At 40.7% G+C, this 144179-nt stretch overlaps 1 protein-coding gene across 2 annotated transcripts; it reads left to right on the top strand.

The window, feature by feature from the left end:
- The first annotated feature begins 28427 nt into the window (after positions 1-28427).
- Positions 28428-108166, top strand: antxr2a (ANTXR cell adhesion molecule 2a). Of its 2 annotated transcripts, none has more exons than XM_041998340.1 (17): positions 28428-28939; positions 33591-33662; positions 36964-37035; positions 40101-40182; positions 40255-40359; positions 40494-40562; positions 42665-42745; positions 45369-45429; positions 45641-45736; positions 49204-49273; positions 57943-58021; positions 58439-58534; positions 63972-64022; positions 64866-64955; positions 66942-67112; positions 67369-67449; positions 105836-108166. In XM_041998340.1, the coding sequence occupies exons 1-17, from the start codon at positions 28767-28769 to the stop codon at positions 105872-105874; spliced, it is 1488 nt and encodes a 495-aa protein (XP_041854274.1). In that variant the 5' UTR covers positions 28428-28766; the 3' UTR covers positions 105875-108166. The 2 variants fall into 2 exon arrangements, with proteins under 2 accessions (XP_041854274.1, XP_041854273.1); XM_041998339.1 differs by lacking the exon at positions 105836-108166 and adding an exon at positions 67773-69290.
- The last annotated feature ends 36013 nt before the right edge of the window (positions 108167-144179 follow it).

Here is a 144179-nt window from a genome sequence, read left to right as displayed (position 1 = left end):
GATGGTGTCTGTGTGTCCACAAGGTTTTGGTTCAGTTAATCAAAAGTTAATAGAAAAAAAAGTCAAAAATCAGTTTGAATAACAGAAGAGTGTCTCAACTATCAGCTGGTTTGGGAAGCTCCTAAATTTACTGTATCATATCAAATATATTTAATCCCTGATACCTACTGCATCATTTAACCCTTTGGTGCTTAAATTATTACAAAACAGTACCACATTTTTAAAAATAAAATACTTTACTTCTACAGACATGATGTTTTACTGTTTTTAATCTTATTTTAACTTTTACTCGGTGTATTGATTTTTCTATTTGATCCATGAAAATATTTATAAAATAATTTCTTGTAATAATAATATAATATCAATTTTCTATAAAAACACCCGGATCATTTTCTTGTCCTGTTTATCACTGAGGCAAACCTGGTAATTACAATGTATGAATATATAATATATCAAATGTATTTATTCTTTATACGTGGCAGCGTATCGGTGACTCACTAATGTCCAATGAAGTTGCTGATAGATGATCCACACCCAAGCATACATTTAAAATCAGCCTTTAAATATGTGTCCTCTGTAGTTGACACTATGCATCAAAGGGTTAATGGTAAATAAATAAATAAATAGCTTAGCTCAAAACCCTGTTGTACACAATTTGGTACTATGGACTATGTTCTGCCCCCCTGGTGGACACCTTTTGCATTGCAATAATATTGACCACACAGTAATAAATACTTTCTTAAAGGCCCAAATAAAGAGTTCATATATATATATATATGAATGCGTATTCAAAGAGAAGTAAATTATATTAAAGGATTAACAAGAGTATTTTATGTGCTGGCAAAAAAAGTCTGAGATCCAGTGTGATTCCAGTGTGCTTATGGAGCCATAATTTCTCACAGGTCTGAGTCCTGGAGAGGATCCATTCCTCCATCATACAGATCTTCGGCCCAGTTCTTGTATCATGTGGCATACCTCAAACTTTTCTCCCTGTTTCCCTTCCTTAAGAGTATCTTCTTGACAGCCACGTTTCCATGGAGACCATTTGTGATCAGGCAAAGACATTCCTCAGAAAATAGTTAGGCGTAAGGACTGGACTAAAAATGAGTAAAAAATCAGAAAAAGTCTAAAAAAAAAACTTAGACCTACAGAGCTATTCTAGTTTCAGCTCACGCATCAGGTCAGAGCTTTAGAGTCCTGAGGTCAAAGATCACACAGCTACAGAAAGAGGTTTTTCCTTTTTAAACACTTTACACACTTCCTAATCTTTTACTGAAGTCAACCATTTTTTTTATTATTATTATTATAGTTTGAGTCTTTCTTTGTTTGTCAATCTTAGGTTTTGACCTATATTAGCAGTTTTTTAATTGGTGTTTATTCTTCTTATGGTTATTTATATCCAGCCCTGAGATAAGTACCCACATTTCATGTTTGTACATTATACTGTCTTTCTGTGTCTGTTATTGTTTTTTGTACAAAGGAAGGTCTTCTGTTTTTTACTACAAAACAAATCTACCTTCAGGAATTAATAAAGTTACCTTGACCTATTGCTCAGGACCACTTAAATATAGTCCAAGAAAGTCTGTCTTTTTGGGAAACTTTAGGAATTTAAAGAAATGATGAGTGGCTTCAAGCTTAGAAACTATAAGAGGTTGTAATCAAGCCGTGGAGCTGCTCAAGTCAATTGCCAGTGAGCAGATATGGGTCTTTAAAAGTGTTTTAGAAGAATGTAAGAACTGAATCGGGTTTTCCTCCGACAATGTGTAAGCTCTCCACGAAGTTTCGATCACGGTTTCACAATTCAATTCAAGAGTCTGAGAAAGGTTAAATTTCAATCAAAAGAGTAGAAATTGGTTAATAAAGAAACATGCATCACATCCTCCAGTCTGAGGAATAGATGCAGCTCTACAGTAACGTTCAGCTCGGTGGTGTTTGTTGTTGTTGTTGTTTTTTTGGTCATTTTATGAGGTTTGTTGATCAGACCAGTCTTTTGATAAGAGTTGGCAAGCCCCGCCAACACGTTAAATCACTTCTACAACCACAAGACATCAAATGTCACTAGTTTTTTCTTTGTTAGTATTTAAGCAGTATAAAGTATTTAAGCAGAATTAAAAACAAGATTATTGCATGAAGATGGACTTCTGCACCAGCAATAATCCCCACGTTTAGCTTTGATTTAACCAAACACTTTAATCCCTGCACGGCAAGTTAAATTAACTTGTCATTTCTGTCCATGCAGACATCAAACAGACCTGTGAGAAAAAAAATGGAGTACGTTTCTTTTCTTTAAAAACTGGGGAAAAACACATTAGAGAAGTAAAAAGAAAAAAAAGGGGAGATGGGGGGTTGGGGGGTGTTGGGTGAATGAATTAATAATGAGCCACTTTTATACCGGATTCAGCGATTATACAAATGGGGGAAACGGCCAAAAAATATTCTGTATGGCATATGGCACTTCAGCTGCCATATGTGCCAGTTTTCACAAAAATTGGCAATGACGTCCATGATGGTCAGTAGTAACTGCCAAAAACACAGCAAGGCCTGAACAGAGGGAGAGAAGAAGAGAAGGAAGGGGGGAGAGTAATGCTTCAATAGCTTTGTTGGCCGGCATGGACTCTTCTCTCCACAGCTTCTGGTGCTCAAACTACAAAGAGATTGAGGTGGAAAGAGAGAGAGAGAGCGAGAGAGAGAGAGAGAGAGAGAGAGAGAGAGAGAGAGAGAGAGAGGAAGAAAGAGGAAAGGACAAAGCCAGAAAGAAACTGAGGATGTGCTCAGATCAAACAACCCTGGCTACCTATGTCTGGTTTGTTTGGTCAAATATGAAGGAGAACTCAGTGTGTCCAAGCATCTTTCTAATGTTCCAGTATCAAAAGGATATTCATCAGTGTTATTCTTTTTTTAGTTTCTTAAATGAAGTGTTGAAAGGACATTGTGTTTGTTTGAGGAACCTTTCTTTAAATGTTCAGCTCTGATGATTGAATGACTTCACTGAACATATTTGTGGAGAAGATGTACAGAAGTGGGAAAAGAACAACATCACTGCAGAGATTTCGGCACCGAGCAAAAATACTGGTGGCACCAGGTGCTGTATCTGACCTGAATTGGAGTGGATTAGCATGGTTTGCTTTCCATTTCAATTTGGCTCTAAATAGCAAATACCCATGGTGCCAAATTCATCTAACAACTCTGTGATGTCATTCATTCAAATATAACACGCACAAAAAATGCTATAAACTTTAACACATGGACAGCAGTGGTGAATGAAAAGGGGTTTCTTTATTAGCTAATGTGAGGCTAACGTGTAGCTAACGTGTAGCTAACGTGTAGCTAACGTGTGGCTAACAAGCCTCCATTCCACTGCGGTGGGTTGAAGAGCATCATAGCTTGTGTTTGGATGTTCGAGGCTGCATGGTTTGGCTCATATTTATCTAATATTTAACTAATTTCTCAGTCCATTTTAATTTTTCTGTTTTATAACTGAATACTTCAGCTGTTAAAAGTACTACAGATGCACAGCTAATTAGCTCACTGAGTTATGATAAAACTGTGGCTCAACCAGTCAGGGTGGCTACAGCATTAAGACAGACTCGTGTACTGTGAAATAATGACAACCCTGACCATGTTGGCATGCTAGAATCATGATATGACTGTTATTCTCACAGGTTAAAATAAATAGTTCACGTTCAAAGTTGAACTTCACAGGTCAGTTCTTACGTTTCTTAGTTTAGAAGTAAACCTTAAATTCTATCACATGCGCATGTGAAACAGATGTGTTGACTTTTTCACTTTTATACTTCTTTTACTTTTATATTTTTATTTTTTTTTGTTGTTTGTTTGTTTGTTTGTTTTTTTGTTTTTTTTTGTGTGTGTGTGTGAAGCAATTTGGACAACTGTGTTGTTTGAAAATGTTCTATAAATTAGAGTTGGAGCGGACAAAAAATATTTGTGCTTTGTCTTTTATTTGTCTGAAAAACCTTTTTAAGTGTAACAGAAGGTCTTTTTATTTGTCAAACAATATTAAAGCAATAAGATTTATTAATATCATAGATAGATGTCTTCTCACACTGCTTCAACTCCTTGTCTTTTCAAAGTAAAAGTTGACAAAGCTGACGTTCTATCTCCTTTTTTAAGCAGAAATGTTAGATTTCTACCATTTCAGACAGTACATAATATTCCCGTAAATAATCACAAGTGCTGATGTGCACGTTGCGTCTGCTGATTGTCAGGCTGCTTTCCTGTTTTACTCGTTAATATTCAATAGCAAGTGGACAAATTTATGTGAGTTTAACCTATCTTAGTTTGAGTTAATGTTTTTAGCTTCATGCACTAGGGTGTCCTAAGAATCTATCTGATGAAGACTGTCTTCCTATGAAGAATTTAGACCATGATAAAATTAAACAGCAGCTTGTGGTTTGTTTACACTAAACACACATAGCAACAATGCTAGGACTTGTCATGAAGGGTCTTAATCCCAACTGCTTTTACCTATCCACATGTGAAGAATTTCAAGATTCAAGATTCTTTATTTGTCATTATACAAGTGCAGGACACAGGTACGACAAAATGACTTCCAGTACAACCCGTCCAAGACTAGACAGCGACAACATGTAAGCACAAACAGGATCAGGCATCAGCCACAGCGTGGCGCACCTATATTAGTATAAGATATAGATGGAAAAGATAACATGAGGGGAATAAGATGAGGCTAGAGAAAAAAAAGGCATCTCCACGCTGGGCCTAAGGGCATATCAGGTATGGGGGGAACTGAATTGATGGGTCTTTGTCCAGTTCAAAGCTTTGAGATTTATTGGATAATATATGATTTCGCAACTTTTTCTAGTGGGTTAACTCACATACTCAGACAGCATCTTGTACCTTTCTTGCACAACATTAGCCATTTGGTTTGTTTGACCATCACTTTGTTTTCCTGAAGTATGTGAACCTGCAAAAGTCATGTGATTGAATGCAATTATCTCTCTAATGGGTTTGTAACTAGGTTCAGATACTTCTTAAACTGCACACACCTGTTTTACGTTGACTCTAATTGCCTGCCTCAGTTCTGTGTCCACCTCTGCTCCTTTTGAAGACAGCAGTGCTGACACTTTAGTCTGTTTGTAAGATTAAAAGCTATAAAAATGGGCTGTGAGCTCAAGCCCTCTTTTATTTTTGGAATTCTTAGTTCCCAAGCTGAAAGGGACATGATTTTGCTGCATGAAGATATGTGGAGAACTTTGGTTTTCTTGTAAGTCTTTATTTGTCTCACTTCTTAATTACTGGTGTAAGAGCTTAAATCATATCCACAAATCTAACAAAGTCAGCTCTTCCAAGAAAATAAAGTGTAGGTGTGACAGCTCTCTAAGGCCGTTTTCACACTTGGGCTGACTGAACCTGCGGCTATTCGCCCTGAGAATTCAATACATTTCTTTAAGTGTGAAAGCTGCTGTCACACCTGGGTGCAGTCCAGAACAGAACTGATCTTGGGTCTGTCACTATTTTCACACTTGGTCTAGATCCTGGAATTCATACACAGGAGTCAGTCTTCAGCAGTTTGGGTGGATGAGAAACTGCTGCATTATCTAGTTTCTGAAAACATGTCCATGTACACACACTTATTCCATAATTAACAGTATTTTATTCATTCTATTATACTGTAACATCAAATCTGAAAAAAGACTGTGAAGTTACATCATACTAGATTTAATTGCATGATGGGATGGCATTACCATTCTTTGAGGAAAGCTCTGCTGTTGTATATGTTAGCTATCTAAAAGATGCAACAGAACATTTATTGTAGTAATAATAAATGGCTAAATGAATAGGAAATATATCTAATCAGCCAATCACATGACAGCATCTCAACACATCTAGTCATGTAGACATGGTGAAGATGACTTGCTGAAGTTCAAACAGACCATCAGAATGAAGAAGAACGTGAAATGGTTGTTGGTTAGAGTATTTACTGGGATTTTCACACACAACCATCTCTAGGGTTTACAGAGAATGGTCTGACAAAGAGAAAATATCCAAACAGCAGTTGTCTGGATGAAAATATCTTGTTGATGTCAGGGCCTGGTTTAACCAGCACAGCCTACCTGAGTATTGTTGCTGACCATGTCCATCCCTTTATGACCACAGTGGAGCATCTTCTGATGCTACTTCCAGCAGGATAATGCTCCATGTCACAAAGCTCAGATTATCTCCACCTGCTTTCTAGAACATGACAATGAGTTCACTGGACTCCAACGTCCTCCACAGCCACCAGATCTCAGCCAACAAATCTACAGCAACTGTGTGATGCTGTCTTGTCAATATGGAGCAAACATTTATGAGGAATGTTTCCAACGCCTTGCTGAATCTATGCCATGAAGAATTAAGGCAGTTCTGACAGGAAAATGGCGTCCAACCTGGTGGTAACAGGTGATCGGTCTACATAGAAGTACATAGAAAATCTTTGCTAATGTCTCACAAACAGCTCCAGCTGATGCTCAATATTAAGCCAGGAACCCCAAACAGACCTACAGCAGCATCATTATCAGATTTTTTTCTTATTAAACTATTTTTTTCTCTTCAGGTCTGGTCAAAATTTGGTTTCTGCTCCTCAAACATTTATTTTGTGGCGTGCTCAAAGAAAAAAAATATTCTTTTAGTCTGGCAGCGAACAAATCCAGATCATTTGCATCCATTCAAAATTTTTATAATTCTCCTTCTCTTCTCTGGATGAACACAGTCAGTGTGGTGTACATGATTCCAAAACTAAAGCAACAACTTTCCCCAGTTAAAAAAAAGGAAACTCAGACATTGAGTAAGTTTTGTGTCCCAGAAGAAGGAGAAGGAACAAGCAGAGGGTCCTCTTCCAAACCTGTGCCACCCCTGTTGCCAACTCCACCCCAGGCAAGCTGCCAAAGCCGCTCAAGGCTCAGAACTGCACTGAGCCGCCATGGCACGGCTTAATGTTCCAGGTTCCTCTGGCCTCAGGGCATCCTCCCATACACAAACCAACACACAAAAACACACTTCAGGCAGAGAGCTGCACGTCTGCCCCTGTCAGGGCAGGGCAGCGTCCCCCAAACTCTTCAAATGCTTCGCTTGGCTTTGCTCTAGTTGTCTCACAAAACTGGGATAACTCGAACAGACTGATTTCCCTTTCAGATGTGATTTATAGAAATAGTCTGCAGGAAGTTTAATATATTAAGTAAAACCAGACAATACTGTAATTCCTTTAGCTCACAGATATACTTTTTAGGGTTTAGTAATTTAAAATTGATTAAAATAAACATTATACACACACAAAAACACACACGCACGCACACACACACATATATATATATATATATATATATATATACTGTATGTGTGTGTGTGTGTGTGTATATATATATATATATATATATATATATACTGCACATGATAGCAAACTCGGCATTTTGTGAAACTTAAGAAGTTTTTGCTAGCTTTAAATGTTAAATAAAAATTAAAATTAAAATTAAATTAATAAATAAATCAGCTTTTATATGAACTGTTGCCAATATAGTTGAAATAATTTTGTTTTTAGAAGCATTCCTCTTTTTATTATACAAGACAATGAGAAGCAGTTGGAATGATGTACACTTAATCTATCAAGATTAAATCATATTATCGCAATCATTTCATGTGAAGATATATAAAAGTACAAATAAAAGCTGTAACTCTTTCCTAATCTTAACCAAGTAGTTATTGACTAAACCTAAACAGGTGATGAAAGTGAAACATAAAGTAAAAATCTAACATCTAAAACTGTGAAATAATTAACTCTGTTCAAATATAGTGCACTTAGATTATTACATTTATTAGTAATTATAATGACAAATTATTATCCATGGCATGTAGATGTATCACAGAATGAGTTAAAGTCTGTCTCTAAACCTCTGTTTGAGGCGTCTGGGTTGTTTTGATGTAACAGAAAGCCAAAAAGAAAAACACATGGGATGAAAATGACAAATGATGTGGGATGCCTTGAAGAGCAATTGTTAGCACCACCAAAGATATACACCCAGAACCTTCGGTGGCCCGGAAAGGCTGCAGGACCGCCGCACAGAACAGCAAATCAAAGGCAACAGCAACACACAGATGGCTCCCGAAGGACGGCGGCAGGCGGATGCTGGCAGCGAACAGAGAAGGGCGTGCGTGTGTGTGTGCGTATGAAGGGAAGGGCTTCCTTTAAAGCGGAGGGACACAGCTGCTGAGCAGAGGCTATCTGAGGTGTGTGTAGTTTGTGTGTTTGGGGGTGTGTGGCCCCTCTCAGAATCCCTGTACGGGGAGAGGACAGCGTTCCATAAGTGCATCAAAGTGGCCTTTCAGAGTCAAAAACACACAAAGACAGAGCAGTACGGGAATTCAAGGGGGTGCAAGGTTGACTGACACATAATAAAAACTGATTCAAAACAAAAAATAAATTCAATGCAGACTCCCAAGACAATCGTGCAGGTGGTGAAGGTCTTTTGGAACCTGCCCAGGAGGAATATTCAAAAGATGAGTTCAAAAAATGCCCGTTCCTGAGAGCCAACGAGTTGTTTTGACAGAGAAATGAAAGAGGTCTCTGTGAGGAGGGCCTCTGTTATGAAAGTTCATGAGAAGCAACGGTGAAATTAGCATGGTTGATGCACGAAGCTCCAGAAGTGTGCAGCACATCTGCAGCTATGCTGGAAATTACACATTTTTACCACATTGCAACTTTGGCTCCAGTTCCAACAGACTCTCATTCAAGGAATTCTGTAGACAAACAATAAAACTCTTCATATTTTTAGAACTTCCTGGAATTTTGCATTTCAGTCTAATAATCCTAAAATTGTGATTTGTAAAAAAAGTAGACATAAATGTGTGTGTGTGTGTGTGTGTGTGCGTGTGTGTGTGTGTGTATATGTATATATATATATATATATATATATATATATATAGTATTATTGTTTAAGCTTTGGCGTTGCAAAGATTTCACCACATAATAAAAATAAATTTTATAAGGGTGTGTTTTTCTTTGCTGACATTATACGTCATTTAATGATTCCAAAGGGCTCCAAATGCTGCAGTGAGAGCCAGAAAAATATCCTGACTCACTTCTTTCATTCAAATTGGCTTTGCACAGTACAGCTTTCAGGATTTAAGTCATGGTTGTAAAGAAAAACCAGCCGAATTAAAGCCTCACAGAGAGCTAAAAAAGACCCCAGTTCCAGCAGTCACTGAGAATCCTTTAACTTCTGACCCTGGTTGACATGGATAACCATGTCTGACCATAATTGCTTTGAAGTCGCTTGTCTTCCAAGACATTTAAGCTGAGGGAAAGATCTCGGCCTTAATGAGTGACCTCTGCTTTTAACGAAGCACTGCCATCACCCTCTGGCACTGTATTCCCTGAACTTACTCGGGGGTCATCCACCCTGGGTGGATCGACCTCATTCTCGTCACGTCAGGGCCAAGCAGACGGCGTTTTCCTGCACACTTTCTACATGGAGGAGATTTCACAGCAGATTTAACTCATAACTACCCATCATCCTCCCTTCTGTTCTCTGGGGAATCCCTCTAATTCCCACTGTGATCTCCTTTGTCTTTGTTGATGCGGGTCTAAACCTGGCACACACCCGGAGCCACCAGTTCTCTTTTGTCTTATTCGGTATGGGGGGGAATGGAGCGAAGAGCAGAAGGCTTTCTGGAGCAAAAATGTGCAACGTGTTACGAGGATGCTTGCCAGCAGAGAGGAGGGCTGTAAGACCTTGTTTGGAGTTTTAATTGGTCTCATATTCTTGGCATTCAGCAAAGATTGGAAGATTTTAAAACATAAAAAAAAAAAAACAAAGTCCAAGAGAGGGGAATAGGACCTGGCAATATTCAGCTTTTTATTTATCTATTTTCTAAAGTCAGAAATTTGGTCAGCAAAAACAAAAGTTTACAATTAAACTTCACAGAAAACAGAAAACAGAAGAAAAAAACAAAAATTACAAAAAAAAATCCTGCAGACACAGAAGGCTCCCTAAATGCATACACAAATGAAATTATATCCTCGTGTTACAGATGGGATCAATGAGTTCCTGGTTTAACTCCTCAGAGAAGAGAGGGACTACTCAGGTGCATCCCTTCAAACTGCCTGAGCAACTTTGAGCGACTTTAGGAGGCAGCAAATGTTTTTCTTGTGAATCAGGGGAGCGAAGTGTTTGGACTCAGTTTGAGTCTAAGCATCTAATGGAGCATCCCATTCAAGCGCACCTCCCCACCCCTTAGTACTTGAGTGGCGCTTGGCCTTAAGCTAACATGACTTGAGGCTCAGGCACTGCGGCTCAATGTCCGGCTAAATATTGCTGAGATTAGCTCAAGTTTACTGGTATTGTAAGTGCGCCCATTTAATCTCAAAGCCTTGGACCACACAACCACTGCGCTCATTACTGTCACAGCCCTTTAATATTAGATTAGAGACCCTTTTTGAAATTAGAAGATGACCAGAGAAGGAGGCTGCTGGATTGATTGCCAGGAGGGATGTGAAGGGGCACTTGCCCACCATCCATCCAAACCTCTTATGTTCGCTCTGGGAAAACGGACGCCGTGGCCTGGACTCTTGTCATCCTACGTGGCCGGTAATCGCATTAAAAGTTCACACAGCAGTCTGAGATGAAAAAACTGTGCAGTGTTGTGGATGTCCTCAAAGGCATCCCAAGTGAAGGACAATGCAGCTCTCTCTACTGTACATTTCAGGAACATGGCTGCAGGCTGAGCTTGTTAGCTGATGGTTCTGTAGATGCTCAGAGCGTGATGAAAAGGAGACTTTGAGAGAAGATGCAGCCGCCTGCTGAACTGAAAATGTATCTGCCAGCATCTAACTTTCTTATAAATGGCTGGGTCTTCTTAGAATGATGAAAAATCAACATTTTATTTGTTTTTGAAAGTTAAATTTGAAATATTTGAGGCTAGTAGTCTGTGAAGTTCTGTGATTCTTCTTTGTGTCTCAGCTTCACACAAGCAGTAATAAACTGCTAACACTGACTTTAATAGACAATTAAGCATGAAGGAACTATCCCAGCTTGAACCTTGTTAAGGACAAATGCCATAACATTCCCTACCCTGCATCTTCCTCTGCAGGAATTTGACCAATTAGGCTTGTATGTCTAAAACTCTCCACCAGCTAACTGAAGAAGCCTTTTTTCAGATGGAGGTAAAATGTCTTTAAAAAACCAACAAAAGTCAAGATGTCCAGTTGCCTTCAATTCAAGCACTAAGAATGATCTTGATGAATTTACTCCAAACACCTGGGTAATGCTGACTAAACATTTTTAATGTTTTTGTCAATGAAAAAGGATATTTTTTCTCTCAGGAAAATATTGATCTGTGGATTTCCAGGAAGATTTTGGGTGAGTTGAGCTGCATTTGAATTTTTGTTTTAACTGTTGTTGCCTTTGAGTGTAACCACCCTGGTCATCATATCAAAAATAATTATGCATCAACCAAATCTTGAGAATCTAAATCAAGATAGATGCAGGAAAGCATTTTTATATCTAGGAAAAATCATCATGGGCAAAATCAGTTAGATCCTTTAGTTCTCAGGAAACTCTTCCCCCAGGAGAAAGTTCCCCTGTATTCAATTACTAATTGTTTTTAATTTTATACAAAGAAAATCAATAATGAAATGACTGAAAATAATGATCACTAAAATGATTTTGTTCAGTCAAAATGAGTTGAAACTTAATTTAAGATGTCTTACAGATTAATTATTTTACATGATACTTAAAGTAAGATTCCAATAGACTGCTGCTAAAATCCTTAGTATATAAATAATAACTTCCATCTTAGTATTATTTTTCTTTTACAAGAAAAGCCATTAGTTAGGGCTAAACACAGAACAGAACACAATGTTAGCTGCTAGCTAACTAGTAAACAATTAGCATTAGCCGCTGGCTAATGAAAACTTTAGATTTTAAACTTTATGTTAGCAACATGCTAGCTGGCTTGTTCAAGCTACCAAATGCTACTGCTGCTACTTTAAAACATTTATTTATTTATTTATTACTGTTTTATAGAGAACATTAACTTACAGTTACAGAGTTTATCACATTTTTGCTGAATTAAACCTCATTCTTGTGTAAGTGGAGCAGAACATCTATTAGAGGTCATTAAAATGCCTATAGTTTATTTATTTATTTATGTTGTGGTATAAATAAACTATATTAATGTGGTGTCCATGGCCTTACATCTGGTGCAGATGTTCCAGATTCTCTCTGTGCTGTTTTAAATCTGACACAATCAACCAAGATGGATAAGAAAGTGGAAAATAAACTTCTCCAACAGCATGTTCATGTGCAAGAGAGAAACCCACTGTGAAATCTGGGTCTGAATGATGTCCAGAGGAATCCAAGTTAAATTCTAAAGTGGAAACAAAAAAACACATCCAGAGGAAGGAAAGTTGATTCTGGGTGATTTCCCACTTGTTGTTTTTTCTTTGTCTTTCTGCTTTCTGTGTTAGTACTCTGAGTTTTCTGATGTACAAACCATGTGTAAACACCTGAGTTTACTTATTCTGTCTGGACAGCCATGACTTCACAAAGGCTTTGATTCTTCCACAATATGTGGTGTTTAATTCAGACATGGCAAAGGGAAAATCTGCATCGTATATCGATTTCACTTTGAAGAGATAGCAAAGGTTCCACACATACAATGTGCAGTAGCTTGTTTAAAAATGTGAGATGTAATTTTTTTGGCAATTGTTTTGTGGCAAGTAGCATCAAGTCATGTGACAGGAACTCTGATCAACAAATAGAAAATATAGAGACAATATCATTTTTTCTTCCCTTAATCATGTATTTTAATATCTTAACCCCACCACATTCATTCTTACTCTTACAATTTATTTTTAGCTATATGCCTAACCATTAGTATGTCAGAGCAAATCAGAACACTGCAATGGCAAAAGTAAAAATGTGAGCAGATAGAGGAAAAGCTTGGGAAGGACAAGATCCACACCAGAAATCTCTAACTTTAGTTATCATCCACCTCCCCAACCTGCCAACGGAGAAAGCATTTTTTTGTCCTTAAGAGGAGAAAAACATTTTGTGTTATCTGCAGTCTAAGAAAACATTCTTTCTGCAGTTCCAGCAAATAGTTTTAAGATGAGACAATTAAAACATTTACCATCTGCAGCCCAATGAGGATCTCCACAACTTTTTCGGAACATAGCAGTGTGTGATGTAAGTCCTGTTAAGACAAACACCTCTAATAATTATTAGATCTGACACAGATGTGCTGTTTTTCTGTCACACTTACACTGTTTTACCGCTTCCACCTCATCTCTATTCTAAGTTTCTTTAATTTTCTGTCTTCCCCTGCAGTTATTGCTGCTCTAGTGGAGGCTTCTGGCTCTCAAGCCTTGCTTGCTAATCTCTGGTGACACTGCACCAACTCCCTCCACTGTCGCCAGTCTGCGCTCTGGAAAAAGGTGGCGAGAAAGTAAAGTTGATGGGGACTTGGCGGTAGGCTGGTGACGAGGGCAAAGCACAGTACCGAAAATGGCAGCTGTCAAGAGATGTGACGCTGTGAGCAAGCAGGCGAGGACTCCCCGCCCCACTCGAACACACGCCACTGTGGGCTGTCTGAGGATTTTGTCACATGCGGTAGGTACTCCTGGTCATCAGGCTAAATTCAGACAGGCAAGCTTGTCAAGTTGAGTGAGGAGGTATGTCCATGCATGAAGTCAAGTGTGACTGCTTAGGTAAATCCATTAAAACACTATGAACCGGGCAATGCCTTCACTGATGAAGCCACAACTGGGAGGACGGGTAATGTGAATATCTCTTCCCATTTTCAATTAATCTAACAAACTGGAGACAAGCTCAGGGTGCAAATAAATATGTTGCAGAGAAGACTGCAGACTGCAAGAGATGCACATTGCATGAGAGGTGTGAAGCAGTGAATCAACATCAAAGTAACATCGCAAACTGTTCATGTGCACATTAAATCAACCACAGAAACGAGGTAAAAAAACAGGAAACAGTCATGAAAAGAAGAACTTCTACTCCAGCAAGACTCCCTTTAAACATGTCCTAATAATAACCATATTTCCATCTATACAGTTATGGGAAAGTAGGGCCTAAGACAAAAAACAGAAATGCCACACAGTCCTCACTGAAAGACCCACATCGTCAGATAAACCTCAAGTTTAAATTCTTCAATGTTTTTCTTTACAAAAAACAAAGATTTCTTTTTTTATCTCATTTATTTGTTATATTTAATTAATCGGAGAAAAAATCAACAAGATGTGAAGACATCTGTTGTTAAGAACTTTTTCATGTGGAGGGTGACAAATAAATATGTGTTTGTATTTTACTCCCTTCCAAGTGCTTACACATGTTATACATCATTGGAAAGTCAAGATTCTTGAGCTGTGAGTGATGGATACCATTCCAGGCTACAATCATAACTGTAACTCATTACTGACCTGTCGCCAGTGCAATTTATTTTTGAAGTCATACTGTAGTCCAGCAGCAGATGATACTGCAACAAAAACCTGTTATGTCAGCAAGAGTCCACAAGTCTTTTATCCATAAAAATCTATTTTAGGAGAGAAATTAAGGACTTTAAGGGAATAAACGATCAACTTGCTTGCAAAATGGCCAAAAATGAAGTCACATGAAAAACATCTTATGTCAGAATCTGTTATTAATCGCAAAAACTTCAACCAAAAAAAATTAATACATTTGCCCAAAATGTTGGAATAATTTTGTATTTGAGTTTTATGGGGGACTGAGTTTTTTAATTAGGAAAAAAGGAGAAAAACAGCTAAATTCAAGCTAAGTTGATGTTTATTAGGCTTCAGTTTAAAAAATAAGTCCCTGAAGGCATGTGTGGTCAAAAGATTTACAGGATCTTTTCTGTATCTGTACATAATTAATCAAAAGTTTAGTGCACTGATTGTGTGATACATTTTAAAGCACCTTTCCCTCCACAAGGTAACGTGAGGCCATGATGAGGAAAAAAAAAAAAAACAATGTGCCAGCAAGTTTTCTTTTAACACTGGAGAAGTCTGAAGTCTCCTGTGACAGGCTGCAAAAACCATTGGCAAGATGAGCTGTGAACACGGTGATTGTTCTTCACTATCTTGCTCTAAGAGCCTGAGGCGCTTTCAGCTGGGACTGGTGGAACATGAAGGGGGGGTCCTGCGCTGCACTGGGGGTGACGAGGTCGGACGGATTATTTGTTGGCAACTTAAACGACAGCAAGGCTTGTGGACTTCCTGCTTCTTTAAAGTGTTTTTTCCCCCAGGGGGACAGGGTGCTGTGGGACAGTCATTAAGCTGTAACGGGAAGGGCCTCACCAATCAGCCCCCATCAGAGCTCAGAAGCGCCGCAGCATGACATGTGAAGTAACAGCTATTTGAAAGCCTCGTCCATTTTGGTTTCACTTCAGCGGCTGCGCTCTTGCTGTTCATTCTGTCTTTCTTTATTCCAGTCATTGCTTATCTGCCTCTTATGTACTATTACTGCTGGAGGCACTCGGATGTTTATGCAAGATAACACTAATTTTCCTGTGACTTTATTACTTCTGAACATGACTTCTAAGAGGAACCTTCAATTCAATAATAGTTTTAACTTTGAGAATAAATAGACAATGACAGTAGCATGATCTTTATTGGCCCATAAAGCTGCACTGACAGATCTGCTTAGGCATTCAGTATTGCTTCTCCAATTTAAACACTCCTTTAGATAAAATTACAAATTAATTTTCATTCACGTAGAGGGAGGCATGTGTTGTATCAGAGGAACTGACATATTTTAAAAGTGTTGCAGTTGGAAAGGTTTCAGGTTGATGGAAGTTGCTTTGGGACCAAAGAATTCAGAGTTTCACTTTTAGTACATTGCTTTGTGTCTTGCTCGATTTTAAAATGCAGATTTTAAAACAGCCTAGTTTTCAAGCCCCATTTCCACCAACAGGTCTGATTTGGTACATTACAGTTTGGTGTGGTTTGGTTTGGTAAACCATGATCTCTGTTGTGTTTCAACAGCCAACCATACCCATACTTGGTAGGTGGCATATCGGCCGGACAGCGATAGATGAGAAGTACGTTACAGTGTAATGTCCCAGCGGTGTAACACTTTTCTTGAATTATAACGAAGAAGAATGTGGCACAAAAACAGAGGAGAAAGGGGGACATCCGGCAGTTTGTGTTTATTCTTCTTGACTTTAAGCAACAAAAAAAATCCACCGAATATTTAAACACGAATGTTCCTGCTTTGGTTTTAGAGCTGAAATCAATCAACCAATCAACAGACTGCAGCGTGTCAAGCTCCACCCTTTTGGGTTAGATCTGTAAAATTGGGACCCCGACAGAAGAGTCCCAGAGAAGTGGAACAGTTCGAGTCGGACATTCTGCACTTCCCAGTTTTAGCCAGTAGAAATGGAAAAAAACTTGCGCTTCAACCTGATCAAACCCGATGGTGGAAACAGGGATTCATACTTTCATTGTTTTGTTGTTTGTTTTTTGCTTTTGTGCAGTTGCCAGCAAGGTGGTTGCTTTTTATACTTGAAGAGTATCAGAACCTAAAAACTATATTAACCCCCAGTTCTCATCATCACCCTCTAATTTTTAATAACTTCAAATTTATCAGGTTCTCATTTTTTAAGGCTGTTAGAGAGCGACAAGAAGGTGTGCAGGGAAAAGAGGGAAGAAATGAAAAGGATTCTTGCATCATTCTTAACTATTTTAATATTTTTATTGAAATACTCATCACTGCAGTGATTATACTCAGACCACATTCAGACGTGGTCTGGCACTTTTGTCTTCCCAAGAGTCTGAATGTAAATGTGTTTTGTTTACGTTGAGCACATTCTCACCTAAAGTTCTAAAGTTTAGATCAAAACCAAGGAGAGTGTGATTTTGATGCAGCATCTGTTCCAACCTCAACCCAACCAAACAGCAAGTAGAAGTTAACGCAATCTAAAGGAAAAGATGAACAACAGCGTGTATTGAGAACAGAGTAAACTCAGATACTCTGCTCCACCACTAAAGTCCTTCTTTTCTTCTGCTTGCTGCATGCCATAAACAGTCTCTTTGTTATCATGAAATAATTCGAGTGTAATCCACTTTGTGCAAATCCACTTCCATTAAAAAGGAAATTCATGCCTCTGGTCACGCATCAAGTCTTTCTGACAGATTCAGAAAATTCCATGAAACTGTGTCGAGCCTCCATATGATCGGAGCAGCTGGCAAAGTTTGCAAGCAGCTGCAGAATCTGTGACTGCTGTTTTTTCCTTTATTCTGACAAATTGGGTCAAATAGCAAGACCGAGTCATATTGAAAGTAATTAGTTTGCTGAAAAGCTTGTTCTATGAGGCCATCTTGCCCTTGTAAATTTACTGGACCATTTCCTGTGTTGGTCAAGATGCATCCATTTTGTAACATCCTTATGCAAGACTTAAATCCCCAACTTTTGTACACACTCTAGAACAAGTCCAAGCAAAAACCTCTGCAAGAAAAATGTAGTGAATGCAGTGCTGAAATTGACAATCTCTTCCAGAGACGAGCAGGCCTCAGGATGCTTTGCCGGCCTGATGTTTGCCCAGGCAGCTGTCAGCCAGGGAGACGTTTCATCAGTGGGAGAAAATAACACAAAAGGTGGTGAGAGCAAAAAACGGCTGACATCCATCTGCAGTGCTCTGGACAGGAAGGTGAGCAAACAATCACCAGGAGCAGGTGCCTTTTGATGGACAAAGCTGCCAGCGCAAAAAGCTGCATGTCAGCCAAGTAAATAAAGCACAGAGAGGAGGAGGAGGAGGCTGGTGGGAGTGAGAGATAGAGGAATGAGATGGATGCAAACTGATGGTTGTGTTTTTTCAGACCAGCGGCGATGGCCAAACTGAGAGAGGAAACAGGTTTTACCTGGCCAGTTTTGTGGAAAGCATATTTAAAACCAGGGTGTTCTGGGTAATCTCACCTAGTAGCTTTCATAATTGGGTTGCAGTTTAAAGGTAAACTCGTTTACAAAGAAGGTTACGTTCAGATTAATTTAGACGTTAGCTGTCGACCTGCAGAACAATAAAATAAACCGAATTCTTGCAGGCTGATGACGAGATGTTCATGTGGCATCCAGAAGATCTCATTGTTAGATGTTCAGGTTCCAGCCTTTGTTTCTAAATTCATCTGGTTTTGTCCCAGAATATTTGTCCTCCACACCATTACAACACCAGCAGCCTGAGTCATTGATCCAAAGCAGGATGGATCCATGTTTTCATGATGTTTCCAGCAGATTCTGAGTCTAGCATCTGAACGTGGAGCTGAAATGAAGACTCATCAGACCAGCAACGTTTCTCCATCTTCTATTGTCCAGTGTTGGTGAGTGTGTGTGAATTGTAGCCTCAGTTTCCTGTTCTTAGCTGACAGGAGGCACCCGGTGTGGCCTGCTTCAAGGTAAACCCTTCAGCAAGTCTCCACCATGTCTACATGACTAGATGTGTTGAGTTGCTGTCATGTGATTGGCTGGTTAGATATTTGTGCCAGCAAGTAATTAAACTAGACCCGATAAAGTTGGCTGTGGTTTTATGTTTTCACATCTTAAAAAGTGTCTATGCCACAACTGACAAGCCACAAAGCTGTGGCAGCAACCAGGAGACTCATTTGTATCATGTGACTGTGAAATCTGTCTCATCTGTTTGGTCTGGATCTGACACGAAATTCCACACAATCTTTATACATGCACTTTGGAAACATTTGTGGAAATCTGCTGCCCTGCTTGGTGTTTTTTATGTTTCAGTTGAGGTTTAACTCATTTCAAGTAAATATGCTTTTGCTGTGGCATCAATCTAAAAATAAATATTTTGAATGTAGAGTTAAACTTTATTCTCTTGTCCCCAAAAAAGAATAAAATGCCATCAGAGTTGGAAAATTCAGTGAACAAAGAATGTTTTTGTAAGTGAGTCCAAATGTAAGTGAGCTTCATGAGTCCAGGCAGGAAAGCAAAAGCAATGAAGAGTTTCCTTCTCTATTCTTCCTGTCCTCCTACCCTTCCTTCCTTTCCTTCCCTTAGTCTTTTTTTAACCAAAATAGGCTTGACTCAACGTCAGTGTTGCTCCAAGCTTGGATGTTTTTCAAATTCCAGCTTAAAAACATTTAAATCTGTAATACTGAAACAACCCCATCACATGTTTTCTCCAGAGGTTTCTTTTTCTTCTTCTTGTTTTGTTTGATTTTATGGTTTAGGCCCAGAATACATCTGTGATATGTTCAGAGAATATAAACCTAGCAGAGCTCTTAGATCCAAAGACTCTGGTCAACTAGTCCAGACCAGATTCCAGACTAAACATGGAGAAGCAGCATTTAGCTGTTATGCTGCAAACAAATGGAACAAACTGCCAGTGGAGATTAAACTTTCCCCAAATGTAGACATTTTTAAATCCAGGTTAAAAACATTTCTTTTCTCATGCGCCTATGCATGAAATCTGCACGTTAACTTTTTTAAACTTATCTTGCTTTTAATCATTTTAGTGTAATTTATTATTTTATTGTGATTATGTGTTGATGCCTTTTACTGTTTCTAAATATCTGTAATGTCTTTGTTTTATGTAAAGCACTTTGAATTGTCCTGTACATGAAATGTGCTATACAAATAAACTGCTTTGCCTATTAAGTAAAAAGAAGCATATGAGATGACATAATTGCATACAACCCTTTCAATAAATAATTTCTACATCTGGAGGAAAAACACTCAATAAATGTGCACAAATCTAACAAAGAGAAAGATAAAAGTTATTAGGACAACATTTCAGGAGGAACAATGCTAAAAACTAAAAGGCAAACAGCACATAACACAGTGGATCTAACAGATCCCTGGCCCGGCCTGTCCTCACTGCTGAACATCAGGAAAAGCTTCTGCTTTGACAATAATCAGATCAGCCTAATGTTTCCGCAGATGAATACGTACGACCTCACGCAGGCTTTCAGCTCCTCCCAGGGTACTCCAAAGAAATCCTGAACATCTCATAAGTGCAGTAAAAGAAGTTAATGTAATTCTGAAACAACCCCATCACCTGTTTCCCCCTCATCCAGCCCTCCCCAAACTCCCCGTCTGAGAGTGTATTAATCCCGACTTCCCTCTAATCCAATTAAATACGGAAGCAGAGGTGCTGTCATTGCCAAACATGTTTCTGCAGGAGCCAACTGAAAAAAAGCCTCGAGACAGATTAAGGCAAAGAAGATCCTTAATTTGTTAATCACTGAACTCTGCTGTCACTGATAGGGGGAATGAGCACGTCTTCATACACAGGGCCTGATATGAGTGGGGAGTCAAGCGTGAAACACAAAGGAGGAATCAAGAACAATTACCCGGAGATGACGAGAGGATCAAACGCGGATTCATTTCATTATCTGGACGATGGCTCGCTGCCTGTCCTCTTCTAAATACTAACGTCTGCCTCGGAGGAGCTTGGAGTCTGTTAGAATGTGTGCAGATCCTCAAGAAGTCAGTTTCAGGCTACAACTCAGTGTGAATTTACGGTTTAACAAATAAATTAAAGGGAAAACCTGAACGCATGTGTCAGCCCCCTACAGGGGTCATTTTGCCCCCATGGTTTGGATCTTCTTGTCCCACTGTTGCTGTATGCAAAGTAGATCTGGGACGTCATCCTTTTCTTGTTTTGGAACGTTTCTATAGTGTCTGCAGTGGTCACTTCCAGAAAGAAAATGTCCCATTTCCAGCTGTTTCCCTTTGGATTACCCCTCCATTTTTGGAGTCATAAGATAGGAAGTAGCCCCTCTGTTCTTTGGGAAATTAGTGTTAAGTGCATCAATCAAGGGAAATGACCAGTGACTCAAGTGAAAAGACAGATGACCAAAGCTTTTCAGTCCCTAAAAGAAAATGGACACCTTTTCTTTGCAAAAGGAAGGAGGGGAATTGGGATTAGGCCAATATGTCTATTAACAGGACACAGAGTCACTTCTTTGAGTAGTATAAAAATGAGCTCAGTGATATTTTAAAGAAGTAATTGTCAGTGGATTCAAACTCATTTGGACACATAGGAGATTTTGGACCAGTGGGTTGGAAAATGTCACCATCATCGAAACATCAAATCCAGTTGGAATATGTTTGGGAAGAAGGTGTTCCAGCCCTCTGTAGGACTTTTGGAGATCTTTAGAATCAATGGTAAGGTGCACTGAAGTCACTCCAACATGTTGTGTATTTGTATGACATGCCAAGTAAGATTTTTCTGTAAGTTATCGCCCATCAGTCCTAATTTTAAGTAAGAGTGGGTTACAGCTGCTGACATCCAGTGGACAAGTTGTAGATGGCAACCATCTCAAACCTTGTTAGGGACAAACTGCATCTGTCAGCTAAATTACTTGTCCTGGAGAAAATAAGTGACTTTCACTACAAGGACTTTTGTTCTTCCTCTATTTTCTTCTGCTCTTCATATTTTCCTTCTTTACCAGGCCAGTTCCCGCTCTGCCTTTTCTTACTTTACATAATAGGATCAATCTATCACTTCTCTAACGTGTACCCCCAAACATTTTAAACCCCAAATGTCTGAGGAAGGGCCGTGTGGTTGAAAACATCATGACAGCTAATAACATCTAGTAGGAAAGCTCTTTGGAGAGTGGACTAACCCATCCTTTTCCTACCTCCAACTTCACACTGAACAGAAACAACCTCTCCTGGTTCCTCCGCTGTTTCCATCTCCACCCTCTTTTTCAGCTCTGGCCGGAAGTGCGTCGTGTCCTTAGTGCCTCATTGCCTGTGTTCAGTGTTAGGTTGCTCTTTAACTGGATGCACAGACCAGCAGGGAAGCATCTGATGCTGCACAGCAAAGAAGCAGTTTCACTAACAGCCAGTTCTTAATGAAGGTGTCATGGTCTCTGGGCTTTGGTTTTTCTAGTCGTGTTTAGTTCTGTTTTCTTGCCTTATTTTGTAGGTTTTCCTGTGTGTGTTCAGTTTTGCTTTCTGCTTCCTGTGTCTTTAATTCATCCAACTTAATTGTGTTCATTCACTTTACCTGTCCTTTATTATCCACCAGTATACCCCATGGTTTCCTTTTCGCTTTGCCAGGTTATTGTTGTGTGCTTGTTGTATTTCCCCTGTCTTTGTTAGTCTAGTTCTTGTCATTAAAACCTTAATTTCTGCACCGGTCTGCCTCCTGGGTTCTCACATCCTTCATAAACCGTGACAGAACGAGGATCGCAGCAGCCTTCAAGCTTAAGAGAATTACACTCACCGGCCACTTTAATAAGTACACCTGTTAAATTGCTTGTTAACACAAATAAACTGTTTCCTGACCATGAAGATGAGTTCACTGGACTCCAACGGCCTCCACAGCCACCAGATCTCAGTCCAGTAGAGCAGCTTTGGGATGTGGTGGAACGGGAGATTCTCATCATGGGTGCAGCAACTGTGTGATGCTGTCATGTCAATATGGAGAAAACCTCTGAGGAATGTTTCCAGCACCTTGTTGAATAAGAATAAGATCTTTATTAGTCCATCAGTGGGGAAACTGCTTTGCTGCACAGAACAGGTGCAGTAAGCAGAAGCAGGCAGGTGATATAAAAAAAAAGAACACACACACAAATACTAAATACAGTATATGGTCTGACAGGGTGAGTATGTACAATATAGAAATATAAACCAACAAGTATATAAACATGTAAAGACAGTTTCCATGTGTTCACTGTAAAGTCTGACAGCAGCAGGGAGGAAAGACCTGTGGTATCTCTGCTTCAGGCGAGGATGGATCAGTCTGTCCCTGAAGCTGCTCTCCAGGCCAGACAGGGTGTCCTGCAGAAGGTGGGACTCATGGTCCAACATGGTCCAGTTTTGGCGGGACCCTTTTGTCACCTACCTCCTGCACTAAGTCCAGAGAACAGCCCAGGACAGAGCTGGACTTCCTGATGACTGTCCAGTTCTTTCTCTCCCTCTCTGAGATGCTGCTGCTCCAGCAGACCACATCGTACAGGATGCTTGATGCCACCACAGAGCCATAGAAGGTCCTCAGTAGTGCCCCCTTCCCTCTAAAAGACCACAGTCTCCTCAGAAGATAGACCTGCTCTGACCCTTCCTGAACAGGGCATCCATGTTGTGAGTCCAGTCCAGTTTGTTGTTTAGGTGAACACCCAGGTACTTAAAAGAGTCGACTCTCTCAGTGTCTGTTCCCTGGATGTTCACTAGTGAGGGCACAGCAGACCAGCGTCTACATCCACCACCATCTCCTTGGTTTTCCCCACATTAATCAGGAAGTGGATATGCTGACACAGTCCAAAACGTTCTGCATAAGTCCTCTGTACTCCACGTCGTCATCCTCAGTGATCAGGCCGACAATCGCAGAGTTGTCTGAGAACTGAGTGTTTGGTTTCCAGTTATCTTTCACCACCATGTGGCATGGCCAGCCTGCAAACTTATCAGGAGCTGATGAAAGTGATGTGGAAGCTGAGTTTGCCTGTTAAAATGAGATGAAAAATGACTTGTTAAAAACAACTCAAGATGGTCATTGTGTGCATAATTATCACACGTACACACACTCACAGACACAGGACTGGCTCTTGTGTGTTTGGCCTCAAGTCATGATTGATAGATGCTGTTTACTTTTGGGCAAGGCACTCAATTTCAACTTAAGATGCCATTAGTGACAAACAATGCTTTCTCAAAGGAGGAAAAACAAGCTAAAATAACAGTTATTAAGGTAATTATGAGTTATAGATGCTATTAGGGCTCAATGGATCTTTGTTATTGTGACTAATTCTTGTCTGGTTGGTTTTCTTGAGGATCCTTGATAATCTGACGCCTCTCCAATTATCAAAAGATTTTTTTCTCCCGATGAAGAGTCATAAACAGCAGTTCTGAACTTCAAGGACCTTCATAGGGCAAAGTCACACAATTTCCTTCTGGAAGCAAAATATCCTGTATTCTGTATCCAGAACACAGCAGCGACAGACGAGCCAGTTGGTCCAGTACTGTCTGGCGACTGGTACAACCAAGTGTGATCATATTTAGCCCATCACTGGCTCCTTCTAAAATTTAGAGTAGAATATAAAATCCTTCTTAGTTCTTGTAAACCCTGTAATGGTATAGCCTCGTTTATATTAATAATCCCACTGAATCCCAGAATGCTGAACTCCTTGTGATTTTTAAAATGTGTAGGACCAGAACAGGACCTGCAGGACAGTAGCTCACGAGGGCCAGAGTTGGAGATCTCTGCCTTAAGCCCTGACTTTATTAAAAAAAAAACAATCTTCCTGCAGATGTTTCAGGTCCGTCCAGGTGGATTCATTCACTCTAACAACATATAGTTGAAGGCATGTGTTTACAGCCATCTATGAGTCAGTACTAAGAATTCAATTAAATTCAACTTTATTTATATAGCACCAATTCACAACAATGCCATCAGGGAGCTTTACAGACTAAAATAATTCAAGCCAATTTGTTGTGATCCAACCAGTGTTCATGCAAAACAATAATAACCGATCTACAGGAACCAGTGGATTGCTTCGAATCTTGACTTTGATTCAGTCCCCCATCCCGAGCATGCACGGCCCAGCGGGCGACAGCAGGGAGGAAAAAACTCCCTTAAATAAGAAGTTACTCTATTGATCTAGAATTTGCAAAGTGATAGTTTAGCTGCACTAAAACATTTGTTTTCAACAGTTATTTAACTACAACCGTCGAATCGCAGCAAGAAGTTAGTTCAAACTTCAACTCGGGCCTTTCTGTGTTAAGTTCACACGTTCTCATTGTACATGCATGGGTTCTGTTAGAGTACTGTAGCTTTGTTCAACAGCCCAAAAACCTGCCGGTTAGATCACTGCAAGTGGTTCTTTGCCTCTGGGTGATGAACAACCTGTCCAGGATGTTCCCGTCTCCTGCCTAGTAGCAGCAGGGATTGGCTCCAGATTCTCTTGAACCAGGATAATAGCAGTAAATACTAATTTCTAGAAAAAAGAGGGAGTTTTTTGATCTGTGTCATAATATAAATGTCTTGTTTTCTTTTAATTGGTTCCCTTGTTCTACTGTAACTTGTTCTTTGTTGCTTTTTTGTGTTTATCTGCATATTTTTTTTATGTGTTTTAGTGTCGTTTTTTGTGTTTTTGTTTCATTACCTTTTTATCCACATGAGAACTTGACCAAATCACTACTTTTTCAAAAGGTCGTCTTCATTAAAATCTCTGATATGTTCTCTTGTGTGATCCCTGAAGATGTTTTTTGACCGAGTTTCATCCAGTTCTCTCTAAATGTAAAGATTTATTTGTTTGTTCTTGTACTTTTGCTGTTTGGCTGTATTTCCTGATTAGCTTCCACACCTCACCGCGTGCATGAATTAGAGTTGTTGTTTTAACTGTCACTTTTGATTTCTTCCCCAACTTTAAAGCCCCATGACAAATTCATGTGCTGCAACTATTTTCTCAAGCCACTGGATTCTCACACACACCTACATTTCTCCAGTAATGGAAACTACATGCCTGTTGTCTTGTTTTTGTGGGGAGCCATGCTCAGGATCCTCCAAGTTAGCGAGCATATACTGAAACCAAATGGCGTGCAAAAGAATTAACATTCTAATTAAAATCTAATTAGACTTTGATTTGCCAGATAATTATACTCGTGTGTTGCCGCTCTCTGGACTATTCAGATTTGATGAGGTGTGTTATGGTAATTACCTTGCTGATATGGAGTTGTGTGACAGCAGAGTTTTCACAGTGAGGGAAAACAAAGGAAAATAGATTTAGTTTGTTGCTCTAATCCGTGTTTTAGTTGTAGCTGGGCTGTGAATAATTAGTTCTTATATTTAATGAGGTGAGAATAGAACAAAACAAGAGCATAAAATGATGATGAGGGATTTAAATAAGTACTTTCAGCAGCAAATGTGACCATCAGAGGGTTTTTTTAATGGAGAGCCTTTTGAAAAACCATTTATTTATCTGTCTCTTTGCACATTTATTTGTTTAACTGTTTAATTATATACTTGTCTGCATTATTTGTTCATTCATCCTGTGACCCTGAGCTGGTATAGAAAAATAAGAAAAAATTCATTTATTTATTGAGAGCTGACCCAAACAGCATCACTGGGGCTTAAATATTAGTGGTGCCTGTAATTTCCTACATTGTAAATGTAACACACCCATAAATTTGCATTATTCTGTATAGATGGCATTACATCATACCGGTGTCAGTGGCTTTGGTTTTTAACCTTACAGGACTTAAAATTCACAGGGATGATCTGGTATTAATTTACATTTCTGTATATTTAGAGTAATGATTGAACTTGATGTTTTTTAACCAGAAAGGGATGCAACAGGTCTCAGAATCTGTGTGCCAAATCCTCTTTCTTCCTCATTTTGATGCTCAGTCTGACCTTCATTGTGTCTACATGACCAGATGTGTTGAGCTGCTGCCATGTGATTGGCTGATTAGATATTTGCGCTACGAGCAGTTGAAGAGGTGGAGCTAATAAGAAGGCCGGTAAATTTACACATGAATTTATTGAACTGATGAGAAAATTGGTGTTGAGTTTCTATGAAAGTGGCACAACAAATATGATGTTTTTTTCATTGGGTTACTTTATTGGGAACATTTGAAGCTGGAGAAGCAGGTACACCAGAGCTCAGCAGCAGATGTGATATTAATGTTTTTCCATAATTCATTACCCTGAAATCACATCTGGCACCAAACCCGGAATTTCCTGTGTCTCCTGGAAATCACCACCTGATGAAATATCATCCGCATTAAATGTAACCTGAGGGGAAGTTCGTCAGATGCACACGAGTTGTGAAATGAAGTTAGTCATATTAATAGAGTCATCAGATGAAAACATTAGCATTCTGGGTTTTCTTTCGTCCTCTTCTGGCTTTGGAATGCCACTTTGCCACATGTTCATGTTTGATTAGATGATTCTGTTTTGCTTTGTAGGTGGAATAGTTTTTTTTTTCATGCATGCAGATCCATGGTGCAGGGCCAGATTCAAGGGCTCAGCTCTCAGTGTAGATCAGTGCCCACAGCAATGCACTGAGTCGTCCAGGTTTGGGGGTTTGAAGCACACAGTGAGCCACTCATGCTGAAGATGGAGGCACCTGTAGTTCTATAATGGAGCTTGAATTTACAGTAAAATCTATTGAAATGTTAGACAGGAAATTCCAGATGAATCTGTGATCTTACAAATGACATATGTTGTGCCCACTAATGGAGATAGATAAATTAAATAAGAAAAAGATCACAAAGAGACTTTGAAAATCCTTCACACATGTCAGACCTCACATCTGCAGCCTCTTCCTGTCCTCCTTCATTCAGCAGGCATTTGTTTCCTTTCAGCGACTGTTCCCTGTTAAGTGGGGAAATAGTTTTGGATGTCTGGGTTGTTTGCAAAATTCTACAGTTTTTAAGTCACAGAAATGCAAGTCGAGCTGATGTCAGTAGTTCAGCAAAAAGCTCTGAACCTGGATGATGTACGAATAAGTGGAAATCACTGAGAATTGCAGAAGGTAGACATCGACATGACCTTTGGATAAGATGAATCAAAATAACTTTAAATGGAAATAATTTCAAAGATCACCTTTGTGTGTTAATCCTTGCAGTAAAACAGGAGGTTTTGTTGTTTGTAGGCCAAATATTAAGAGAAAATATGCGAAAAATAAACTGATTCTTCATTTTATTCACAAGCAGTTTGTCACCTTGCAGTTTTCCACAGATTTTATTTTTTCATTTTGGGTTGGCTGACCGTATTGCTGGTTCCAGAAGGAACAAAACCCCAAACCTGGGAGACGAGAAAGAGAGCGAGAAAGTATTTGATCTTAAACTGTACCTTGATTAGAAAAAATGGGAAGAAGACAAAAGCCTGAAATATCTTGCATGTAAGGAACGGGATTTTTCTTTTTTATTGTGTGATTAATATGCTGCCTGATCCACAAGTTGATACAGATGTTGATGGGTGTGTGCGCACTGGGATCGCCAACTTTGCACAACAGCTGGTTCCACCGTGGGCATGCGCACTGAACTCCATGCAGATGAAGCCTTCCGGTGCGTTTGGAAATGTTAGAATTCAAAGCAAAATTAAGTGAAAAACCTAAAATAAAATAAGTCTTGCACACAGATACAAAGCTTTAGTTAAAAAATATTCCTGTGTTGAAAAAGTTCACCACATTAATCTGAAATGTGAATTAAAGTATGAAGCTTAAAACTTCAAAATTCAGTTTTTTTTAAATAAACAATACTACAAACTGTCATAACAATTACCAAATGTGTTAAACATTTGAATGTAATTAATGTTGTCTAGTCAAAGTATTTATAATATTGATATTTATCAATGAGATCTAGTGGAATAAGTAATAGAGGCATCAATAAATAAACTCTTAGAAATTATTTTCTTATAGCCTTTTTTGTCTCTTTTGCCACACTTATACCGGTGATGATAAGAATTCCGAGTTATCTCAAGGTACGTGAAGGCAGCCTAACTTTTCTCGCATTGTAAACTTTAACACGGTGAAATTAATCAGCAGCCGTTCATATGTCCCTTGTATCTTGTTTGGACGAGTGTGAGACCAGGTTGAGGTTTATTGAGGATGTGAGTGAGTAAACAGTGAATCAGGAAGATGTAGAAACAACAGCTGCTGACGTCGGTGTGGTAGTTTCCTTTATTTCTCAGCTCAGTCACTGAACTTCATCGTTTTTGGAGGAATTTTGATGTGCAGCTTGTCTCGATGCTGGATGTACGCGTCGCGTGCGAATGTCCCCACATTGTGTGAAGGATTATAGCTTGTTTATATAGACTGTAATATAATTTGTGTGTGTGTGGAAAACATGTTGGAAAAGTTGTCATGCTATTTCTCCGCGGAGGGGAGACTCCTTAACGGGAAGAGTCGGTGGACTTCAGCGGCGGTCGCTGTGATCCTGCTGGGCTTGTTTGCTTCGTCTTGCTGGGCAGAAGAAGCGTCCTGTCACGGAGCATACGACCTCTACTTTGTTTTAGACAAGTAAGTACAAGAAGAGTAACAAGCTTGATAAATTTAGGTTGAAGAAGAAAATGTGAATTGAGAGTTAAAACTGAACTGACGCAGGAAAAAAGCGTGTCGACATGTTTTTGTTAACAACTGTTGCGTTTGGAGGAAGAGGAAAGTTACGGTTACCAAACAATGATGGAGCCGTTAGGGCGGGGGCGCGTGCAGTTTGTGCACGTCTGGCACAGTTTTTCTGTGACACAGTAAATTTTGTTATCTGTAAATTAATTTGCACTTTTTATTTATTTATTTTTAATAGATGTGGTTTATTTTTAGTGGTTTATTTAAGTACAAATCGGAGAAAGATAAATAAGTTGGACAGAAGTATTGTAAACATGTGCTTCTGACTTAAAACAGCCCCCACTTATGATGCCACAAAGTCAGGAAATATGTGCAGTGATTTATCGAAACGTGATGACATCCATTATATGGAGTAAAAAAAGTTCTTTATTTATGTATTTTTTAATACAACTTAAATATGCCTGAAAGTCAATGAGGCCGTTTACATGTACACCAAAAATCTGATTACTACATAATCTGATTATGCTTCATTAGAAATGGATCAGATTATGAAAAATCAGATTAACAGACCCAGATTTCTGCAGTCTTTGTGCATGTAGACCCGTACATCTGATTTATTTAGTTTTTTATATCTGCACATGTGCAGAAAACTTCTGTCATTTTAACATCATTCGTGAAAGAAACTAAATGTGAGTGAAGCACAAACGAAAAACAGGATGCGGTGCAGCAGAGGGACGTCGGGGTATAAATGAAGTAAAACATTCATGAGTATGCTATTTTGCAGGCTTATAAGCTCCCAGGTTAGCGGCTAACGCTAAGACTCTGCTCTGCCATGTTCAACAAATACCAGATGTAAAAATAAAATAAAAAATCCAGTAAAGGACTGGAAAATGTTTTAAAATATTGCATTTTAGGAAAGTATGTATCAGATTCAATAATTACAATTATCTCTCTGTTATCAGATTTTGGCGGTCATTAAACGGTTCCGTGTTTGAGCTGAGCAGCTTGATTCTTCTTCTTCTGCTCCCTTTACATCCATAAATAGTTACCCCCGTCCCAAACGTTGTCAGCTATCACTGCCCACATACTTCCATTTAATGACTGCACAGGCCACCATCGACTGTGCTGCCTTGTTTCATGTCCCTTACTGAGAGTATTCATTATCCCAATCTCCTCCACGTCCACATGTTTGCTGTTGTCTGACACTGACCTCTGACCTCTGAACTCTGCACTGCCCTCTAGTGGATATACTGCCTAACAACCATGCCAAGGTTGTGGACACATGAGTATACATGAGGAGTATTCCACTGGTTGCGTGATACAGTAGCAGAATTTATAGGGTGTAAACACCATGATGAACATGGAGGAGGTTAGTTTGGTTAACGCTGAGGTCACATCATGCATGAATCATGTGCATGCCAGTAACGAAAACCACTGGAACTGTTTTTATTATTAACACATATTAACATACAAATTCTGAATATCACTCTTCCTGTAACTGATGCAATTGTTTTTTTTATTGTTATTATCACAGATCACACAACAGGCACCATAAACAACAACAAATTATGATTCACCAATATGTCCATATTGTGTCAGAGTTATTTTATGTCCATGTCTCTTACGCCACACGCCTGCCCTGGTCCCCCACTTGACCCTCCTGCTTCCACTACCTCACCTGTGTGACGTTGTTCTGCACCTGACCCTGACCTACTCCTGCCTGTCAAACATTACTTAGTCAATCAATCTTTAGTGGCTGCTGTCTGTTGTTCAATCATTTCTGCCTGCATATTCACGACTTGCCCACTCATACCTTGCACCCCCACACCTGCAGTTTCCGAAGTTTTTTCAAAATTTGACATTGGGTGGAGTTATGCACAAAGTAGAGGGTGTAGTTACACTTTGTCTAATGAAGTTTTAATCTCTCCCCGTCGCTGCTGAGTCAACGTCGGGGGAACACTGTCATCTCTTGGTGTTAGCTCCACAGATACTCAGGCAGAACCAGTGGTTTTTAATGCATTCAGAAACTCCAGTCAGTGTGCAGATGTGGCAAACGTGGTTGAAACCACATAAGATGTTCACAGAGTTCACTGCCAACTTAAAGTTCATGCTTCAGGTGAGCGGAGCAGGGCCGATATATCCAATCCCGAATTATTGCGCAATCTGAAAATGATCAGGTTGGACTCGAGTCTCGTATCCGTGTTTTGACCACTCGCAGCTTGCAGGTGGTTTTGTGGGAGGTGGAGGAGAGTACTGAAGCCTTACCATGACCTCTCCATAACCTCACACTTGAAATTTTCTTTGACTGACTTAATTAATACAGCATTGAGGAAAAAACCCTGAAATGGCCTGACAAGCGTTTGAACGTCATGTGTGAGTCACGCCGGCAGATTTTGGCTCCTCACCACTTCCTGTGCTGCTTCTGACATCAAACATACAGCCTTCCCAGCCAAAATCAGCCAGTTCAGCAAAAATCTGCAGAGCTGCAGCAGCGTCATGAAAAGAAAGACCTCCAGTATTTTACGGGGGGGTTTCCATCCTCAACAACAACTGTTTTTAATCTCCCTCCTCGGCTTGGAAATGTGCCATTATTCAGGGCTGTTGGGATGAGGCCCTGCTCCTCTGACCCGTCTTTTTAAATAATCCTGGGTTCATGTAAATGATAAAATTGCAGGATGATGAAGAAGATAAATTTGTGTTAGTCTGAGCAGATTTCCACAGAGTTTCCTCGGTCTGTGCAGATAAAATACCTCTGCTGCTCCCCCGACTTGCTGGAACAGTTACCTGCCATCTTATCTTTTGGTTAAATGTTTTTTAACATTTTAAAAAAATATATATGATTTTATCTTATTTTACATTTAAATTTTAATTTAATTGATATTTTTTATACATTTATTTGACATATTTATTCATTACAACTCAGACGTCACAGTGAATCTGTTAAATCACAAAACATTTAATCCCTGGAACAGAAAAATCCAGTATAATGATCAGACTAACTTTTCAAGATCTAGAAGTTATTTTAAATGTACATTTTTATAAATTTCCACATGTTTCATAATCCTGGTTCGCTTCACAATACTAACTGAAGTCAGATCTTTTACGTAAGAAAGATATAAAAGACAAAGAGAAGTTATCTCCCTGCCTTGGAAATGTTTTTACATTTAAAAAAAATGCAGCCTCACAGGAAGTACAGTTACTTTCATTAAAGACTTTTTTTACTTTAACCAAACCATCCCGTGGGTCAGATTGGACCCCCCGGTGTCATGTGTTTCAACCAAAGTGAAGCTGATCTGCATCTCAAATGTAATTGTTTTTCTTTTTCTGGTGTTAAAAACTTGACCCTGGAGTTTTTGCATAATCTTCCTCCAAAAACAAATGTTCCAGCTGCATCATCTTTCCCACGATACCCTGCAGGTGCAGCCGCTAAACCGCTAACCCCCCCATACGTAGTGATTGTGGTGGACTTGTCCTTTCCATTCTCTGTGTGACCTTGTCTTTTGGCCGTGGGGCAGACAAGACGACAGTCAAACTCTTCTCCTTTATGTCCTCACATCCACAGAATTGTAATTATTGGTTTAATTGCATCTTTGTCGTTACACCAAGGGCACATTTTACACACTGCCTTCATTGTGGTCAGACTCACTTGTCGGGGGGGGGTGAGGGGGGGCCAAGGGCTACAGGTTGACACCCACCTGCCACCACTGTGTCTGACCACAGTAAGAAAACTGACTTAGCAATTATCAAGTTCTAATCAGAGCCAAAATAACAAAAGCTGGATAAAATATGAGGCATATAATTCGTCTGACCGTTTTTCTGGAATTTTCTTATCTTGAATACCTGTCTTTTTTTGTCATCAGATCTGTTTTTGTCATTATTTTCCTCAGTAGTTGCAGCACTTGGATGCTTTAACAGGCAAACGCTGCAAGCTGGTGACAGTTTCCACCTTTTTATTAGAAGTAAAATGCTTTCTGAAGAAGACCTAAAATGACATGAAGATGTAGAAAAAGGTGTAGCGTCCTGTGTTAAATGTTTGGATTACCTGCACCAGCCTATTTATGCACCTATCTGGATGCTCCGTTGGTGCGGTGTGGAGGGTGTCGTAAAAGAGCTGTTTGCGAGCCATCCCACCAGCTTACATTCGGACAACATAGTTGTTAAAAACATTTTGTTGCAAATGAAAGTTGGCGAGCCGTGTGGGGAGAAAGCGCCAGAATGAGCTCTGTCGGATCTTCTTGTAGAGTTTGACTGTCGGAAAACACTGCTGAACTGTGCTGAGACGAACTGAACGCACTTTATTACCTCCACGTTGGCCTGATGGCTTACCGTTTATAAGATGAATCTCTTCAGCAAGTTTTCTGTCTTCATTTTGGCAAGTAAACATGAGCTCTAACAGCCAAATAGATTAGTAGAAAGATGGATTTTCTAGCAGCCGAGGTGGCTGCTGGTACTCAGATTTACCAGTACAACTATTCAGCATGTGGCTCGTGTTAATGTCCAACTGGGTTTTTGCACAAAGCCCAGATACTGTACAGTTTTTGGGTACCCAGCACACAGTCTGCTGGCACCGATGAGCTGTGAGCTGACTGTTGTTTTCTTCTTTCAGGTCTGGAAGTGTCGCTAACGACTGGGAGGAGATTTACTCCTTTGTGAAGAACCTCACCGACAGATTTGTGAGGCAAGTACTTGGTCAAATGTGTAAAGTTATAGATTTTGTTGGGAAATATGAATGGTTCGTCTTCATTAATTTATAATTGAGAGATTAAATAACTAAACTGCATTAAACGCTGGGTTTGCTATGACTTACTGTTAATGGTAAAATATATCCAATAAAAACACAAGAATTTACCTCCCACTCACTAAAAACGGTGACAGCAGGAAGTTTAAACAAACAGTTAATAATTGGAGAAAATGGAACATTTCTAACTTTGTGACCTTTGTGTTGCATCTGTTTGACATCAGCTTGGTTGTTTTATGGGATAACTGGTAAGAATTCAGCAGCTGGCATCATTATTTGCTGGTCAGGTTTGAAGCGCTTCTCACCTGTTTTTCCCAACTATCATTTTGCACAATCCATGGCATCCTTTTTGTCCATAATTAATAATATTAATAATTTAAAAAAAGACAAAATGGTAGAAACGGTTCAGCTTGCATAATGCTTGAGTCAAGCGGCGCCTGCCAGCACAGTACAGACGGTAGCGACCCAGCCAGAATGAAGTGGTTGGTTGAAGAAAATAGCAAAGGCACCAGGTGGGAGTGGGTGGCAGAGAGGAGCAGTCTTCTGGGCTGTGAGAATGGCCATTTGCACCGGGGGGGTCCGGCTCCACACTTATCCCCTGCTTCCACCACAGAACGGCTGACAGGCAGACAATGTACAGTAAAGCAAAAGAACACTGGAAGGCGACGAGGACAATCTGCTAAACAATGCTCGCTCACCAAGAGCACTTCTGTTCCGCCATGTGGAGCAAACTGGACTACTTCATCACCCCCTCCTTCTCAAAGAAAAAATCCCACCACCACCCTCCATTTGTCCTTGGCATTGGCATCAATGCCTCTTTATCCCAAGTCTCTCTTAGAAATATGAAAAATACAAGCAGACATTGAACATATAAGCTCTAGTTAATGAAGTTTGACATTAACATGTCGCCCACTTATCTCGTCTGAATTGAATGTTGTTGGGTTTTAGTTCACATGTGACGGAAAGTTACAGACAGGATGTGGACGTACACGGACAAATCTGGCTTTAAAGATTGTGCTATATTTGTGGGGGAGGATCGCGACTGGGCTGTGTGTCACGTGGGTGAGAAATATCAGCACCTCTCCTTATGCTCTGAAGGCTTTGCATCTGAGAAGGAAACACTTGTACGCTTAATTATCTAAAGTTGAACTCGGTCTGTGGGATGACTTCTGTGTGCACTTTGTAGCACAGAAGGGAAGTTACTGAGATCCTGTTTGAGCTTCAGTGTTCTCACATTTTCACGTCATGAAGCAATTCTTAGACTGGGAGGCTGTGAAGTGCTGATTAATCATCAGTATGTTAACTGACTTAAATCTTTAACAGCCGATCACGTCGTTACTTGGTCTTAAAGTCACTGGGCACTTTACTGGATGCTTGTTAACCCAAATTTCTAATTCAGTCATGTCGACATGGTGAAGACTTCTAAAGTTCAGACTGAGCATCAGAATGAGGAAGAAAGAAGATTTAGGTGACTGAACATGGCATGGCGGTTGGTATTTACTGGGATTTTCACACACAACCATCTCTAGGGTTTACAGAGATGGTCTGAAGAAGAGAAAATATCCAGCGAGCAGCAGTTGTCTGGACCAGAAAGTCTGGTTGATGTCAGAGGTCAGAGGAGAATGGACAGACTGGTTGGAGATGATAGGAAGACAACAGGAAGTCCAATCAGCACTGGTTCCAACCAAGATCTGCAGAACAGCATCTCTGAACACACAACACGTCCAGCCTTAAAGCAGATGGGCTACAGCAGCAGAAGACACACCGGGTGCCTCCTGTCAGGAAACTGAGGCTACAATTCACACACACTCACCAACACTGGACAATAGAAGATGGAGAAACGTTGCTGGTCTGATGAGTCTCCATTTCAGCTCCACATTCAGATGCTCGGCTCAGAATTTAGTTTTATGACCACAGTGGAGCATCTTCTGATGCTACTTCCAGCAGGATAATGCACCATGTCACAAAGCTCAGATCATCTCCACCTGCTTTCTAGAACATGACGATGAGTTCACTGGACTCCAACGGCCTCCACAGCCACCAGATCTCAGTCCAGTAGAGCAGCTTTGGGATGTGGTGGAACGGGAGATTCTCATCATGGGTGCAGCAACTGTGTGATGCTGTCATGTCAATATGGAGAAAACCTCTGAGGAACGTTTCCAACACCTTGTTGAATTTATGCTATACAAATAAAATAAAATAAATTTGCCTGTGCCACCAAGAATTAAGGCAGTTCTGGAGAAAAAAATGTGGATCCCACTTGGTACTAGAAGGTGGACCTAATAAAGTGTTTGAGTGAATACTGAGCACATTTTTTTAAATCTAAAGAGGTTTTTGATAACTGGAACCAGTAGAAGAGCCTTGCTGATGACATAATTTTTTTTTCTTGCTAATGCAATCAAAATGTTTTATGATAATCTGAAGGAGAAGAAATGAGAGCTCAGATGATCATCTCCAGCCTTTTGAAGTTTTCTCAGGTGGACGTGAAGTAATGTGGATCAGCTGTATGGAGTGACTGTGCCAGACAAATACACATTATCTGACAAGGCGGTTAAGTTTTATGGCACTCAGGAAGTTGTTCAGCGTGGCCATCAGTGTTTGTTTAGGTTTCACAAATTTTGGCTGGATATTTACACAGAAACCACCTGTGTTTGCAAAGATGAGGAATCTGTTAGCATCTACGAGTGCTCCGGTCAGGCTGAATGTAAACTGGTTGTAGAGAAACTAAACTAACGGAGACGTGACGGTCCGAGCCGCATCCAAACGTTCTGCGTCAGAATATTCTTTAAAGAAGTGACAGGTACAAAATATACTGTAATTTTACAGAAAGATGTTTGTGTGAATCATCATCAGCACAACATGTTTTTACCTCTGATTAATCACTTCCTCCGTACCACAGAAGCTGCTTTAAGTCACACACTAATATTAGTTGACATTAAAAGAGCTCCGTCTGTTTACTTAATTATTTCTGCATCTTTAATTTTATTTGCTGAACAGAGCTCATAAAAATGTCTTAAATAAAAACATAACAGTGACTCCTCTGTGGAGTGTTTTACATGTTTACTGTGGGGGTGGCTGTCTGATAAACGAGGATGACAGATGGAAGCAAGGATTTTTATGGAGAATGGAAGTTAAAATGATTTTATATTAATGTCAGGAACTTTTATCTGTTAGGCATGTAGGCCGTTTCGTGTGAATAGAATTTTAATGTTTCTCAGTTTTCTCTTGACTTTCTTTTCAGCCCCAGAATGAGAGTCTCGTTCATCGTTTTCTCATCCAAAGCAGAAGTCCTGCTGCCTCTGACAGGAGACAAGTAAGCCACCACGAAACCTTTCACAAACTGTCCTGAAGCACAGTTTTCTGGTCAGTTTTTACTTCATATTAACCAGTAACTAAATAATACAAAACTCTGACAGCTGTCACAGTTTTAAACCCTAGAAACTGTAGTTTTACCTCTTCTCTCCACTTGCCCTGGATTAGTTGTCTTTGTTTCGGTGCCATCTGGATCTTTAAAGTTCTCTTGTTTGTACAACATGTTCACTGAAGAGCTGCTGCTTCGTTTGTTGTGCTTCGCTAGTGGTAGACCTGTAGATGAGTATTTTTATGTGTAGAAATGACTCATGTTTTTTAAGGTTGGAATTAAAATAACTTCTCAGTGAATTTTTCATATGTTATTTTTAATGACTTTTTTTATATTTGTGTATATTGCTGCATTAAATGCCTCAGATATCAGATGTTCACACGGTTCAGTAAAGAAGTATTTATTTAAGTTGTATAGTATACTGATGATGATGATGATATACACTGTAAATGGTGGGATCTTCGAAGACTTTGCAACTTTACATTTAGGAAACCTTTTTCTGAAATTTTTCCAGAAGTTTTAGACCCAGTTTGTCGTATTTAGGTGAACCTCTGCCCCTCTTTGCCTCTCTGAAATGCTCCTTTTATACCCAGTCGTGTTACTGACCTGTTGTCAGTTAACCTGATTAGTTGTCAAACTCGTTTATATTCGTACCAGTTACTTTTAGAGATGTGTTGCTGCCATCAGATTCAAAAAGAGCTAACACACGCTGCCTGGCCAAAAACATGGTCACACACTGTAATATTTCCTTGGACCTGCTTCAGCTTTGATTCCAGCAGCATTCGCTGTGTCATTGTTTCTATAAGTTTCTGCAAAGTCATAAGATTTATTTCCATCCAGTGTTGCTTTCATTTCGCACCAAGATCTCGTGTTGATGATCGAAGAGTCCGACCACTGCATGTAGTCTTCTCCAGCACTGAACCTAAACCTGAACCTAAACCTGAACCTAGACCTAACCCTAAACCTGAACCTGAACCTAAACCTGAACCTAGACCTTAACCTAGACCTGAACCTAGACCTGAACCTAGACTTGAACCTAAACCTGAACCTAAACTTGAACCTAGACCTGAACCTAAACCTGAACCTAGACCTGAACCTAGACTTGAAACTAGACCTGAACCTAAACCTGAACCCAGACCTGAACCTAAACTTGAAACTAGACCTGAACCTAAACTTGAACCTAAACCTGAACCTAAACTTGAAACTAGACCTGAACCTAGACTTGAAACTAGACCTGAACCTAAACTTGAAACTAGACCTGAACCTAAACTTGAAACTAAACCTGAACCTAAACTTGAACCTAAACCTAAACCTAAACCTGAACCTAGACCTGAACCTAAACCTGAACCTAGACCTGAACCTAAACTTGAAACTAGACCTGAACCTAAACCTGAACCTAGACCTGAACCTAAACCTGAACCTAGATCTGAACCTAGACCTGAACCTAAACTTGAAACTAGACCTGAACCTAGACCTGACCGACTGCAGCAACAGCAGGCACTAGGCATGATGGCTGCATCACTTGATCTGCTTCTCTTCTCTTGTTACAGACTCCTCGAGAAGAAAAAAGGTGGTATCGGTCCGGTCATATCATACCACGAGAAGCTTCGTCTGCGATGGGGCGGGATAGCTGCAGGGGGATGTCTGTGCTTTTATGTGCACTGAACAGCTGACTGAGTTATTTCATATTTAAAAAGAAACTTTGTCTTTGGCAGGGCGGTTACGTGCACGCGGTAATGTCCACGTCTTTAAATCCCACATGTGTTCTAAACCTTTAGGTACTTTCTCACTACATCGATCAGCTTAAAACTGTCTGTTCAGCCTCGCCTCAGGGGAAATGCAGAAGCCACAACTTTGCGCTTCATTCTTATCCATGTTAACGACGCCCACCTCAAATGTCCGACCAATCACTCAATACGTCTCGGAGCCCCACGAGAAGAAAGTTCTGCTTAGCTGATGTGTCGAGAGCTGCAAGCTGTCCCCATTCACGTACGCGAGAGCAGAATGACGTCGTTTTGCTCTTGTGGCCTCGAGAACAAGATAACGTTCTTTACCCTGATGCTCCATCCCTCTGGAACAGGGTCAATCTGGTCTCATCAGACCACATGACCTTCTTCCATTGCTCCAGAGTCCAGTCTTTATGCTCTGAAACTGAAGCCTTTTTCTCCGGTTGCTTCACTGATTAGTGTTTTCTTATGGCTACACAGCTGTTCAATCCCAATCCCTTGAGTTCCTTCACACTGTGGAAATGTTCTTACTTTCAGTATTAAACGCAGCCCCGAGTTCTACTGTTGTTTTTCTTCCAGCTGATTTCATCAAATGTTTAAGTTCTCCGATCACCATCATTCAGGATGTTTTTCCGACCACGTTTCTTCCTGGAAGACAATGGTTTCCCACTATCCTTCCAGTTTTTAATAATGTGTTTTTAAATTTTTAACCCAGTTTTAGTAGTTTCTGCATCTCCTCAGATGTTTTCTCTGCTTGATGCCAATGATCTGACCCTTCTTAAACAGATAAACATCATTTCCACGACCACGGGAGGTTTTTCCACAAGGTTGTTTAAGAAATGAGAAGCTGCTCATTGCATCAGTTAAATAACTTGTTGCAGCTGAAACAGAGTCGCCGATGCAGTAATTATCCTTTAGCTTCCTACCTGCCCGCTGTGGTAAATCCAGGTGGCAGGTTTTTTTCTTTGGCCAGGCAGTCTGTTTCCATGAAATGGTAAAATGTCTGTTCCAACATCTAAAGTATTGTTTATGTTCTGTTGGTAATAAAATATGGGTTGATAAGATTTGCCAATAATTGCATTGTGTTTTTATTTACATTTTCTACACCATTCCAACTTTTTTTGGAATTAGGGTTGTACACTGTTTTTTGGCCTGCAGCTACTTTAAAGTATTAAAACTAATGATCAGTGTAGTACTAAAAATGTCTTCCTTCTTATCATGTAAGGAAGAATAATGGATAAAACTAGATGCTGACCAAATGCTAACAATTTGTTTATTGTTTATGTTAAGATACGAAATCGAAGAAGGTCTGAAACGCTTGAAGAAAGTGACACCAGTAGGTGAAACATTCATGCATGAGGGAATCAAAGAGGTGAGTTTACCCTCCCAGAGTCTCCCCATTTTCAACCTGTTCAGACGTTAATATCTTTATTTCTAACTGCAGGCCTCGGCTCAGATACATCAACAATCCACCAAGTCGTCGAGCATCATCCTGGCGTTGACGGATGGGAAGCTGACAGTTTACATCCATGAGCTCACAGTGAAAGAGGTGAGCTATACAATCTACGCATGCAACTGAATGAAGTAAATATGCTAGTTTCTGCTTAATTTTGTTCATGTTCTGGACTTTTTCTGTGTTTTATGTTCAACCTGTTGCACATTATCTACATCTCGGAGCTGCAGGCTGATGAAGCCAGGAAATACGGAGCTCGTGTTTACTGTGTCGGTGTCAAGGACTTTGATGAGCAGCAGGTAAGAGAGCTTTAGTCTTAATCTGCAGCAGCCAAACATCAGAGAAGTCTGTCGTTGATGTGTGCACAATGCTTAGGATGTTTAGTAGCAGACACATCGGTATGTTGGAAGAGGAAATAAGAAATGCAAACATCACCTGTGTGGAAAAGCTGCAGTACAGCAGTACCGTCAAGCTGCTTCTCACTTTTCTATTTTAAAACCAGGAAAACAGCAGAACTTTGCAGTCGTTTATGAATTCCAAACATCTTTGGATGTTGGCTGCCTTTCGTTCTGTTATCTGTCAAGATAATCCCTCACTCGTTCCATCATGTCGAGGTCGGTGCTCTGGGGAGGATTCATCCCTCCATCTGACCTGTTGCCACTGATTTCAGCCCAGTTTTTGTGTCATTTGGCACACCTCAGCCTTTTTTCTGCTTCATTGATGGAAAGGTCCAGATGCATCTCTCAGGTTTTTTTCCCTCTTTTGTTAAGAATATCACTTACATGCCGTGGAGATATGTTTTTTTAAGCCTTCACTCGTCCAGTTTCCCTCCACTGCTTGGAACTACTTAAAAAAATTACAAGAAGTTTTGGCTTCTTAAAAGCAAAATGTAAAGAACTCATGAGGAGCTCAAGACTTTTCCGTTAATGAACATGTAAAGCTGTAAAAAATTATCTATGTGTTCCCTAATAGAAAACAGGAGCTTTTTTTGGTCTTCAGTTCTCTCTGTTACAGTTTATTTTAAAACTGCTGAATGATGCACTTTAAATGAAACAGAATCAGATAAGCTAAAAGATGTTTCCATGACACCAGTACATGCATATTAAGGCTATAATGTCTGTTTAATGTCTGTTTTAATGTCCTCACTGTAGTCTTGTAAAGCTCAAAGTTTGTCTAAAGTTATGACCACATGACAGGATGTAATCACACATTTCCCATTCATTTCCATTCTGAGGGTAAAATATAAAACACATTTACTTTGGAAATGTGTTCTAAAAAAAAACAAACTTGATGTAACAGGATTAAACTCTGCTTCTGGTGCAATTTACCTGAAAATAAAGTAAACATAAAACTGCATTTACTGTCAAATGATCGATGAATTAAACTGGACAGAGCAGATAAAGTAAGAGCTTCGGCCGTTTTTTTAGACCAGCCATCGCAGCCACAAAACCTTCAGAGGATCCTTCACAGCCAGGTGTGAATTTTCCGTCATGAGAGGGTATCAGTTAGAAACTGTGGTGTTAAAGGTATCATTTTCCCTGGCTGTGATGTTCCTTGTTGGCTGACCAGAGTTCACACAGTTTCCGTCGACGTTAAGCGGCGTCAGAGCTGCACTCAGGTCAGGAATCTTCCTTCATGTGCAGCGTATCCAGGAACGTTTTAATGGGAAGGCCAAGATAAGATTCTGTCAGTTGCGAAATCATTCAGGAGTATTAGCTTTGGTAAAATCAGTGTGACATCCAGGATAAAGAGGAGTATATTGCAGTGAAGGCATCTGTGGCGTTTAAACTTTACTCTGCTACCGAAACCTTTAAGAATATAAAAAGATGCCAACTTTAAGGACAAAGAACTGGCAGAGAAAAGAAGGATTTCAGACATGACTTATATGCAGATGAACACACAGACTAATCACCAACCAATCAACATGAGTGCAGCTGGAATCTACTGGCTGAATCATGGCTGTTTTAAGGCTAACTGAAGGTTACCCACCAGTCTTGTCCAGTGTGTGTCTTTATTTCACACACTGGTCAAGCACATATGTAACTTTCTTATGAACAAATGCATCCATTACCTTCTGTTATTGTTCCAGGAAACACAGATAATCTTTGACAATCAGCCTTCTACAGACTTACCCATTGGATTTAATGGGAAAGTGTTTCTAAACTTTAGACTGGTACCGTACATACAGCATGTTATCGAGCCAATGAGGTCAACCATAATGTTCTAGAGAGCAAAGTGTTTTCAAAGTGATTGCTACAGTCATGCCATCTGCTCCGTCTCCTTCTGCCTATGAAAGGAAAGGAAAGACATTGCTCTGTCATAAAGAGGAAAACAGAAAGAGAAGAAAGCACTGTAAAATCAGCAGTACTTCTTGTTTACTCATCTTTCATGATGCCAACAGCTTGCTGGGATTGCCGACACCAAAGACCATGTGTTTCTAGTCAAAGATGGCTTCCACGCTCTCAAAGGCATTGTGAATTCTGTAAGTTTGCTTCTTTTTTTGTTTCTGTGCAGGTCCTGATGATAATATAGGAGATAAACAAGTGGGTTTAGGCTGAATTCCTCCCATCCACGTCCTGTAGTAGCTGCTTTGACTATGATGGTGCAGATAATTTCCCTGCAAAGGGATTAATAAAGTATTTTTCATTTCATTTCATAATTTGGCATTTTCATTGAAGTTTGTTGCAAATTGAGGCAAAACTTCTGTGAACATCAGGATAAGCTGCATGGCGAGTTTCCATGGAAATAACCACTGCTTATGTCCTTATTTAGTAAACAATGCTGTCACAAATGACATGCTGGAATGGCTTTACAAGTAGTCACTGTCCATATGACATCCATTTGCTGAATTGTCATTGTTTTAAGTCTCAAAAGTCCCAAATCCTGCAGCAACAAACACATCATCTGTGTCTGAATGCGATGGGTGAAAAGTTGTGACAGCGTTAATGTGCAGCCTCCTCATCCGCCGCCTGCCAATTACTGATACTTTCCATTTGCTGCAGCTTTTAGGTGGAACGCTGTGGAAGCCAGGGCAGGGGCTGTGCATGGCACAGACCTTAGTATGAATCTGATCCTGCAGCTCAGCAGAACACTCTGACCTGAGCTGGACTTTATGTCTACGTCACGGCCAACAAGGCCAGCAGTGTTTAGACGGAGCAAAGCAGGACTACATGCAGCTGCAAGGACACAAATCCAGAGGGTGTGACTCGGTTCTGCAGCACCATGGCGGATGATGCTGCCTTTAAAAGGGCCGTCATGTCAACATGTCTGACTCTGCAGAACTAAACATGCAGGAAGAGTTCATGCTGCTTTTCATTTTATATTTTATATTTTAAAAAGAAATGAATGATCTTTATTTTTTATTTTAGCATATTTATAATTATTTTCTTGGCTGTTATAAGCTAAATCCAGTCCATGCATGTTCTATGTATCAGCTAAAACATTGTTTATTAAATATAACAAATTTTAACCATTAACAAAGGAATGATTAAGTATTAACATTATGATATAACTTAAGTCTAAATCTATTAATTAGATTTAGACTAGATTAGATTATGAACTTTAAGTGCTAAATTAGCTCCTGGTCAGTTTGTGCACACAGTCTTGTTCACGAGTGTTTTTGATGATTTTAATGTACAGCAGCTGTTCTCTGAACTGCTTTGTAAAGTCTGGATTAAAACCTCCAGGGAAACGATAAAACAGCTCATCCCCTTCAGTTCAGTCCCCTCAGAAGCGAGACGGAGCACGATGATGCTTCCAGCATCCAAATGCAGCGAGGAGCGTTCCTCTCTGACTAGTGATACTGGATTCTTGACTAGTTGGCCTCGTCACTCGTCTGTTGGATTGTCCGGATTTGAGATCATCTGCGCAGCCTTTTGCTGCAGGATCCTCGCCGCCTTGGTGACCACACTGACAAAGCTCTCAGAAGGAGCTCACAGATAGTCCTTTTATTTATTTACTCTTCTGCATTCTTTTGTTGTCTGAACTCTGGGCCGTTTTGGGGAAAACCCCAGATTGCAAAGCAACTGCATTGGTTTTGCTCAGATACCAGCTGAGTTCAGTGACCTGTTCAGCACAACTCAAGCTGTGTAGATGTCGGGTAGCATGTGACACCCTCATGAAGCATTTCCCTCAATCATTTTCTTCAAGTGACTAAATCATCCTCATCCTTTTGGAAGGATTTGGATGACTCGGGATATTTGGACGCCCGCCTGCTTTTCTCTCTGCAGCCTGTAAACAGTGTTTGTCACAGGATCCCGGAGAAGCGAAGCAGAGCTCAGAGCGTATATTCTAATATCTCTAAAACACTCAGGATCTAATTTGTTGATCCTCGAACTCTTCACAGAAATGTATTATTTAGGAGTTCGTGATACTTTCCACTGCCTTTCATTTCATTTTAAGCTTAAACAGACAGTTTTGTTGTCTTTTTTTCTATTTTTTTCCCATTTGAGTGCTGCCAAGGAAGCAGTTAGACTTGGAAAATAGTGGCACAGAGGAGCAGCAGCAGATCCATTTCCTCCCAGCTGTCATACCAGCTTCTCCCCCTTTAACAACTCCCCTATCAAACCATCATCTCTAATAAGGCCGCTGTAAACACCTCCGTCTTCCACTCCTCAGATTGAGGTTTCATTCAACATCAAATGAAAGGGTTCGAGTGTCCTCTATTGCCGTTAATATGCTTCTTTTTACCGACTGTGAGCTGGGATTTGCATAGTTTCTCTTTTGTTGATTTATTGAATCATCGTGGAAAGAGCGGCCGTGTGACAGTGGGCTCACACAGGCCTCTTTATATGATAATGTGAGATCCCGGAGGTTTTTAATAGAACTGAGGAACAGTAATAGCCTGCATAATTTTCCCATAAAGGCTGACGCAGCTGCTGTTTTACCTCCTGTTCTTCCTTGCTGCTGATATTTGGCGCTCTCCTTTAGCCGTCAAGACCCCCCCCCCCCCAAAATCAGGAGAGAGACATTTCTCAGGTGTTTGGCACTAATCTGTTTTCTAAACTTGACATAGAAGATAACGGCCAGGACTTGATCTATTTACTCTCAGCCCCCTGAGCAATAATGTTTGAAATAACCTATTTTAATCTTTTCACATCCTCCAGATATTAAAGCGCTCGTGCACAGAGATCCTGACGGTGGAGCCCTCCAGCGTCTGTGTGAATGGTGAGTAGATCCTCTCGGTAAAGTTAGTTCCTCGAGTGCACAAACACACTTATTGTTTATGAAAATGAGCTTTATTAACTCGGTTCTCCATGAACTTAGCGTTAGACAACTTTAGTGTCGGTCCGTTCTTCCAACCTCTGCTTTTCCAGTAGAAGAAAACAAAAATAGCGACTGAACATGGCTCCTCCTCCCTGACTTTTCTTTTCCACAGAGTCCTTCGACATCGTCGTCAGAGGGAACGGCTTCGACCTGAGTCGCAGCAGCGACAGCGTCATCTGCAGTTTCATCATTAACCAGCAAACCTTCAGTAAGTGATGCTGCAGCTCAGGCCACACACAGCCTTCATATTTTCTACTACGTTCGAGGCAGCTGGAAAGGCTGCTGTTCTCACAGCAGAGATTACACTGAATTAAGTCCAATCCAGCTTCTGCTTGGTAAAATTAGCAACTCACATATTTAAGTAGTTCTTCCTTCTTCCCGCCTGTAGCCGAAGCGAAAAGCTTCCCGTTGTTATATTTTATGCTAAATGCTTTTTTGGGGAAACAAAGAGTTTCTGAAACGATATAAAAAGGTTTAATTCCTGCAACAAAAATGGTCATTTAGCAACAGCCTCATTCAACAAGCCTCGCTTCTGTGCACACTGATTAAATGCACTGGGGCGGGGGCAGATAAAAAAAACACACACACACACACAAAGCTGAATTTGGAGCAACAAAATAATTTTTGATATGAACTGAGACGTAAACAAACAAAACAAGTTTACGTTAACAAGAATCTTCATCATGGTACAACCCAGTGAGTCGGGTCTCCCTGTACAGCCCGGTTCTAGAAGGTGAACCTGGTAACTGGAGAGCGACGAGTAGAAGCTGCAGTCTGAAAAGCTCGTATCCTGTAGTAACTGTACATGTTGTACATCTGCAGCGAATCTGGGTGTTGCTTCCACTGATGGTCGGCTCAGATTGACGTTTCCCTGGAGACGCAGACTTGCTAACTTGCTGTAACAGATCCTCCACCCTCTTTCCCTTCTGTTCTGATCTGTGAATGTCTCATTACTTCATTTAAAGCCAGGAACTATGAGGATTAATTGTCTTTTATTAAATTAAATGTCAGTGTTACGGTCGTAAAGCGCCTCATTTTGTCAGGAAATCCTGTCCTTCTATTTGCTACAACGTCAAGTGTTCAGAGGTTGGACGCGCAGAACCAACCCTCATCCGGACACGGCTGTTATCTCGCAGCCGCACCTTATCTGTGTGATCTAAATGCTGCAGGAGAAAATGAGGCTATGTGGGTCACTGTGCTCCTTATTTTGAGCTTGCAGTCTGTTCTGTTGAGAAATCCTTTTTCAGGAAGCAAACGGGCTTTGGCACCAGAAGCCAATCTTTTAAAGCTCTCATTTGGCCACTGAATCCGTGGGATCGACGGCTGCCAATGACAACGCTCCCTCCTCAAGTTATTTTTGATTTTCAACATTTCAGCTCAACTAAAATACTCGGAACATATTTTTTTCTTTTTAAAACAGAACTTCGTCTGAATCAGGAAGTGGCCGTTAGCAGATGTCTTCTTGTTAGTCCTTTCTCAGTTTAGGCTGTCTCACATTCGCCCACTTGGGGCTATTTATTCCCTTATTGGCTTTTGCATGTGTTCAGTCCAGACCTTTTTAACAGTGGGGCACCTTATAATTATGGACAAGCATCATGGCAACTATGGAACACATGCCACATATGTGAAACAGATGCTACAGTCTTCTCCCTCACCGAAGCAGTCAGAGCCCTGTGCAGGAAGAAAAAAAATCAGTTATATGAATGATTACAGTAGCTGCCATTGTCACCCTGCATTGCTTTTACTCTCACACACAATAATCCAGTCTGCTGTTATTTATTTATTCATATTTTATGTTTATCCAACTCCCAGTGAGAGTTGATATGACATTCTTTATTAAACTCGCATGTGCTTCACAAATATGTAAAACTAAGAGTAATAATCATCTAATATTAGTGATATGTTAAATATTAAGTTACAATTACAAGACATCTTTCCAGGAAAAGATACGGGGTTTATATGAGGACTTATTATGTGCATGAGATTAAACTTCTTTCTGCCTGAATCTGATGAAACTGAGCTGGTGATGATGTTCGAATGCAACTTCTAATACTTCGTGGTTTGGTTGCATTTAGGGGATTTAGTTGGGATTAAACATTTGCGATGCCCAGTTTCTTAAAGCTGCTTTTTATTATATTTGTTTATTGGCACTCACATGAAAATGAAATAATTATTTTCTACTTTTTCACACTGCATATGTTTTTAGTCTTAACGGTGATTTAGCATTCGGACTAACAGCTTCTCAGAAATCAGTGTCTTTAAGCTCTGACTGGAGGTTAGCTAGCCAGCTAACAGCTGTTAGCTTTAATGAACTAAAAATCCTCTATCCAGAGGGAACATGTAACGTTTTGTGTTTAGGAAATAATAGTTATTAATAGGCAGTCCTTGTTTGGGGGGTGATGGCTGCTGGCAGGAACGGCCATCTGAACCTTTCTGCCTGCAGCATACATGAACTTTGCTGTTTCCACACTGTGTTGTGTAGGGGATGTGTAGGGTTGTCCATTATTTTCAGCAGCTTATGCAACGTTCTTCTCTGGACAATCATCTCAGGGAGCTCCAGATCAGCCCCCAGGACAGAACCAGAACTTCTGCATCAGTTGTTTCAGTCTCTTAAAAGTCTCTGATGCTGCAGCACTGATTGAACTTTCCACAACAGACTTATAGAAGACTGATAGACATGGAAAGATCTCAGCTTCCCTGAGTAGTTGGGTCTGCTTCATCCCTTCTTGTAGAGGCTTCTGTGTTGCGCTACTCATATTCCTCCACTACCTCCACCCCTTCTCCCAGGATGTCAACAGTGAATTAAAGCTGCCATGTCAGTGTTTGCTCTTAGGTTGTGTGTGCTGGGAGTAACTGAAGGCCAGACTGTTGCCATTATGTATTTTACATATCTGAGGAAAAAGGACCAAGAAAACTACTAATAAAGTTTCATTAGGTGTGTTTGGACCTCTCTGAAAGAGGAAATGTTGCTTATCTTCTCAATAACTTAATTTCAGAGCTGTTGCTTTTAAGACCTTCTCCATTTGTTATTGTTGATGTGTTGGTTCTGGAGAGGGGCTGCACGGTGGCGTGGTGGTTAGCATCGGTGCCTCCCAGCTAGGAGGCTCCTGGTTTGAACCTCAGCTTGGGCCTTTCAATGGGGAGTTTGCATGTTGTCCCAGTGCATGTGTGGGTTCTGTCTGGTAATAATTGGTGTTTTATAAATTCTCCGTATGAGTAAGTGTGAGCATGAGTGGTGGTTTGTCTCTTAGATGGACTGGTGACCTGTCCAGGGTGTACCCTGCCTCTCGCCTACTAGCTACTGAGATAGCCATGCACATGTTTGCAGTTTCACCTCAAGTTTTTTAATATAACAGAAAAATCAACATTAGGCCTGATGTTCAGGACACTTAAACAACGTTCACACTGCAGGCAAATCTGGCCACATCTGATTTATTTTTGTTACACTTTGAACAGAACAAATCAAACCTGTTTGTGTTCCTGAATCTGAACAATCATGTCACATTTCATCAGCAAAGTGAGACCGGAAAAGGTTGAGAATGACTGTTTTAAACAAACTGCTGTGAACTTCAATGCTTCATTTTCCTGTTTTGGTGCAGAATGAATATTTAATCTAATCATGTCTGTAGCTTATTAACGCTGTTTTGCTGCTGTTGTTTTGTTTGTTTTTTTTAGATCAGAAGCCGACTACTGTGAGAAATAGTTACCTGCAGTGTCCCGCTCCAAAGCTGTATGAGGTCGGACAGTAAGTACTCACTGGCTTGGTTTTGGCTGAAGAGAAGTTATTGTGTACTACATTATTTCTGCTTATGGTGCAAGTATTCACACATTTTACTGATGTGTGCTGGTTTCTCTGTTTAAACACAGATAAATAAAAATGTTTGGCTAATTTTTGGTTCATTTCTCCTTTTGAACAAATAGAAAATGTGTTCATCTCATCAGTTTGTTTAATCTCTGTTTCATATGTGGCTTAATGAGCATCAGAAAATGGTACTGGTAGTCCAAGATTATTTTATTTTATTTTATCTTTTTTTAATGAATTGGTTTTACTAATATCAAATTTATTAAATGAATCATATTTATTTAATTTTTAAATTTATTTTTAAACTTGTAAATTCTACTTGTATTTTTACTATGGAAAGAAATTGTAGGAGGTTAAAAAATAAGATTTTAAAGATCTGCAGTTGCACAAAAATTCAATTTAGAAAATAACAAGTAGTTTTTCATAAATTCTAACTGAGGTATTTGTTTGTTAAATGAAAATATTTACTGTATAATATGAGATCCGCCAGCTGCGTTAAGAGATGCTACAGTTTTATTTTCATATAAAATGTAGATTGAACCACAACCTTGTATTTTTTCCTCTTCTTTGACAAAAGTCATTAAGATGTAAAACATTAGCTTAAAGAATGGTTATAAATAAGCACAGTATGGGTAAAAATGGCCGCAGCGCTCTCACAGCTGATGTTCCTCAGCTCGTGTGATGTATTTTGTAGATGTCTGTATCCTGTGATCTTGGCAAGTCGACAGGAAGAAACGTGTGAAATTTTAATCACATGGTTCATGGTGACGGTTAAAAAAGGGACCCTTTAAATTAGACTTGATGTGTTCTATTAATTGCTTTGTTTCTGTAGAATTTTAATCTCATGAAGCTTATCTCAGTTTTTAGACAATGTGCTGCTCTGTTGCTCCTTTTTTTAAAAAGATACTTCCATCTTCTTGCTTCCTTGACTTTTTCTGCTTGTTTTTCAGGTCTTTTCTCTGAAAATAAACAGCAGTAAAGTCTGTAAATCAGCTTTATGTTAAAACTTCAGCATAAAGATGCAGTAAACAGAGAAAACGCTGTATGCATACAACCCACAAAGACAGAAGCAAAAACAGTGCAAATATGCATTTCAGCTGCAGTTATTGTTTGATTTTAACGGCATGTCTTATAATCCCGAACCATAACAGATGATTGCTAAGGCATTCTAGATGGAACAACAGATTTTAATGCCCTTGCTGACTACAATCCAATCAAAAAAGTATGATTATGAGCACGGCTGGCTCCCGAAGGTCTTGGAGCTCTAAAAGAGATTATGTATCATATGATGACGGCGGCTCTGTAACTTCTCCAAATCAACTTGAACCTCACCTCTGGCAATCCGCCCATTTCATTTTTAAAATCCAAACTGCTCATGATAACATGTTTTTTTTTTCTAGAAGCTGACAACAGAGCTGAAAGTAGAAATGTGAACGCAGTCAGACCATCCAGTCATGTTTTTAGTTTCTCTTTTCTTACTGTAATTGTGACTTTTTTTTGTAAGGACAAACTAATCATTTAATGATGGATGAAACTTGTGAATGTTTGTTTAAATTAGGTCAATTACCAGAGATCAATATGCCTCCGCATTTCTTCACAACAAATTAAATTAAACCAGAAATTCAAAATCCACAACTGTCTACCCATCAAACATTTCCAGACATTTTCTTTCTGGTAAAGTTGCAAAATATAGAGAGAAAATTCAGTTTGTCAAAACTGTAAAATGCTTCAGTTTTCCAGCCGCTTGTTTCCATCTCCTCCAACCTTAAAGAAATTAGCTTCTTCCTGCTTTCTTTAAAGCAGCACTGTTGAAATTTGGTCGATTTTTACACTGTGGCACCCCTAGCGACGGCTAACTCAGCATCCATCTTGCATCCTGTTTCTTCTCTGAGCTCTTTCCAGCTGGTAAAAGTCAGTCTGATTTTGCCTCTTGTCTTATCTCTAGCTCTGTCCCTTTCTCTCTCTCTCCCTCGCTTCCTCTGATAATGACCCCTTGCATTTCTTCGATGAATCAGCCATGGTGCGCCTTCAAAACGACGGTGTTCACAGTAAAGAACAAACCTGTAATGTGAAACTCTGCTGTCATGTGACTCGGTGTCCTGGAAGCAAAAGTTGTGAAGTGCACTTTCTTAGCCTGGAGTAGCTGTAGGCCAATGACGGTTCCAAGAATAGACCTAATAAATGTCACTGTGCCATCAAAACAAGTCAGAAATGCATGTTTTTAAGGTCAGAAAGTTAGATAGTGCTACTTTAACAAGGAGCAGTGAAGTTAGTTTGTAATAAAGGACAGATTCTTGACTTTAAACCAAGCGTCTGAACTTCAGTCCTATATCTCTTGCTGCGACCTGACAGGACCTAAGCTGCCTCTGATGCTACGTGCCTGCCATTTGCAAAAGACCTGCTTAATTAACTTTTGGCTGCCGACGGTGACCCATTAAGTAGTTAGCTGGTATGCGTGGTGAGTAAACACATCTGCTGGAAGGGCTCTTAAAGGATGTGCGACAGATGCATCCATTCCCTTCTCCACACTCGCCATTTAAATAATTCACCATCCGCTGACAATCCCTGCGCCCTAGACCACCTGCATGGAACACCAGAGCCTGGAAACTTCCGTCTCCATCCATCTGTCCGCTTTTGCTTCATCACCACTGCTGCCACACGGGGTGCTCCTTTAACGCCGCTCTACTCAGCCATGCACCAATTTCACAGCATGTTCCTTCTCTCCATTTCCCCTTTGTCACCATGTTTTGCTGCATATGGGGCTTCTCAGGAAACACTCCTTAAGTTTCTGTTTTGACCTCACAGACGTGGAAGAAAACAGCAGTCCCCTGATTTCTGTGCTCAGCTGCAGCTTCCTGGCCCAGGGGGGACCTGGAGCGCACATCTCCACATCCAGCTTTAATGTCCAGGAATCACTGTGTCCTCTGTTGGTCATTGAGCTGTGTAGAAGCACTCATGGTGGAGGCATCATCTGTGCTGACAGCTGTGGCATCAGGCTCGAAACACTGGCATCTGCTGACACCCCTCTTCTCCCCCTCCTCTGTGTATACCCATTAGAAGACCCAGCACACCCTGCTGGGCCTTGATTGAGAGGTTAAGCGGCCGTGGTCTGGCAGTAGCATGTCCTCACCTGTGTTTTCACAGTGACGGTGCAGGAATAAAGAAAACACTAAACTTTTAGGTGGGGGAGGTGACACCTGCATGACAAAGCAGGTACAGTGGCTAATGCTAAAGCTGGTTAATTATTAAACAGGCTGCAGCAGCAACATCACTCCCACCTACTCCTGTGGGGGTATGGAGGTGATGATAGACTGTCCTGTTTGATTGTTTTGGCACAGACATACTGCATGTGCACTGATTTCTTGTCACCTGATGACGCTGGAGCCAGATCTGTTAAATTAAGGAATGTAAAAGAAGTTAGCTCCCTATGTGGAATCTGCAAAGTTTTTTGGTCAGATAACTAAAATTCACAGTGTTTCCTGCATATGGGATGTCTTCTGTAGAAAGGTTGAAACTGTGAATTTAAGGGCTGATGAGGGTTTATTTCAAATGGCCTTGAAACTTAAAAACAATCATTGAGCAGTTTTTCCATCACTTCATTTGCAAACTATGAGATTAAAATTTTTAATTGGTCTTCGAATGTTGGGAAACCCAAACATCACTTCACAGCTTTCCAAGGAATCAATTGAATCTCTGCGGACTATCTGGTTTTTGCCAGTTGTGTCGCCACAGCAACAGGGAAATCCTCAATGTTAAGTCATCGCAGGCCTAATGAGGCTAATGTTATTATTAGCTTGGATTGTATGTGACCAGTTAGAGCTAATGCTTTGGGATAGTCGGACATTGTGGAAACTTTGAAGTCAATAATAAACCTGTTGGTTACCATATGCTATTGTTGCCTTCTGGGCTGCGTTTGCAGTGCAAACCAGCAACAATGTGATATTGGATGATCTATGATGCATGTAGATGCCTCTTATGGAGCCAAACATCTTTGTGCTGTCATGACACGATACAGCTCTTTGTTATGGTCCTGAGCAGTTTTTATAGTTAGTTGTGCTGCATGGTCCTGCTTGGGGAAGCTGGTACTGTGGTACAGTTGCTGGTCCACCTGAGTGGAGCAGAAGGTCTGCAACATCCACTTGAGTTCTGGTTTCGATGTTCACCAGCTGAACATTTTATTGTAATGCCACTTTCTGCAAGTCCTCTGCAGAAATTTGCTTGGTATGTAACATTAAATGGGGTCACTCTGCAGACATGTTCCTGTATAATGGTTGTTGAAAAGTCCATATGAGAGACTTTGGGTTTAACAGTTTGACACTGGGAACCATGTGCCCTTGTGCTGCTATCAAATATGCAAAGTCTTTTATTCTGTGGAGATTGTTGGGCTTAATCTCACAGTTGTCAAGGAAAAACAGCTGCTGTGTTGTTCTGTACACTCTGGTGGAAATGTGTTTGACTGGCCACCTTTGTTTTTGTTACTAGCTGTATCTGTTTAGAAGTGTCCCAAACTCCAGGCAATTCTTGATCATGGTGCTGGTGAGAAAGATGCTGCTCTCTTTTCTTCAGAAAGGTGCACAGGCCTGCATTGAATCAACCTGTTTGGGGAAAAAATCCCCAACTTGAAGGACACGTTCAAGGCATATGTGTTTGTGAAAGATGAGACTTTTTGATGTTTAACTTTCATTTACCTGTGAGGAATACCCTGAGAATACATCCAACTTAAAAGCAACGTCTTAACTATTGAGTTACTTGCCAGTAACTCATATCCATAAAGCAAACTGAGCCATTCGCAGTTTCACTGTACTCTGTGTGTACCTACACTTGCATGGCTTAATATTTGAGACAAGCATATGCTACTGGCAGGAGAAACCAGTGTCTTTTTCTTTTTTCTTCTCTTTTAAATGTTCTAGCAGTTTATTGGCTTTTTTTCACTTGTGTACGGTCAGACATATAAAGTAGGTTTTGTCCAGTAATGTGACGGGCAAACAATAAGCAAAACTATTGTCTATCAGAGCTTTCCTTTTGTGCTGTTTTGCCATGATCAGTTTTATTGAATTGACAGTGAATGCCTGGAACATGACTTCATGACACAACTTCCTCGCCTCTATCAGAACTTCTGCCATGCGAACTTGTGCAGAGTAATGACTCCTGGATGCCAAGTGACAGGCCTTGCATATGCTGTGTCGTGAATTATTTAGTCTCCTCAATTTTCCAATCTTTAAGGGAAGTTTGAAAGCCATTAGCGTCACCATTGTCAACCGCTCCAGCTGCATTGCATCACCAAGGCTTAGTGTCACGCCGCGCCTACTTTCTGACAGATCATAGTGAGCCCAGGGACAAACTTTCGCAGAGATCTGCACGAAGACGACGTCCTTGCCATTCAACTGGTGTCCCTGGGAACCAGTGTCTCTTTCTATCCAAATGTTGACTGGTCCCTGGGCCTTGCGACAATCTGCTCTCTCATCTCCCATTTATTCAAACATTACCATCAACCTACCAAACAGCTGCAGCTCTTTCCTCGTGTCACTCACAGACCTCTACAGCAGGAAAGTTAAATGACAGCCAGCACTTCTTTAAATTATTCAAGACACTTAGACAAAGTGAGTCGGCTGCCTTTTTTCCTAACAAACCGCACATTGTTTTAGACATTACATGTTAAGTTTTCACATTACAACTGTCACATTTCTTGGAAAAAAGCATGAAAAGCAATAGTGCAGAGGATATGTGCATAGCACATAATTCTTTCAACATCTATGAAGCATAATACTGAAAAAAAATTCCAGGATTCTGATGAAATCTCGGGAGTTAAGACCACTGACAGAAACTGCTCGTTGGACATCACAACCTCGGAACTTTCCGGCACCACTGCAAGAGAAATGATCAAACTACCCTGATCAGGAAAGCCACATGGGCTCAGAAGTTTACTGGTGATTATTATTTATTTTACCACTGAACACAGTTAAGTCCTCCTGCATCAGGGAATATAACTGGAAACTGTGTCACACAAAGAGGAAGCCATACAGCGGCTTGAAGTATTCGCTTCTCCCTTTTTTTTTTCCCCCTTCGTTAGAAGCTGTGGTTTTGTTTTCGGGGATTTTATGTGAAGAAAGACTAAAACATAAAAAAGCTCAAATATGCTTACACATTCACTCCCGTGGCTGTAAAGTCCCTAAATAAGCTAAGTTACTTTCAGAAATGACATGAGTGGTTAAATAAGGTCCAGCTGTGCAATCTAAGCGTCACATGAACTCTAATCAAGAGGCCCCATAAGGATCAAGGAATATGAGAAACTTTGGAAATCCCATAGAGCATCATAATTCCATCATCACAAAATAGAAAGAACAAAGCTAATGATCCTACATATTTACATCTTTTGTTTTTATTTAATTGTTGTCCCCTTTTAAGAATAAAAATAAACTTAAAGTTCCATAACAACGCTGCGTAGAGATGTACTACCAGCGTTTTGTCTCCTGAAAGCCAGGACTTGAGAGAATGATGTGCAGATGAGAAAAGGCTTGGTGACTGTTGATCTGTGTGTTATTTCTACAAACTTCTCTTTGTAATAAATTCTGTTTTCTTGTATTGGCCGGCCTTGCTGCTATATCCATTCATACATTAATTTTACATCATTTTAGCCTCATAATCTAACAACTGAGTCAGTCCTGGAAACATGATGCCTGCACGCTGACTGGGATTAAGTCTGGGGTTCTACAAGACTATTCAGGTAGTTGTCAGTGAAAAGGTGTTGAATCCAGTGTCTGTGATGGTCTGTAAGACGTGCAGCCAGCAGGGTAAGATCTTTTCTGGGGTTATTTTGGCAGGACAAACTTCCCATATTTGATTTTGGAAATTAGGTTTATATTTACATAAACAAATTTAACATAACAGTTAATTCTTTATTGGAGGAGCATGATGTATAATACGGAACTCAGGTAAATATTTACATGGTTGTAGAATATTTCCCAGAATAGCAGCTTCATTCAGATACAGATACACAGAACAAGCACCTTAATATTTTTACTATGGTAATTAGCGATCATTGTTCTGGTAATATTCTCTAAAAAGGTGAACAAAGGGAAAAGGATTTATGACTTTTGCCTCTTTGTCAGAGCACATTCTGCCTACTCAACACTAAGTGGGTAAATTAGCAGTCGGTGTGGAAGGAAAAAAAAGCTCTGTTCACTATGGTTGGCTCGTGGTGCGTTAAGGATGTCCGGCGTTGTCAGCCGAGGGGGAAGCGTGTTCGTCAGTTCAACTCGCATGGGAGCTTTCCTCCTTCGCATGGAGGGGTCTGCACCTCCAGCTTGATTAACAACCTGCCCGCCATTATCACGGATTGAGAGTGTCAGCTAAATTAGCCTCTCCCCTCACCCATTCAGCACATGCACGTCGTTGACATGCAGGGACCTTCATCAAATTCAGATTCTTACGAGATGTTTCACTCTGTTCTTTATTTACAGGCTCCAAATGAATTAAAATAAACATATATATTATGAATAAAGATAACTGAACAGTAGCAGATTAGAAGAAGATGCTTACATGTGAAAGACTAGAACTCGATATTAAATAAAAAGAAATGATGAATCAAGGTGAATAAGGAAGTGGAGCATCAACAAGTTGGGCGTCGTGTCAACGTGCTCTGTTTCAAACTTCTTTGAGTTAAATATTTAGTGTGATAAACAAGGCACAGTACAAAGAAGTCGGTTTGGAATATTCAGAATATGCTGCATAGTAATGGACACGCGGTCTGGTTGCTCATCTGTTCAGAACCACAGGAGAATAGTGGCCCAAGGCGCTGCCTCGGGCAACATCCAGAGCAAAGACAGCGCTCTGGTTGTTATTCCACTGCAGCGGTTTTTAATGGCGGCCTCCCGTGTACACGACCACGTACTCACAGCTGGCCCCTCACACAGTACCGCTCTGTGGACCTCTTTCTTTTTTTATGTTGGAAGTAGGATTTCAAGCGTTTCACTCGCTCCACATCCTGAATTCTCATTAAACCTGCGGTAATTGGATTGGGCATAATAGACATATGGAAATTGCGGTGCCGTTCATCATTAGGGTTTTAATTGTGCCCATTTTTGCCTCTGCGTTCTCCCTCTAAATAAGTCGTAGGAGTTGACGAGCCTTGTTACCGCTGGTCCGCAGTCACGGCCGCGGTAATGAGGATTTCCTCCCGTTCAGTTCGACCATTTAGTTTTGTTGTGTTCTTTGTTGAGCTTTGTGCTGATGCAATTACTGGACTTGTTTTCTCCTTTTTATTTTCAGTCAGGTGAAACAGAAGAACTCTGTTTATTCTATAACTAGAGTCTTAATCCATGTTTAATTATGGAAATATTAAGACTTGACCAAAAAGGTTTTGTCATAGTTTTGCACTTAAAAGCCTAAACACATCTGAGTGGGCTTCATGTTGTTCAGATTACCTGTAAATTCTTGCAGATGATGATTTCTGCGATGAATTTTGTTCATAAAAAGACATTAACTGGTTCATGTGTTAAATCAAACAACAAACATTTGGTAGTAATTCTAACACCAAAACTAACCTGAAGTCAACTTTTTCATGATATAAATGTTATATCATGATATAAATTCAGTTTTCCTTGATTTTCCAGGACTATGGATGTTCTCATCAGCCTAAACAACGGCAAGTCCTTCATCTCCACCGCTCAGACCATCACTGCCTCCACATGTGTGAGTCTGAATTCCACTCAGATGACCCCAGATTGTCTTTGTGTTTCATCTACTTGTTTACACCCACTCAGGCTCGCTTCTGCTTTTAACTCTGTTGCAAGACGCTGCAGATTTCCTGATCATGAGTTAAATTTAAGTATATGACAGCCACAGAACTTCCTCTTCCCCTCATTTCTGTGTTTATCATGCGATTTCCTCCACCCGGGCCTGGTGGTTGTACTGTATAGTAGCTTTTTTTGTACTTTCTTACACCTACATTGGCTGTCAGGATGACTAACGTTGGAAATAGTGAAATTGTAAAGATTAAATCATTAAAACTGCTAATAAAATCTTCTTTGAGCTGGAAAGCTGCAGGTTCCCATTTTCCAGTTATTTCACAGTCACAGTGAAAAATGTGGTTATTGTTTCCTTCTGTAGTCAGATGGTTTGGTGGTGGCGATCGTCTTCCTGGTGCTGCTGCTCCTCGTGGCTCTGGCCCTCATGTGGTGGTTCTGGCCTCTCTGCTGCAAAGTGGTGAGTGTTGCTCAATGTGAGCTGCTAGCTACTAAAGTCTGGGTTTGCATGGGGATTACAGCAGGTTCTGAGATGATTAAACATGGCAACAAAAAAAAAAACACACAAAGCAAAAAGAAACAAGTGCTGTGTTTTGTATGAAGTCAGTAATAATGAAAACATACACATTGCTTATTTTTCTGAAGCTGATGACACCACTGGATGTTTGTTTGTGTATTTTTATTTTTATATTCGACACCTGTGCATATCCTGTTTATGCAGCTGCAACCTTAACAAATTTGTTATAAAAAATTTATAGGATTAGAATTAAACATGCAAAGTTTATGCCCAGAAACCAGAAACTCCAGAAGTTATCTGAAGGAAAATGCAGGTTCAAGAGGGACCAAACCCACATAATGTTCATCAAAACGTAGATAAATAACAATTGAAACCCTGTCGGCTTGCTTTATACAGCCACAGTGGTTTAGAAACCTCAGAGAGGAGGAGACGAAGCCACATCCTGCAGATCTGTGGCTGATGGCTGCATGAAATCAAGTTGTGCAAAGTTATTTTCTGCAACCAGACGGTTCAAAACTAAACAAGGCGTAGATTAACAGGAGAGGGATGTGAGTGACAGATTGCCTGAAAGTTGCAGAAATCTGTGTTTATATAGGACTAATCAGGGCTATGTGATGACTGAATTGATTACTAAAAATCCCAGAGAACTGTTGTGGTTTAATCTCATTAGAGTCTGTCCAAGCTCCAGCTTAAAGCATGTTTCCTCATCTTAAGATAAATCTTGTCAATCACTGTGTCCTCTTGTTATTGTTATTGTTGTTCAAGCTGAGATGTTTGAGAGTTGTTTTCGTTTATTTAAAGCTGTTTCTCTTCTTACAAGATGATTAAAAAACTAGAGAAGACAAAGAGACAAAGAGGCAGGTTACACAACTCATAAAAAGTCCCCTTTGAGACCCAGACTGCCCACAGTTTGACTCAGTCAGCTTAGTTTCATCTTCCAAACTGCAGCTGAGCTCATTTGGATGTAGATAATGTTTTGTTGAACACACTTACATGCTTTCAAATGGCAGGCTGATAAAAATCCTCTGTCTGCTGCTTGGCCTCCGTCATTTCACACGATCAGCATTCTCTTATTTTCACATCTCATTAGAGGGGTGTGTTATTTGGTTTGTTTCATGTTTCATGTACAAACCATCTCCTTAAGAGAAAGACAAAACCTTCAGACCTTCAACTGATCCATCGACTGTTGGCCGAACTCATCAGAAATGGTTTCTATGGAAGGGAAACGTGGAGAAAAGGCTGAGGTGTGTTTAATGGCACAAGAACTGGACAGAATGTGGCAACAGGTCTGATGAAGGGATGAATCCTGCCCAGAGCCTGAACCTCAACATTCGGCTCTACAAAGTGCTGCACAGTAAACTGCTGCTCTTAATTCCCATTTTTCTTGCAAGATGTATTAAAAAAAGATGAGTTGGTCAAATATTTGCTAAGCAGTATATTCTTTTCTCCTGAACTTGCTGTGTAATACTTGTGTTTACATTCTTTGAATAGCAGACATGCCTGTGCAGGACTCTGGCTGGTAATAACCGTGGTTATAACTCTGGTAATTAAACACACTGTTCATCTCTACGTGCTAATATGTTCAAGGTTGAAAAGGTTGTTCTTTAGCCCCTCAGACCACCACATGTTTCTGTCCCATGTGAACAGAATGTTTGTTTAGTCCTGGATAATCATGAAATCTATCATTTTAAACCCAAAAAAACTCACCCATTTAACCAATTACTGAAATCCAGATTATAGTTTGGGGCTATGAGCGAGGGAGCTGCAGATGGTGCTCACCAGCCTATTTTTCTATTGAGATCTGATAAAGGCAGAATTTTCCTCTTCACCGTTTCACCGCCCGTTCCCGCTCACCCACACCAACCCCAGAAATGATAGACATCACCTGGCTTTGTGGACTTGAAGGGATCCCATCCAGGATGAGATGGAAGCATATTTTGGAAAACCAACAAAGGCATTAAAATGTAAACCCCCTGCAGCATGTCTGGCCGCGGATGTGTTTGTCTTGGTGGAGAGAGCTGCTGTTGCCTTCCATCGAGGGACGCAGCAGAAGAGGAGGGCCATGTGTGGCTTGTTAATATTTAAACCCTCAGTCTGCCAGGTTTCAGCAGTCTCTCTCTCTTACTCACACACACACACACACACACACACACACACACACACACACACACACACACACACACACACACACACACACACACACACACACACACATACCCAACCTCTTTCCCACAATCCCTCTCTCTCTCTGTCTCTACCCACATGGATTGATGCCAGGAGAGAGGTCATACAAGCTGTGGAGTGGTAATTTCTTTGTTTATGATTTGTTTGGAAATTAAGCTCTGAATGGCGAAGCCTTTTGTTTAAATCAAAGGATTCCAGTTTGGAGATGAAGTTTTTGAACTACATTGCCAGTAAAATCCCGATTACAAATGATTCACCGTGAAGTTGGACGCACTTTTGGAAACATTCAGAGCTCATTCGGTGCCTAATATGTTCATAATATCTGATGGCATCATGTTTTTGTATTAGAAGCTGTCAACACTAATGCAGGATCTTCTCTCCCGTCTTTGCCCTTCAGAAAGATTTCCCACTGTTAGGTTAGCACAAATATTTTATTTCACCTCCTAAATATGTCACCTGCCACTGATCCATCATAATAAGCCTCCCAAAACAGCTTGACACAACACCATTTGAGCCCGAGTTTGAGAACCAACAGATTATCAAGTCCAGTTATGGAGACAGCCATATGGGGACAGTGCCCTGAGCGCCTCTGATTGGTCTGATTCCCCACCCCCCACCCCGGTGCCGCGGCTGCAGTGGCGAGCCGCTGGGGCTGGTGTCAGATGGTTAAGTATCGTGCGGTTTAGTTTTTAATTATGCCACCACGTTGCAGAGCGCTCACATCTGTCCATCAGGTTGCTGGGAAAGAGAAGCAGAGCCCCATCATTTGTATAATGCTTTATTTAGCCCACAACATGTGCAGGAAATCTGCTGCATAATTACTTAATAAAAAGAGATAATCCCGTCAACGTAAGGTGTGGCTGGAATGATGTTAATCAGCGTATGGAAAGGTCATCCATGGACCTTTTATAGGATTTAAGTGCAGCCAGTTGTGTGTTGAAGATAAATTAATTAACCCTAATTGATTGTTTTTCATTACTCTAATGACAACAGTATGTAGAGAGTCTGATGGTATCTCCGAGCTTAACATAGACTAAAACAGCTGGTAGTTTCTATGATACGCCAACGTGACTTTGCTCCTTTTTTGCCTCCAAAACCAATTTAGTAAATGCACAACCAGCCAAAGGCTGTAGGGTCTGTCTTTGATGACCAGTGAAGGGTCTGCTCCCCACTTTGCTGCACATCTCCTGCTGAGAAATGCCCTCGATGTTATTGCATACACATTTATTGGCCTCATACTCTGTGTTTAATGATAAGGTCCACAGTTGTATAAGAGGGGAGTTCAAAGCAGTGCTGGGAAAATGTGACTGGAGACACAACATGAGGCACTATTTCCTTTCTACGTCTGCTTATGAGTCTTAAACAAATGTCTCGATTTGCAGAAAACTATCAGATACTTCATAACTAAGGAGGACAAAGTGAATTTTGGTTAATTATATTCACAACTACGACAATGCACCTGTATGTCCAAAATCAGCTTCTTTCTCCAGGATAAAGCCAAATCCAGATGTTTTTTCACCACTGGATTTACGAGGCGTCGCCATGATCACCAAACAGAATGTTTTGAAAGTAACAGGAATTGTCGTGTAAATGGGCTCAGTAATTTATAAAAAAATGTCTGAGAGTTCTGTCTTATATTTTTAAGAAAAATTGGTGTTACATAAATATATATTAATGAATCAATATTGAATTGTATTAAATCAAAATTGATTTAAGCTGTTGTGAGTCGAATCGATACAGGACGTTAGTGGTGATAAGCAGCCTTAGACATGGTGGATTCTCACAAACCCTCAAAGACATGTGTCTCAGATCTTGCACATGAACAGCTGCAGTAATCATGAATGAAGCGTCAGTTTGCACAGCAAAATATTCAGACAATCTTAATTGTTTAAAATTTTCCAAGTCATCTTGTGGTACTAATGTTACATATTTGGTTGATTTTTAAAACTGAAATGCTATATAAATGGTAGCAAAGGTGACTCCACATGAAATTTTGGCTGTTTATTAGGTCATTAGATTCACCCACAGTAACTGAACTTAATTCCAAACAATAAACAGCATGCTGTCCAATTTCTCACAGTAAAGGTACACAATAAAACATTTCTCAAATTTCTTTACTTTCTGCCTTTGAATTTGATTGTTTCACTTTTCTTTTCTTCACATATACCTTTGAGTGATTATTTAATACTTTAAATTTTTCAAAGTTTTTCTAGATTTACTTAAATTTGTCAGCCCCTCTTTTATTTCCTCTTTTGGCATCTTTGCTCTCTTGTGCGCAACTTTTCCTCCAGTAACAGTAACAGTAATGGTTTCCAGTATGACTTTATACAGCGTCAGTGGAAAGTTTGGACACCCTTCAGTAAAGATCTTGGCTCCTCCCAGCAGTGCGTGGAGCTGCAAACACCAAAGTTATCCTGTCTGTGCAGCATCTGTCTTTTCCCGTGGTTACTGGTGACTGAGCGGTGTTGTTGTCTTCAGCGGTCCTGCTTTAAAAAGTCGGACGTCTGTATGTGAAGCATCCGACTGACACCTGACAAATGTCACCGTCTTTGCTTGCAGTGCACATCTGAAAAGTCCCAGTCCAGGCATCTTGTCCCTGAGTGGAATCACATTGTGGACAACCTGCTCCTCAGGTGCCATGTCATCCACGGTTGTCATGAGTTACGCCGCCAGGCTGGTCAGTCTGCTGCGGTGTGTCATGGTTACACAACTGTGTGTATTTTATTTATTCTGTGTGTTTTTTGCCACTCATCTTCCCTCCAGACAGGACTTGGAGCTGCGCCCAATCCTCCTCCTCTGCATCTCATTGGAGCTAATTAACTCCTTAGGACTTTATGATAGGGGGGATTGCTTTGGAGCGCTGAACCCCATCCAATTAATTAAGAGCTAAACGGGCAGCAGCGCTCGCCCCAAAGACTCCCCTGTCAACAAGTTGATTTTTCAGCTTTTCTTTATTTTGCACGGGGGGCCCCTGATGTTGGTTTACAAGCAGAATCCTTGTAATCAGTAGTCAGCGGGGGATGGGGCGGCGGTTGCAGCTAGAAAACAGCCAGGCGGAGATGGCGTCAGGGACGTCTCTGTTTGGCTGTGTCACCTGTCGCAAAGACCTCCGTCAGCCTCAGCCGTGTACCGATAAGGTGTGTGTTTGTGTGTGTCATGATGAACTGAGCTGACGCTCTTTTTTCTGTTTATTCAGGTCATCAAGGACCTGCCACCGCCTCCTCCACCTTCTCGTCCTCCTCCACCTGTGAGTATATCACAATAGCGGTAGAAGTATTCTTTATTAAGACCAAAGAAAACTGCTAAAGTACAAAAAAATTATCTGTATTTAAGTGTTGAAATCTAAATAAAAAAGTCAATTAAATAAATATTTAAGTTCAGTTTCAGGTCTTTAGTTGGGATCTAGGTAACCACTACCAAGGTAACCTGGGTGACCTTAGTAACCAACAAACCCAGGAACTGATTGGACGGGGCTGAAAAGTCAGCTAATAATTAGTATGTAGTCTGGACATTTTTCAGAGCTTTCTGATAATCCATTCAAGCTGCACCAAAGAAGCAGGATGTATTTCCAGAGCTATACACACTTCCTGGGTTTTTTTTTTATACACTAATGAAAAAATATCCAGCTTTCATGCAGCAATAATCAACTTTAGGCAGGGAAGTTACAAAGTGAAGCCAGCAAACCTTCATATCAGCTCAGTCTGCCTTGTTTTAGTGCTTCATCCATAAATATGTGGATCAGAAGGGGGTTCTGAGGTACCATCAGTTCCCTGTTCATCCCATCCAGTAGGTTGTTAACATCTCCATGCTCATGCATCAGTTGTTGTAGTCGTTTCTGTGTAAGACCCGAGCCTGGAACTTATTCAAATAAGAATTTATCACCTTTTATTTTTAAATTTAATTCTTGATCTTCTGCTAAATTGCACAGACAAAGCCAGTGGTCGAAGAGGGACCTGAAGACCACGTGTTTCTTCCTCTCTGATAGGAATTATTTCCATCTGAGAGGAAATGCTGTTCATTCAAATGTTAAATGAGACTAATTTGAACCCTGCTCCACTTTTTACATAGACTTATTCTCGTTGTTTACCAGGAGCCCGAGCCACTGCCCAAGAAGAAGTGGCCAACTGTAGACGCCTCCTACTACGGAGGAAGAGGAGCAGGAGGGATCAAACGCATGGAGGTCAGGACCCAGCTATCATACTGTAACAAACGTGTATTTTCTAGAGAAGAACTGAAAGACGGAGGCAGGTGACGCATATCTGATGGGTGGAATCCTGGAAGTCTGCTTCGTCGGGTAAAAGCTGCTGACGCGCAGCTTTTTCTGTGAGGCTGGGAGTTGGTGGAGGTGTGCGGGTGGTGGAACCGACTGGCCCGGCAGGCCGCTGTCCTCGTCACGCCGCTGATGCCTCCGACATGACAGGCCTGCCATTTCCTCCTTGGCCAAGCGAGCCTGATTGGATCAAGTCGTTGCTTTGGATGGAAGATTGAGTGCTTCTGTCAACTCGACACATCCACCTCCCTCAACTCCCCCTTTACTTCAACTCCCAGTCCCATTGTAACCCCCCCCCCCCCCCCCCCCCCCCCCCCACCGTCACGGTTTTGGCCTTCTCCTGCTTCTCAACCCTGAAGTAGTTGGCAGCACTGCAGGTATTTCCCATCATCCTCTGGGAGCTCCTACCTCTTGACTTTTTTTGCCTCGTGAGTGTTAGTGAAACACAGGCCTGCCTATCCCGTCTGTCTTCTTCTGGTAGCAGGTTGATTCCCTGCGACAGGCCCATCTCCTCATCTGAATCTTCTCCATCCCTCGAGGATGGAAAACGAGGTACTTATTAATACCAGCCTCTCCTTAGCATCCACATTTAAGGCATCATGCTGAGAAAACCTCCGGCTCCGCTTCACCGCTGCCAACATTTCAAACGATTACGAGCTCGCAGAGGTGACAACGGATCTTTTATTCATCGCAGCGCTCTGTTTTCTTGATGATGCAGCAGGCCAGGGATGGATCCCACAGATGATTCTGAAAAGCTGTTCTATATTGTCACTGCTTAACCTACAGCTTGAAAACTGTGTCGTTAATTAATCACCTCTTCCCATTCATGTGACAGTAGATTTTATTATTTATTTTTTTAATCTCCTCCTTGCAGCAGATGTGATGATTTCAATTAAAAAGCAGGACAGCTTAACCAACACAGGGTAGATTCACACACTCTCCCTCACTACGCTGCATATGAATGCTCTGACTGTATGAACAGAGGGAAACAAGATTAAATTTTCTGTTGTTAAACTCCTTGTTCATCCTTTATCAGTCCTGTGCTGCTTCCTTCTACTCTCTGTGGCCCCTCGCTGCCGGCTGAAAGGCTGTAAAGTTAAAAAAAGTTACAACTGGATTTAATCCAGGGCTTCTATTAATGATTGTTTTCATCATCACATAAGCAGGACCTCCACTGATTACTCTCCCGGTGATGGATTTATTTCTCCTAAAAGCTGTGAAAACATTTGTATAATGTCCTTCTCTGATGGCCCTGTCAAGTTCAGTCCTATAAAAGTAGATAACAGGATTCATTTAGGGGCTTTTGGTTTTATTTTTTTTTTTTTTACCTTGCCCTGTCCAGCATCGTAATGAGCATAGTGATGGTTTAGCTGCTGCGTGTCCCCAACAAATTTGTTTTACCAAGAGGAATTTTTATGGATTAAAGACTCCGCTTGATCCCTAAGTAATATACTTTCTTAATATGGTTTATTCCCTAATTATATATTAATGGGTGTGACAGGGAGAGTGAATAGAAGAGAAAAGAGACAAAGAGACAACAGATAGAAAACTGAAACAACTACAGTCAAAACCAAAACAGAAAAACAGCTGCTACATCTAAAAAAAAGGAAAAAGAAAACTTAACAGAAGACACCCTACAGCCTCTGTAAGAAGCCAAAGCAGAGAATCATCTGGAGCACCTACAGGAAGACAAACTGAGAAAAACATGAACAACTGGGTGCATCTTTATTGGCCCAAACTCGTGCCAATAAACATGTTTAATGTTGGTCTTCTCCAGTCATCCCAGTTTGTATTGAAAATTTGTTCCAAAATAGCTGCTGCTCACCACAAGCTAATGTGGATCTGAATGAAGAAAACTGTCTCAGCTCTCTATAACTTCTATATTAACCTGTTCAGGTGCGCTGGGGAGAAAAGGGCTCAACTGAGGAGGGGGCCCGCCTGGAGAAGGCCAAAAACGCCATAGTGTCCATACCAGAGGATGTGGAGGAGCCAATGATCAAGCGTCCCACTCGAAAGCCCGCCTCCACCAACCATCAGTCTGAGAACAAATGGTACACTCCCATCAAGGTGCGTGCTTCCACCCTGGCCTTTCTATTAACGCTATCTTTCAGTTAATTTTTTTATGGAGTCAGATTAGTTTCCCTGCACATTCTTATGCTTTATATACAAGTATAAACTTATTTAGTGTGTTTATCTACAAAAGAGATGTTAAAAACCCTTTTCCTCATTAGATAAAAGCTGAAGGCAAACAACAACCAATGACAATTTCTTTGCAGATGATACCTGATAAAATGTCAAACTACGGAGTCGTTTCTTTTTTCAGGGTCGCCTCGATGCTCTGTGGGCTTTGTTGCGGCGGCAGTATGACAGGGTCTCCCTTATGCGTCCCACATCAGAAGATAAGGTCAGTCTGTAGATTTCATAGTTTCCAGCAAAGACACTTTGTATGCAGTGGAAAATGTACTAGCCCAAAACACAAACAACTGAAAGGGCCAAGCAGACGTGTCTGTATTTCTTTGGTAAGCAACATGAATTTTGGTTGTTTTTAGTTGTGTAAATCTGCAAACTGAGAGTTCAGTTCAATGTGCTCCAGGATATAAAGAGGAAAATCCTGCAGCAGTCAGCATTGTGAAACTTCCTATTTATTTTTAATTTTTAAATTTCCGTAACCCTTATGTAAAAATCCCCCATATTATTTAATTATAGTTTCATCTTTCTAATCTTCAGAGCCAACACAATTACAGTGAAGAACCTGTTATTTTATGGCATTACAGCTGTGGCTGTACAACACTGCCTCTCTGCAGCGAAACCTTCTGGCACATGTTGTGCGTTGTGTTGTTGTTACCTAAGCAGTTTGATGTGGGCTGCAGCTGCAGAGATTCAGAGGGGAAGCATGACAAGGACGCCCTAATATGGTCAAACTCTTGACTTGACTCCAGCTCAGTGAGAGAAGAGGAAATGCACCCACTCCACAAACCGACACACTGAAACCCAACGCCCTGCAGGCGGTTAAGAGAGCATGTTTCTAACAAACCGCCATCAAGTCTGAATTAACCAGATGTTTTAATATGTATTTACCGCTCTCACACAACTCATAATCCAAAAAAAACCCCATACCGTCTGCAGAAGACACACAGCTATATGCCTAATCTCAAAATGAATGGTGTAGATTAGAATCTGGTTGCATGAAGTGGGACAAAAACCTCCTCTTTCCACATTATTGCCACATGCTTCTCTTTATTTTTTCAAAGCAGAAACACATGAGCATGTCAGCTGAAAGAAGAGAACAGATTCTTCCAAACACTTCTCCTCTCCCACATGATAAGGCCAACACACATCTGCACTCATTCAAACTGATAAAATATTCTCCCTGACGTCTCTTATTCACGGTGGTGGGCGCTCCTGTTCGGGTCGCAGAGGTCTGAGAACAGGAACCATGTGAGTTTTGTTCAGATGGTGATGTCAGACTGTAAATCTCTCAAGTGGAAAAGGCGTTAGCAGCTATGAAGAACATGGAAAAAGCCGAGCCAGTGGGCAGCTCTGAGCCTGCTGGTTCCTACTCAGGACATATCACTGCTGCTAAGCAAACCTCAGGATGCCAAGGGACATTAAAAATGGATATTAACAAATCTTCCAGTTAGAGGGATGTGAGAATTAGCATTTAGCATAAAATCTAACAATAAAAACACTTCATTACATTACTGATTCAGTGGCTTGTAGTCTCAAACACCGTTGGCTAAAATAAGAAATGAAATCATTGCATGTGGCCTAACAAGTTTTAGGGTGTTTATTGAATGAGTTTTTGAAAAGAAAGTGACTTTGCAATTGATATTTGTAGGATTTTATCCATCATATAAGCAACAATATTCTCATTTTGTGCCTCTGAGGGGCAGAGTTAGCTGAGTTGAAAGCTAGCTCTGGTTTTTTTAGGGCTGTGACCAGACATGGAGCTTAGTTTTGCCTTCCCCGACACTAAAGTGCTGTTCTTCGTTATTGTTATTAATAATAAATATATAAGGGAGTTTAAGGGGTTTTAGGGCCTTTTTGAACATGGATGGGATTTGGTTGTGATTAGACTCCCACGATGGCTTTAAAAAATGTGTCAAAAAGAAAAGTTTTTACAAAAATTCAAGGCACTTGCTGCAGCACAACCAAAGTGAACTGAAAAGTAAAAAAAAAAAAGAGAAAAATGGACAAAAATATTGAGGAAGGCATAAGGGTAAAATAAAAAGATGCTAAATATGACAACATCCGTGCTGCTTCAGCTGAGGTGATCTCAGTCTGCGTGAAGCCCGATAAGCGCAGCACATGACCTCGACTGGCTCACGTTGTTCTGATGCCGATCAATGCAGCAAAGTTTGCTTTAAAGTGATCAAGACTGTAAAGATCCGCCAGGAGAAAGAACCCAACAGAAATCCACTCAGACCCGGTAAGTTTGTGATGGAGCAGCAGTGGACAATGACTCGTGATTTGAAGCTTTCTTAAGATTTAATCCAGTTATTTACCATTAATATTTACTATGATGCTTATTTTGATCAAGGTTTGAGGAATCAGAACTTTCCGGTGGCAGGTTAGCTATCGATGGAGTGTGCAGCAATGCTGTGGAGAAAGAGATGAGAGGAGCGGGGGGTTGGGGGGTTGACAGGAAGGGGACGGCAGCGATCTTTGATGGCGGACAGGAAACCTCCAGGGTCATGAATTTTTCAGCAGCTCTCATCCGAAGGGTTACAAGGACTCATACAGGTGTAAGGAAGCAGGTTGTCGCAGACATCTGTTCAGCATGGGGACCCCGGTGTCTATCCTCCCCCTCCCTCCCTTCTTTTCTATCCCAGCAGCCTCTCTTTCCAACCCCCCGCCCCCTCAGTGCCGCTGCCCGGAGCCAGACTGCTGGATTGTCAGCAGATGCAGAATAGAGGCAGAAAATGAGAGTGAAACAGTTTTTTTTCTTTTTTTTTTCGTGGTCTCACATTTAGCGCCTGAGGGCCTTCAACACCAAAGGTAGAGCGGGGGTGGACACAGCTGCAGTGCCGAACTTGCCCCAGGCACAAATAAAGAGATCTAATGTGGTTTGACTGTGTTGTCGGTGAGACCGGGGAGCTGGGGAGGCACTTCAGAGCCGACTTAGCACGGCAACATCTGTCGCCAAGTTTTGCCGGGAATCGACTGGGGACAGCAGGTAGAGAGACGGAGGGAAGCTTGGCCTTGTTTCTGCTGCTGTTTGCTTTTAAAGAGGTGGAGCTGTGAATGTATGTGAGGGGTTTTACCCCCACATCCCCCCCTGCTCACCGCCGCCCACCTTCACATTCTAGGTTTTGTTTTCTAAAAGCAGCTGTCTGCAAAATGTCAAGACAAGGTGTGCAGCGAGTGATGCCACAACATACAGATGTCCTCCTACAAATGAAGAGCGTTGGAGTTTTTAAGCTGGATTTGTTCCTCTTCTTCTCATCTTGTCATCACCATGGAGACGCGAGGGCCGAGTGTGTGTGGAGGTCAATATGTTATGATTGTTTTCCAGATTGGCCTTGTAGGGAGGAGCTGCCATTTTTGTTTTCTTTGGGAGTCATTTTCTCCTGTTTATGTTGAAATTAGAGTAGTTCAAAAGTAAGTTTGTTTTCTTCTGTTTTTGTGGTCAAGTAAGTTGACCTTTTTATTTTTAGTTAGGAGTGTTCTGTTAGTCTTAGTCTTTGCTCTACCTGAGTGGAACTTCTGGGTTTTAGCTGCCATACAAACATTAAATGAAGGTTAAACATGTCTGTCTCCTCATCGGCGTCTTCTGGATGCAACACTCTGAATGTTAGGCTCGAAAACTGTCAGAATCTTCATAAATAAAGAGGATAAAGTGGGTTTTGGTGGATTCGGTTCACAGCTGCGACAAAGCACCTAAATGCCCAAAACCAGCTTTTCTCACAGAGATGAAGCTAAATTCAGATTTTTCATCCAGTCTCGGCGAGAGAAGCTGGTTTTGTACCTGCTGCACTCGTAATAACGCCTGATGATGAAAATCATTCATCTCTGTACATTAACGTGATCATTTTGACAGTCCTAGTCCTTTTTACATTAATATCGGGTTGTATAGTATCAGACTGATACCTGATACCTGTATTGGTATCAATTCGTCCCTATTTATAATAACGTGTTGTACGAGTGTGTGTGGATGTGGATGTGGATGTGGCATGTGGTGTAAAAGCACTTCGAGTGGTCAACATATGACTAGGAAAGTGCTGTCTAAGCACAGTCCATTAACCTTTAAAGTTGTGTTGTAAATCAGTGGAAAATGATTCAATGTTTGCTGATTATAGATTTAATTCAAACTCAGGAACCAGCGATCGATGTTGATGAAACACTTCCACCTACGACCGAAAATTCCTGAAAAATGTGGCAGAGTTTTTTACCGTTTGTTCTTTTTTTACCTGAAATCTTAAAAAGTAGTCACTAAAAATTCTAATTCTCGTACTGTTTATAGAAATAAGCCCACTGCATCAGCAGACTGTTTTTGAAGCTGCAACTTAAAAACACAAAAAACCAAAAGAAAAAATCTATAAACTCTGAATGTTTCAGACTCCATCATGTTGATTTTTCTCCTCTCAGATTTCAGACATTTTCTTCTGGTGTTTTGTTGTAGAAAACTGGCTTCCACCCTGTTTTTCTCTACTCATGCTGAACTCTGGGAAAGTGTCACGGGTGGTCCTTGATGGTGATCATTGAGCTTATTTTGGATGCAAGTCTTGCATGTCTGCATGTTCATAATGAGAAACAAGGAAGTGAAGCTGAAGATGTGTGATTCTGTGGTAACGTGGAGGAAAGCTGTGATTTTTAGATGATTACTGGAATAATGTTTGATCCAGTTTGGATTGATGCTGTTGGACTGCTACTGAATCGTAATATCGACGTATCAGCACATTAATTTAGAGCTTATTTTAAAGGTAAAAATAAAATATCTAGAAAATGTGTTTGTCACAATTCACAAAGATCTTTGATGACACCCACAATAGTGCATCATTTTAGAACAACTTCTCCAAACTTTGATTTCCAGTCTTGTTTGGCATCATAATATTAGTTATTTTTAAAGCAACAACTTCCATCTCAGTGGATGAAATGGAAAAATAAAACAAGATCAAGGACATTATTTGTACACGATGGAAGACGTGAGTGTGTCAGAAGTAGAAGTGTAAATCCCTGAATATACTGAATAAACATCCAGTGGAGGAAAGAGGAATAAACTCTGAGATCATTCTTGTTTAGATGTTTTCAGCCTTATTTTCTAATTGCTCTCCTTTGAATTTATGAACTGTTCATCCTTATAAACATGATTTTTCATTTGGTTGTGAGGTAAATGATTGTGAGGAGTGATGAAGAGTTTAACATCAAGGAACAACTGATAGTTTCCTCCTCTTCAAACCTGCACCGATGATGAAGGAACCCTCCGAGTCTCGTCTTGCTTCCTCCCTCATCCTCCCATCCTCTCTCTGACCGTGTTGGCATCTTAATTCAGCAGCCCTCGTGGCGTTGTCGGTGGTGTTGTGGGAGTGTTTAGTTAAGAGACTGCGAGCAGAGGGACTCTGAAACTAATCTCAAATAGTCCTGTTGGAATTGTGGGAGGGGGAAAAGAGAAAGGATGGATGTTAAAAGGAGGTGTTAAAGATTAAAAAAAAGAAACAATGAGGCAAGGCTGGCATAAGCCGAGGGCCACTGAGGGTAGAGGTGGCAGTCTGGTCGCCTGCTGCAGCGCAGCACGCCACGTTATGCCATGTTTGAGCTGTCCGCGGGGTCACAGCGTTACATGCTTGGGTTTATTTTTTCCTTCCTCTGCAGCTCTTCATTGCACCTCCTGGAGTTTCAGGGCTCCATTAAGATGCTGCGAGCTGCGGCGGAGTCATTGTTTGCATGGAAATCAAGCCAAGTGAAACATCCTGCTGGAAATCAGATGAAAATACTAGCTTTTAAGCTCCTCAAAGTGCCACATGAAGCTTTTCAACATCAGCAGGTCATCAGTAATTACTGCTTTGATTTTCAGACGACAGTGTGATCACTTTAAACAGACAAGGCGATGGCTGCGAAGATTGGCAGCCTCGTTCTGGCCTCTGTGCTGCATTTTTACTTTGTGAGTAACTGGGTCACATTTTGTGGGAAATGTTCTTGTCATGAAAACGGAGCTCAAGTTTCACTCAGAGTTTCTCTCAATAGCAGATGGTGGAGTTAGTGATGGTTGGAAAAATGTTTCCAGTATGTTAACCATCGATGAAAGCTTTGATCTCATCATCATCTTTACAATAAGAGCCAAGGGAGACATGAAGTGGAAACTTAAAGAAACACTAACCCTGTTTTTTATTTATAAAAAGAATTCTATATAATTCTATATATACATATATATATATATAGCTGAGCTGCACAAGGCATCAGCGGAGAGGACAAACTCCCTTTTCACAGGACGGAACACCTTATTTATTTATTTATTTAAATTCAAAATAATATTCATTCATTTAATGATGTATTTTGTTATTCATTTCTTATTTATTTTTACTGTCAGTCTTTTCTATTAATTTGCTTCCTCAGACATGTTTTACTGTCTAATAATAAATAATATAAATATAGAAATATTGACATAAATACTTTGTGTCATCATGTAGCCTAAACATACCAAGATATCAAATATGTTTGGCTTATATTAACCTCAGTTTTTATGTTTTTAAAAATTGCATGTCTCCACCTTACTTCATAATCATTTTTTATTTATGTATATTTCTTTAATCCTTTGAGACTGTGTTTGTAAAAGCTGACCACCTGCCCACTACAACACTAAAACAGCACAGAGAATACTTAACACACATCCTCCGCCCACAAGAGAAACTCTTACCAGCAGGTCCGCGTTTTACCGCCCATAAATGCACAAGTAATCATTCAACTCCTAAACAGCCTCAGCAAGTAGACTTAAATAACTTCTGTCTTTCTGATCTATGTCGCCTCCTCTTGATGACACTGTGGTTTATTTTACCTTTGTGTTTATGGTTAAGTTATCCTCTGGTTTTGGTTTATTTGATTATTTATTTCTTCATTTATTAACTCATTACACTAACATGTCGTGTGTTTGAAACTGTGTCCTAGTGAATGCAACACCTGCACTTTTTTAAACCCAACACAAATTTCCTCCGGGACAAAAAAACATTTATTTTATTTTGACTGATGTAAGTTTATTTCTCAGCCTCCAAAGAAAATAGAAACTTGCAAACAAACAAGGGAAAGAATGAGCTTTCTACAAGCAGGATAAATAAATATTCGACATGGGCCTGCACACAAACTGCATGAGTAATAACTGGACCAGCAGTAGACTAGATAAATCTAATGCACTACAGCACTGAATCAGATTTAAATGTTGGACTCGGTTCTGTGGGATCAGCAGTAAACTGGCCGACACACTGGCTGCACTGGTGGATCAGTATGTATTGGGCAAGCTGGTCACATGGAAATAATCCAAGGGAAGAAATGGCTGCCTCTACTGAAACTGGGCAGACTGGTTCAGGTTTAAAAAAAAACAAAACATAGTAAATATCTGCAGCGACTGCAGGACGGCTGTGGAACTAGACGTATTCCAGCGAATTAAACAGAAATTCATTCAGCAGACTGTTTACGGAGTGTTCTGCATAAAGGATGTTTTTTAGCAGCTTCTTTCTTTGCATGTTTTGTCTCTTGATCTCTGTATGTAAAGCAGAGCAAACATTTGCTCGGTGCAGTGTAAAAAACAAGCAAACAGATGCACACATACCCATCTTTTCACACGTTGTTGCTTTTGTCTTGTTGCATTACCACGCCACGCTGAATATGGTGAGAACATCTTTTTTAAACTAATAAAAGCCGTCAAACTGCATTGTTCAGTGTTAAAAGAAATGCCCGATAAGAGCCAAAACATGACACATCTTTGCAGGTTTTCAGTTCTGCAGACCTTCCTACAGCTGCTGCAAAGAATAATTTGGTATCTGAATGTCTTATTAGACAAGAATGTTAATGTGGCACTGATATGTGCCTAAAAGAAAGAGTTGACAGCAGCATTAATGCAGCATAAACACAGTTCAGTGCATGTGGGAGGACATGTGCATGTTGACATCAGTCGGGATGCTTATCATCACGCAGACAAATACCTCAATGAAACAAATGTAACACTTAATTTCACAATGGACGGCTTTAATCGCAAGTAAACAACCTGGCAAATGATATTAAGTTGAAACAAAGCTCTAGATCAGAGAGCATGGGATTTCCTCATTAACGGGCCTAATTAGAATTAAACCAGAGCGTCGCAAATAATGAAGCGTTGGGAGAAGAGATGAAGCGTTATAGGATGGATTCTAGAAAATAACAGTGGTGTTGCTTCGTGCTTCACATTCAGCAGTTTATCCCTCCATCTGAAGAGGAATTTATTCTGTTTAACTGTGTTGTGTTGGGAGAGCGCAGTCGCTGTCCGGTGCTTGAAAATGGCACAATCGATGGAAACCTGCAGATGATGTTCAGGTTTTTCACTTGCATAAGAATTTCTTAAGTCCAGTGTTTTTGTTTCTGCTTTGAATATATATTTAAAATTAAAAAATGAATTTGTTTTTGCTCAAAAATCTGCCACTTTCACTGGCAAATTTAAACATGTGCAAAGAAAGATGCACCTCACGTTTTCCATGTTTGAAGCCATGTTTCTCAACTCCATTAAATAAATGTATTAGAACAAGAAAAATTAAAATAAAAAAAAAATCTGGTGGTCTGTTTTCTTTTTTTTTTTTTTTTTTTAGAAAAATGCTGCACCACAATTTGACTGAACTTAATGTTTTGATAGAAAAAAGAGAGAAAAAAAAAGGTTGAAATGAAGTAAAAAGAAAATTTATGAGACCAAAGTGTTCAGGCAGGTGACTGCTGTAGATCCAGTTGATGAGCATAAAAACTGGACTCACAACTCAACACCAAACTCACAGCACTTTACACACGGCTTAAAAAGAAAAAAAAAAAGAAAAGTAGTTTCTTCCACCGACATGTGACAAACGGCCGCTGATCTGGCACCTCGAAGCTTTCATACGCATCGAAGCAGCAGCACGGCCGGCGAGTCCTGGGCCTCATTAGTCCTATCAGTGGACGGCCTTGTTAGTCTTAACAAGTAGTCAGCTGACAGCTCCATTCAGCCCCCCCCCCCCCCACCCCCCCACCCCCTCAGCCCACAAGAGACGTGACAGCTTTAACTACGTCGGGCAGCGGCGTATACGAGCCGCGCTCCTGCTCTCTTAACCAGATTAGTTCTTTCTACATTAACCGAGGAAAAGTAGGGCAGATGTCTGTGGGACTGGTTGTAAATTTGATAATGACCGTCATGCAAACGCCTCTCACACACACACACACACACACTTTCTCCCCTCCTCCATCCCATCCCCGCCTCTCCTCTACTCTCCTCTGACCGTCCTCGTTGACAACCTGGCTGGTAGCAGGACTCCCAGCGATCGAACCCTCCCCGTGAACGTCTCTGGGTTTTTCCCCGACCAATAAAAAAGAAGATAATTGTTGTTGGTGGCGGCTGGTTGGAGGAGAAACGTGAAAAGTGGCCTAATGTGGGAAAAATGAGACAATAACAGAATCCGTAATGATCTGAGTCCAAAAAATTTATTATTTTAGTCAAAGAAGAAACAACAAACTGATTCAGATTAAAAATCTGATATTTAGTCCAACAGCCTGAACACACCGGCGACTGGGGGCAGATTATCTTATTATCTTGTTCGAGAATGATTTCCAATAAATAAAAACAGCACACTGGGGCTAGAATCTGCGTGAACACGAGGAAAAGAAAAAAAAAGCAAGCTGTTTGTTAGAAAATGTGACATCCCTCCTGATTTAATGTCATTTCAGCAGCATGTAAGATTGTTCCTCTGATCTGTCCTCGGTCACTTCTGGATTAGCTCCGGTTTTTTCCTCTTTCTAAATCTCATTTCACCTCCAAAATCCACTTTGAACACAGATTTATGAGCTCAGCTCTGAAAGTATGTTGTTATCAAGTAATCAAGAATTTTTTTCCTCTTGTATTTTTTTGCTGCAGCTCTGAGTCGGGGGGTTGGCGGGGTTGGGGGGGTGGGGCGGGTCGGCCTGTTTTCCTCTCCATTAGCTGATCGGTGTTGTTGTATTTGGGTGGCCGGGGCTGGTACCTGCACCCACTGGCCCTCCCTCCATCCTTCCCTCCCCGCCCTCCGTCTTTGCCTGATAGAATGTGAACTGATGTCCTGCCGGTGCCTTTTTTCCCAGAACCCCTCAGACTGGTCGGCACGGTGACGGTGGCGCCCGCGCGCCCGGCCTTTTCTTCATCACCTATTAAAATCAAAGCGTCCTCGTTGGGCGAGGACCGCTGGGATCTCGGCTTTAATTAAATTACATTATTGTTAACGTCAGCTTTGCCGAGGCCAGTTCTGCCGTGTGCTCTTTGCCCTCCTCCTCCTCCTCACCTCACCTCCTGACAGACATACAGAGGAGGGAGGGGGGAAGGTTGTGGTGGGAGGAGGGGGAGGTGTATCACGGATACATGCAGTAATGTATTCTAATGCTCTCCCCTCCTTTCCTCCCATCAATTTGAATTTTTAAAAAGATGGTCGCAGGGAGTCGTGTTATGCGGGGAATATGTTCAGAGTGAATATTCAATTAGCCTGATTGTACTTTGTATACATAAATGTAACGTGGCGACAGCGGCGGCTAATGCGGAGTGAAGGGGCCTCACGTGAAGCTGCATGTAATACGATCCTCTCTTAAAATGCTTGCATTTAAAAACAGACGCAAGGTTATGAATAAACATGTAAACATGAGCCTCAGACTCTGGATGAAGTTCATTCTTTATTTTTTATACGCGTTTAGTCCTCCAGCTTCTCAGTCAGGGGTAATTTATGACAACCAGCCTCGTCTTTTCTCCTCTTAGTAACACTCTCATGTGGGTTTATTGTGGAAGTTATTCTAGTTATTTGATCTGTTTTGTGGGAAAATAAACCGAACGGCTTTATGAGAGTCTCACCCTCTGAGCCTCCCTCTCTATTGTGAACAGAGCAGTGAGGTGTCACTAATGTGGCTCTATTCACTGGCTTGCAGGCTGGATTCATGTCTTCATGACCACACACACCCCGACAACTTCTTCTTCTCTTCCCCCTCCCTCCCTCCTCTGCTGCCGTCCTGTTGCTCTGTTAAAGCTGCTAGATGATTCAGCTCCCACAGGTCGTCCACTTTCTAAATCCTGATACCAGCTTTGAAGCAGCGCAGCTGTGTTTTCTCGGGCAAAGTTAAGATTCAGTGGATGCAAAATCTGACTGTAACGTTACCTTAAAACTTCTGCAACAAGCTGTTCTTTTCTCTTTTTTACATCATAATGATTGTATTTCAATTCAGCTTTATTTGTACGGCTCATCAACAGGCACCTTTACAGACGGTCCAATTCATTCCAATTCATTGTAGTCCAATTATAGTCCAATTAAAACAAATCCATTATATAGTCCACATTAGACCAGTTTATATTAACTGTTTAAATAAACCAGTTTATTAAAAATGATTTCCTCACTGAGGAAACCAGTAGACTGCATCATATTTCCTCTTTAATTGGCAGCCCAGCATCCTGAACTGCATGAGGAGACAGTGGAGAGAAAAAACTCCTCCAACAGGAAGGAAAACCAGGAAGCCCGTCTGGACTGGGTGGAGCTGGAGAGGACAGAAGAGTTAAATCTGCTCAGACATGGAAAGACTTAAATACCCATGTTTTCCTCATGGTGCTTGTAGTGGTGATCCTCAAACTGGCTGTTCAATTTAATGTGTTAATGCAAAGAGATCAATCAGGGAAATTAACAAGCTCATATTTTTTATGTTTTAATGCTTAAACAACAAAGTTATGCCGTTTTAAATATCCTCTGATCTTGGACATGTAGGTGCTTTGTTACAGAAGTAAACCAACATTTTTCCTCCTTATTCATGAACACTCTGATATTTTTAAGCTCTACATTTAGAGGATGTAGTGAAAGTAATGAAAGGGAAGATAAATGTTTCTATCATTTCAACAGACCAAAATGTCCAAAACCAATGAACATGTATAACATCATAATAATGGATGAAATCATCAAGCGGAACGATGTTAACTTCTCACACGTGCTCAGGAATACACCCCTGCAATGCTAATTATGTTCCTCTAGATATAAACTTTTGGTGATCAGTGACCATTTAAGTCAATTATCTGTATCCATGTCACCGGCTGTGAAGGGTCGCTCTTCATCCAATTACTGGCTCTACCTCGTTAACTCCTTCCAACCCAGGCTTCCGTCATCTTTTTTATGTGAGCTTAATTATGCTAATAAGCTTAAGCATTATCTCATTCCTGGTAAACTGTGGGCTCCGCGCCGTTTAAAGACTTTTTAATTTGTCTTTGACCTTTTAATTAATTTTCTGACTGGCGTTGGGTGACCTGGGGTGGGGACTCCAACCCTGCTGGGATCTGCTGCAGGTACAGATGTAGATCTTTTGGGACTCATCTGAGTACCAGAAATGTAGCTGTTAAAATGGGTTTGTTTGCTGTAAAGGTTGTTTTTTCCCCTCGTAGTCCTGGGGGTGAATTCTTCTTTCACTCTCGCAGCCGGAGCCAAATCTTCCATGAATAAATGACAGCGTTTCATTATTGATTGAGAGAAAGAATGCAGATGTGGCAGGCCTTGGCAAAATGAGGGGGCAAATTGAAAACGCTGTTGAAGGGCTTCCAGATGTGGATGTCTTCTCTTTGTTCTGTCCCATCGCTTCCCAACGCCCTAATTACAAAGAAGGTTTTCAGGAGCAGAGTCCTGCTAAGAGCTTGATCCGTCTCACCTCGTGTGTGTCGCCTTACACCAACCTGAAAGAAGATGCCACTTTTTCCACATATTTTATCAATATGTCATTTATTATTATAATAGATGTATGCGAAGTTAATGACTATAGTTTATAAAACAGCTTATTAACCTTAATGACAGTGTGATCTTTTACAATTGATAGGTTGTCTCCCCTTCAATTATACTGACTAATGATAATACAGATTTGATTAACACTTAAGTTCTCTAATGGCTTTTTAAAATGGCCTCAACGCAACGTAGCAGATCAGGTTTCTTCTGTTCTTTGTTTATTTGTAGTTCTGTTTGATGGATTAATAATAGTAAATATTAACCAAGAGGCTGACAGGAAATTGGAAAGTTGTAGCTAATAGATGTTAGTATAAGCTTACCGGTCACTTTATTAGCTCCATCTTGCCGGTTGGACGGTTAGATTCAACAAGGTGGTGGAAACGTTCTTTAGAGGTTTTACTCCATATTCACATGACAGCATCACACAGTTGGAGATGATCTGACCTTTGTGACATGGAGCATTATCCTGCTGGAAGTAGCATCAGAAGATGCTCCATTGTGGTCATAAAGGGATGGACATGGTCAGCAACAATGATACTTCATTGGTACTAAGGGGCCTAAAGTGGACCAAGAAAATGTCCCCCCACCATTACACCAGCAGCAGCCTGAAGCGTTGATCCAAGGCAGGATGGATCCATGTTTTCATGATGTTTCCAGCAGATTCTGAGCCGAGCATCTGAATGTGGAGCTGAAATGGAGACTCATCAGACCAGCAACGTTTCTCCATCTTCTATTGTCCAGTGTTGGTGAGTGTGTGTGAATTGTAGCCTCAGTTTCCTGTTCTTAGCTAACAGGAGGCACCCGGTGTGTCTTCTGCTGCTGTAGCCTGTCTGCTTCAAGGCTGGACGTGTTGTGTGTTCAGAGATGCTGTTCTGCAGATCTTGGTTGGAACCAGTTCTTGTCTGACTTCCTGTTGTCTTTCTATCATCTCAGAGGAAACACTCAAATCAGCCCGTCTTGCACCCACATCCATGCCACCTTCAAAGTCACGTAAATCCTCTTTCTTCCTCATTCTGATGCTCAGTTTGAACTTCAGCATGTCATCTTCACCATGTCATGACTACATGTGTTGATCTGCTGCCATGTGATTGGCTGATTAGATATTTGTGTTAACAAGCAACTGAACTGGTGGACCAGTTCAGTTGCTTTTCAACCACCAAGTGGACCAGTGCGTATATATATTTTACATATATATCTATATATAGATGATATTGTATAGATAAACATTCATTTAGTAAAATCTGGTTTTTGTATTAAAGCTGTTTGTTGATGAGTTTCCAGAAAGATAAAGCCTCCATAGAAGTGTAGAAAAAAGGAGAAGAATGTGTTTCTGAGCCGGCCCTTTGCTTCTCTGTGGTCCGTCTGTGTATGTATCTGTGTCTCAGAGTGAATGCTTCGAATGCTGCGTTCAGTCCCACTGTTGAGGAGCACAGATGCACATTCAGTCCTGTGTTCTCTGCAGTCTTAATAGTGTTAACCCGTCAGCTGTCCCCAAACTGAGGACACAAGCGTCTCCAGTGTTTTCGCCACTAAGCCGGATTTTCACTCTTTCTCACTGAGCAAGAAGCCAAAACACTTCCACTCTTCCCTGCTCCTCTTCAACACAAAAATCCTCCTCCCGCCTCTCTGCTGGGGAACGCTGCAACATACATCAACATATTTCTTTCCCCTTATTTCACAAAATAGGTTTTAACACATTTTATGCATTTTAGAATAAAGAGTCCTCTGATCTGTAATTATTTATTTATTTCAGTTTTAGGATGATGCCATGGCCCTGTAATCTCACACATGGTCGGGTTGGGTTTGAAATGTTCTAGTGCTTTCTATCAGACTGTAACGCTCACACAAGGGAGCGTCAAGAGCCAATAGTGATAAGAATTTAATACTTCTTCATATTTTCATGATTTTTTTCACCTATTTTATGCTGCTTACGTCTACATTGAGAAGGTTGAGACAAAATGAAAGCCATTGGTGGAAAATATGGCCATTCTTTCATATTTTATTAAATTATTTGCTATTTTATGCCGTCCATTTTCCAAACTTTGAGAAATAATAGAAGCCGTTGGTGCATAAAATGGTCATATTTCTTTTATGTCTCAACAAAAGTCTTTTTTTAAACTCAGGTATTGACTGTACTCAACTCAACTTTATTTATAAAGCCCTTGAAACGAACTGCTGGACATAAAAATAATTGTTCATTGTTTTTAAAACGGTTTAAAAAGAAGAAACAATTTTAAAGAATAAAATTCTTTTGTCTGCGTGTGTGTACTTTCCCTCGCCATCAGCAGCCAGATCTGTTTTGCAACTTTGCTCCATCAAAAATTCTTCGCACACTTTCTGTCATCTTGTTTATTTCTTCAGCAACTTTTCATCCACTCCTCCAGCCTCCTTATCTCCTCCATCCCTCATCCACTCCTTTACGTCTTTTCCTTCTCTCTCTCCGCCCTTTGTCTGCCGGCGTCTGACTTTGCCCTCCTCCCCGTCTTTCACACTCCCTCTGCGTCTCCATCCCTCTCTGTCCATTCACATCGGGGACGAGGGGGGCGCTGGCCGCCTCTGACAGTGCTCCTAATTAAGACGTAAAACTGTGGGCAGCAGGTTTCTGAAGGTTACACTGTCTATACTGCAGGAAGTGATAAAGAATGGAGTCACTGATGACATGTGACGTTTTCAGCGGAGATGATGCAAACCGCTGCTAATGAAGCCAGAGCTATTGAGGAGAAAGCAAAGGGGACAGGGGGCCTCTGTGTGTGTCTGTCTCTGTGTGTGGAATATTTGCATGTGTGTGTTTGTGTGTATGTGTGTGTGTAGGTTTTTTGCTTCAGAGGCCTCTGGGAGTTCAGGGGAAGAATATTTGAGTTAATCAGACAGGTCAAGTACACGAGATCCTGCCCTACACTTGGACTCGCACACAGTCGCACCCCCCCGCTGTCTGTTGCTCCTGGTCTCTCAGACCTTCTTTACGGCCCGGTGTCGGTTCAGGATGAGTTTTTTCTTTACTGGAATTATCTGATAATTATTTGTGAATAAATCATTTAAGATTTAGTCATTCAGATTCATTGTTTAAATTAATTTGTTGAAGCAGTTAAACACCTTTGGTAGAATCATTGCATCTAGTTTTCAAATAATTAAAAACATATATTTATACCAGTATTTGTGAAAGCTGGATGTTGCTGGATAAAAAGTCAAAAGTTGAAGTTGAAGTCAGTGCATGAAAAATTTATTACCTTTTTTATTTATTTATTAAAACTCTAGTGTTGAAACAAAAATAATTTAAATGAATGTATAAAGAAATTATATTATACTAAATATTTACTATTATGAGTATTCTTCTTTTAAAATGATAAATATATCATTAACTTCACCTACTAGAATGAGGAAATGAAGCATTCTCATCCAGCTTGTTTTAGTTCTTGTTTACTTTGACATGCTCTAGAAATACTTTGTAAGTCACTTACTGGTGGATGAAGCTGTGTCTTCATATCTGCACCAGAATTCACCCATTTTTCAGAACCATCCAGTTAGCTTCAATTCAGCTCTTCAGAAATCTACGAGTGACGAGAGGCTCTGTCCATCTTTTATATGCTGTCTATGGTTGGAACCAGTGCTTATTGACTTCCTGTTGTCTTTCTATCATCTCCAACCAGTCTGTCCATTCTCCTCTGACCTCTGACATCAACAAGACATTCTGGTCCAGACAACTGCTGCTCACTGGATATTTTCTCTTCTTCAGACCATCTCTGTAAACCCTAGAGATGGTTGTGTGTGAAAATCCCAGTAAATACTTCGACCAACAACAAATGCCTTGTTGGGAGTCACATTAAATCTCCTTTCTTCTTCATTCTGATGCTCAGTTTGAACTTCAGAAGGCAGATGTGTTGGGTTGCTGCCATGTGATAATTTGAATAAATATTTAAGTTTATATACAAAATCTATTCTGAGTGGCTTAAAGATTGTATTAGTGAATGCTCAAAGTCTTCCATGTATTCACCTTCTTTTTTTTTTTAAACAAATAACTGATCTTGACCCCCCCCAATAAAAATCATCATAGATAGCTATATCTGAGTGAATTTCCCACAGATGATGTTGGATCTCATCACGGCTGTAAAGTCCAGTTTGCCAGCTTACAGCGAAGGCCGACACATCTGTGGTGAAGGTTTGAAACCTGCACGCTGTAAAACATGAAAGCTGAAGAGCGAGTCAGATGCCTCTCCTAACAACCGCATGAGAGTGAAACAGAAGTGAAAATGAATGCATAAAACATGACAGCTGGCGTTTTCCTTTAAAGGAAAAATTTTTGACACTGTGCTGAAAAGTGCATCATAATAAAAAAAACTGCAGAATGAGGCGTCGCTCATTAGCATTTATTGAAAAATTCAACAGAATGCTCTCGGCCACTTTATGTAGCATCATATGTGCGTCCTCCTGGTCAGATATCCTCTTGAGACTTGCAGGATGCAGATTGTACCCAATTGCATGGCCACTAACCTCGCCATTAGGAAAGCGGCAGCAGTTTCATCCTTTTTAATGCTGTGCAATACAGAATGGAGCCGCTTCAAACTGTTGAATAATTACACTTAATTCTGAGTGTTTGAGAGGACGCTTCAGGCAACTGTGAATGTCTGTACTCTCCAACATATGCAAATAAATTAACATAATACAGATCGCGCTCAGATTTGTGCTCATGGCAGCAGCAGAGGTTGAAAGGAGTGTTGACCGAGTGAAAACCTAGTTAATTAATCAGTGCCATCAGTGTTACTGCAGAGATTTAAATAATCAAAAGAGCAGCAATAGAAACGTTAACTAGACACTTAAGGCCCATATTATTAACAGATATCGTCTCATCTGTTGGTAGAGATGCATGTAAAACTTTAAAAGCAAGATATGCAAAATTCTAAGTATTTTTCCTCAATAAGGCATTATCAATATAGGATTTTGTGATCATAGTTAATAAATGTAGTGTTTCAGCAATTTTTGCTATAACTATAAACTTATGTTTACGTGACACAACCCCCAGTGGTTGTGCAATAAATCTTCAGATCAAGGCTGAAGTGCAGCTCATTTAGCAGCTTCTCTGCAGGCTCTTAAGCAATGCTTAATATACTACATTTAGTCCAAAAAGTCACTTTTAATTTATAAGTTAATGCATCCAAATCTTCACAGATTTTTACCTTGATTCAGTTTCAATTCCGGGTATTTGTACACCCAGTTTACAACAAAAAGTCTTTTAAGGGGACTTAAATCAAGTTAAATACTGACAGTTTTACTCCAGTTAAATACAGTCCAAGTCAGTGTGATAGTATTTGTAAGATAAGACAGTTGGTAACATGCTGTTTACCTCAGGAGACCAACAGATGGCATTGAATTATTGTTAAATACTGTACATCTGCACACTGATGTGTGCTTGCAATGATCCTGAATGAACAGTTTCCAGCCACAACTTGACTTTAAGGCTTCCAATGAATCAGGCCATCAGAGGTGCTTCACTGAGCTTGTTGTTATTATGCTAGTCCTTCCAAAACCAGACTTCAAAGCATCAGTACTGAACTTTGGCAGATTTCCTCATTGTAGCGCTCCTGAACAACTACTACAGCATCCGTCTGCGTCCTGTTTCTTCTCTGAGCTTCTCTGGCCAGTAAAAGTCAGTCCGATGTTGACCCGTATCTTATCTCTTGTCACTTAATCTCTTTATTTTCCTCACTTTCTCTGATAATGTGTTCTTGGGTTTCTTTGCTAAATCAGCTATAGTGCGTTCAGAACAATCAGTGTGTTGATAGCCAGTTGTTGCTGTGTGATTCAGACCCGTAAAGCAAAACACAGTTGACACGCGATGCCACACGATGGGGGAAAAAAGTTGGGAAATTTGGTTTCTTAGGATGCTGCAGAACGACGAGGGCTTCAGAAATTAACATGATGAGTGTCAGTGTGCCGTCACGAGTCTGAAGCAGAGTTTGAAGATCTGAAAGTTATGTAGTGCTGTTTTGAATGGGTGTAAATAGGATATTTAGACCAAAATCGCTACGCACATCCTCTGAGGTTGTTCCAAAAGCAGCTGATTAAGAGTGGTTGTGGTCTCACAATGACTTAAAGCTTCTCCATATTGTTACTCTGCTGGAGTAAAATCCTTGTTTCATAAACACAGTGTGATCTGGCAAAATACATTCAGGTAACTTAAAAACATCTGTGTAGTGAATTCAGATGTATGAGAATCTTCTACAGAAGTATGATCTAAGTATGTTGGACATAACTAAGTTGATAATTCTATGGTTTTTTTTCCCCCATCTTTAATCAAGAGTATAATTGTTGTAATTTGAGAGTAAGATTTCTTGTTTTCATGCTCATATATCATTTTGCTCTCTCTGAAAACTGCTCTCACACTCAAAAAGCCCACTCTTGCTCTCAAATATTTCGTTCTTTCTTTCAAAACTCTGCTGCTCTTAAGTTTGCGTTGCAGGTTCAAATTTCCTGTGTTCAAGCTTAGTAAAACAAGCGCACACTGAAGAAGGCGGTCAGCATTTATCTAGTATTCTGTTGGCTGGAGGACGTTTGACTGACAGCTCATTTAGCAACCCAGAGAGGATAAAATATCCAAGAGCAGAGAATGTGTGAGGAAACGAGACCAAGCTTGAATGCAGGAGATCTGAACCTGCAACACTAAACTTGAGAAAAGGAGCAGAGTTTTGATAGAAAGAACGATATGTAAAAGAAATCTTGCATTTAAATCGAGCAATTATGCTCTTGATTAAAGACAGGGAAGTACCCCCATATACCTCCTTTCCTATGCATGTACACTAGAGAGAGGACGAACTGAGTGACTGATCACTAAAGAGCTGGCTGCTGAGTTTGGACCATCCTGGAGATGATAGAGATGGAGGAAGGTCGGCTAGTTGTCCAGAAAAGAAGCCGCAGCTTCTACAGTTTCATCTATGGACACCGTGATGGTGTCTTCACTTCTTCAAATTTAAGTCTATTTGTCCTCTTGGCATCCTTTCATTTACACAAATTTTACTCAGTTGAAAGGAAATGTCCATACCTTTACATGTTTCAAAGATTATTTTAAGATTCAGCATCTGAACACAAAAACTACCTGCATTTTTTGTGAGTGTGTAAAAAAACAAGCAGTTGGACCACAATAGCAGATGTCAGTACAGTTTTCTACTCGCCGTTCCTAAGCTGGTAAATCTCAAACACGACTGCAGTTCTGCAGCTCGACAATCCTCACCAGTTCATTGGTGTGAGCATCTGAGCCCAATGTGAACTCTAGCCCAAATGTGACACACTGGCTCTGGCCATATGCAAGCTTTTCACCCCTCCTCCCCGCGCTCGTACTGGTGTTGTGAGTACACGAGTCATGACTGTTGGCTGTGGCAACACTCACATAACCCCTCACAAAAGATCGGGCCAAGCTCCCTCAGCCTAGGCCAAGCCAGGCCGTCTCTGCATAAGACTCTAATTGATTTGATGGACTCGTGTGCCGTTCACACCCCTTTCCCAAACAAACAGTCTGCCCAAGATTTGTCTCCACTGAGACAAAGAGGCAGCGCCCGCCTTCCTCTCAGAAAGCAACATTTTGCGACCGCCTAAGAAGGCAGCGCCGGCCTGCCAAACCTGCTAATTTCACTGCAGGGCCTCGGGGAAGGGTTGAGCTTGCTGTGCAACAATTCATCATGCTGCTAGTCAAGACTCCCACCCCCATCGTTCCACCAACGCCCAGGTCAACTAAAGTTGACTGGAGTTCATAGTTATAATCCTATTTTTATCTCAGCTGAGTGTTAAGAACATTTTAGAAAGGCAGAACAGATTGAGTTGGGCATCCCTGAAAGAAAGCAGACTCCAGATGTTTTTATCTGGAGTCTGCGGTGCCATGTACTACATTTAGTGCATGGCCTGTTTGATTTAGCAGGAAACTCTGTGTACTTAACTCCATATTGGTTTATGTCAAAGCATCAAAAGTAAACTGGAGCTGAGTCTTCTGGGTGTGTCCATGTGTCCATCACTCACAGTACAGTCCACATTATTACACTTGTTTACAGATGGAATTGAGAGTTTTTCCCCCTGTTATACATACCAGTGCTAATGTAGGGTTCAGTAAATTGTGCAGAGAGGCAGCCACATCTGGATTAGAGATGCCATTGGATTAGTGGATGACCATTTTAAATTATGTAATTTTTACACTAAACTGTCTCAGAAACCAAAGAATGCCATTTTGAATGTATTAGTGCACATGAGAGTAATCATAAAGGTGTGTATCAGTGACACATTAAAGTGAGTTTAGAGCTTGTAAAGTAAAAATGAAGATTAAGTTCTTGAGGTCTTCTGAAAGTTACAGGTTTCCCTGTTTGATTATTCACTGCAAGATTCTGGTTAGAGCAGACTGGACTCAGAGCACGAGATAGAACGAGATAGAAAGGAAGCCTCAAAAAGGTTCATGCCAAGTTAAATCTGGAAGGTTTTCTACAATCAACCTTGAAAATTTCCAGACATTTTCTGTCAGGCCTGCAGGTGAAAGTGTAGGGTTTACCCTGCCAGCTAGCTGTTGTTAGCCCACATGTAAGCATGAACTTCGTATTGGTTTCCACTCACTCATCAGTACTACTGACAGTCGGTATGGATATTATTAAAATCGTCATCATGAGCCTATTCAACCATCCTCACTATGATTTCTGCAGCATTCTTTCCACTGTGTGGTGATGTGTGAACAGGCAGCAAGGGACAAACTCAGGACCTGATTATCTGGAGATTTTCTGGTGTTTATTGTAAAGCAGGATGCATTTGAACACATGCTACAGATTTTATAGTGTACTGTCCACCATCACAGAAGATATGATGATGCCTCATATCATACTCTGTCTTCAAGTCTTTGGAGTGTAAGAGTTAGCTGATAGCATGATGAAGGCTCAGTCTCACCCGAAGGCAGCGAGGTGACTCAGCAGCTCTCAGAATGAAGTGAAAAAGGCTCCATAAGCCAAGAAGATGGGAGGATAGTGTGTCGGCATAGTGGACATGCTGAGCAGCGAACAATGACTTAATGGTGAGAGAACACAGGAAATGTTTGTGTTTTTTCTTAAATCCAAAAAGAAGAACTCCTATCTGTTCATTTTTTTTCCTTTGCTTTATTTAATTTTGTATAATTTAAGAACTGGTGGGATTTGAAAGCAGCTGAGTGTAAGACAGCATTCATTTAACTCACTTATTTGGAGGATGAAACATGGATAAAAATACTGTTGCCATGAAGTTGGGAAAGTTGGAAAAACAGAGGACCATACGGGAGATGACCAAACCGTGCTACAGTGCAGTCTGAACATTTAGGAAGTTCGTTAGTAAATCTTAAATGAAGTTCAGGGATGGATTAGTAACAGAGTTTGGATGAAAGCTTCAGAAACTTAAAGATAAACTCAGCTTTTTATTTTTGTAGTCCTAATGTTGGTTAAAATGCAGAATCTTTACATAGTAAGAGATTATTGATTTGTTCAGAGGACGTCATCCAGAGACACTTAAACATGCAAACTGCTCCAAACTTTCTATTACAAGTAAAGGAAACAAAGCTCTGAAATCAGGAAATCAGTTCAGTTCAGTTTGTTAAACAGAAAAGCTTTTCTGACTGAACATTTCTGTATGACCTAAGTATGACAAAAGCCTCTGTTTCAGTTCGGACTCTTTGTTTTCTGTAACTAAACTTTGCACAAAAAGTACGGAAATCTGTGTTCGGTGGATTATTTCTTTGTCTTAATGTTTCTTGGGAATAAATCTGATACTGATGGAAATTCTGTTTATTTCCCCAAGTTTCAAGTAAAATTCATTTGCTAAAACATTTGAAAAACAGCAGATTCTGCTAGTTTGGTGTTTATTGGATTAGATGATATAAGTCTGTGGACTTCAGTCATCCAAACAGGGGTGTCAGTAGCATGTGGACCAACCATCCACAAATGCATTTTCCTTGTAAATGTGGGACCGTTTAAAAGGAAAATTAACGGATTTCCAGTGGTGTAAGATTTATTTTCAAGAATCGTTATTGCAACAAATAAATAGAGCTCCAAATACTCATTTCCTTACGTATTGTGCTGAGTTAATAGGTGGCAAAACGTCCCCTCAGTCTAAAGTTAAACATGCAGACGCATCAGTGAGACAGGAAGTGTGCTTTCACTCAAAGCTGGTGCAAAGAACTCATCATTTCTATAAAAATTATGTTGATAACATGTGTTAAAAAAAGTTTACATTGATTTTCATTCTTTTATATTAATGAGGAAAGCTCACAATAACCATTAATAACATATAAATCTTAATAATGCAGACTTTTTTTTAGGTGATGAAAATTGGGGCAAATATAAGTTCAGGAATATTTGAGCTTTTTTAACATCAGACATCTGTGCTTTTCCTCACGTATTGATTCTCCACATGATTATTATTCACTTCACTTTCCCTGTGACGTGGTGTGAGCTGTGTGTGTGGGTGTGTGTGTGGTAGAAAATGCCTGTTGTTGGTCTACCCCAGTGTGTGTGTTGTTGTTCATGTCTTTTGTGCTCAGGTCACATTAACCCAGTTCTCACAGTTTGCAGTTGGAGTTCAAAACGAAAGGAAACAACAGACACACCAACGCCTCCCTGCAGTCGGCGTAGCTTCAGGCTCCGTCATGCTGTTATACTTCCAGCATCACTGGCCGATGATCACATTATTTACTGCTTGTATTAACATGCGGCATGATAAGCATATTTTCCTCAGTAGAGCTAACAAGATGCTTTATCACCGAGCCGCCGCTCCCTCGCTCGCTGCTGTTTCCACCCTGTTAGTTTACGGCCTCGTAAATAACAACTTTTCTCCAGGTGAGATTTAAAGCTGGAGTTTTTGCTGTAAAATCAGATTTAACTTTGAACAAGAAGAAAGATTTTGGTTGTGAATTATTTTCTTGTGAAGCTTTAGTGTAAATCAGCCTCCAGCTCTGCTTAATAAGCAGAACAGCTTTGGAAAAGACAGCAAAGAAGAACAGAGTTGAGTAAAAATCATCAGCCAGCTTGTGTTAAAAACGGATTTAATTCAAATCTCACTTTTAGGTTAAGATTTATACAAATTTTACCTTCTTAACATCCACTTATCCCCAAAAAATATGTGTATTTTAGGTTTAAAAAACATGACCAAACATTAGTTTATTGTAGAACGAAGACAGTCTGATGCTAAAATGTTTGTCAGGAAACACTTCAAATGCTGGAGAAGGAAGTTTTCTGTCTGTCAGAGTCAAACACCAACAAGGCAAATGATGAAATAACCCGAAATTGTCAGAGAACATAATAACGATGAATTCATCAACCCACTGCACAATTATCTCCTTTGTGTCTGTGATTAGGCTCCACGTCCCATCAGTGCTTGTGTTTTACCTTTGTTGTAATTGCAGTTAATCATGTCAACTGCAGGAGCGCGTCGCGTGTGTCATGGCAGCTCGCGTGGGCGCGTTTAGCTGCAGACCTTCATCTCCTCGTTCGTTGATTAACTCTTAAAGAGGAAGGAGGGCTGTGATCTCTCTTTGTCTGAAGGAGCAGCATCACAAACATTAGAGGTTGATTTTGTTGATTTGGGAATCATTTTTAGTTGTTTTCTTTAAAGTTTTCAGAGCAAACACAAGACTGCAAATCAAAGTGAAACCGACATAAACTCGTTTTTAATCTTTCACATAGAGCTCTGCTGCGGGTCGACCCAGACCAGCCTGCCCTTCCACCTCTCACGGGCGCGAAGCCAAATCCATTTCCTCCTGCATTAGTCTCATCAGGGACTTTTAATATGTGGCACCCTGCAGGAGGGGGCGGGAGCCGCCCTGGCACGTGCACAGCACACACACAAACACACCGCCCCGTCTTGACGGTTCACTCCAATTACTGGCGCTCGCTGTCGCATGGCCTGCATCTCTGCTCAGAGCAGATCGCATGTGACCCCATCCAGCATGCCGCTGGTGGAGGGGGAAAAGGGGGAACCATGCAGGGAACGGGAGCAGTAACACACACACACACACACATTTACTCACAGCAAAAAAAGCTGTTCGATCATTAAAAGGAAGATCAGGACAATCAAAGAAAAAAAAAGGAATCACCTTCCTTCAAAGTAAAGCATTCACAATGTTTGTTTACAAAAGATTTTTTTATATATTTTTAAAATGCTTGCAGATTTATTGAAGGAATTAATGTTGAAACCAAAGATATTAAACACTTTTAGTCAATAAAAAATTAATGATTGATTAAAACGTGTTAATTTTAAAACAACATTTCAAGTAAATTAAATGAAATGAAGTAATAATAAAAAAAAAAACAGATTACTTTGTTTAGTAATTAAGAAGAAACATGAGTGGACAGCTAACAGCTTAACTTGGCTGCGTTAAAATGATTACGATTATTATTGATTCATGACTTTATTTCAAAGTTCAGAAACCAGGAGAGGTGTCAACATCAGCACTAACATGCAGAGGAACCATATGTCTCTGTCTTCACTCTGCAGGAACAAGAAAAGACAGATAAGCTAGTTTTAACTTAGAATGCAGCAGTTTTACAGTCCAGAATATAAAAGATGCTTATTTATCCACTTGTTCACGTCACATTGTTAGGAGGAAGTGAAATGGCTTCTACATGACGCGTCATCCTCACGGTTACAGTTAACTTGTATTTTGATTGTGATTATCAGCGGCTTTTGACTTTCACTGTGTAAAAACCCTGAAGTGTAAGCACCAGCAACCTTCATTTCCATCAGCACAAAGCAGAGAAAGGAAGTATTAGCGGGCGGTGCATTAAAAAGATGCTTGTTGAAAGGGCCGTGGCCTGCAGATACGATGTAAGCTTATGTTTTTACTGCAGTTCTGAGTGTTTGTAGCATCTCTGCTGGCCTCTCTGGGAGGACAGTTGTGGCGATGACGCGTAATTTAAAAGTACAGATGAGCCCACTGGCTCCGTGTGGATGCTGATACACTGTGGCACCCAGAAGGGAAATTAACAAATGGCCTCCTGTTTATTTTGGGGTTGTGTTTGGAGTCTTTGCTCAGAAATGTTGCACATGTTGTCTGAGCTTTTGGGACACAAAACAGCTGTGTGTCCACTGCAGAGCTGGCTGCCTTTATCTTTTTTTTTTTTTAAACATACATTCATCTTTATAAAATTCTTCATGTGTATATATATATATATATATATATATATATATATACCTGTTGCAGGTTAATTCTAATTAATGTCATGGACACACTGTTATATTTTCTTTTCCCAGATTTTACCTGAAAGCATCCAGCCCTTCAGATCTGCCCACCTTTATGCTTAAATCACTTTGAATGCCACTTACACTTTTAGAAACAATGCAGAAGGCTTTCAAAGGAAATACTGTAGGAGTAATCTAACTGTTATTTTCAGGTTAAACAGCTCTGCCTACAAGCATCGGTTCAGCAGTTCCTTCTTATGAAGAGTGTTTTTGTGAATGCATGACGCAGCGTTGGACTAAATGAACGGTCGCCTAACAGGTTGTAAAACGGGCGATCTGCTGGCTCACACAGGGGATCAGGGCAAAGATCCTCTTCCTTGACAGGTGGTGTTTCAGTCAGTCCATTAGCTGTAAACCCTGTTGTCTGACTGGAATGGGTCGACTTGGACGAGTCCTGTTGAAATCACTTCGGCGCATATTAGCAAAGAACAATCTCTCCTCTGTCTGATCCTGATGGCGCTGCTCCTCCCACGGTCTCCCTCTCCTATGATTATTTTATCATTTTAAATTCTTTATGCCGCATTGTCGTGGCACCAGCCCCGCTAGAGCAGAGCGGCACGTTGGCCATACAGCACATTCACACTACAGTTATTTGGACGGCGCTCCGGTGTGGCTCTGTCCCGGTCCCTCGGTTGGATTCTGCTCGTCCATTAGTGCCATCTGTGCCTTCATGCGCCGTCTGTGAGGGCCCCATTGACGCCAAAACGATTGGCATTTCTCTGGAACAACCAGAGGGACCGTGCCCAGAGCTTTTAGCTGCCAATGATGTGCACTTACTCTGACAAAACCAGAGAGGATGGTGGTGGTGGGGGAGTGGAGGCAAGCAGGAGGCCCGGGCAGGAAACAGCTGCACCTACAGTCCTGCTGCTTCCATGTACCAGCTTCAAATGCCACTTATCCCTGCAACAACAGACACATAATGCAGACTCAAAAGGTGTTTCGTGATTTACATTTTGGACTTGTAGCTGCTACTGTTTTGCATAATGAGAGCGAACAGTGAGCAGGTAACAGAGCAGAGCCTGCTGACCAGTCAGTTCATCCTCGTCATGAAGAGGCTCAACTCAATTTCCTGTTTTCTGATTGCTTTATGTTCAGAAGGAGTGGATGTTACGTCAAACCAGTACGCTCTGACCAAACAACGTCAGTAGTATTTTAGGATAAGATGAACTGAAGTGCAGCGCAGACATGTATCCGAATGTCTGGACCTACAGTAATCCTGCAGAAGGGGGTGTAAGCAGCTTTCCAGCTCTGCAGAAGTAAACACTGAGATGAGTTCTGCCAACTGTCTGAACAATTCAATATTTTAAAATTCTCTGAAAAGTTGAAGTTCATGAAGTATCAATAAGTAATGTAGAGAATAAGGAGAAATCTCTGTATGCCTGGGACAAAGCTGAAAACAAGTAGCAGCTATATTAAGGCCCTCAGGGGCCACAACATTAAAAACCAGATTGTGGAAGAAAAATGACGTCCTCTAGTCCAGTGGTTCCTAACCTGTTTTCACCTGGGACCCCCTTTATCCAACTACCAAAAAGCTTTGGACCCCTCGATTGCCTCGAGTTGAACCCATGCTTGTTTTTATGCTTTCATTAGCTGCTTTTCACCACAAATGATGCATTATGGTTGACTTTTTTTTTCTTTAAGACAAGGACGACTCATCTTCTGTGTGGCATCTGTCAGACGTGTCTCATTAATAAAATGGTCAAACTTAATGTCCTAGGGCTCCCAAAGCACCGATTCCATGTGAATGAAACACCCAAATGATAAAACACTGAACTCATCTCTGCATGGACAGGTCTTTCATTTCAAAGATACTGGACCAAACAGTGAGGGTGCTCTTTTGGGGACCTCCTTGGGGATCTAGGAACCCTAGTTTGGGAACCACTACTCTAGTCTTAACTGTGTGGAAACCGTGGACATCTTTCCCAGAGAAAGATTTGCTGATTTCAGCAAGACAAACTACAATAGCATGACTTTGAAGTTAAAAGTCCAGCTGCTAACCAGCTGCATGGACCCGTCGCCTGTTATGAAATTAAGGTTATAAAGTTGATTGTTGCTGCGTTCAGATTCAGTAAAAAAAAATCCACGTTTTCATCATCTCATCTCAGCTTTTTTCTGGAAAAAGTTAAACATTTTCCACCAAAATTCAGATGTCAGTAGTGATCGGTTGTTTAATCAGCTTTAAACACAAAATCTTTCTGTGCTTCTTTTATTAAAGCCAAACATTATCGGATGTATTTTTCTTTATTTTTATTTCATTTATTTTTCACCTTATGCAGCGATATATTAAAGAAAGGGAGGAAAAGAAAAAAGCTGAAATCATAAAGATGATACGAGATGAAGAATTTAACCTTTTTCTTTGCCTTCAGTTTGTCTTTTCTGGTAAATTCTGGTCTTTTCTGCAGTAAATGGGAGCCAGCGAGTCTCTGACCGTCTGCAGACCATATGCTGCTGCCTGCTCGCCTAACTTTTTACTGCAAGCTGTCACTCACTCCCTCTCTGCTCCCAGGGTTAGTCAAGTAGGCATCAGAGCCTGATTACCCAGCATCCACCAGGCTATCTGCAGTCAGGCTATACATTCATGTTGCTGTTTGTAAATATGCTGTTTGTGAAGATGCCGGATTTTTATTTGATTCATTTTGGCGCCGCTTTGCTTTGTCGGTGACGACTGACTGAAGGAGCGTTTACAGCCCAGACTTTGCATTGCAGATCACTTTTAATATGGTTGCAGATGGGAGTCATAAATGTGTGTTTATTAAACATTAATAGATCTTTACATCAGGTGTGGAGCTGCACAACAAATTAGCTAAACGCGTCTATTTAAGCAACATTTTTAATTTTTCTGCCAGTCACAGAAAAAAGAACATTTCAAGAAAATATGCCAGTTTAAAGAGTTAAATCCTAACAAACCCCATGTCTGCATACCAGCTGCAGGATCCCCTAGTTAGCCAGATTTGATGTGAAATTGCTTGTTGGTTAACAGACCAGAAATGCAGAATAAGGGGAATACAAGCAAAGGTCAGAACTTACATCTTACACCTTTACTGGGTCATAACATATGATTGTAGTAGAAATGAAGTGTGCATGGGTGGATATGTATTTATTTTAGACTTACATTGTTTTTAGTCAGGCATTTTAGTGGATTTTACCTGATCCAAGTGCTGATTTTCTTCTTGATTTTAGATTTAGTTTCTGGTGGAAACTGGAAGTTTGGCCCAATGTTCAGTGACAGATTGAGTGTCATGTGTTATTTGTTTTTACATTATTTAATTACTAGAATTTTACATTACTTTGTTTTTTACACATTTTCATTACGTTCATTCAGTGCAATGGATGTTTCCTCACCGGCCACTTTATCAGGTCCACCTTGCTAGTGCAGGGTTTCCTCCAGAACTGCCTTAATTCTTGGTGTAATAGCTGGACTTGACCAAATCACACACTGCTGCATCCATGATGAGAATCTCCCGTTCCACCACATCCCAAAGCTGCTCTGTTGAACTGAGATCTGGTGGCTGTGGAGGCCGATGTTCTATTGTAAAAAGCAGTCTCGTTTGGTCCTTCATGATAACCTTTATTAACACTGTAAACACAGCACGAGGCCGAACTGCTGCAGTTACATTAACAGATAGAAACACTATAGTTTATTCAGCAGGCAGTCTGCTTTTCAGAGAAATCTGACAGATTGTGTCATTACAAAAATAATAAAAGCGCCCTCCAAACTGTCCTGCAGCATGTTTTTATAGCTGTACTCAGCCCCTAACTCTGCCTTCACAGTCAAACAAGCAGCTCCACTTTGTTTTGGTTTGTTTTTCACACAACAGCAGCTCAAGGTCCAGAAAGAATATGGATCTACGGTTGATGAAGAAGACTGTACTTGTACGGTAGCTCTCTGGGTTGGTCTGAACGAGGCCAGAGTCTGAATGACAGAACACAGGATCCCTTATTTAAGAAAGGCTTAAACAGACTGAAGGATGTAGATAGACCTCTTTGCACTATCAACAGTTGCTATCAACATTTGTCTGCTCTTTTTTTTTTAGATTAACAGCCACATGTACCCAAAATCTTCATCAGAGGTCTGCACAGGACCTCAAACCCCATCCAGGACCTTAGCACTCTTCATCAGCCTGAATGGGATGAAATCCCTGCAGCCAGATTTAAATATCGAAGAGAAAGCTGTTCCGGCAGCATTGTTTTGTGGAAATTGTCTCATTTCCAAATACTTTAAGCTTAAACCAGTATTTCCTGTACTTGTTTTATAACCCATTGCACTGGTGTGTTTACTGTATATAGCTGGAAATGAAGTGCAGATGGAAACTATTCTCTGTTTTGGAACTGGAAACAGAAATCATATCTTGTTTTCCAGCATTTTCCTGCTAAACTTCACAGTAGTGAAGTTACAGTTTTTTTTCTCTCTCTTCAGTGTACCTTATGTGCTTGTATAATCTTTATTCATCTCTTTACAATCTGTAGAAATGCCCAAGTTGTCAGCGAGCATCATGTATTTGGCCGAGTCTCAGGTGGCTCTGATTTCCCAGCAGGCCAGATGGCAGCTCTGTGTGGGCAGTGCGTGTGTGTGGACGAGGGGCTGCGCGAAGAGGGCCAGCAGCCTCGTGGAGGGAGGATTGCTCACACTCTGGCTCTCTCCTCTGTCCCTGTGCAGCTGTGCTTCTAACTCCAACTTGAACTTTTAATGTGTTCAATATGTGGCAGAGGACTTTGAGTAAAACAGAACACATGTCTGGTGGCTGAGGCCTGACAGTCATGGACTTGGAGGGGACCATGAGACTGCGTGGAGTTGTGTGTGTTTTTTTTTTTTTTTTTCTTTTTTCTTGACTTGTGAAAGTCTGGTGCTTTCAGACTGCAGAGCTATTAACTTGCAGAAAGAATAGTTTGCAGTTGTTTAGCAAAATGATTATTATTTTCTTTTGCTTCAGTTTGATCCTTGTTGAGTTTAAACAATGATTTAAACCAAAGAAAAGACTAATAAACAGTCATACTGAGCTCCAGGTTAGGTTTTCCTCTCTGATAACAGATCCAGATTTTCTCCCAAATTCTTAAACATTTAAAACCCTTGACGAGTTGAGCCATGTAATGATCAACCTGCGGGCAATAGTGGCCCATATCGGATTTTTTACTAGAGTCTGAGCTGGGGCTGGGTATCGTCACTAAATTCCTGAATCGATTTGATTCACAACAGCCATTTTGTAACATCACTTATTTTTCTTGAATATTAAAGAGATTCTCAGGTAACACTGATTGCATTTACTTGACAATCAAAATCAGTTATCTGGGAGTAATCAGATTACTGTAATAATCTGATTTGACACATCTACATGCATTTCTGAAATAACAGAACAATACAGTGTTTCCCAGATTCACGGCCAGAAATGGTGTGATGGAAAAAAAGCCTACACAGAATAATGCAGCGGTAACTAATTTACATCCACGGCGCCACACCGGGGCTAGGGGGTGCTACAGCCCCGTGATAAATCTGTGTAGCCCCATTAAGCCCCCCCAAGAAATTAGATTATAAAAAATATAATTATGAACCAAGACCCTTGATGTCCAGAAGATTATAGACTCGTTTGCACTTAACCATAACAATAGACGCATCGTCCTCCTGTAAAACAACTATGGTGAGTTTTTTTCCTGACGTTGCGATCATAGACTGATTGTGACAGATTTGATGTGATGACGTGACATTGTTACATTGTAACGAATGCGCAGAACGTGGCATGTATTTTTGTTTGCAGTATTGTTCTATAATCATCCATACTGTGATGAGCCAGTTCATTTTACGCTCTTCTTCGTGTGTGCCTAATTAACAGGTACGGAGTGTTGCACTTCTCGCTGTGGCTTTGGTATTATTATCTCCATTTTTTACCATGTTGTGGTCCGAATCATTAGATACAAATTGTTTGCACTTCTCGTTGCGCCTGCACTGTGTAGTATGTTAAATTTATCTCGCAATCAGTTTAATTTCTTAAGTTATGTTGTGATCCGAGGCAATAAAAGCAATGCATAGTTGATTTCATTAATTATACATGTAGAATAAATGCGTTTGTTGCATTCTGTATGTGTTGCTTGTTTATCACATGGTCGCTGTCTGGTGCTGAATCTTGCACCTTTCCACGTGAAAACATTTTTGCCGTTGCTTTGTGGCTCGTTGTAGGCCTGGTTATTTTGCTGAATGTTCTTTGGCTAATTCAGTTAAATTGCTGTGTATCTTAGCCACTTTTATTGAAAAAATCGATAACCTATGTATAAAGTTACCTAAGTCATGGAAATCTGTTATTTTCTTAGCACCCCCACGTATTGGTCAAGTCCCTCATTAGCACCAGGAGAAAAAAAATCCTGGCGCCGTGCCTGCTAATTTATCTAATTAATTGCTTTAAAATTTTTAACTCATTCAGCTCATGTGCAGCATCCGTCATTATGACATCGAGACATGGAGGTGTCTACAGGTAAGATGGAAAAAGACTCGGCTGACTCTGTGCATGGATTTGAGGGCGTCACACTCGTGGGGCATGAGGAGCACTTTTCCTGCATGAAAAAAAAGAAAAACTTTACACGTAATTTTGCACAAACGTCACTTCTCCGGTCGTTTCTGTTTGCTGCAGCGCACCACGGCAGTCTTCTCCTCCCCCTTCCTCTCCTGTTGTGTATCATGACGGCTGGCGGTGATCAGCTGATCAGCTTTTCTGTCTCTCTTGATGCGTTGGTTCAAGGTTCAGTTGAGAAGCAGGAAACTAGCAGTTTGTGGTTCACAGGGCACAAAAGTATTGTTTTTGGACACGCTAGCAGTAGTAAGCTAAACTATCAGTCTCATGTCAATCAGATCCATGTCACTGTCACATGAAGCTGAACAATGGAAAAAGTTGATAACAGCAGCCTATTTTAGTAAGATATTGTTTTATTTCATATAACTTGTCAGCATTCATGAGGTTTGCTAGTGAAACAGCTCTAAAATCTACTAGTCATCAGACAGCCATGCGTTAAACAGCAAAAAGAAACAAGGGGACGTCTTCTCAAAGTCACTGGTGCTGTGCAGATGATCGAGACACAGTTCTGATCTTTTATGGGCCATGAATGTGGTGAGAGAACTTATGAACAGGTTCTGAGATACAAACCAGAGCAGATCCCTTCTTTAATAAAGTAGCTGACAGGTGGTAGAAAGGATTTATGCTTCAATTATGCAGGGGCGGGTCTAGAAATTAGAGGGCCAGGTAGGGGCACCGACCAGGAAAATCTCCACCTGCTTTCTAGAACATGACGATGAGTTCACTGGACTCCAACGGCCTCCACAGCCACCAGATCTCAGTCCAGTAGAGCAGCTTTGGGATGTGGTGGAACGGGAGATTCTCATCATGGATGCAGCACCTGTGTGATGCTGTCATGTCAATATGGAGGAAAACATCAGAGGAATGTTTCCAACACCTTGTTGAATCTAAGCCTCCAAGAATTAAGGCAGAGTTCCAACCTGGTACTGGTGAGGTGGTGCTGAGTTTATTCTGGGTGTTCCCACTTCTGAAAAACTTCAAAAACAGCTTTTCATACAGCTGTTCAAGTAGAATCAAAGGAGAACATGACAAACGTACATCTAATGGAGAGAGAAACATGCACCGCTGTATCCGCTTTGCAAATTTACTCCTCAGCTCAGAGATTTTTATCAAAACAACAGACAAGTGTTAGATTGAAGGATGAATTTTGCAGTAGCCCTGTTGCTGTTGGAGTAAGTAAACCCTAGCTTAACTAAGCTACTGTATGGGCTGCAAAGCTCCAATGTGAAAGAAAAAAAGTCTCTGTTCTGGTAATAAAATCTTTCAAAGCCTGTAGCTTATCACTGCAAAATAAGCATCTTGCAACTGGATTACAACTCTCGTGCTTTGCAAGTGTTTTCACACTATGGTCCAGATGGGAGATTCATTCTGTAACCTCAGTGGAAGCTGCTTCCATGCATGTTTTTTTGTTTTCGATATTGTAAATATGACACACTATATAATCAATTAATACATCGAGCCAATACAAACATTTGGAAAGGAGCTAATACTCGATCAGCTGTGTTTATTTCCTGGTAGTTGTTGTTTTTTTCTCCCAAAAACTCTGATGAGTCTGAGGAGTCTCATCGCAAACTTGTTCTGATTAAATAGACACAAGTTGTAGATTTGTCTAGCTCTCGAATCATAAATTATTTCTGGGTTATTTACTAATACATAAAAAAGGAAAGCAAGAAAATATGTATGTTAAAGGATGGGAGGTTCAAACCCTGCATGTTGCCCGAATGTTTTATCTAATTTGAAGTTGTGAACCATCAGATTTGGATTAGATTCAGCAGCAAAAAGAAAATCTAGTGTCAAGTTGCAGCCTTCAGTATAGCCTGCTCACTAAAAGCTTCTCTGGTGCTGATAACGGGGACAGTGTGCAGTGTGGTTATTTTCCTGGATGACTGAGTGATTGTGTGCACATGACTGGAGCTGTGCACCCGATGCATGCACGTATGATGAAAGCCAGCAAGCTAGCCGGTGTTTCCTGAGGTTGTGTTAGATTAACCTGCCTTTCAAGCATTAATTGCACCCCTCGTACTTTCCGTAATCCTGATTTTAGGAAATGGAAAAGTTGGTACACACACTGTAAATATTCAAGTTCTAAGTGGGAAAAGTGGGAAAAGTCAGCTGGTTTTCCCCCTAAAGTTGGGTTTCCGACTCTTCGAAATCCAACATGGCCGCCCTGTGTATAAAAAGTGGTGAAAGCAGCGATAAATAAATAGTTCTTAGCACATCTGGCAGATTGAGTCTGAACAAATGAAATTCATTTCATCAGCTGAGATAAAATCACCACAAAATCTGCATTTCATTCTTTTTATGATGTCATTATGATAAATACTGGCATAACTCAAGGTTATTTCCTGATCAGTGAAAACAGCAACAGCTGGGTTTTCTGACTCTCAGCTAACCCAGAGGTGACATCATTCCCAGATCGGACTTCTAACGTCCAAGGCTTCCAGAAACAAAACAATATTCCTCGGTAGATTTACTTTATATTCCCCTAACACCTGCAGGGGTTCTTATTGATCCAGTGGTATCCCTCTGGTTTTTGATGGAGCGAGTTTAGTCGCCACTCTTGGTTTCAGAGAGCTGCAGCTCTGGGGAACTCGAGCTGCTTCAGGTGTGACGCTGCAAGAGAACCAAGAATCACACAAACACTTAAATATATAAATTAATAAAAAAAGCTCACAAAGGATTCAGGGTCTGTGTTGAACCTCATGGAAAATTTTATCAATCAGTTTAATTTTCTATCACCGTTCTATATTTCTATTTGCCTGAGCAGGAAGCTGGAGGAGTGTCTGTAATGAATCTTATTAATCATCATGCTTCCTCTAACCCCTCCCCATCCTCCTGTTGTCGCTTCACTTCTCCATCTCTGCACCTGACTCATCCACCCGTCTATCTGCAGTCACGCTCCCGTCCATCTGATGAGATTCCACTGACGTTCCGTGCTGACATATTCAGACTCTTGCTCTGCCGCTCCGGGTGGCACAGGTGGGCCTCCGTCTCTCCAACATGGCCCGGTTACAAGGCGGCTCTTCCTGCCAAGTCAGGCCCCCGTTCAGCCGGGGAACAGGGGAGCTGGAATGGGTTTGACCGTATTGTGCTGCACCTGCTTTGCCCCTCGCACCAGATATCCCTGCTCCTCCCGCCTCCACCCACCCCTGCCATCCTGCCACCCCCTCCCCCCACCGTAAAACCCGTAAAATCCACTGAACTTAGCCGCTCTGATGGCCGCAGCCAAAACAGCATCTGATGTGCCTTATTTGTTGACTGTGTGAGATTAGATGCAGAGGGTACACGTCGAGGGGCTTACCATGCACCCCTCCACCAGACACCCACCAAGCCTTGCCAAATAATGAGAAATGGAAGATTCTCCAGCTTGTCTAAAGCCCTCGTCACAGTCGGTCCGTGCACACTTGTGCTCCCAGAGCCAGACTGTGGAGCAGATACTGTAAGAGCTCCTGCAGCAGAGGGGCTGGCTGCTGACGGAGGCGGCTCAGGAGCCAACATGCTGGTCAGGCTGGTCTATAATACCTCAATGGGAAGCGTCCACCTTGGCTGTTTGTGCAAGAATGTGCTTTTGTGTTTTGTAAGGAAAGGGAATTAAGCAGGTGCAGCTCAAATATGTGCACACATCAGATGAGCAAATAAGTAATTTCAAATCAAATTCTGCACCGGATGCAACTTTTTTTTATTCCGCCTTTAGATCTGAAGCCACGGTTGGAGTCTAAATTTTAGACACGGCTGGTAAACCAGCAGGCGGATTTTTCTGCAGGAATCCAAACCTGCACTGATTGGATAAAAACAACTAATGCTGCATGACTTTAATAAAAACTTACTTTTCTTTATTTATTTAACTTCAATCAAGAGAATGTTGAACCAGCTGAAATGAATTGCTTCCATTTGAATTAAGTTTATCCAGTTAATTTATTAAGTTAGTTGAACTCCACAGTCTGACGAGTCGAATCATTTAGTTCCAGTTGTGCAAAGACTGATGGCAAATATATAATTAGCAGCAATTGGACCTTTTATGATTGCTACCCTACATTTTTATGTGCTTTTCTGCCTGTTGTGTTTATATTTAGAGCATGCTGGGATGTTTTGTTCTGTTTGAATGTTAGTTTGCACCATGAGTGTGAAGGACTAAGTAATCACTTCATCCTGCTTCTGTGTGGACTTCATAATGTTTGTTATTTAGAACTAATAGTTTGTTTTATTTGTTATTTTTGTTAGGACAGTACAGGGAGAGAAACCCACCACCACCCAGCCACGGTGACTGAGTTATTAATAACATATAATAATACTGTTTTGTCTCAATTCTTTTTGCTGCATTAAAATACTAAAATATAAAGTGGAGTTCTACCTGCATCGGGAAAACAGATGCAAATGAGCTTTTTATCTTTAATCCGGCATGTTTACATCTGTTTTTATAGATCTTCATTAATGTCCACTGTCCCTGTCAAATAAACATAAAATACAAAATGCAGTTTAAATACTTTATTTCTATGCTGTTCTAACCAGTATAATGTGAATATCAAGTTACTTTGGGTTAAATTGAATATTTTGTTTGGAATAAGTGAAGGCTTTCAGTCTACTTTCCATGGAGCCGAGTCAGAGATTCAGATTGTTGTAAGAAATTAAATTTTTGTAAAGTAAGTCTGCCTTTAAACTGTCAATTCGAAGAAACTTAAGTTGGATCAATTTAATTCAATCACTTGTTACTGTTTAAACCATTTAGGTTTGTTCAGCTCTTCTCCTTTTACAGAGCCGCATGAAAAGCATCATCATATAAAAGTTATTTTACTCTGACAAGATGTCGTCAGTGATTAAAGAATCGGACTAAGATCGGGGCAGAAAGATTTCAGTATGTAGAAAACAAGAGTCAAACTCTTGTAGTTACCCAGAATGCTCAGCTTTTACCTAATTTATTTGTTTTTTAAGCTGAGGATATTTTCTCTGTCTGAAGTTGTGGAGTTGCGCCCTGCACAGGAACACAACCTAAAGCTTTGAGCTTTGAATGTTGGGGCGCTTTCCACCCGACCCCATGCTGTTTGTGCACCACATCATCCTCCTGAACTTCAGACCTAAACCAGAGAAAAATGGGAGAAAAAGTTTTTGTCTTATCTGAAGAATTCTTCCTCAGTGGTTCCAGAGCAGGTCCTGTTCCTCAGATCAGAGTTGCTAGATTCTTCCTCACAACACAGCGAGTCGTTAGCAGGTTAAAGAGATGCAGAAGGAGCGCTCTCTGTGTGTGTGTGTGTGTGTGTGTGTGTACTTGTGTGTGTGTGTGCGCGCTGAGTGAGCTGTCGAAGCCGACAGGCTGCTGAGGATTCGCTGTGCGAGAGCTCCCTCTTGGTGCCAGTCGGCCTACTGTTGATGAGCAGGCTGCTGCTGGACAGGGAGGCACACACACACACACACACATGCATGAGCTGAGAACATGCACAATAAAGAAGTCTCCAATTTTTCTGGATTATTTAAATTTTTTTTTATATATTTTCAGGAAATTCTGCCACGGATTCTCAGACTGGTGAAAAAAAAGAAAAAAAAAAGCTGAATGTGGAATTTATTTCCTTGAATCCATTAATTTATCAGAAATCTGTGTGATTGATTATGTAAATGTTCCACTTGCTTGTTCGTTGTTGTGTTGTTATTCTGGTATCATATTTTTCCTTTTTACACCGTGGACAACATTTAATAATAAAACAGTTCCCCTGTTTATTTTTCTTTTATATACCTATTTTATATCTTTCATTTATACTATTATAAAAAAATTATATTCATAAATATAATTAAATAAGATCCCATAAAAATTTCATTATTATTTATTTTATTAGTGTGAACAATTTTTCTTTAGCATAAGCAACAGTTGTAAATAAAATATAAATTACCTGCATGAATTTTAACCTGCTGTGCTTGTGTCAATTTTAAATATATATTTATGTGTATATGTGTGTGTGTGTATGAATAGATAGAATAAAATTATTCTAATCGTTTATCTGATTTTTTTCTATTAGAATAAGCCATTTATTTATTTCACATTGGCAAATTTAAAGAAGTTAAGAGTGAAATCTGAACTGAAGTGCAGAAGTTTAAACGCCCTCTCTGTGTGTTTCAGGGTCGGTGTGTTAACTTCAGCCGTGTGCAGCATCAGTAGAGGACAAACTGCTGCGTGGAGGCGAGCGAGTGCCGATCGCTGTGGACCAGAGGACAGTTTCAGGGTTGTTGTGTAAAGATGTTTAATTTTGCAGCTGAAACCACTTCGTTTTCCTCTCTCTCTTCTCTCTTCTTCGTCTTCCACATCACGAGGCGACATGTTAATATTCAGATTTTTAATCATTAACTTATTTACTTTCTGTGTATGAAACCAAATGTTCTTCTTGTTTTTTTTTTTGTTTGTTTTTTTTGTTTAAAACAAGAGAAAAGTCAGGGCGCCCCAGAACACGGCACTCAGAGTCGGTTAGCTTCTCATGTGCACCAAAGGCTTAACATATTCTGACCATATTGTGCCTTCTGTGAGAAACCTAAATCCATGGACACAGACGGAAGCTATCTTTAAAAAAAAAAAAAGAAAAAAAAGAGGCTATTTGCCGTTGGCATGGAAGTGGGAATAATCCCAGTGGGCCTCACAAGTGCAGAAGTCCGTTGCCTTTTGGCAATGTCTCATCAGGACTCCTCTCCAACTTCAGCGGCGCCGGATGCCCGGCGGCCGCCCTTTGACTGGCTTCTCCTGTCATTTTTATCACTGAGAAGTGCACACGCATGACAAATTGAAGACAGGATGCCCCAAGGTACTGGAAGGCACCAAGACTTTGCCCTTTAGTTTTTTTTTTTTGGTTGTTTTTTTTCCCCCCGTTTTTGAAGACACCTTCCTTTCATTATGCACTCGGGACAAGGAAATTAATAGAGCGTTATCCGACCGCAGGACAGCCTCCTGACCAGGGCGAACCCCAGCTACGTTTGAGGGATTGATGCCTTCAAGACCTTGACATGGCGCTTGGTGTTTTTTGCCCCTGTTTTCCAGACCAGTCTGCTCTCTGCTCACTAAGGCGTAGCACATCACGGCCGATAAACAGGCCTATCAGATAAGACTTAAGCTACAGATCCAGCCTCGCCCCTTCGAGGTGTCCGCCTCAATCCTCCGAGGGCTCCCGGCCTGCGTCGCAACTTGCCGCTTCGCTCAGCACCAGAATATCCAAGTTTAATTAAAATAATTAAAGGCAACAGCAAGCAGCAGCCTGTGAAGACTTGGCTGTCTCTTTTTTATGCCTTTTGACTTTGAATGACCTATTACTGCGTTATTCACCGGAAAAAAAAAAAAAAGAGGACAGTGCGCCATGGTGACGGTGCACCATGTCCACAACACAAACCCAAAGCAACGGATGCGACGGACGGATAAGTATTGTTCATTTCCAGAAATTATGTCCAACCCCCCTCTTCTCCCTCCACCCAAATCCCAAAAAGCAGGGGATATGTATTTCTATATATTGTGGACTTCTCAAGCGCGCTGTCATGACGCCAATCCCAAATGATGTTAGTGTGAGCGGAAACACTGTGGGGGAGGAAAAGGGGGCAGCAGCTGAAGAAAAAGGCTCGAATGATCCAGTCACTTCGGATACCGTACTTCAGATGCAAAATGGATATTCGAGTCGAAACCTGACAAAGCGTGCCGGCTTTGACGGGAAGCGGTATAGACAATGACCAGTGGCTGGGTCAGTGGGATGTCTCTGTGCAAGCAGGGAAGCTTATCAAATGACACTAAAAATAAGTTCAACAACCATCAAGTTTGAGGGGGGACGTGGGTGCGCGCCTCGCATTCGGAGCGGCGAGCAAACTCACCGGTCTAATTATTATTCCTTTGTTTCCCGATCGGAAGGATGAAGAATTCCCCAAATCCAGTCCTCAGGGTACGCTGGTGCTTCTGCCCGCTTTCAACACTTTGAGCCTTTGACATCATTTTTTGCAGGTTTGACATTTAACGTGACGTCAGGTGAAATTTTACCTCGTCTTTGTGTCCCAAGCAAGAGCAAAGGAATTTACTCTCCGCTCCTCTCCACACATCAACACACACCATGGCAGTTATTTTAACACATGTACTTTTTCTTCTTTTTTACAAAAAAAGATTTTTTGGCTTTGATAAAAAATGTATTTTTCCACCTTTATTCAAATATTTCACATTTTGATTGTAATTTAGATTTTTTTCTGCTCAGTTTTAGTCTCACAGATTTGCATGTTTTCCTGCTTTTGCACTCCCATCTGTTCATTTCATGTGCAAAATGTTTTTAATTTATCATTTTATCCGATTTAAGATTGTAGCTCTTTTTAATGTCCATGTAGCACCTTAAAGTCCCAGTTTGAGCCGCACAAATCTGCACGTTTCAAACTGAAATACCAAAAAAAAAAAAAAAACATTCTACTGGTTTTACACTGTTTTTCTGTTACTGTTTTACTCTGCAAGCTGTTGTGTCAATTATACAAATAACCAAAAGTATACAGAGTGTGTTTTTAGTCTTTTTCCTCCTCTGTGTGTCTGTTTTTAACACGTGTGTGCTGGTAGGGGTGGACACGCTAAAGGGGATCTTTAATTGGGCCCTTGCAGATTTATAAGGCCCGACAGGGAACACGATTATATGCTCTGTGTGTGTGTGTGTGGACAGATAACTGGACAGTGTGTAGCATCTCCCCCTATGAAGTCAGTTTCCGGAGGCCACACACGCATACACACACACTTCTACACACATACACACAACCCCTCTGAGCTCTTCAACGCCCCAAAAATGAGGTCTTACATTTAGTGAAAAATATGCGCTCACACACCTTCTGCTTTGTCCACATTTGCTTGCTGTGACAAGATGCCAGCTGAAGTGTGTGTGTGTGTGTGTGTGTGTGTGTGTGTGTGTGTGTGAAGATACTGAGGCCCCCACATTTACATGTCCTCATGAAAATGCTGATTTATGTGTTAAAATGAAGAAACGTTTGAGTTTCTAGGCACAAACAGGAAGTCAGAGTCAGAAGTTAAATTGTGATTCAACTCTGATCCGAACGCCGCTGAGAAGCAGGCGAGGTTTAACGGGCGTAACCGACCTGTACCACCTCACTGGAAAAACTCAGATTTCTAATAAACATTTACTTTTCTGTTGAATTTGTAACTTTAAATAAAAAACTTAAAAATAAAAAACAAATTTTCATTAGAAATGAAGGAAACTAAATGACAGCGGAGTTCGAATCCATCTCCATCAGCTTGTATGTGAACAGAAAAAATAAATGGAAAGTTACGGTAACTAATCTGCTCGTTTTTGTACAACGAAAAAGTTAAATGCATAGTTATATAATTTTATAAAAAAGAAATAAAAAGAATTAATATAGTGAAGTACATCTGTTTGTGCTGATGTGCTTCTCTATATTCATGCAGACAGTCTGTACGTCCGGCTGGGAAATGCAGCGGTGTGGTCACCAGTGCAGAGGTGTCTGCAGGAGCTCTGCTGCCTCTGGTGTCATGGAGGAGGTGTGATGGACCTGGAGTTTGGACTCAAAGATGATGTTCAGATTTTAAATGAGTAAAAATGAAGACACTCTTTGTTCTTGACACATCAAACAGATATTTCTGCTATTTATGGTCTTGTTTCCTTCAATGTCTTTTATCTAATGCAGACATAAAGCTGATATATGAGCAGTTTATGTCATTCGTCTGTTCTCTGAATGATCTGCGTGAACTTTTAAAAAATCTTTTATCAGCTATCTTCTAGTCTAGTAGTTATTTATTTTGCAGCAGCTTATATGGGAGCATTTAATCAGGAACTGAAAGAAACAGGAATAATTATTCAGTTAACACAGAACTGAAGAAGTTTAATTACAATCATTTCGGTGTGTGAAAGAAAACTGATCAGAACTCATCGACCATTTTATCAGGTCCGCCTTATCGGTATCAGGTTGGGCTGCTTTCCCTCCTGAACGGCCTTAATTCCTGGTGCCACAGATTCAACAAGATGCTGGAAACCTTCCTCAGAAGTTTTGCTCCATATTGACACAACAGCATCACACAGTTGCTGCAGGTTTGTCGGCTGCATCCATGATGAGAATCTCCCGTTCCACCACATCCCAAAGCTGCTCTACTGGATTGAGATCTGGTGGCTGTGGAGGCCGTTGGAGTCCAGTGAACTCATCGTCATGTTCTAGAAAGCAGGTGGAGATGATCTGAGCTTTGTGACATGGTGCATTATCCTGCTGGAAGTAGCATCAGAAGATGCTCCACTGTGGCCATAAAGGGATGGACATGATCAGCAGCAATACTCAGGTAGGCTGTGCTGGTTAAACCAGGTTATGTTGGTACTAAGGGGCCCAAAGTGGGCCAAGAAAATCTCCCCCCACCATTACACCAGCAGCAGTTTCAGGCATTGATCCAAGGCAGGATGGATCCATGATTTTTTACTATTAAGAAGTTTCTTCATCTTGCAGTTGGTAAGTAAAGCCGTTTATAACTTCATGTTGTGTGATAATCCTCCATCTCATATAGAAAATATATTTTTGAAACACTGAACAGAAGCTAGAGTTGAAAAGATTAAATCGCAAACCAAATCACAATATTTGTCAGAAAAATTGCAATTAGATATTTTTTTCCCGGATCGTTCAGGCCTAGTGAATATCAGGACACACTATTCTATTCTATTCTATTCTATTCTACAGTCATTTAGCAGACACTTTTATCCAAAGCGACTTACATTTGAGAGTAAGAACAACACAAGCAAGAATTCCAACAAGATGGGAGGTCATCATTCAGTGGTAGTCAGACTGCTGTGAGTCCAGTTGGACACAGGTGCTGTCATGTAGTGCTAGTGCAGTGCATAACTTTTTTATTTATTTATTTTTTTTTTAAGTTTTTTGTAGTTTTTGTAAGTCATTTTGTTTAAATACAAACATTACGTGCACACAGCTTATTCAGTACTTGATTGAGCCAAAGAGCTGGACAAAGATTTCTAACTCAATCTGAGTACAAGAGTTAAGCTAAGTGTGGAAATGCACCTTAAATAACTGAGTCTTTAGCTTGCTTTTAAAAGTGGATACGGACTCTGCGAATCGGACAGAGTTTGGTAGATCGTTCCACCACCGGGGGACAACAGAGGAGAAGAGTCTAGCTACTGATTTTGTGCCACGTTGTGGTGGGAGCACTAGATGTTTTTTGCTGGCAGTGTAACTGTCGAGAGGGTGTGTAGCTCTGGATTAAGGAGTGAAGGTAGACCAGAGCCGTTTGGGTTATTGTTTTGTAAGCCAGAAGCAGAGCTTTGAATTTGATGCTCTGCAACTGGAAGCCAGTGAAGAGCAATTAGCAGCAGAGTGACATGAGCTCTTTTGGGCTGGTTGAAGACCAGACATGCTGTTGTCTTCTGGATCATCTGCAGAGGTTTAACTGAGCATGCAGGCAGGCCAGCCAGTAAGGAGTTGCAGTAGTCAATGCGTGAAATGACCAGAGCCTGAATCAGGAGCTGGGCCGTGTGTTCAGTCAGGTAGGGTCTGATCCTCCTGATGTTGTAGAGAGCAAATCGGCAAGATCGAGCAACCAAAGCAACATGGTCCTTAAAGGTCAGCTGGTTGTCTCCCATGACACCAAGATTCCTGGTAGAAGACGTAGACACAAGCGTGACAGTCAAGCCGCGCGCTTCTCTGTGGCGGTAAGGAAGGATTGGCTGGGAAGACAAAAAGCTTGGTCTTGGACAGATTTAGCTGCTGGTGGCGATCCTTCATCCATGTGCAGATATCAGCAAGGCATGCTGATATTCGCATTGAGACGGTTGTGTCATCAGGTGGGAAAGAAAGGAAAAGCTGAGTGTCATCTGCATAGCAGTGGTAGGAGAAACCATGAGAGCTAATGACTGCACCGAGTGAGGAGGTGTATAGTGAAAAGAGTGAAAACAATGTTCTTAACTGCATTAAACAGCACTTTGGGAACAGTGCTTAGTTTCAGAGGTGCCACAGTGTCTTCAATAGATTTACAAGGTTGTTAAAGTACGCAAAAAACATCAGCATGTTGGCATCAGACAGGGCAGAGAAACTTCCAGCCACACCCTGGTTTATACTTCTCCTTACAATCACCAGCTGAGGCGGTAACTACGGTGGCTACTCTCATGTACATCCTCCACACATCTTTTTCATTAAGACCCAGTTAAATACAAATCGTCAAAAAAAAGTATCACAACTAGTCTAATTAAAGAAGCATCAAAACATTTGTCTTTAAGCAGATTAAAATGTCCAGATCATATATGATAAATAAAACAGAGCAAATAGAAAAATGTGTTTGATTAGAAAATGTGAATGATGTGGTGCTGTAGATGTTTTATCATGTCAGATTTCAATGTGATTTTTTGAGGAAACATATAAAGACCCAACATGTAAAAGTAAAAATCTTTTCTTCGTGGTACTTTTTCTGTTTTGTAGCACGACGCTGCCCTTTCAACATGACAAATAAATACAAAGACAACTTTTCACAACAGCCATGAAAAAAAGTTTTAGATTTTAGTCTTTTTTTGTCTGATCTTTCCTCTGGTTGTGTTTCTCTGCATTGAACAAGGGAAGACTGTGGGATTGCCTGATCACAAACTCTATTAAAGGCGAGTGAATTTATGTAGAAACCAACTACATTTGCTGCAGTTCACTTTTAAGATGGTGACTTACCAACTAAATAAAACAACTGATCCACACATTAAAAAAAGATCACTTATATTCAAATTCCTACAGTAATATTGATAAAATTTTGAACCAATCTTTATATGTGGTAAACAGAAAAATGTGCAACGTTTTATTGAAACCTGCTCATACATGAACTGAAAAACAGTATTTAAGACAAAAACTGTTTTAAAAATCAGAAAGTGAACATTTGTCTGAGCATATTTATTCTTTAACGCAGTCTGGACCCTCTTAGACCAACTTTCTGTCATCTCTCCAGGATCCTTGAAGGACTTTCCAAAGCTGCTCTTTGGATGTTTCTGCCTTTCTTTCCGTTTTCTGTCCACAACATGGAATCACCTTGTTGCTGTACAAATCCTAAAATCTTTGACATTTTATGGATACAACTAAAGAAAAGGGAACAAGTGATGTGTCTTTGCAAAAGCCTGCTTATAACAAAGATCCCAAAGCAGGAATGTTCAGTTGTCCAGAGAAGCATTATGGCCCAACACGGCACTACTTGCATGAGTCAATGATCGAACAAAGTAAAACAAACCAAACAAGACAGTAAATGTACAAGAGCTGCACTGACAGCCGGTGAAAAAGCAAAAAAATTCAGAAAGACCTTCAGAAAAACAGGTTCCCATCCCAGCTGCTAGGAAGCAGAAGGTAAAGACTTGAGGGGTGGCTGGAGACGTTTGCACAGTCCTGTTTCATCATAACTGGCAAAAAAATCCTTTAGAAATGAATAAAACACACTTTTACAAAAAGCATTGAAGAACTACAGAAAATCTGACTTTATCCCCCTAAAACACTTTCACTGTTTTCTGATTTCAACAAGTAAAAATCGCTTGTTTGTTTAATTGCTTTAATTGCTTCACACTGGAGCCTGTTCATATACGACGCCGTCACTCAAGCTTATACATCATGCAATATGTAAATTCGCTTAGTACAAAGTAACACATTGCCATGCTCGAACAAACAAAATAGTTTAGAGATGAAAACATCTGAGGGAAGAATAAAGCAGCCGAATTACCCCAAAGATGTCATGTGTTGAAAGAAGCTTAGACGCTGTAAATATTCTTTATTTTAGCTGCAGAGAAACTCACAAATATGACACCGAAGAGCTACATGATGAGAAGTACAGATCATCTTAGAGCTGAAGTTTTGAAATGACCATCCCCCAACACATGAAGCTGCACTGCAGACAGAAAATCAGAAAAAATCACATCAGCAAAAGCAATGAGCTGAAATCTAAACTGTTTAGAGTAAAGTAGCACGAGGACAGCAGCTTTTCAAGCTTTCTTCTATTTTTACATTTACACTCACAAGGCAGGAAAACGCTAAACAAACTCCTAAATCCGCTCTGAGCTGTGCCCGAGGTTCTGTTTTCACAATTTGATGGACGGGGCTTAGCTGCCATAAAACTTCAACCTCCACTTCCCCTGATAAAGCTTCTCTGGCAGCCAATGAATGGACGTAAGCAGCTGTTGCCCCCAGAAAGGCCGTCTGGCTTCCCAGGTCATCCCGATTTGCACAGTTGTCTCTGCAATTTGGGCAACTTTGGGATCAAAATGCCGAAGTGCCACACAGCCACTAAGCTTTCAAAGCCTGAGCCCAGACCCTGATGGATGCAGAGGGCAGCCCCGCCGCCCCAAGAACAGCTTGTTAGAGTTGACACTTGATTTTATGCATTGTATTTCTGAGAGCGTTACAAGTAAATCCCCTCTCACGCGATATGGAAGGCTGCCGTTTGGTGACGGCTGTGGAAAAAAAAATGCAGGTGGAGGGATTAGGAGAGCTGGATGGTTTGGGATTTCAGAGCTTTATCTTGATGCTCTTTTCTATGAGCTTGCTGTGAATTTTAAAGCCCAAGATACGATATACGCTGGTAAAGATTTAGGACTCCTGTAAGATGAGAGACTCAGTGTCAGTGATGGTATACAGTTATTTCAAGAGCTGCAAGGTAGCGGAAACCCTCATATGTAATACAAGTCATAAAACCATAATCATAGTAGCCAGGAGACAATAAAGTGTTATTTCCCAAAAGGCTTGATGTCAGCTTGTTAGAAAGAGAGAAGAAATGAAGCAACTCTGTTTCCAAACATGGACGGTTTTTCTTTTTTTTTTTAGATTCAATTTAAATCTCAGAAATCACTATTTTTTCTGTTTTGTTTAAATTATAATTCCTGCACTGTGCCTTAAAATAAAAAAAAAATCATCTCCAGAAAAAGCACAGGTCAGCATATATCACAATACCACAGGTTGTCACGCCCTTACCTGGTCCAGCCAGCCACCACACTCTGGATTACCCATTTAATCCCTCCCCTGATCATCCACACCTGTCACATTCACTCCAGTCCTGCACTACAGCCAATCACTCCCCGGATCCCTAACCAATCACACCTGTCTCACATTTGCTCACCAGCCCTTATTTACCCCAGCACCACATTCACTCCCTGTCGCACCTTAACGTTTGCTCCAGTAAAGACTCATGCTCACTCCCTTCTCGGCTCCATGGTTCCTGGACTTCCTGTCTTCTCACATGTACAGTAAAACGTTTCCTCCTGACACCCATATGAAAATAAAGTGTGTTAACTTGCCTTCTGTCTCCGAGGGGCCCTTACATGACACAGGCCAAATAGACAAAGCAAGCTTTACGCTAGCAACAATGAACATTAAAATCCATGCTGAAACAGGAACACAATGTAGAGCTGCTAAATCTGGGCCAAACATGCTCTCTTCTTGGTTCTGGTGAGTAGCTCGGCTGCAGAAAGGCCAGGAAAACGTCAGCTTGAAAAATGCATGAATCTCTCTTTCACCATGTTTATGAGCGATAATTTTTTTTTTTTTTTTTTTTTGCTTTATTTGTAAGAGTAAAGATTAAAAATTTTGCAAGTGTTTTTAATATGTGTCCTAAAGCTCAAATCTTAATCTAACAAAATCGCCCAGATCTGACCTCAAGAAACTGTCATGGAAATTCTTCATCAAACCAAAGGTGAGAAATGAATCCTTGAAGCTCCTGTTGTGCCATGCATTATGCTGCAGCAGGGAAAACAGGTTCAGCTCATCAAGGTCCACACCCCCTCAGCCAATCCCTGCGTCTGCTGAGCGTGTGGACAGAGAAGCATGAAGCAGTTCGAAGTGGTCGAAGCTAACTTTTATCTCAATAAGACCTCAGCGAGAATGAGACAGGGATCCTGGTCAATGAGGGCCAGTGTCCTGCAGGTTTTAGATGTTTCCCTGCTGCAACACACCTGAGTGAAAAAAATTGGCAGACTTGTGCAGAGCTTGACATCTAGATCTGCACAAGTCTGATGTCAGATGAACTTCAGTAAATGCCTTCGGAGCCAGACCATGCATACCACAACATAAACAGCACCTTCTAAACATTTGGTAGATCCTGTTCATACCTCCGAAGCAGCTTCGACCCTCTGTGGCAGAGATTCCTCTGTTGATCTGACTTATGCTTCATTGAATTGGGATTTGAGGATTTAAAACTGGGAGGTCTGTTCCTGAGTTGATTATATTGTAGCCTGCAAAAATTTCTAAGTGGAAATGTACGAGTGAAAGAAATGGCCACATGCTGGGATGAGAAGCAGGTGTTAACAACAGGGTGTTTTTAACAGTTGTTTTAATGCTGATTGTGACCATTCTAATGCTGCAATGCAGAAATATAATCAAATGAAAGTGGTTCATCTTCTCTGATGATTTTTTTGGTCGGGTTATTCAGATGACCTGTGTGAAACGTTGTTGATGGTTACCACATGCACTTTGTTTTTGTCTCCCACCTGCTACTGCACACATGTGAATACATCTTTTTACAGCAGCCTGCATTTGCACCTAAATCTGTGCTGTGCTCAGTGATGCTCCTGCTAGGTATGAAATAATGATGGCACAATATGTGTGTTAAAGCTCCACGGGGGCATATGTTGAGTCAGACGGCCGAGAGAGCTCACCTGTCTGGCCGGAGGGGTCGGCAGGCTGTCTGGAGCCTGCTAATGATAAACCTCCAACATACTGGCTGTCAGCTCATGGCAGGCGCTCTCTGAGCGGCAGATTCACGCCGTGGTTGTTTCTCCTCCACATCTGAACCCGTCCTGACCCGGCAGCCCGCCTGACGGACAGCATTCTGAGCCAATCGTGCAGGGCTGTGTGAGCCTGGGCTGACCTGGTGAGGGGGTGGAGCTGTGGCAGACTCGGGTCGAGTCACCTTGCCAGCAGCGCTCAGCGATGTGCTTTAATGAAGGCATGGGGGGGGGGGGGGGGGGGGGGGGGACATTGGCTGGAGGTGTTTGTATATAATCATGTCACATTTCCAAAGAGGCATGAGCAGAGGAGGCTGCAGATCGCCTCTGACTTCTCCAGCAGATGTTTGGAAATGGTGCTAATGTAGTGGATCATGTCTGAGGGAGAACCAGCGCCCAGGAACTCTGATGCTAATGAGAACTGAGTTTTCTCTGGAGAAATGTGCTTTTAATTTGCTGCAGAAACAGAAATATAGAGTCAATAAGATTGTGTAAGGCACATTGGAGCGTTACCATGTTCCTGTTTTATCACACTTGCTGAATTAACAGTTTTTTTTTTGTTTGTTTGTTTTTCTTTCTTTTTACTTAGGGAAATTTATGTTTTTGAATAATTTTCAGTCCAGCTTGAGTCCGTTGATTTGTTTCATTTCAATGAACCACATTACTCGTAGATTCTTCTATTTAACTGATTACATCTGGTAAAAACGTCCTTTTGTTATTCTAATAGACTCTTTTATTTGAATATTGTTGACTTTCTCACTCACTAAGTTATATTGTAAATAAGGTTGTCATACTTAAGAGGATTAAATGTTAGAGCTGGAATAGGGTCAGGGGGAGCAGGTAGTGGCATACCCCAACAATATGTCAATATATTGCTATAAGACTTCACTATATTTACATGGTTTTTATACTTTTAAGCTGTGAAGAACTGGAAATATTTTAATCATGTTACACAAACAGTAAATCTGAGACTGGGTTTGCACAGCTTGGTGTCTTGTATCTTCCTCTTTTTCTCCTGTGGAGGCCAATTCTTCTGGAAATGTCCACTCTGCTTCGGTCCCTAATCTCATCCGGACTGCAGGAGGGAGGGCAGATCCGTATCGATGTTTACAACCTCAGCTGCTGCGCTCGCTGGGCCGAGCAAACACGGCCCTCCCACACGCCTGGTGCCACTTCTCTCCTTGGCTGGCATCGTTTAACATTACGATATTTTGCCGGTGTTTGCCCACGGATGATGAGGCTCTCATTGCTATGCATGTGCCAGATGAATCATAAACCTATACCATATGCCATCGCAATTTGCTGATGGGCCCAAGCTGTTTTGGTGGATATAAAATCCAGGGATTATGGAGGCTTGATCCTCTGTGAATGAGGGGAGATGGAGACAGTGGATGGGGGAAAGGTGGAGGGTGAAGCTCTGCTCTGTTACTGGTCAAAAGGTCAGTGATGGTGAGAAAAGGTAGTAGGCAGGGCTGTTTGACCCCTCCCAAACTGTCTAATCTACCAAAGGCTGTGAGGTATTAGCTCAACCTGGTGGTTTGTGAAAATAAACATCTCCATGCACACACAGGCAACAACATGTTTGTCACCTTGTCCCCAGTGTCATATGGCGGTAATTGAAGTTCCTTTCAAAAAACAAAGGGACAGAAACCTTCAGGGAATTACTGTTGTTGTTTTCTCCTCAGAAATTCAGAATATCACATCTGGTCCAATCAGGTTGCCTTTTGGTGCTAAATCGCTTATTTTAGATAAAGACTTTATTTGTCAATAGGTGAGGAACTCCACAGTCCAGCGAGATCATTTTAATTCTTGACCAAAGGCAGGAATTAAAAGCTTAGTTTGCCTCAGTGTGACTGAATGTTTATATTGTTTTCACTGTCAAACAGCTGGAGCCTGTTTTACTAAAGTAGAATGAAGATATCCAGCAGAAGAGATGGCCGGGCTGGACCAAGCCCTGTCAGAGCATCCTTACTGAGCCAAGCCAGGCTGAGGAGGAGCAGCTAAGTCGGGCCAGGTGTAAATTATCCTACTAAGTGCACGTTAATGGCTGGTTGAAACATAAAAGTTGCTGGTCACTATGAAAGCAGCCTGCAGGCTTATTAAACGATGTAAGAAACTATCGGTGGACTTTGACTGTTTGAAACAAAATGTTGCATCATCCTCTGGACACACACAAGCTGTAAGAGCTGCACCCGCCCTCTGAAATGTTTGTGTCACGTCTGCTTCCGAGCTGCAGGTTCTGTGTTAGAGCCGGTTACCTTGGCAACACGTCACAAAGTAATAGTTCACTCAGCCGCTTCTTGTGAAAAATGTACGATTTTTACCGGTAAAAAAACAACATTAACACATTAATAATTTTTTTTCTTTTTTTTCTTTTTTAATGGACCATGATATAAGCGGGATAATGCCCTCCGAGGTGGCCATTATCATAAATTAATGAACGACAGGGATATATATATATATATATATATATATATATATATATATATATATATATATATATATATATATATATATATGATAGATAATTAACCATGTTGCATACTTAGCTAACCCTCTGAAACATACACAAACACATTTCTCTCCAAGTAAACCATGCCAGGCTAGAGTCCCCCAAACAAGGAAGAAACGGTTAACCAGCATCACACAGGGCTCCCACCAGCGTTTGTGGACGAGGATCAGGACTCAGTCACCAGTATGTCATGGGACGGTCTGCTTTAAGACAGGCTAGACATGTCTGAGCAAGTAATCCTAAATGTGTGAACCTGAACAGCCGAGCTCTTCTGACATCCCGGCGTGTCATGGTTTATGGGTTCTGACTGGATTTCATCAGGTTTTTATTGTTTTTCTGATGTTCTTTGCTTTTATTAAAGTGTCTGTTTTAGTTTTGTTCTGCATTCTTTTCCACTGTAAGTTTTATTCTCTGTAATCATTTGCTCCTGCACTTTTTAAAGCTTTACTCCGTATTAACTTGCAGAATTTGCTCTCTTGTGTGTTTATTTTTCCTTCCTGGTTGTCATTCCCAGCAGGTAGTTTGCTGATTGCCAAGCACCTGTGCTTTGGTTGTCATGACCTCCCTTGTCTCTATAAATTCTGCTCTGATTGTTTGTTTGCTGGAAAATTGTCGCTTCAACCCTACTTTAACTTTCAGCCATGTTTTTTTGAACTTCTTTTAGCATCTATAATTATTCAGTATTTCACTTGTTTGGGATAAAGTACAAACATTTATCACATCCTGTTGTTACAGTTCCACAAAAACTAAGACTTTTAATTCTGTGTCCATGAACAGGTACATGAAGAAACAAAGAAATCTGCTTTGCAGAACAAATCAATCACCATTTTAAATGTATTGAATAAAATCCATTATTTTAAGTTAACTGGTTTCATGAAATATCCAGAGAAAAGAGAAAAACAACCTAAATCGGGAGGAAAGAAAACAAAGTAGTCAAACGTTATTCCAGAAAACCAAATTAAAGCTGATGAGAACAAAATATATGCATGAGATGAACATGACCAATGTTTGCTTAATACATTAAACCTGTTTATTGATCGCCTGTTTGTGCACATGACTGCGGAGGTTAGTAGACAACAAAGGGCTGCTGGATGCTCATCCTGATCTAATAGCTCAAAAACAAAGCAGTAAACAAGTAAAGAGGCTTAATTTATTCCCAGGTTTTGATTAATGTGAATATTTGGCTCAAGGACTAAGAACTCATGTCACGCTACAACAGAGGAGGGAAGCTTATGGATTATGTTTTCTAGGAGCATCTGAGCAGCTTTAATGAATAAAAACCCTTCAGTCCAACTTTCTGTTTAACTTCGTTGCACTTTTAAAGGTCACCTCAACTTAATCCTGTGATACTTTCAAAGAATTTAATGTATAATTTCTTAAGTAATTGCACAATAGAATTAGGAGCACCAGTGAAGAGAGACTCCGCTAACCACCATAACTCAAGCTAACAGCATGTACCAGCGATTACCTCGTACTTTTTTAATTGAGTGGGTTCAGAGAAGCTCTAACTTGCAAGTTTTACGAGTCGGGGGGTCTTTTAACGGCTCGGCCACCGTAATTTGATAATCATTTTCATTTGGTGGAATGCTGGCGATCAATCTGATGGATGACTTCATCAATCCTTATAACGCAGCCGCACAGGCCGCGAGTCTGAGTGCGAGTCATGAATCCTCCCTTTATGAATCACATTCCAGCTAAAACTTGATGAGTGAGCTATTGCAGCAGGGAAATACAGCCGCACTTGATATTCATTAAGATAAGGTGTTACTGCCAACATTACATGGTTTGTGACAATAAATTTCACATTTGCATGAAAATAGGCTCCAAAATGTAAATGATAAAAATACAGTGTAGCTCATTGTGGCACAGCTTGGCAGCAGCGAGCGGAATAATTTATTCATGAGGCTGGCAGGACGGTGGGTGTGACCATCTGAAGTGTGTCCTGACTGTTGCTGCCTCATTCCTGAGTTTTACTTTTTCATCTTTAGCATGCCTCCAGAGGAAAATGTAATTGCCAATTTAAATTTCTGACTCTGTAGTAATCCACAAAAAAGAACCGTTAAATCAACATGACAAGGTCAGATTTCCAGATTAACTGAACGGAAAATGTCCAACAGACCTCCAGGTCTAGAGACAAAAACAGCCCGCGGATCTGATCCAGTCTGATCAGGTACAAATATCTGACAATTCCATCATTTCTTCTTCTCTAATTCTCCCACCGTGCTTTTGTTTTGCTCCAAACAATCGGTGAATCAATCACATTTGTACCATATTATTAATAATTGAGATTATCCTGCATCATAATCCTGTTTTGCAGACAGTGTGTATGCACACACACACAAGTGCAGATTAGGAGTAAACAGCATGACATGAAGAATCCTCACAAACAGCTACATAAGTGATTTCTGATGCTGTACTTCTGAAATCTCAGAACTTTTATTTTTCATCTGTTTTATTTTTCTCACTCATAAAAACCAAAACAAGTAAATACGAGTTAACTGTAAACAAACCCAACACATTCAAATTATTCAGTGTACTGTTAGATGCTTTTAAACATCAAGCAGAAAACCATAAAAATCAGCTATGAATCATCCACCTAGCTTGTAGGAGACATTAACAACATAAATAACTATAAATATTCGTTCTTTCTACACCTACAGTTGTCTAAAAGCAGAAAATTTAATGTGCAGCTAAAAAGGATCAACTCCAGTTCAGCAGATGGAACAAATGTTTATTTCTTCCTCTTAAAACTGGAACAGCGTGAGAACAATTTACTGTAAATGATCAGTCGACTTTAATCTAAATCAAAATGTCCATATTTATTCTTGGTAGAGCACATGTGTGCAAAGATTTTTTAAAGTACAAAGCTTGAATAATAATATGCTTTTAGCTTCTTAACCATTTAAATCCGACCCAAGAAAAAGTGGGTTAAAAGTAAAATTACTTTAATCCGAAGTCTTTATTTTTTAACAAAGTGTAAAAGAAATAATTTTTTTTGTATATTTATTGTTTATTACCATGTGACATGTTAAAATTCTTGTAGTGCAGAAAGTGTCCACCAGGAGGGAGAAGACGAGTGACAGACTGTGTACAACAGGGCTTTAAGCAAAGTTTTTACCATAAAATGATGCCAAAGGTCTCAAACTGTATCAAATATGATACATAAGACATTAAAGGTTAAGTTTAATGACTAATTTTTCAGAAACTCTGGTTTTTGATCTGGTTTCAGTTTTAATTTCTAAAAAGGAAAAAAAGGATTACAGCTGTTCACAGAAGTTTTAAAGTTATGCTTATTTTGCTTATTCGCACAAACACACATATACATACATGTTCCAGGAAATAGAGGGAACGTTGCTTTGTCAGCGGTTCAGAGGGTGTTGAATTGGTTCCACGCTGTTTAAAGGGAGCTGAGCCCAAAGCTTTTGATTTATAGATCCATATTAATTCCTTTCCTCATGATTATGAGATCTGGGGAGGGACCAAGAGACTAAGATCTTAGATGCAAGCACCTGAGATGAGTTTCCTTTGAAAGGGTGGTGGGGACCAGTCTTTGAGACAGGCTAAGGAGCTAGAGCATCCTTCCTGCTCCTGCATCAAAAGGAGCCAGCTGAGGTGGTCATCTAATTATAATGACTCCTGGTCACCTCCCTTTGGAGGTTTATCAAGGACATCCAGCTGGAACTAGACCCCCGGGAGAGATCCAAGACAGAATGGACTACCTGTAAAGAGACAGTAGTGTTTTTTGTGTGTGTTTTTAGGAGTATTCCTTGCAATCAGACATGAAAACTCCTGTAAGTGTTAATAATTTTGCTCTTTTTTTTAAGCGACACTTCATAGTTTTGGATTAATCTTGGTTTTATTTCCATTACTCCACAAAAACAGAAAACTTTATTCTTGTTCTCCAGGTGTTCTTGCAGCTTGTTCTTGACACATCAACCAAGCAGAACTTTGTTCTCTTACACTGTAAAAGAAAAATAACATAACATTACAGGTTTTTTTCTCACAGATACACTGGCCTGCACGGTGGTGTGGTGGTCAGCACCGGGGCCCAGACAGAAGGTCACTGGTTCAATAGGGTTAATCTTTCTCTTTCAATCAAATTTACAGCCAGGGAAAAGTTCAGTTTGAACAAATAAGTTAAATTATGTGTGAAACAGGCCAATCATAATACTTGTGGAATGTGTGAACGTACTGTATGTTTAAACTGTTACACACAGATAATTAAGTGCATAAATATAAAATGAAATGCTTCTATTAAACAGCTCAGGCTTCCATTAGACGACTCCTCGGTCATCCTGCGTCGCCAAGGCCTTGCACATTAATTACAAACCTCAGTCAGAGGCTCTTTAACACACCCTGTATTAACGCAGCATGTCATTAATAAGGAAAGGAGACTGACATGTGAAGGTCTCACATTGTGACTAATTGAAAAGGCATCAATCATCCGCAGCCATTTTACATGGCTCAGCACCTGCTGCTGCGTAGACGAGGTCACACTTTGAGCAGGATCAAGACAACTTCATCTAGATAAATTAACCCTGCAGACTGCCTGCTTTATCTCTGCTTTCCTGTTGTTCCAGAAATATTACAAGATTCTCATGTTATTATTTTTATTTCTGCTATTTAAACAAAATGTAGAAATAAACAAATACAACCACTCATGTTCTGTAGGATTGTTTTTTCTCTGTGGACATTTAGCCACGTGTTTCTCTCTGGGGCGAAGATGTTGTTGCATTTGAATTAAATGTGTTGTTGTTTGACTGGCTATCGAGCAGCCTTTTACCTCTGAGAAGACTTTCAGTACAGCCGGCTGTATTAACTGGCGCCAGTTAGCTGCTCTGGATAATTAGAGAAAGAAAGGATAGATAGATATATATACGTATAATAGATAACAAGATATTTTGATTATGATCATAATGATGAGAACAAACATCTACAATATGTGAAACTGAATTCCTATTAAATGTATTATTTGTACAATATGTTTCCTAAAAGTGCAGCTAATTTTTACATATCTTCCAACACCCATTTTAATTCCTGGCTTCAAACACTATCTGCCCATGAAAAGTCCATTATGAGCTGTTATCACTGACATGATCATGTATCAGACTGGCAGATATGTACCTGTCTGAAGGCCAGAGGGTGTTTTACACAATCCATTGTTACAGACAAGCAAAAAGGATTAAAGGTCCTGCATATAACCTTTGAAACTGGAAGTAAAAACCTAATATTAAGCTGGTGAAAAGCGTGATGTGGAAGGGTAGTAGTGATCGCTAGGTGCCTTCAGGTGTGCACACTTCTTTTTTACTTATTGTTTCACTTCTTCTTTAAGGTAAACAAAAAGAAAAAAAGATCTTGTAAGAGCAAACTGCCCACAAAAATAATCTAAAGTACCCTCCAAAGTTCTTTTCAAAGTGATGAAAACCTGAATTTTTACATGGCAATACGATTTTTTTAAAGAGGACCAACCTACCTGCGCATGCTTACTGGTTAACAGAGCAGGAAGTGAAATGAAAGATTTAAAAAAGAGTAAATAACTGGAAAAAATAATTAAAGAAAAACAAATTAACTAAATGGAAAAAAAATCTTTATGAATTAAAAATAAATAAAAAGACAACACACCCAAAACTCTGACTGTACTCACCTAAACGTTCTTATATTATTTCACCACATTTTCACAACAAACGTATAATATTTATGGTGTTATGGTGGAATATAGTCCTCTAAACAGTTCAGATCTCTGTCAAGCGAGCATGATCTCAGTTATGAATAAACTGGAATGTTGTTCGCATGGCAGCGGTTTACGCAAAACACTCATGGGAAGTAAAAAGAAAATACACAAAGGATGAGATTTTCTATTCATAAGGCCCGTTTATGCTCCCTTACGTACGTAAAATGAGACGTCCGTTTCTGACGCCGTCCTCATACTTCCGTGCATGTTTTGCGTTGTCATGGTTGTTAAGTCAGACCCTCCACTAGCGAGCAGTGCTGAGTTCAGAGTTCACTCCTACGATCCAACGTCAGACGACACCGTTTGGCCGCGGTAACGCGACGCTATAAAGTTGCTATAAAGTTGCTTCCATACGCCCAACAAGACTAGCATATAATCTTCCTTCAAAATCTCCCGCAGTTGTTGAGCTCGTCTTCTTTCTTCTTCTGCATTTTTGTTCCCTTCCTGATTCTCTTCTTCTTCTGTTTTCTTTCTTTCGCTGGTCGCTTGTCAGCTAATCTGCTCAGCGCTGCTCCTGCGATTTCCAGTAGTACTGTCTTCTGCATCAAGCGACAGAGAGCTAAGCTCCCTGAAAACGGACCAAAGCATGTAACCTTCGCGTCCGTCTGCATTTCCGTCTTCTGCGTACAACAATGGGCCTTTAATTCTCACAAAGCCAGTGGTTGCTTGCAGCTGTATGAAGACTTCAGAAAGGCAACCCTTCTTCATTCTGATGCTCAGAACTTCAGCAAGTCATCTTCACCATGTCTGCATGACTACATGGGATTGGCTGATTAGATTTTTGTGTTAGCGAGCAGTTAAACACGTGGACTAGCTAGCTAGTGTGGATCGTCAGAGCAAATCCCATGCAGAGGAATTAAAGCTTTTCAACTTTTTTTCTGGGAAAATAATCATCTGGAGAAAGAAGCTTCTCTGAAACTGGGATGAAAATCTGGCCTGATTTTCAGATAAACTGAACAACCATAAAACAGTAACAAACACATGAAAAATTTAGAAATTATTGTCAGATTTGGCTTCACGTAGGAAACAAATAACCACTTTTTTAGTTCGCTGAAGCATCACTTAAGTTGGAGTTATACTCGGGTCGGGTCCATGTAGCTGACGCAATGTGCGTATATACTCAAGAGTAGGGTAATGGCGTCATGTTGCAGTTTCTTTTCTGGACCTGCAGGTGGCAGTAGGGCTGGTATCGGCTGGTAAATCTACACTGCGAAGTTTCTTCAATGGTTCGCTTCAGTTCCTGTTTTAGAACAAAAATGGCGGCAGACATGGTGCAGTGTCTTCAAGAGATCATGGAAGCAGATTAAGAAATTATCCAGAAGAGACGTTGTTCTGCAGTCAGTAAAAAAATCAGTAAACACGTAATCACAAACTGACCAATGACAACACTCGAGACTCTGTGGACCTACGCAGACCCTACGGCGGTGACGGCGTAACCAACCTGACACAGATGCCATGCGAGCATAACTGAGACTGTTTCTCATGAACAGCTGATTTCTTTCCACCAGAACCAGATATAAAACGTCTCTTAAAGTCTCTCTGATCCACACACAGCAGGAAATAAACCATCACTTTAAGCAGATTACTGTCAGCTGACTGCTTTTTCCAGCTATTAGGACACAGAGACTCGAGGAACGATGCTTTCATTAAGTGTTTAAAATCAGACTTCTGCAGAGGCGTCAGTGAAACATCAGCTGTTCAGCACGGCCAGGCCGGGATGTTTTAATCACCGCAGGCTGAAAACACAACGGTAATCTGAGTTTAGCATCATGAAATCTGCTCATCCTCATCCTCCACAGAAGATTTCCTTTAATCTAATTAAGGAATCATCTAAATATTTGTCTTTAAACGGATTAAAATGTCTAAATAAATTTGTAACAGACCAACAAAACAGAGCAAATACAAAAAATCTATTTATTGATTTTAAAACGTGGTTCATAGTTCTTTTTTCCCAATTTGTTGCTGCGAGCTGAAACCCTCAGAATACTGCATTTTCCTATGGTTGCCACCCATTCAGTCCACGCTCGTAGCTGCTGCAGCTTTCACTCTTACTGTGTGAAACATGAGGAAAAACTTGCTTGAATGGTCTTTTTTAATGAGGAATTATTAAACTATCGGAGGTAGAAACCAGGCTGAGGTTGGAAACAAAGGATGGACCTCAAAGTGCAAAACATTTAAACATTATTTATCTTTTCATTAAGTCACTTTTCAATTTTTTGTGAATGTATTTTTTTATGACTTGTTTGTCCAAAGAAAAGTTCCAGAACTTGGGCCATAAAAGTTCAACATTCAGCCCAAATGAATAAGTAAAAAACAAAACAAAAAAAAGACATGCAAGACTGTACTGTATGTCTTGTATTTGTAAAGTTTCTGAAAGCTGAGGGTTCCTCTTTCCTCAAAGGCTGCAGGACAATAAACTGCTGCAGGTTTTCCAGCCGTGGCTGGAGATGAAGACAACAGAGCTGCTGCTGGACGCCGTTATTTAGTCTGGCTGGTGGAGGATCTGCTTTAGCTGGTTGTTGACACCCGGCGGGCAAAGTTTACACAAAGAGGCCAGATTTCTCCCTCCTGGATCATCACTGACTGAAGATGCTGTAGTGGTCATTGAGGCAGAGGTGATGCTGCTGCCTTCAGTGGATTTTGCCTCCATGTTTGATGACGCATGCGTGGTGAGGCATTGTGGTGGCTGGTGTTGCCAGATTTGGTGTTTTTTACCTATATATTAATGTGTTTCAGCTGGGATTTTGCCTGTAAGGCTGCATGGAAATCTGGAACTCTCTTGGACAAAGTTAAACTGTGAGAGAACAAACGGCAGATTGAGCACGCTCACAATAATGTTCATCAGGCAGAAATACAGTTCGCTCAGTAACCTTCACCCAGAATACGAACGAGTTCATGAATGATCCTTCAATGAGTTCGTTCAGGCACGACACTGCTGAATACCCTCCATGTTTAACATAGGATGTTCCTATCCTTCTTACATGTACACAACATACAAATAAACCATTACTGCTCCATCTTCATGTATGTGATGTCTGACCTTGTTGCAATGCAGAGGAGTGTTGTGAAAGTCTTTAAGACAGATTTCTGCTCCAAAGACGCCACCCTGAGCTCACTCCTGTGTTTTCCTTTCAATCCTTGTCATGTATTTTTCATCCTTGTGCCAGAGTGGCTTCAGATGGGTCACTGCAGAGCGGCTGCAGCCGAGCAGATGTTGGGAATGCTCAATGAACACAACTTAGTCCTCACATATGCCGCTCAATCAAGACCGGGCAGTGATTTATTCAGAGCAGTGAATAATGGAAGCACACACTTTTAAAGCAACTGGGATCTGGCTTGGGTGTGTGTGTGTGACTCAGTTCAACTTACAACAAACTGATGTTAACGTCATGAGAAATATCACTCATGTTAGGTAAGGATGAATGTACGAGGCAGACAGCAGTGGTCCTGTTTAGATGGAAAAGTTCTTAATGTATGCTTAAGTCTGGAATCAGGGCTGCAATATAAACTTTTTCTAAAAGAAATCCAGATACATCCATAATATTATTATTATTATTATTATTATTATTATTATTATTATTATTATTAATGTTTTTTACTGCTTAGATCACAATGGTCACAATACAATATTACATCACTTCAGTGCTTTAATGCACTTTAATGCTTCTCTCAGGTTCTATCATGATATGATTTTGATTTGATTTAAGGTCCAATCATCAATATGAGACGATGTCACATGCTGATTTAATCCCTTCCATTCATATCAAATCCCATAAAGCAACAGAAATATCACTCATGTTATTCCAGAGCACAACGAGACATTTACATGAAAATCTGCTGTATTTGAAGACATTAAAGCAATAAACCTTACTCCTATTTAGAGTATTAAACCAGAACTTAGTTATCAAATAACCAAGGTAGTAAACTCTGACGTTGCCATAGTTACACACACCTTGAATATCAGCTTTTTGCTCATAGATTAAAATGAGAACAAAGTAAAACATGTTTTTTTTAAGGAAAATCTCACAAATGCTTACCGTATCTGTGCTTGATCAACGTTTTCAGTTGTCAAATCAGTCAAAGACGAGTCCAAGTCAAAAATGTATCTGGACTAAAGAGAATCCGCTCCTTCAAAAAAAAAAATCCACATTCACTGGCCACTTTATCAGGTCCCCACATTCAGTTACCTGTTAATATAGATCTGATCAGCCAATCAGCAGCAACTCAGTATATTTAGTCAAGTAGACGACTGGATGAAGTTTAAAATGAGGAAGAACGAGGATTTAAGTGATTGGGTGCCTCCTGTCAGCTAAGAACAGGAAAATGAGGCTACAATTCACACACACTCACCAACACTGGACAATAGAAGATGGAGAAACGTTGCTGGTCTGATGAATCTCCATTTCAGCTCCACATTCAGATGCTAGACTCAGAAGCTGGTGGAAACATCATGAAAACATGGATCCATCCTGCCTTGTATCAACGCTTCAGGCTGCTGCTGGTGTAATGGTGGTGGTGGTGGTGTGGGGGGGGGGGGGGGGGGGGGGGGGGGGTATTTTCTTGGTATACTTTAGGCCCTTTAGTACCAATGAAGTATCATTGTTGCTGACCATGTCCATCCCTTTATGACCACAGTGGAGCATCTTCTGATGCTACTTCCAGCAGGATAATGCACCATGTCACAAAGCTCAGATCATCTCCACCTGCTTTCTAGAACATGACGATGAGTTCACTGGACTCCAACGGCCTCCACAGCCACCAGATCTCAGTCCAGTAGAGCAGCTTTGGGATGTGGTGGAACGGGAGATTCTCATCATGGATGCAGCAACTGTGTGATGCTGTCATGTCAATATGGAGCAAAACCTCTGTGGAACGTTTCCAACACCTTGTTCAATCTAAGCCTCCAAGAATTAGGGCAGTTTAGAAGGAGAAAGGAAGTACCACCAGCCTATAAATATTTTGAAAATATAAATAAAGGTGTTCATGTTTTTTGGTGTGAGCATCTCTACAGAACGGCCTGTAATAAGACAGAAATCCATCATGGAGGTAATCGACACTGAAAGAGTTAATTATCTGCCCTCCGTCTGGTGAAGAAGATTGTGACGGTGAATTAGATAACTAAAATGACCAGTGTGATCGTAATGACAGCTCTTTGTAAGAATCATTTCATCTGCCTACATTGCTTGAGAAGATGTGATTAATGAAGTGCAGCATCCTTCACATCCCTCCCCCGCTCTGCCTCTCACTCCCAGATATACTGATCTGCTGACATTTACTTAAGTTTGGGCTAATGTATTAATTCCAAAGATAATTATTCAATATACTTTTGTCACTGTTGATATATCTCAGTGTCAGTGTTCATGGTCTACACTGAGAGCGTCTATATGACTTTACCAGATGGGAAACAAGCTCCTGTGAAAACAGTCTTCTGTGAACAAACACATATGGAACAAGAACTAAATGTGAGCCAAGATATCTCAGTTAAACACAATATATCTGATAGTCCGTTAAATGTTTGTACAGTTGATGCAGATCTGTAGTTAGCAGTGATAATGTGTTTATATATATATATATATATGCATCTTCAGGATGCCTTTATTTGACTTTATTCTGTATATAACAAAAATTAGACATTGAAAATCAAAATAAAAATGTCAAATAATAATAATAATAATAATAATTATTATTATTATTAACAACAACAATAATAATGGGTTGTTGTCCTCTACTTGTGTTTTTGTTGAATTTTATTATTTAGATTTTTTTTTTGTTTGTTTGTTTTGTTTTCTTTTTTTCAGATTTTATTTATTTCTGGTGAGCAGCACTTTGTGGAAGCTGTGGTTTTTATTGAATTGCTTCATAAATAAAGTTAGAATGATCCTTTTTCAGTGGATAACAGGTCTAAACTCATCAGACCTAACAATTACCCCGAAATTAAATTTAATTAAATTTAATTTTTTTATCTTAAGCAAAGACAGGGTTCAATGATTAGCAAATGGCATCCAAAGTTATTTATTTATTTATTTATTTATTTCTAATCTTTTTTATTGGTAAAAAAAAAAAGTTACTTCTTGCTGCCTGGTGGCAGTTTGGGACATTATAAGTCAAGATAAACCAAATAAATTCTTAATTCAATCATCACTTTCTGCTAATTTATCTTGTGGTTTGCTCAGATGCTTCGGGCATGTACACCACAGCTTACCTTCTGAATAAGAAGAAAAAAACTCCTGCTGGTGAAAGAGGGATTTAAGCTCAAGTTTTTCAAAGACTAAAGACATCTGTCAAATAACACACTCAACCTTTCAGCGCTACATATTGCTAAAACATCTGGCTGAGTCTAGCTGCTCAAACAGGATCCTCATTGTTACCATTTTCTCTTTTAGTCTCACCATCGTCGACAGTATGAATATTCCCACAGGAGCCTGAATGCAACAGGTGTGGTGGTGAATGGGAAGCCTTTAGGAAATAACTTCACAAAGGTTTCAGTTTCCCTTTAAAGTCTGATAAGACGAGATTGAGAAACTGAAAAAGAGTTGAGTAACTTAAAACCCCCACTGAGCACCGAAGAGCTGATGAGGTAAAAGAAAACCTTTCCAGGGAGATTGAAATCTTTACTAAATATGTTCAAGAAAATGGAGCATGAATCATTAACTGACTTCATCCAGAAGTCTGGTGATTTAATTTCTTTCATTTCCGAATCCATCGGCCAGATGAACATAAAATCCCTCCAGAGTTTTTATTATAATGTCTGTTTACACTAAATATTTCGATGGAAAGTTTATGGACTTACAAACATGGTTTATACTGTATCTTCACTGTTAACTGGCTCGTGTGGCTCAGACTTACTGGATTTACTGGGTCTCTTTTCTCAAAACAGAACCTCAGTGATCTGAAAGTAGCTTCTACCATCATCATCATCATTCACGTCAGCTGGTAAAGGTCCTGCTGGGGCAAACATGTCAGTCATCTTTGGGCATCTGGCAGCATCTTTTTTTTCATGCAGTTTCTCTGCGCCTCCTCTCTGTTTTCTCTCCTCAGCTCTGACAGGCAGCTGCATCGACTGGTACAGAACCAAAAAGGGTTTAAAGCATCTGATTGGTTCAGTCTGATGTTAGTTCAGAAACGAACCAATGGGCCGCAGTGCTTCATGGGCCGGTGGTCAGGAAAGAAAGTTCTGTGATGACTACTTGGACAAATGAATTACTCAGGCACAGAGACCACAGTGAAAAAGGAGAGAGGGGGGGGGGGGGGGGGGGGGGGGGTTGTCTTTAAAGTTTTGACAATGACAGTTGAGTTTTTATGGACCAGTCAGACCAAGAAAAAAACTGTGGGCCTAACAGGAAAAAGTCTGGTATGCCTGCAGGCCAGTCCATCACTGCTGCCAAATGAAATTCCTGGTCTTTTGCTTTATTTTGCTTTGCTTTGCTTTGCTTTGCTTTGCTTTGCTTTGCTTTGCTCTGCTTTGCTTTGCTCTGTTCTGCTCTGCTTTGCTTTGCTGTGCTTTGCTTTGCTCCCCTTTGCTCTGCTTTGCTTTGCTCTGCTTTGCTTTGCTTTGCTTTGCTCCCCTTTGCTTTGCTTTGCTCTGCTCTGCTTTGCTTTGCTCTGCTTTGCTTTGCTTTGCTCTGCTTTGCTTTGCTTTGCTTTGCTCCCCTTTGCTTTGCTTTGCTCTGCTCTGCTTTGCTTTGCTCTGCTTTGCTTTGCTTTGCTCTGCTCTGCTTTGCTTTGCTCTGCTTTGCTTTGCTCTGCTCTGCTTTGCTTTGCTTTGCTTTGCTTTGCTCCCCTTTGCTTTGCTTTGCTCTGCTCTGCTTTGCTTTGCTCTGCTTTGCTTTGCTCTGCTTTGCTTTGCTTTGCTTTGCTTTGCTTTGCTCCCCTTTGCTTTGCTTTGCTCTGCTTTGCTTTGCTTTGCTCCCCTTTGCTTTGCTCTGCTCTGCTCTATGATTCAGTGAATTAAACCCCAAGATCTATAAGATTCAGTACATGGAAGGGTTTATATACTAACAGGTATTTTATAATAAGCTGGAACCAGTTGTTTTTCATTGATCTTCTGTTGTAAGGCCTGAACAGTGAAGGCCTTTTGGCAAAAAACGCTTAGGTTTTATAATTAAATGAAAATAAAAGGTTTAATGGAATTTCAGAAAGTCCAGAATATCAGAGGAACCAGCTAGTCAAATATCAGAAGCATCGTTGAGACGGACGATAATGCAGCATCAGGAAAGCGTGTTTATGTTGGGAACAAAGACAGCAAACATGATTTCCCCTCTTGCATGTCAGCTCACACAAAAAGAAAGCAGCAGGAGTGGAATAAAGCCAGAAGAAGAGCACATCTCAGCGGCATGCTTGTCATTCACCCAGCAACCACCATATCACAGCAGTGCATCCATCGGTGGGGTTGTGTGTCTGAGGCCATCTTGCAGATGTCTTTGTTGTGTCCGCTCTCTGCAGGCTGAGCTGGCCACTGTGTTTGTGTGATAGATATTAGGAGACACGGGGGGGCTGCCTGTGATATTTCAGCAGCTGTTTCCTTTATGCAGCTGCACCGCTGCAGACAGGACACTTCAAATCATGCTCATTGCTGCCACCACTGTGTGTGTGTGGCAGTCCAAAGGGATCTAGTGCCCGACGTCACATTGAGACACAACAGAGCATAGAGGGGTATCCTACATCTATCACTATAGATATGATCAGCACAGAGGAAACAGGTTTACTGCAGTGTGTGTGTTGTGAGCCAGTAAACACACTAGCTGTGTTTGCATTGTGTTTATGCAACAACTACTAAGTTTTCTTTCCTTTTCTTTGGGGGCAGATTTGTAAATTTGGTTTGTGGAAATTGTAACTCATGTAGGGTGCTCTACAGTTTTCTTGTATAACAACAGCAGAACCATCGTTTTTACTAAAACTGTTGTCTTGGGGAAAAAAATAATGGACATGTGGATTATTTCTACATCTTTTCCTATTTTCTGGTATTTGCATGCCACACAAATACCAGCATTTCTTCAGTTCTTTTACAGCAACACATAAACTGTTTAAGAACTAATGAGAACTATTGGTGACGTTTATAAAGAGAAATATTTGACCATTTTTGCTACCCTCCTTTGTAAAATTCTGATTTCATGTGAAGCTTCATCTTTTCAGTGAGTCACAGGCAGGACTGGACTACAGGCACATGTGAAATTCTACAAATGTGGTTTCACATAGTCTTGCTGAAATAAAAACAAGACCTTACCTGAAAAGATGGCAGCCTGGATGGCTGCACATTTTCTTCCAAAGGTGTTGACTTTCTTTCTTTCGTTCTTTTTTTTTTTTTTTTGCATTAACTTTACAGAAGAAAATCAGAGCCACTTGTACTATTAGATCAAATGCTTGTTCCTTCCTCCATAATGTATGCAAAGACCAGGAATTTTTTTTTAAAGGATTCTTTGCAGGCGCAAACATCTGGGAACATGGCTGAACTTCGTCACATCTGGGTCTTTATGTAAAATCAAAAAGGTTGCTAACGTAACACCTTTGGATTTTCAGCATTGATGCTCACAGATTTTTCCTTGATTTTCATAGCGTTTCCTGTAAATATGCTGAGAAGTTGTGCTGTGGTTGGCTGCCTTTAACATAGTTGTTCCACAGACAACAGGACATTGTTCTTCGAACTACTAAATAGACACAAAAGCCCAGAAAGATGTGGTAACTGGCTAGCAGCTATCAAGCACATTAATGCTGACGACCTTGGAGTCCTTTGAAATATTCAACAATTTGTTCCGATTATTTTGTGACTGATGAGAAAAATATTTATTATGGTATTACTGTTTAAAACTTATGCTTGTTTTTGTATAGATGCTAAAAAATACCACGAAATGTCTGGTTACAGTAATTATAACAAATGTCTATTGGTTTGTGAAGTTCTCCATGTTTCTTGTTAGCAGTTCCATCGCGATGTGACGGTGGATGGACATGAGGTCATTCCTTCAGTCCTACAGCCACCAGCTTCGCCTCATATTGTTTTCTAGCCTCGACACTGATGGGATCAATATAACTGTTGGACATATGGATAATTTATGGATAATTTTCTATCAAAAACTGATGGAGAAAACTCTGAGAACAAGTTTCACAATTCAGCACGGACGCTGGTGTGAGCAGGGTTTGGTTTCACCAGCAAACTGTTCATGGTCATGTGACCGCCGGGTTGTGACGTAGGGTTGCGCCTGCCATGGGGAGAGAGGGATAGTTTTCCTTTTAGAGGTTCTAACTCAAAAACTAATAGGAAACTACAAGGACTCTGAGGTCTGTGTTCTGAGAGATTCCAGTTTTAGTTATTGTTCTTTTTTCATCAGAAAAATATAGTTGATAAAATGAACACAGACACTTTTTAATGATTCTAATTCTTACTTTTACACCTTTGCTCTTCTAGGCCAACTTTCATGCAGCCCACCTCCTCCTCCTCTTCACCTCCTTCTCATGCCCAAAGGGCCTCAATGTTAGTCCCTGTCTACTTACCCCAGCCCATCTAAACTCCAGGGTGCTGTCCTATCCCTACCTTCATAAATGCCTCGCTCAGTATGATATTCCAAAGGTTTTGAAATCCCAGGAGTTTTTCCTGCATAGGTTAGGATCCTGTTCGTGATGCTTTGATGTCATTTTATGTTTGACCAAGAAGATGTCTGATGCATTTAAGCAGAGCTCAGACACTAGAGAGGAAGATCTTCTTGAAGACCTTTAAACCCAGTAACTGGTGCTGGGAGTTGTTTTCTGCTTTAATCCCTTTTTTGGTCTTATCTCCAGACATCATCCCAGCTACCTACAGTCTCTACCAATCTTATATTTTCTACTGTGCAGCCAACAGTTTCTTTAAAAAAGCTAAATCTGAGGAGAAATTCTGTTTGTTTTCCCAACAATGATCATTATGCTGTGACATCGTATGTTTCTGTGCGGCTGTGATAAACAGATCTCATTCGTAATGTCTCAGTGGAGTCTTTTAATTGCATGCGACAGCCTTCAAAAACACATTTCTGTTAAATTCCTCTTTCAACAAAGAATTCTTCTGGCTACAAGAAACCATCTTTCTTTCTCATTTACTTTTCATTTAAAGCTCAACCCACATCGGTATGCCCATGAAAAATAAAGATTTCACCCTTGTCCAGTAGGGAGAAAAAGATCCAATGAGGCAGAAAGACACATCAACATGGAGGAGAGGGCAACAGAGGAGAGAGGGAAAAATACACAGCGTGTCCTTTGAGCCGGTGTCACACTGCTGGGTGGAGTTTGACATTCAGACCATGCGACAAGGCTCGACCCAGGGTGGACAGCCCCCCTGCAATATTAACTCTCATTTGGAGAGCAGCTGTGGCTATGAGCATGAAACATTGAAAGAAACAGCTGCCATGGATCCAGTGCCATCGCACCACCTCTCGCACTGTCTATTAAAGCTCCCTCCCCACTGGTCCCCTAAGCCCACACGGAAAAGCACACAAACTGGCTCTTATTTCTCATGAAACTCCCCCTCTGACTGCAGTCCCTGGGCAGCGTAGCCTGTCTGTGTGAGGCTTCAGTAGCCCCGGAGATGTCACCAACATCTGGACGTGGAAAAGTGCTTTCAAGGCCTCTCTGTCTCGAGGGCTGAGTTTGTGTGTTTAAAAGTCAATCAGGGAAATCAGATGAAACATAAAACATGGGTGGACAAAGACCAACAGGGTGTGGATAACGGTTGTGTACTTTTTTAAATAACCAGATGGTAAAAATGTTTTAAATTACTTTTATATGAGGAGAAGAAGCTGAGCTAACAGCTACACAAGTCTTCCTGTAGGGGACGGATGGCCGTTTCTGGATGAAAATAAGTTATTTTACGAACGACTGCCGACAGATTCACATGTCTGCCATCTAGTGGTGGAAAGTGGTAACAGCTCTCTGGCCTAGTGCTTGTTGCAAATTTGCGACTTTGGTGTTTAGAGGGTTAATTATTACATTAATCTCTAGATCGCAAGGCTCATTGCCATGTAATAAGTAGACTTTTTTTTTATTTATCTCAAGAAAGCCACCTACTGAAACTGCTAATCATAAGATGACAAACTTTATTTTCTCAAGATCACTAGATCAGAGGTCCCCAACCCTGGCCCACTATCCTGCAGGTCTCTTAGATGTCTCCCTGCTGCAACACAGCTGATTCAAACTAATGGCTCATTAGCAGACGTTTGATTGTCAGAGAGCCGTTTAATATGAATCAGGTGTGTTGCAGCAGGGAGACATCTACAGTGCCTTGCAAAAGTATTCACCCCCTTGGCCTTTTACCAAATTTGTTACATTGCAACCTCTAATTTGAACATTTTTTACAAATCAGAATTTTACTTGATGGATCTGCACAAAATAGTCCAAGTTGTGAAATGAAATGAGAAATATAAATACAAAAAAGACATTTCAAAAATAAAAAACTGAAAATTGCCATGTGCATATGTATTCACCCCCCCAATGTCAGTACTTTGTAGAGCCACCTTTTGCGGCGATCACAGCTTCAAGTCGTTTTTGATAAGTCTCTACGAGTTTACCACATCTTGCCACTGGGATTTTTGCCCATTCTTCAAGGGAAAACTGCTCCAGCTCCTTCAGGTTTGATGGTTTGCGCTTATGAACAGCAATCTTTAAGTCTGACCACAGATTCTCAGTTGGATTGAGGTCTGGACTTTGACTAGGCCATTCCAACACATTTACAGTTTTCTCCTTAAGCCACTCAAGTGTTGCTTTAGCAGTATGCTTGGGGTCATTGTCCTGCTGGAAGGTGAACCTCCGTCCTAGTCTCAGATCACTGACAGATTGAGAGAGGTTTTGCTCAAGAATACTTCTGTGTTTAGGACCATCCATCTTTCCCTCGACTCGGACCAGTTTCCTAGTGCCTGCTGCTGAAAAACATCCCGACAGCATGATGCTGCCACCACCATGTTTCACTGTGGGGATGGTGTTCTTGGGGTGATGGGATGTGTTGGGTGTGTGCCAGACATACCTTTTCCTTGATGGCCAAAAAGCTCAATTTTAGTCTCATCTGACCAGAGCACGTTTCTCCATACATTTTGACAATCTCCCAGGTGCCTTTGTGCAAAGTCAAAACGTGCCTTCTTATTTTTAGCAGAAAGTAATGGCTTTCTTCTGGCCACCCTCCCATAAAGCCCAGCTCTGTGGAGTGTACGGCTGATTGTGGTCCTATGGACAGATACTCCAGCCTCTGCTGTGGAACTCTGCAGCTCCTCCAGGGTTACCTTCGGTCTCTGGGCTGCCTCTCTGATTAATGCCCTCCTTGCCCGGTCTGTCAGTTTTGGTGGGCGGCCCTCTCTTGGCAGGTTTGTTGTGGTGCCATGTTCTTTCCATTTGATGATGATGGATTTTATGGTGCTCCTGGGGATCATCAAAGATTTAGATATTTTTTTATAACCTAACCCAGACTTGTACTTCTCAACAACTTTGTCTCTGACTTGTTTGGAGAGTTCTTTGGTCTTCATAGTGGAGTTTGGTTAGCGGCGCCCCTTGATTAGATGTTGCAGCCTCTGAGACCTTTCAGAAGAGGTGTATATATACTGTTAGATCATGTGACACTTAGATTGGACACAGGTGAACTTTGTTTAACTCATAGTGGGATTTCTGAAGGTAATTGGTTGGACCAGAGCATTTTAGGGCCTTCATAACAAAGGGGGTGAATACTTATGCACATGGCAATTTTCAGTTTTTTATTTTTGAAATGTCTTTTTTGTATTTATATTTCTCATTTCACTTAAAAACTTGGACGATTTTGTGCAGATCCATCAAATAAAATTCTGATTTGTAAAAAATATTCAAATTAGAGGTTGCAATGTAACAAATTCGGTAAAAGGCCAAGGGGGTGAATACTGAAGGCACTGTAAGAGCTGCAGGATGGTGGGTTTTGAGGACCAGGGTTATGGACCTCCGCACTAGATGGTCGAGGTGAGCTAGAAAATGAGCGGTTAGCAGCTAATTTAACTGGAAAAAAAAAAAAAAAACTGTGGCCATATCAGAAAGTTAAGACACGCATGTGGTACTCTGTTTGCCAAGAAAAATCAGTTTTTGATCATAGTTTTGAAAGAAATAAACAAATCTGATATTTCTGTTATCGATATAATAAAAATAAAAGATTTTTCGGGCATGGCTGCTCTCGGCTTCTGTACCAGCAGAGATCATTGGGATTATGAAACCCTTAGTATGTCTTTATGGTTTTCTTTGTTTTTGTTTTTTTCTACCCATCTGTTTGGAGAGGTCTGTGATGAGCTGCATATTATGTCTCACGCTTCCACTCTACCCTGTTAGGGCTATCACCCCCTCCCATCCCCTCACAGCAAGCCTGTTCTTCCTAAATCACTCTGAACGCTACAGTGACTCTACTTCCACTTTACTGCAGTCTGTTCGTAAGACATGCTGCGTTTTAAAAGACTCTCAGCTTGTAAAGAAGCTCCTCTGAGACACACGCTAATCTAGTTTAGCTTTGGGAGAGGTGGAGGGGGGTCAGAACATTAAAGGTCGTCTGTGATTTCAAGTGACAAGCTGAAAGAGTACGGGCGTCTGAACCTGAAGCTCCTTTGGGACCCGGACCCCCTGGTGTTCTCCTAGTATCTGTACAAGCGCCTGTTGGCCGTGCAGTGTGTCAGTGACGGATTCGAAGGAAAATGGCTCTGAATAATTGATCAGCCAGCTTGTCTTGGCTGTAGTTTATAACCGTGTGAACTTTTCACTTATGTGTTTAGCTGAAATGAAAAACAAACCTCAGAAAGTGACAAAGAAATGTCACCAACAATAAGGATATTAATGAAATATCCTCCCGCAGAGCTTTTACTGCTGTCATCAGGGTAAATAAGAGTCCGACTCTTTGCAGGAAACCTTGACTATTAAGATGTTATTAATTATTCAAGAGTGCAAAATAATTGATCAGCGAGGTTGAAGTGGCTGTGGTTGTAATGGCATGGGCAGTGCCACTTTCACCGGGGGCAATTAGCAACAGGGGTAATTACACTCAGCCAATTTGTAATACGAGCCGCTCTGAAAGCTGCATGTGTACAGCAGTCTTACATTAGGGGTCATAGTTAAACCCGGCAGATTTCTTCTCCAGATTAAAGAGCTGTGATGATGCAGATTAGGAGATTTATTCAGTTTTCACTTCATGAAGCAACATGGCATATTTAGCTTTTTATTTATTTTGATGTTTGTAATCATTGCTCCACAGTATGTTCCTAAGCTGAAATGATGAGACATTTATTTTCAGGTTTGAAAAGATTCAGAACTCAGAGGCAGAAAGGTTTGATTTGACAGTGGCATGGAGGAAACTGGAAAAAACGAGGAGCAGAATTTTAGAAAAAGACAACGGCTGTCTAAAGTTAAACTTTATTTAGAGCAAAACCTAAAGAACTGTTCATTGAGTCCATTGTAAAACTGAATTACATGACGTCAATGCTAGAACATCTCAACAGAAAGCAACAGTTTCTACATCCAGTTCTCAGGGCTGAACAAAAATAACGTTTCATGTCAGCGTTTTTATATAAATGTATGTGCTTGTTAGTTACTCACACTTATTATGTCCACCTTCTAGAACCAGGTTGGACCAACTTTTTGCTTCAGAACTGACTTAATTCTTGGTGTAATAGATTCAACAAGGTGTTGGAAACGTTCCTCAGAGGTTTTGCTCCATATTGACATGACAGCACCACACAGTTGCTGCATCCATGATGAGAATCTCCCGTTCCACCAGCTGCTCTACTGGACTGAGATCTGGTGACTGTGGAGGACATTGGAGTCCAGTCAACTCATTGTCATGGTCTAGCAGCTGGAGATGATCTGACCTTTGTGTTTTCATGTTTCCACTGAATTCTGACCCATCTGCTTCGAGGTTGGACGTGTTGTGTGTTCAGGGATGCTATTCTGCAGACCTTGGTTGAAACCAGTGATTATGTCACAAGGTGGTTCATTTTAGGTTTTTATTGTGTTTTAGGTTTTCTTTTATGGCCTGTTTTATTGGTTTTACTTTGTTTTATTTTGAATTAAGTTGCATGTTTTTTAAGGATCATAATGTGATTATTTTACTGGTTCCACCTGTGACATGATGGCAGTACTGACTGCTGGTGTTGGACTGTTGATTGACGGCTCAGATAGCCAATGGAATTCAAAAGGTTTGAAGCAGTGAGCCAGTCTGCAGCAGGCAGAGGAGTGGCTTATGTTGTCACACACAAATATAAGGTGGCAAGATGGAGGATTTCCAGGAAGTTCCTGGGGCAGAGTGCACAGAGCTAAAGGAGGGTGCAATGGCATGAACTGTGGGGACCTTATTCGACCCAGAGGCAGAGGGTGACATGGCCAGATGTGGAAGAGGGCAGCAACGAGCACTAAGAGCCACAGTGATGAAACAACGCAACATGCTATGTATGTGCAGGGTAGAGACCCTGCCCGGCTAGGTGAGTACCGCTTTCTGACATTTTGTGATGCCTTAAGACAGCCAGACACTGCCATCAGCTCACACTGCAGGGCTACCTCAAGGAGGATGAATAGTGGGGCCAGGCTGAGGTGCCAGTACCTGAGGAGCCGGTTGATTTTCATCAGGTCTTCAGTGACAACACGCGGACCAATGGCTGAAATGGAGCGGGCTACCGTGACTCTCTGCATCAGTAAACTTGGTTAAACGCTCTATTTGCCTTCTCTTGTGTTAGTGTTGCTCTCCACTCTATCCTTTTTTACCTATGGTTGTTTTAATTTTAAAGCTGGCGTGACCCACCAAGCCCAGGGGTCACGCTTACTGGACTTCCAGTGTTGGCATCGCTGGTGTATGAATGTGTGGATGAATGTTCGGTGATGGTCGGAGAGGCCGTAGGCGCAGACTGGCAGCCACGTTTCCGTCAGCTTGCCCCAGGGCAGCTGTGGCTACACACGTAGCTTACCATCACCAGGTATGAGTGAGGAGTGGATGAATAATGGATTCACAATGTAAAGCGCTTTGGGTGCCTTGAAAAGCGCTATATAAATCTAATCCATTATTATTATTATTATTTGTTGCCTTTTTATCATCTCCAACCAGTCTGCCCATTCTCCTCTGACCTCTGACATCAACAAGACATCCTGGTCCAGACAACTGCTGCTCGCTGGATATTTTCTCTTCTTCAGACCATCTCGTTAAACCCTAGAGATGGTTGTGTGGGAAAATCCCAGTAAAATCTCAGGCCAACAATCATGTTCAAAGTCACTTAAATGCCTTTTCTTCCTCATCCTGATGCTCAGTTTGAACTTCAGCAAGTCGTCTTCACAATGTCGGCGTGACTAGATGCTGCCATGTGATTGGCTGATTAGATATGTGTTAACAATCGACTGAAAAGGTAAACGTAACAAATGACCGGTGAATGCTGTGCAGGTGCTTAAAAGCACAAACTGTTTTATTCTTTTGTCATGCAGTTCAACAATCAAATTAGTTGCGTTTACTAAAACAGAAACCAATAAAGTTTATGCTAAGACATTTACATTTTTTACTTTGAATAGTTGTTGCGCTTTACTAAGACAAGTTATTTTGATCCTTGTTAGTCGATTAATTGATGGAATAATTAGTAAAATACTCAGTTAATTAAATGATCAACCCTAGATTTTTTCATTTAATGACACACTGAAAACATTTTTGTACAAATTTTAAAATAAAGCCACAGAAAAGCTTTCTTTAACTAGAACAATTACACCTGTCGAACTTCCAATAAGAATATTTGGAAGGTATATCTGCATTCCTCATAATGCAAAGCAGGCACAATTATTTCTCACTGCTTGGGCCTGACAGTTATCTTTTCATATCGACTGGTCACCCTGTTCAAATGTGTCAAAAATGACCAATTAGTTCCCCAATTCCTCCTGACAGGAAGGAAATACCAAACAATGACCAGAATTGGAAGGCTGATCATGCTGAGGTGTTCAAAGTTTTTTGGTCTACGCTGGAAGTAAGTACAGTCAGAAAAATATTGCATATCTTTTTTCATATCATTTTCAGAGGAAATAATAAAACTTATGATGCCTCCTCAAATAATCTCATTTACCATTATGAAAGACATTAAAGGCGACTCTGAAAACATATGACCTGCCCAGGTGTACCTGCCTCTCACCTGCTAAATACTGGGTAAGGCTCCAGCTTCACCGCAACCCTTAATTGCGCGAAGTGGCATAGATAATGACTGTTAGGTCAAAGCAATCACAGATGTCTTCTGGGAGTAAGGAGGAGGATTTTGAACTGTATTCGTTGCGGAACAGGAAGCCAGTAGAGTCTCTGTAGGACGGGGGTGATGTGGTCATGGGCTGAGGTGTGAGTGAGGGGATGAGGGGCAGAGTTTTGACTGTACTGAAGCTTGTTTAAAACTTTGTGTGATGAGCTGTACAGGATGCTATTGCAGTAGTCGAGTCTAGAAGTGACAAAAGTACCAATGAGGGTTTCAGCTGCAGAAGAGAGGAGAGATGGACGGATATGGGTGATGCTCTAGAGGTGGAAGAATGATGATCTGTTGATTTGGTTAATGAGTTGCTCAACGGAGATGTTACTGTCCGGATGATACCGAGGTTGCAAATATAAGGGGATGATGGCACGGAGGGGTTATTAATAATAAAACCGATGTTTTCTGTGATTTTGATGACGGATTTAGGGCTAAAAATAACGGTCCCCTGTGACCTGACCTGAATTAACGATGATGGAGGGAGGGACGGACGGATGGATGGATGGATGGATGGATGGATGGATGGTTTGGGCTGTATACATATGTACAGGCATCATAAGGTTTAATAACAATAACTCAGATATAAACAAAGATATTCACATGTTCATGTGGACAAGTTGGTTTCATACTGAAGCTGTTTTATTAAAGGAAAATACAAACAGAGGTTACTGTTAACTCCAGAAAAAAAGAAAACGTTGCAGTTGCCTGACATATTAAACCGTAATGTTTCTCACACTATGTTTTAAATGTTGTCTGAACTGTCACCACACCGCATGATCCTCTCCTCTGCAGCCCTCTGTCTCCCTTCTCTCATGATTCATTTCCAATGTGCCCTTTGCAATTAAACCCGGGGGTTCCTCACTTAAAGACAGACAGGCCAGGGGAGGCTGGTGTCAGCCGAGACCATCAGTCATGCATGGACGCTGCCGTGTGGCTCGGCGGATGTGATAAAACCAAAGAGCTACACCACAAACAACTGTTGGCTGCCACACACACATACAAACACACATAAACAGTCAATTATCAGAGAAATGGCACAACACTCTATTTCGTCTGTACACTGTTTCCCTTTCAATTCCTTCTTTCACGTGGTTGTGTCTGTTGTCACTGTCCTTCCCCCTCCCCTTCCTCTTCTTTTCCTTCTCTGCTATCTCTCATCACCATTTTAGCACATTAATTGACTCATTATTCCAATTCGGATCCAGGGTGGGGGAAGGGCCAGTTGATTAACGAAGACAGATGCCCAGTCCCTGCAGAGGAGCTCGGGATAACTGTTGTTTGTTCCATACATTTGCGTAACTTATTAAAGCAGTGGAAGGCTGCCTAAGGCT

This window comes from Melanotaenia boesemani, chromosome 11 (genome assembly GCF_017639745.1).
Source record: "Melanotaenia boesemani isolate fMelBoe1 chromosome 11, fMelBoe1.pri, whole genome shotgun sequence".
Lineage (NCBI taxonomy): Eukaryota > Metazoa > Chordata > Actinopteri > Atheriniformes > Melanotaeniidae > Melanotaenia > Melanotaenia boesemani.
The sequence above is the reverse complement of the archived record's forward strand: the minus strand, read 5'-3'. Positions and strand labels throughout refer to the sequence as shown.

Excerpts from the sequence above, each read along its gene's own strand:
- antxr2a (XM_041998339.1), top strand. The coding sequence starts at position 28,767 with ATGTTGGAAAAGTTGTCATGCTATTTCTCCGCGGAGGGGAGACTCCTT. Across the intron at positions 40,563-42,664 it reads AGGACTTTGATGAGCAGCAG|CTTGCTGGGATTGCCGACAC; the intron begins GTAAGAGAGCTT and ends TGATGCCAACAG. Across the intron at positions 67,113-67,368 it reads AATGGTACACTCCCATCAAG|GGTCGCCTCGATGCTCTGTG; the intron begins GTGCGTGCTTCC and ends TTCTTTTTTCAG.